Source organism: Miniopterus natalensis, chromosome 1, assembly GCF_054644295.1.
Source record: "Miniopterus natalensis isolate mMinNat1 chromosome 1, mMinNat1.hap1, whole genome shotgun sequence".
NCBI lineage: Eukaryota > Metazoa > Chordata > Mammalia > Chiroptera > Miniopteridae > Miniopterus > Miniopterus natalensis.
In genome coordinates, this window is record NC_142081.1 from 11,116,660 (window position 1) to 11,240,311 (window position 123,652).

The following is a 123,652-nucleotide window of genomic DNA, read 5'->3' on the forward strand; positions in this document are numbered from 1 at the left end:
TGTGTTAGAAATGTTAGAAAGCCATCGACAGCACTCAAACAGTATGTACCGAGCACCTTCCATGTGCCAGACAATTTTCTAGGCACTAGTGATATAGCAATGAACAAAACAGACAAAATTCTTGCTCACACGGAACTTACCTTCTAGTAATTATTGATTTGAAAAAAATAGGAGATCATTATTAGTTGGACATAGATGTGGCTGTTCCACCATAAGGTCATAACTTGACCCTATGACAGGCTAACAGCAGAACTCAAATGGCACAGCCACTTAGGGGACTCAAAAGAAGTTCTGGGTATGCCAGGCCCAGGGCAAGCTTCTCTTCAGCTCTATTTCTCTTTCTCTAAGAAAAAGCATGCCAGGGACTGTGGCTAGAGCCAGCCCTACAGGATTGCAGTGGGCAGTGCCTCAGAAGAGGCTCCTGCCTCCACCCCTGTGGTTTCACTTCCCTTTTCTGTTTTTCTGAAGGTTCACCTTGGCATTCAGTGAAACCTCTTTTGCTTTGAATCAAAGTCCTAAAAGAGGAGAGGGATTGAGTAGGAAAGGCTCCCACTCTATGGTTTATCCTATGGTTTCAGCAGGGCCCCAGGCTCACCCACTCATACGAACACTGGATGTTAGGTTCTGCCCTAACCCACCTGCACCCCAAGGCTTCAGTGGAAGGGCCACAAAGGTGGAGGCTGCTCCTGAGGAGTAGGTGTTGCCACTGGCTGGGGTGACAGGGAGAGAAGGAACAGAGGCACCTCTTAGAGGGGTAGCGTCCATGGATGACACTTCCCCATCCCCTTGGCCCTCAGCTCACTCTCCTGCTCCTTTATTCCATTTGGATCAATTGTGGGCTCTCTCTCTCCTAATTGTAGTCTAGAAGGGCCCATTTTTCAATGAGATGGCACCTAAATTGAGTCTGCACTTTATTCACACTGCAGTTTGGTTTTTTAATAGCTTGATTAACCAAGACAGCTAACTCAGATGAATCACCTTGCTTGTAAGGAGGTATTTAGAGCTACTGGGGGCAGGGGGGAGAGGGTGTTTTTTAAAGGTAGGTCCAGATGTAGCATGCCACCTGGGAATTTCAAGTTGGATATATTGAGTTCTAAAATATGGAGCAGGGATCCCAGATGCACCCCATGTCTGGTGGGAGGAGTGTCAGGACTCTGCAGAGGGATCCCAGTCTTTAGAAAAAGAATTCATTCTATAGGAACAAAAGAAGCCTGGATCATAAGCCTGGTCCAGTAACCTGACCCCACTGACAGAGGGAGGACGACTTACATGCTGTTATTCCCAGGCACCCCCAAACCATTGGCCCCGCATCTGCTCCACTGTCCCTCAACCGCTCCACATCCAGGCTTAGATCCAACAGTGTATCACCATCGTCACTCCCTTGCCTTCGTCACTCTCTTTCTCCATTGTACACCCCTTGAAACACCCCAGCCTTCTCCCTATTCTGCTCCTGCACCCAGGCCACTGAATGTGGCTGGAGAAGAGCTTAATGCCACGCTGGCTGTTCTCACATTCAGTTCCTCACCCATCCCCATGGGGGCTCTGGCTGCTGGTTGGCAATCCCATCTTGCACTCACCTGAACTATTTATAATACAAGAATACCAGCTCTGCCGAGTAGTTCAAAACCTCCCCTTCAGTTGCCAGGAACTCAATGTAGAAACACTCCCATGGCATTATACATGCTTGGGGGTCTGAGGGTGAAAGGAAAACAGCTTATTTTGGAAAAGGAAGCAATACCATCAAGCGGTGGGTCAGTTTAAATGTAAGTGAGAGGGTAGCCTTATTTTACATGCCTATGCAGTGTCCCAGTGGGGCACTTGACAGTTAAAATGTCTTTATAAATTTCTAGTTGCCAAATGCCTACCTTCCATTTTAGAGCAATGTTATTTCAATAGTGTTGCTCTCCAAGTGGTTGTGAGTACAATGGATTTTTGTAAATCAGCTATCATGCTCCCACGAGCTTAAATGATAACTTGCAGAGGTTTTGTTTTTAATTCCTGATTCGTTTTCAACTCTAATGCTTAATTGAAAGTGTCCCTGCTTCCTCTACCCTGCCTACATCAGTCAGAGCTCTTAGTTGAGGAAAATAGAATGCATTCTAGCAGTTTACACAGAAATGGAATTTACTAAGGGATATTAGGTCACTTACAGAAATTCCTGGAGAGCTAGAATCAGACTAAGAGTAAATGAACATGCAAGCCAAGCTGCAGGGCAGCTCCAGCAAAGACATAGCTACTGTCATTGGATACAGACACTGACCCCAGGTTCTGGGTGCCAGAACTCTCCTTCCTCCGTTATTGATATCTGGATGTCTTGCTTCTCCATCATCTGGAAATTGGATTCTAGGAAACAGCTCTTTTCTTTTCACTTTCTTCCAAATTACAGTGGCACATGGGTGCATCTGATTAGAGAAGTCAAGATCAGATGTTTGCACCCTAGCTGCATGGGAAGCTGGGAAAGAAAGTCTGGCTCCTACCTTGGTCAGTGGGAGGAAATTTTTTTATCTTGGGAAATTCTCCCCAAAATACTGGATGGTTATAAACCTGACCGTTATTTACTACATACCATCTTTACACAATCCCTCTGTGAGGGTAAGATCTTCAAAGTGAAAATATAGGCTGAATAATTACCTACCACGAAACCAGACATGTGTTTGGTGCTTTGTCGAAGTTGACATGTGTAGAAAATGCAATTTCATACACAAAACCTAGCTTTGAAGGAGTTTATAATTTAGTTGAAAAATAGATAAACAGATGACAACTAGGGATGGTAAGTAAGAGTAGTGTAGGCCTTTGCATTCAAGAGGACAATATCGGGAGACCTTTGGAGTCCCCAAATTTGTAAATAAGGATAATGCATTCATTGAGACCACGTTTCCTGTGCATATCCTTATTGCCTTTTCAATTATATTTTCTCTTTAATCTTTTAAACAAAGAAACAGAGTTGGTTTCATTTTCTAAGAATACATGAAACAATAGCCTGAGACCCGCAATGCAAGTTGAGATGAGAATGCTGGCTGGCCTCAGTCCACAGCTAGGTGTACTCAGTACTAGAGTCACTCAGGATCAAATAATTGTGCTTAAAGAATTAGTGAAAGAAGGTTAAGGGAGGTTCAATAGAAGAAGCAAAAAAATCTAAACTCCTTTCCACGGATTATAAAAAGTTACACGATCTAGCCTTTATCAATTCTCTGACCTCATCTATCTTACTGTCTCCTTCATTCACTATGCTGCAGCCACTCTGGGCTTCTCTTCGTTCTAATAACCAACTTTTCCTGTGTTGGGCCTTAGCACTTGTTGTTCCCTCTGCCTGGAATGATCTCTTCTTGCCGATCTTTGCATGGCTAGTTTCTCCTCTCATTTAGGTCTCAGATCAAATGGCATATTCTCTAAGAGAACCTTCTCTGAACACCAGTGTTAACCGCCACTCCCTCTCTCTGCTTTCTAGCACATATTGTTTTATTTCTTTAAAAGTACTTACCATCATCAGCAGTTACTTAGTTTATTTATTTCCAGTTAATTGTTTGTCTTCTCCTTCCGGAACATAAGATCCATGAGCAGAAATCTTGTCTGACCAGCTCTCTGCACCCAACACAATGTGTGGCATAGATTAGGTACTCAGTAGTTATGGACTAAATGAATGAGTTAAACATTCAAGGACAACCAAGAGATTGTATAAGGACAGGTTTCTAGTTGAGAGACTAGAAGAAAACATGTAATTGGCACTGAGGAATGAAACAGCTTGACACCCTGTGGAGGCCAAATGTAGGCAGGCACAGGTCAGGAAAGCCACATGTGCCATGCTTTAGAAAGGGGACTCATTCCTGCAGGGAGTAAGGAGGACTGAAAGGTTCTAACCAAAGGTGAAAGAAAATATACTGAGATGGGGGCATGATGTAGGTAGACTAATCTGCAGAGACAAAGATGATGAAAGGAGGGATGCTTAAGATCAGGGTGAAGACCTGGTGTTGGATCTGCTACAGGCACTTTTTAAAAGCCAGGTCATTAGATGGGTTTGGCAAACACTGTGCAAGATGAATTGGAGTAGGGAGAAACTAGAGCCAGGGAGACTAATTAGGAGTTTTACATATCCCAGATGTCACTAGGATCTAAACAAAGATGGCATAATTAACAATGACAAATAAGAGACATTATAAAGAATCAAAAGAATTTGACCCAGATTGGCTATGGGGTCAAAGCAAATGGTTAGCTTCTCCTGAGAGCCCTGTTCCAGACTGCAGACTGCTGACTTCTGATTGTACCTTCACAAGGCAGAAAGAGGGTTGGAGAGCTCTCTGGAGTCTCCTTTATTAGAACACTAATCTGACTCATCGGGGCTCCACCCTCACCACCTAATCGCCTCCCAAAGATACAACACCCTCCCCCCCCCAACCGTCACACTGCAGTTAGATTTTAAACATATGAACTTTGGAGGACACAAACATTCAGTCCATTGCACTGGCCTTGACCTTCACTTTCCTCCCCTGGCTCCTACCTATCCTCTGAGCCCAGCTCTCTAGCCATCTCACCATTCTGTGGTCTCACTCACATCCTTCTGGACAGACTTGATTTCTGTTGGTCACAATCAATGTTCCTATTGGCTTCGCATCTAATAAACTAAAGAGGCTTACAGAACAAGATTAAAAACAAAAACAAAGATATTTGATTATTACTTGAAGAGTTTGAAATAGTGGAAATAAGAGATAAACTTTCAAGTATATAGTACTTCCAACTACACTTCAAATTGCTCCCGGGCAGAAATCTCTGTATTCAGAATAATGTTAACCAAAAATAGCTGGAATAATAGCAAGATGCCAGTCTGTCCCTAGCCTATCTTGCTCCAATGCTCCCAATATTCCTGTGGTTTAAAAAGAGTAACACTAAGGATCCAAGATGGTGGTGGATTGAGTGGAAGCTACAATGACATTCTCCCAGGACCAAATTGGAATTACAACTAAAATACAGAAAAAACACCCTAAATAATCAACTGCAACTGAAGATGAGTTGGAGAGCACCCTCATCACCAAGGACATTAAGTGGTGACCACATAGAGACTGGTAGGAAGTGCAGAGGTATGAGGGGGCTGGCCAGGCTCCCACAGGCAGCAGCTGACGGTCCAGAGGGATATATCAGCTGTTGGGGGGTTCCCGCTGAGAACTCTGGGTCTAAACCCCAAGCTGGGCTCCCCAGCCCAGAGCACCAGAACTAAAAAGGCTGCCCACATAACATCTGGCTGTGAAAAGCAGCAGGGTTTCTGTCTGCCAGAGAGAGGTGGCTAGAAATGCAGGGCCCCTCTTAAAGGATCAACACACAAAGTTTCATGTGCAGCCACTCACCTTGGGTTCCAGCAGAGGCAGAGTGGACTAGGGCAGTGTGAGGAGAATCTAGGGGGGCTGGCTGGGAGAGTAGATCACAGAGGGCATCCATCTGGACCCCGGTGCTGAGTCATTCCCCCATACGGCAGAGGACATCATTCTTAGGCAGACATTTACCTTCCAAGCAGCCTCTGGGTGCTTTGAGTCTTTGCCTGATTTGCTTCTGGACCCAGGGCTTGGAAAAGCAGACCTTGGTACACATCTTAGTCCTTTTCAAACACACCCCACCCCAGCAGAGGAAACCAGAAGCTGTGGAGTATGGAAAACTTCAAAGAGGGTACTCAAGGCCAGTCACAAACAGCGCCTGACATTGGCCTGCACCAGAGACCACTCAAAATACTGGGAGGCCTAGTATATCTAACTAATACATAGAAACAAATCCAAACAGGCAGCCAAAATAGGGAGACAAAAAAACAAGCCCCAAATAAAAGAACAAAAGAAGTCTCTAGAAGAAGAGCTAAATGAAATGGAGAAAAGTAATCTGTCAGCTATAGAGTTCAGAATACTGATCATAAAGATGCTCACCCAGCCAGGCATGGCTCAGCAGTCAAGCATCGACCTAGGATCCAGGCGATTGGGGTTTGATTCCCGGTCAGGGCACATGCCTGGGTTGCGGGCTCGATCCCCAGTTGGGGGTGTGCGGGAGGCAGCTGATCAATGACTCTCTCATCATTGATGTTTCTATCTCTCTCTCTCCCTCTCCTTTCCTCTCTCTGAAACCAATAAAGATATTTTTTTTTAAAAAAAGATGCTCAACAGCATGAAAAAAGATATAGAAACTATGAAGGAAATTAAGAATGACATAGTAGAAATAAATTTTAAAAATTGGAAGGAATAAACAGCAGATTAGGAGAAGCTGAGGATTGGATCAAAGAGTTAGAAGGCAGGGTAGAAAAACACCGCTCAATCAGAGATCCAAAAAGAAAAAACAATTAAAAAACAAGACAGTTTAAGGGAACTGTGGGACAACATGAAATGTAACAATATTCACATCATAGGAGTGCCAGAAGAGGTCAAAAGTAAGTAAGGGTTAGAGAACCTGTTTGAAGAAATAATGGCAGAAAACTTCCCTAACCTTGTCAAGGAAAAAGTCACACAAATTCAGGAGGCACAGAGAGTCCCAAGCAAGAAGAACCCAAAGAGGCCCACACCCAGACACATCATAATTAAAATGCCAAAAATTCAAGACAAAGAGAGAATCTTAAAGGCAGCAAGAGAAAAGCAAGCCATTACCTACAAAGGAGCTCCATAAGGCTGTCAGCTGATTTCTCATCAGTAAGTCTACAGGCCAGAAGAGAATGGCATGAAGTATTCAAGGTGATGCAAAACAAGGATCTGAAACCAAGACTACTCTATCCAGCAAGACCGTCATTCAAAATAGATGGTGAAATAAAGAGCTTCCCAGACAAAAAAAGACTAAAGGAGTTTATCACTACCAAACCAGCACTGCAGGAAATGTTAAAGGGGCTGCTGTAATTAGAAGCCGAAATAGAAAGAATGAGAAACATAGGCATAAAGAAATAAAATGGCAATAGATAAGTACCTATCGATAATAACCTTAAATATAAATGGATTAAATGTCCCAATCAAAAGACATAGGGTAGCTGAATGGATAAGAAAACATGACCCAAATATATGCTGTCTACAAGAGACCCACCTCAGAACAAAAGACTCACACAGGCTAGAAAAAAACTTCTGGAGGACTTTAAAGGAGATGGACAGCAATACAGTCACAGTAGGGGTCTTTAACACCCCACTGACTTTACCGGATAGATCTTCCAGGCAAAAAAATCAACAAGGAAACAGTGACTCTAAATGACACACTAGATCAGATGGATTTAATTGACATTTACAGAAAATTCCACTCCAAAGCTGCAGAATAGGCATTCTCCTCAAGTGCACATGGGACATTCTCAAAGATAGACCACAGGTTAGGATACAAAGCAAGTCCCTACAAGTTTAAGGAGACTGAAATCATATCAAGCATTTTCTCGGACATTTACACCATGGAATACTATGCAGCTGGAAAAACGAAGGATCCCTTACCCTTTGGCACAGCATGGTGGGACCTGGAGAGTATTATGCTAAGGGAAATAAACCAGTCAGAGAACGACAACTGTCACATGATCTTACTCATATGTGGAATCTAATGAACAAAATAAACCAATGAACAAAATAGATCCAAAGACATAGAAGCATGGAACAGACTGAGGGATCTCAGAGGGAAGGCAGGGGTGGGTTGGTGGGCAGAGGTTAACATAAGAATTTATATGCATATATGCATAACCCAAGGAACCCGAGGACACAGACAATAGTGGGGCGAAGGTCTGGGGGGAGGGGTACAGGGGAGCAGGGGATCAACGGGGGGAAAAGGGGACATTTGTAATACTTTCAACAATAAAGATAAATCTTTTTAAAAAAAGAAAACAACAACACTATCCAAGTCATTGGGGAGAATGGATATGGTCATCTGCCCAGGAAATAGCTGAGATTTAATTCAGAAGTCATAGGAGGCCCCCAGAGATCAAAGCTGGGCTGCTACATAGCAGTTATAAGGGACAAATTGCTACAGAGCACAGAAGTAAAAAACAATGTAAGTGCTTCATTGAGGCAGCATGTGATGGAACATGTCCCCCAGGATTTAATAAAGTTTAGATTATCCGAATCAAATTGCGAGGACATTTGCAAAATCAAGTTACTAGGTTGCATTTTTAAATGACTCACATTACCAGGAAGTGCTCTAGCCCTAACGGTGACCTTCATTATCCCTGAAGGCTGTTCCGATGGTCCGCAAGCAAAGCTCCAGGAGAACTGATCACGTGTTACATATAAAATATCGGTTTGTGGTGGCACCTGTGGGGGGAGAAACGTAGTGAACACAAAAAGCAGGTAGAGGTGGAAGAGGGTTATAATCTCCTACCCTAGAGCCTGACCACTTCTCGTCACCTCCTGGTCTCGGTGTCTGCAATGCTTCTCTAACTTGTCTCCTTATTTTCACTCTTTATCCCTTATGGCCTCTTCTTATCACCGTGATCCTTTTAAAATGTAAGTACATTATGTCCCTAACTGAAACTCTCCAATGATTCCTCACCTCACTCAGAGCGAAGCAGTCCTTGTAAGGCTTCCAAGACCCGAAGGAGCTGTCAGTGTCCCCCTCCACACACACACACACACACACACACACACACGCACGCACGCACCCTCCCTCCCACATACCCTCTCCGGCCTCACCTTGTGTACCCTCCCCTCCTGGAACTCCAGCCGTGCTGGTCTGCCTGCTGGTCTGTGCACACTTCCAAGCATGTTCCCACTTAGGGCCTTTGGGTGAGCTCTTCCCTCAGCTGGAACCCTTCCCCATGGCGCCCCCTTAGCTCACCCTCCCCCCACCTTCCCTAAGCCTGTGCTCAGATGCCACCTTCTCCATAAGACCCGCCCCAGCCTCTCTATTTAAAATTGCTGCTCCCCTCCACTTTCCTGGCCCCTCTTCTCATGTTCTGTTCTAGCATCTATCTTCTCGTAACACACTATATATACACAGGGTGAGGTTAAAGTTGTGAGTGCACAAAACACAGGGCTCACTCTCGTATTATTAGTTATTAATCATTGCATTAGCCTCCATACAAACAACTGTAAGCCTACATTTGCCTCACCCTGAACTTTACCTATTGTTCCATTTATTGACTCTTGCCTGTCCCCTGCTAGAACATAAGCCCCATAATCCCGACGATATTTGCGTATTGTTTCACTACTATATTGCCGTAGCCTAGAACAGTACTTAACATTTAGTAGGTGCTAAGTAAATATTTGTTGAGGAAATGAATGAACATCTCAGGGGAGAAATACGGTGGCACAGAAATGGAGAAAGTCTTCTTGAGTTTCTGGAATTCTAAGCCTCTGAGCAATAGAATGATTAGGGTGCAGGCAGACAAAATGTAAGGAAGAAACTTGAAAGGGAGAGGGCTTCCTCCCTACTCACGAACTACAGAAACATTTGAGGGGCTTGAAAGAAGGTGAGGAAACCAGAGTCTGGTGGGTTTCTGGAGAGTGAAATCTATGCCTTACCTCAGGGACAGAGCCCCAGGGGGGGCGTCAGGACCCCTGAGAGGGGCCGCCTGCCTGCTGCCTCCACGCAGAGAGGACCCAGAACAGCATCTCAGAGGGGTACACGCCCCGAGAGGGACAGCAGCGGAGAGAGGTACAGGACTAAAGACGGCCACATGGACAGAAAGGAGGGAGGTCTCAGTGACAACCTGTGGGCCCAGATGTTCCCTCCCAACCAACACCTGGCGGTATGTGGCCAACCCCTCCCCCTAAACCTTCACACAACTCCAGGTAACTGATTAAAATTTTCCATTACCCCATTGAGATAGAGGTAGAAATTATAACTAAGTTATGTGAAAATATAATTCCATTTCCTGTATGCCAGAGTTCCAACCTGCCTCATTTCATTTTATGTCAAAACAACCACTAATATTTTAAGGAAAAAGATGAATTTTAAAGACATTTTGGTCATACGCCAGGCAGAGACTAACTTTGTCCCCAGGAGTCTGGGGCAGGCACTTTGTATCCTCGGCTGACCTTGTGTTCACTTCTGTAGGGAAATCAGAGGAGTGTCAGGCGACTGCACACAGCTGAGTAATTGCCATGGCAACCAAAGGCCCGTCACCTGAGCTTTATTTCAAACTGCTTCATCAGGAGAGGACTGCAGAGTCTCACAAAATGAAAGATGAAAAATTCATATTCTCTCTCCTCCTTTCTCTTGTTCTGATGTTGAAGTTCTAAAAGTGGCTCATTCCTCCTCTCCCTAAAATTATTCTGAATGGCTTCTTCTTTCTTCCTCTGATTTGTCACCTGATTCATGGATCCTCACACTTGATGGCCTGAGGGTTTGGGTAGAATGAACACAGAGCAGTTCCTTTGAGGGTCACCTCCCCCCCATGTCACAATTGGCAAGGCTGGCAGAATGACCGTGTGTCCCTGAAGAGGCGCATCTCTGGTCTGTTGAAGGGGACCCATGACCCTGTCAATCTATTGTCTGGAGGGGACCTACACCAAGATAGAAAAGTTGTCATGTCAGGCTGTTTCTGGACTTAAGAGTTGTGCTAATAAATAAATAAATGATGACTTACTAACCAGATCTTTGTGGGGCTTTTCCCTCTGATCTGTCATTTAAAGTAGAAGACAGTAAACATGAAATTATGTGGGATACAGTTCAGGTGATAGGTTCTCTGGTTGCTATGGCGATTACTCTACAATGTTTTTTCTAAAAACAGTTGTGCCCCCTAATTACCTCCCAGAGGCGCTACCTCCAAATACCATCACACTGGAGGTGAGGGCTTCAACATATGAATTTGGAGGCAGCACAAACATTCAGTCTGTAGCAAGGGCATTTGACGTGGCTCAGAAGAGTTGGTTCCCCTGACTAGAGGTGATGTCAAACCAGGCCTTTCAACATCCTGGGCAATCTCCTCTGAGGCATGAAAGGGAAGTGCTGGACACTGCCAGCTCTTCTGGCTTGAAAATGCTGTGACTTCTCAGCCAGCTAGTGCCTGGCTCCAGTGGGCACTCCAAATATGTGGCCCAATGAATGGATACATGGGTTGGGTGCCTACAGAGAGAAAGAAATCCCCTGGCTTCTATGAGCTTCCTAGACCCTTTATCAAAAGACACACATTTGAAATGAAAGAAATCATCCAGCTGAGAAGCACAACTATTGGGGTATGTGTACCACATTGTTCTATGGGAAGATGTTGCAACTTTTTTCCTTTTAGCGATTGCTTTTTACAAACCCCAAAGGCAACACCATGAATATCTCATCAGGCTTATTGTTTCTTTTCTCTTGACCTTTCCTCAACACCTACTGTGACCCTGGCTAAGGAATCATCTTAGGTTACTAGATTTGAATGTCATCTTCCCTGAACTTCATGTTGATTTTGTCTGACTCTCTGAGTCTCACACAAACCCTCACATTTTAAACTCTGAGCCCAATGCTTAATTATCTTATATCAACACTCCTTCCTTTAGTTAACTTAGCTTGAAGCAATTCTATGTCACCTTCAGATGAGTTTTCCCACATTTTTGGAGAAAATAAGCATAAGTAATATGCCTATATGTGGTATTTGAGTTATACTGAAAGAGAGACACATAATCTAACACAGTGCCTGGTACATAGCCTGCCTTCAGTAAAGGTTTGTTGAATGAATAAATAACTGCCATCTGAATATTCTTCCTGAGACAACCCTTTCCCCACCGCCTGCTCACTTCCCTTCATTTGCCAGTCATCCTGCCCCAGATCTCTGTGTCCATGTTTTCACCACAGACAAAGGCATGGGCCCCGATTCTACACTAATTCTTCCATACACATCACAGCCCTGATTCCTCCTAGCAGGCCTTTGTTCCTCCCATGTGCACTTAACATAACCGTGGTCCCTGCTGGCAGTGTATACTTCCTTTGAGTCAGAGCTGTTTAACAAGACTACAAAACAGATGGGCAGGAGGAGGTTCGTTTTTCCGGGCCCTGCAGGGTGTGCAGGGGGAGCTTTTCCAATTTGCAGAAGGAAACTTCAGACTCTCTTTTATTAGAACAACTGTCCTGTCATGACCCACTGTGCCCGGAACAGCATTCTATCCTACACAGTCTACCAAGACTTTTATTCCCAGTAAAGGTGATGGAAAGTGACAGGCTTCAATCAGAAAATTAGGCCATTATAATTCATGCTGTAGTGGCTTGAATAGTGTCCTCCAAATATTCATGTCCACCTAGAACCTCAGAATATGACCTCACTTGGAAATAGGGTCTTTGCAGGTATAATCAGTTAAGGCGAGGTCATGTTGTATTAGAGGGGGCCCTTAGCCCGATGATTGGTGTCCTTATAAGAAGAGGAAAGGACACATACAGACACAGGGGAAGGAGACCCTATGACAATGAAGGCAGAGACTGGAGGGATGCAGCTACAGGTCAAGGGACGCCAAGGATTGCCAGCCACCTAGGAAGAGGCCTTTAGGGGGAGCTTGATTTTAGACTTCTAGTTCCCAGCACGGCAAGATTCCCCCCAAAAATTATATTATGGTATGACAATATTGTCTGGATTTTATACCATGATCTCGCAGGTCATCAAAGGCTTGCATTATTATGAGCAGAGGGGAAAGAGAAGACCAAGCTCACAGAGGCTCAGTAGTAAAACACTGAACTAGGTGTTTGATGTGTATACAGCCATAATTTTATTTAATACCCAAATCAAAACCCTGTGAGATGGCGTATTAGTTAGACTGCTTTCACAAATCTGACAAATTCAATAGATTAAAAAGGCAGGAAGGACACAAATAAATTGAATAATAAGATAAAGAAAATAGGTAAAGTGATTTATGTCCGAGAGAGAGAGGGAAATCTGATATCTCTCATACAGAGAACATACATTTTTATGTCCATGGAACACATACCAATTGTAAGGCAAGTCCCTCTGAGGTTCCATATCCAGGTGTCACACATCTCAAGAAGGATGGTGAACAAAGACATTAGCAATCAGGGAAATCAGAACAAGTGTGAGTGACAAAAGTAACAGATTACTATATTGAGAGAGATAGAAATGGGGAGAGATTAAAGTACTGGCCATATAGCATGTTAACATGTAAGACTGGAGGGCTTTGAATTGTGCAGGAAAAGGGTAGAAATATTAAATTAAATATAGACTTAAACTGTTTATGCCTCTTAATATTAAGAATAACTACAAAAAAGGCACAGAAAGAGGTTGTAAAACTTCCAAATCAGCAGAGAGAAGCCAAGGGGAATGTTCTCCGGCTCTGCTCCAGGCTGCCTGGACCCCCCAGTACCTTTCAGTCCTAGTGCTCCTCACCATGAGAGAGCCAGGCTGGTTTGTGCAGCCAAGGAATTTGCTACTCCTGGCTCTCCTTGGCGGGGGGGGGGGGGGGGGGGGGGGGCAGGAAGATGTTGAGATGTTGTTTAAACAGTGTCTGTGGATTGGGAGCAGATACTTCCAAGAGAGATGATGGGATATGCCAGCACCATAAAAATATGTCTATCCCACGTGGTAGACTGATACAGCTAATCTGAGGCCCCACGACTAGAAAGATTGTCTCTATATTCAAAACAAATTCCAGAAGAATCTGATTTCCCAAGTGGTATCTATATAACAACTTTCAGGATCAGATTAACTTGCAACTTAAAAAAAAAAGAATATGCTGTGCTCCACCAGCTATACACCTACACACACCCACACCCACACTCTCTCACACACACAGATACACAAAGTACACACCCCACAGAAGCCCTAAGGTGCAATCTGTGTGGCACCATGTGGGCAGAAATGGATGTGTGAGCAAAGCCAGCGCAAAAAGTGTCTCTGAACACTTATTCATCCCTCCCACTGCCTCCCAAAACCATTGTGTTGAGTTTACAGCTTTGAAAATGTAATTACCACTTTTACTCACGGGAGAGTAGGTCCTGAGAATTTTAACAGGACATACTAGAAACAGAGGCAGATTTCAACGAGCAGTGGTTTACCCAAAGGATAAAATGGGTAAGTACAGCCACCATTTCTTGTCTCCTAGGAACCTGGAGACCAACGTGGGCTTAGGTCAACCTTTCCTGGAATCCCACTGCCATTGTCACATCCCTCCATCAGATTTGAAAATTAAACCGCACCGAGTACAGCTCCGAGCAATACCATAGCGAAAGCCCAGAAAAGCCATCTGGATAAATAAGACCTGAAAGGCCCCGGCTTTCTGCTGTCACTTCTCCACTCTCACGCCTTTGGGGCTTCAAGAGCAGTGTCCCCGCCGAGGCAGCTGCTGTTGTGATGAGTTAAGGGGTGCTGGGAGCCCCTCTTGTCCCCAGATACCTGTCTTACAAGTCTGCCGTGGTGCCTGAAAACCCATGCGACATGACGCGTATGTTACTTAGGAGGAAGAAACACATTAAACTGTCCACAGTAGACATGATTTGGCATAATCTTGAGGGAGGAAGACCCAGAACTGGCAACTTTTGGTGAAGGGACACAAAGGTCCCGACAGGAGGCGCCGCTGAGCCAGGAGGGAAGGACTCGGAGCCTGAGCCCGCTGGGGCAGGGAGTGGCGGGCACTGGACAAGGCAGACCTCGCCCACTTCACTCTGCTACCTGGAGCTGAGAAACAGGGGACACTGTGGCCACTGCTGGGGAAACCACAGCTGAATCAGACCTTCGTCCTGGACCAGCTGCTTCATGTAAAGATGGGAGGGATATATTACTATTCTGTTAAAAAAAAAATACAGACTTTGGGGGAGGTGGAGGAATGTAAATAGGGGATAAGTGGGGATGGACAGAGACTTGACTTGGGGTAGTGGACACACAGTGTTGTAGAATTGTGCACCTGAAACCTGTATAATTTTGTTAATCAGTGTCACCCCAATAAATTCAACAAAAAATAAAAATAAAAAACAAATACAGCCCAGCTGGGCATTGCTCAGAGGTTGAGCATGGACCTAGGATTCAGGAGATTGAGGTTCGATTCCCGCTCAGGGGCGGGCAGGAGGCAGCTGATCAATGATGACTCTCGTCATTGATGTTTCTCTCCCCCTCTCCCTCTCCCTTCCTCTCTCTGAAATCATTAAAGATATATTTCAAAACAAAACAAAACAAAAACAAATACAGACTTGCTTTGAGGTTAATTGCAAGATCCACGTGGCTATTTTAAAGAGAGAAAAACCAGGAGGCTCCACCTCAAACGTTGCGCTTATAATGGACCTCTTGGGCAGTCACCTTACCCGCTCTGGCCGGTGACATCACTGCACCTGGAAAAGCTGCTTGCTCATGAGCTTCATGGATATGAAACTAAGCCTTGTCTGGGAAGTTAGTATCAAGAACATAGTGTAGTATGAAGAACACATGTTCTTTTCCATCAAAGTTCTCTAGAAGTTGTTTTCCGGTTGAAATCCTATCAGGAACTATAAAGCCAAAATAAGCCCTCTGCACGCTCGGGCAGGTGAACGCAGGGTCTGGTCAGGCATTTGGGGCCGTCTGGTTCCTTTGGGACAAGGAACATCACCCACCCTTACCCAGTGTAACGTATCTGAGACATGGGGGTGCTGTCGAGGTGACTGCATTTCCCATTACAGTTCTCCCTGGCCCGGAAGGTTCAATACAGGCAGTTTTGCCTCTCGGTTAGTCTCTGTCGTTAACAGGCTGCGTGGTCCGGCAAGTGGAGATGTACTGCCGTAGGGGGCAAGGGAGAATGTATTCAAGTTCCCAGTCTGCCTCTTGCCAGCCATGTGACTGTGGTGGATCCTGTTAAAGCTCTGAATTTTTGCTTTTCTCATCTGTAAGTTGGGGATATGAATTGCTAGACTGCTAGCCCCACAGGGCCGCTGAGAGAATCAGAGGAGATCATGGAAATGCCTTGTGACCAGTAGAACTCATGGAGCTTTCAGGACCCATTCTGATGGGACACATGTCATCACGTGGGAACCAGTTGTTCCCTGTCACATCTCAGTGTTTATCTAACCTGTGGGGAGCTACCGCCTCATCTACTTTTGCAGATTTTACTCTCTGGGTAACCTTGTGCAAGTGATGTAACCTTTCTGGGGTTATCACCAGGAAAATGGGAATCATAATGGTTAACTTGTAGGGCTGTAAAGGTTACAAGCAGCAGGCACTTTATGCATAATTACTTATTTTGCTGTTCTTTCTCCCCACCTCTGTTCCTCAGTGTTTCATGAGGGCTTCCAAAGATGGCCTGGGTCCTTCAGTTTAGAGCCCTCTGTCTTAAAGGACCTGGGACACTTGCCATTGGCACTGTACTGGACACCTCCATTCGAGTTGTATTGCTAGACAGACTCTTCAGTAGATATAGAGCTATTTAGGTCACCTATTCCTTCTTGAGGGAGCTTTGATAGTTTGTGTCTTTGGGGGAATTTAGAGGTGAAACTGTTCTTAGAAACCATACATGAAAGTGGTTCTCAAACTTTTAGGAACACCAGAACCACTACAGTCTCCCCCTAGACATGAGTTCTAAACTAACAAATACTGAAGTGGAGAAAACCGTGTACGCATTCATGTTTTTCCTTCCCCCAAACTCCTGTGAAATATAAAAATATTACATAACTAGTAGCCCTGAATTTGTAAAAAGACAGCAATCTTGCTAAGAAAACTATTTGTTGCAAACCGTAATTAACGAGGCCCCATCTGCGGCATTCAGTGTTCTTTGCATGAGCTGTGCCTCTCCAGGCACATTTTTATGCTTTTTGGCACAGATGGGCTAAAGGATGTAACCAAGCAGAAGTGTGGCACGAACTATCTGATCGGTTGCATATGCTAAGCAGCTGAGAAATTTTCATTTATGACCTCGTGTAAATACACTCATTTTCCTAGAAAACTTTATTTACATTCTACATTCTACTTTATATTCTCCCACATGAGTGTTTCTCTCTCTCTCCCTTCCTTCCACTCTCTCTAAAAAGCAATGGGAAAAATATCCTCAGGGGAGGGTTAAAAAAAAAAAGACAAAAAATGAATCACTGAGACATGTTCCTGAACAGACTTAATACTAAGATGGCTTAATACTAAATTAAGCCTTAATGTTAACAGACTTAATACTAAACAGATCTACACATTCAATATAATCTGCTCATGGGTTCGAGGTATCTTGAGGCATGGTAAAAATGTCTGTAAATTTATTATAGTGGGGGGAGCTGAAGCTGGATTCAAGGGGGTACAGGAAAGAATGGAGATGAGGGAACAGGCAGCAAACGTCATCTGCCCTTTCAAGATGCTGTGACAAAGGAGGCGGGGCAGTGCTAGAAGGGGGGAGCTTTAGAAGGGGGGGAGAGAGGGAGGGAGGGAGGCAGGGAGGCAGGGAGGCAGGGAATCCAGTAGAGAAAGACGCTGAAGCCATTAAATCCAAGCAGGTGTGGGGCAGGGGGCAGAGACCATGTGAAGTTCTGGAGCCCGCTGAAACTTGAGTTTCAAACACTTGGTGAGGGTCTATCTTTTCTCTGATTTAAATAGGAAAACAAGATTTCTTCCTAAAATCTGTCTAGGCCTGGCCTTTTCCTTCCTAACATAATGTGGTTGCTTTCTCCAAGAGTTTCCATTGTTTACATCTTAGCAACCAATTACTCATCAGTCAGGATTCGGGCGAAGGAAAGGATCGCACTACAAAAGATATTATAGTCCCCAGCGCTTGTAAATTAATCTTTATTTAATCCTTATTGTTAATCTCAAGAATTTAGCTTTACTATCAAGGAAGTAAAAGGACAGCATCTCTTTAAAAATGTTGTATTTAGTCAGCCAAAAATAGGACTAATGCCATCTACATGGAGGAATATAAAACTGCAGTTATTTTCAAATTACTAAATAAAATTTCCCCACTGATATCCGAGCCCAGATAACCACTCTGGAACTCCAGAACATGTCCATGGACCCTTCCAATTTACCTGTTCCCTAGAATCTAAAACTATCTGGTTATGGCCTTTTTACCTAAACTCAATTTCTGGGTTCACTATATTCCAAGGTTGAGTCCTATCGCAGTATTTCTAAAATCTTTCGGGGTTTGTTTTGTTCTGTTTTTTTCCTGAATGCTTAAAGTCAGCCCCAGCTGAAACCTCAGGACAAGAAAGCCCTCGTGTTAATAAAGAGTTGGTGGTGGAAACTGCATTAAAAGGAAACGACCTTAACGTTCCTGTCTCTAAGCCACACATTATATCCTGATGGGCGCTCTGACCCGGGGGTCAGAAATGTAACAGGACGATCGGTACCACGGGGACTGGCACAGATGTCACCCATTGGGAGCCCTTCTCGCCGCCAGGTACTCAGCGCAGGCAGCCTTCTTGCCGTTTCTCGTTTCCATCAGGTGGAAGCTCAATGATGTTAATTTTGCTTGAACAACTTGTATAGGATGGAACACCTTTTAACCCACGGTGGAAGACAACGGTTCACCTTCCTTCTACAGAAGCGCTGGCACAGAAGCCAGGGGTGGCGCAGCTCAGAAAGAACTTTGTCACAAGGCTGCAGAGGGCTCCTGGCGCGGCCTCACAGACGCATTCCGCCCGCAGCCACCGACTCATCCTTCGCATTGGTGCTCACACTGAATTAACAGAATGTCGGGACAGAAATATCCCTGCGTCACCTTAGGAACACTGACTCACTTACTTTTTGTTGTGTGACTGTGACGTATTTATTCAGCCTTACTAATGCACGTAACATTCATTTTAAATGACAGTAACTTTGTTCACAGGAGAAACGCTGAGAGGCAATTTCACACAGTGGTTAAGGGCACTCACTCAGGGGCCACACGGCCTGTATTTAAGTCTCAGCTCTGCCACTTAGTAACTGTATAACCTTGGGCAAGCGCCTTGACTTCTCTGCGCCTCATTTTTTCTCATAAGTAAAATGGGAATAGCAGCACCTCATAGGGCTGCAGTGGGAATTAGATGAATTAACTAATCCACACCAAGTGCTTAGAACACAGCTGGGTACATACAACATCGTCAGTAAGTGTTGGCCACTGTTATTAGCTCTTATTTTGAAATTAATGGAGAAAATGGTTCACATTATAAAATTTCAATCTAAATATTACATACAGTATTAGGAATTTTGATAGGGCTGGAGGAAATTCTCACGAGCTGAACACACACTCGCGTGCCCTAGAGAAGCAGGGAAGGTTAAAGCCTAAAGCTCAGGATCAAGACCGGGGGCTCCATCGTGACTGAACCACCGGCCGCTGGGCGACTCTGGGCCCTGCTTCCTTCACCTGCGCCGTGAAGGGTCCCCTACCTGTTCTTGGAAGTTACTATCAGCTCTAACAATCTGTGACCCTTGAATCCACATTGTTCGTTCTGTCAGCTAGGTAGTACTATTTATACAAGTCTGAACAGAAACAAATAAGCATCTGTAAGTTTTCATGAAGTTAAAAAATGAAAAATAACAAGGATAGATCCCAGAGTCTGAAATGCCAATGTGAGTGGCCCTGTCCCTTTGACACATTTCCTTGTATGAACACTTTAGGGAGAGCGCCTCCAATACGGGAGACAGTTCCAGGGCCTGTCCAGGATTTACAAAGCACAGAACTGGGATCTAGCCCAACCTTCTCGGGGCTGCGCACAGGTGGGACTCCGGGCCTGTGACCCCATTTCTGATCCCGATGCTCTTACACTAAGTGTGACAGCCCATGAATAGCTTCACAAGAAAAACCAACTCGGTGGTGAATCGTTTCAAATAAAATTAAAATGGTAACTTGATTTCTAAGATTACTGGACTTTCGAAAGATGTTTTATCTGACATACCTGAAATAAAAACTCATGAAAAATAACAGAATGATGGTGTTTTACACACTGATTTATTTTAAAGCATAATGTATAAGAAAATGTAGAGCCTCTCACAAAGCATTTGATAGTTTAAATACAATATTTAAGCTTTAAATAAAGTCTCTAATTATGTAAATATACATACTTTTAGCCATAAAAGTGCAATTTTAAAGGCAAATTTCAGACCTCTTAAGCTACATGCTAGCTAATGGCAAGCTTAAGAACATTAAAATGTGCATTTATAAAAATTTTAGAAAATTCATGAAAATGGTTTATAAACATTATAAATATAAACATCTACCACATAATGTGGGGCTAAGGCTTCATGATCTACTTACAAATGCTGAAATCCTGTCTTTTATAACATTATAAAGCTATTATAAAAGTTTTAATTTATATTCTTATTTAAACTCCCTCATGTCATCTTCACTAATATCAAGCACAGGTGTGTATTACATATGTAAACAGATACTACTTTTCCCCTATATAATGCCCCACCATAGAAATACACTTGGTCTAAGGAACAATCAGAGCATAGCGAAGTGCTGCTTTAACTGCTTAATTAAATGCTGGGTGTCCACGTGATCTGGAAATGCTGCCTCAGACTTCCGAGCAGCCACATAGCTTCTCTGCAGATCGCCAATCTGTAAGAAATACCAGAATAAGAGCCCAGAACGAAACCTCCCAAATGAGGAAGGAAGTCAAAACAGGGCCTACTATCTGCACACTGTCCAATCCAAAGGGTACTTAAGGGTAAATTGCTTGATTATGCTACCTGCGTTTTAGAATTCTTTCACCTAGATAACAATTCAGTCTTGAAAACTATGAGAAAAATAAAATAACCAATTATATAAATAATTCCTGCTCCATTACAGCTGTCTAGTTATAACTACAAACCTGTTTTCTTTTCTGTCACAGAGAGTATGATAAAAATAAAAAGCATCTGCATGCTAAAATAGCCAGCTTGGTGTAGTTGAGGGAAGCCTAGAACTACTATTGGTAATATACCAGAAAGGCATATTTTGATTAGGGTATTATGTTTCAGACAGAAAATTCAAGCAGAAACTATTGTACTTAAAATAAAATAACATGCTCTGGGAGGTTTTAACGGTGCTAGCACATTAATGTTGGAAAAAATATCTGGTTTTAAGTTTATAAAGGGTGTCTCTGATTACAAGAAACTATGTGTTAAAGTCCAGTCCCAAAGAAAAACACACACAGTATTTGAATCCATCAGACTGTATCTTGATTCATGCACACATTTCTAAAACGAGAGATTCATAGTGTGTGCACACCAAAATAGATATTCAATTCTGGTGGTGGTTGTTGTTTTTTTATAACATGTATATGCATTAAAAACATCACTTAAGTTTCCTTTTTAAAATCATAGCATTTCTTTACAACACACTGTTTTCTCTAATGGAGGCATAGCCTTTGCTAAAAGAAATATCTTGGTTGAGTTATACATTATTTAAGTGTGACAACGCTCCTGGAAGAAAGTAATCCAGCCAGCCTTCTCTGCGGTTTAACTGTGAGGCAGCACAGGGCGGGGGGGACACCTAGGCGTCAGCAGGAGCTGTGTGAATCTGCACCTGAGACTCTAAAGAAGCCTTTTAAGCTTTTCAGGCCTTGGGCTCCATTAGACTATCAGCTGCATGAGGTAGAGGTTTTTGTCCGCTTTGTTCATTACTAACATCTTCTGTGCCTACAACAGTGCCTGGTACATAGCAGAGGCTCATTTTTTAAAAAATCATTTATATGAAAAAATGAGTGTAGAGCACCTGGACAGTGGCGAGCACTTATAAGCGCTCAAAAATGACCACGTAAGAGTGACAGCTTAGCTTATTTTCCAGACAGAAGTGAGAGTGGCTTTATGTTCATGCTATGCAAATGGCATGTTTTTATAATGTCTTTGGTCCATAAAGAATCTTCACATCAGCAAATGTCTGTAGCCACTTCCCTGTCCCCAAAACTCGCCTTCCATGTTAAAGGGAGGTTGCCAAGCAGTCAGTTATTCAATGTCTTTTGTTTTCTCATTATGCACAGGATTCCTTCTAGCTCCTGGATATTAACTGACTTGTAACAGTATTAACAGTTGCATTTTCCCCATACTGTTCATAGAGAAAATAGCTTTCACCACTACCCCTAGTTTTATAGCAGTCATGCCAGAGACGGTGGCAATATGACCTACAGATAATTCACAGGATTTCCCTGCTGTAAAAGCCAGTTACTGAATCCTCCCCAAACCAGCAGCTACTTAATGAGTATATTTTTATTATCATATTTTAAAACATAAAATAATTCTCCTGCAATCCATAATGGTGTTAAGTTTAGTCAATATTCAGTGATAAAGTTCTTTATAGTTTCTTAAACTATCCCTTAGGGAAGGCATATGTGTATACAACAGTTGTGTTTTAAAAAATCATTTCTTTCAGGAAGTTATGGTTAGAATGTCCTTATTTATCTGTACTTTCTTTAAAACCAAGGGAAAAAAAGAAACATATCAGATAGTAAATTGATGTAGAAAGAGAATACCTTATCAGAGATTGCTGCAAAATTAAAATGCGGCTCATACATATGGGGTGCTAAAGATGATGCAGTTTGTAACAGTGCTCTTGCCTGTGTAAAAAAAAACAAAGAAAAAACCAAAGGTATATGAGCATATGTCAGCATTATATGTGTGATTTTTTTGGGTAAAAGAATCCTTTACCCAGGATAGGATCTTAATAAACGTGATGTGATAAATATAGATGACATTTCTCATGAAATACAACTTATTGATATACAACTAACTGCTTATATCTTGCCAAAAGTAGATTAATAAAAAGTTTCAAAATATGGAGAAAATAAGAGAATTGAAAACTTAAGAGCAGATTAAGTTACTTGAGAACCACTGTTCTTGTAAAGTTTATATTTCAATATGACAACTCAAAATATAATCCTCTCAATGCTTAAAAAGTCTTGTTAATCCAGCCTGTGTTGCTGTTGACAGATTTCCTGGGCTTCTAATTGTCTGTCCTCTAATACAACAGAAACAACAAAAAGCCACAGGAAATTTCAGACCCAAGTTCTGTGCTGGGTGACAGTGGGGTCCTGCTGACCCCAAAATGAAAACTGAATGCATCTGAAAATGACAGGCTTTCTGTTCTCTAAAATACACAAAAAACCCCACAAAATTCACATCAATTTTCCATCTGCTGTAGGCTCAGAGGCTTATACATTGCAGGGATCATGAGTGGCATGAGATGCTCATACACTCACCATAAGACCACAAAGTCAGCACTCCAAGCTGCTGAACAACCCTCTAACGAGTATAAACCTCAAACCTCTATCCGTGACTCTGTGAACAAATTTGTATAGCTTATTTTTAATGGAAAATAAAATGACAGTTCATATAGAATAGTGCATTAATTCTTTTGTTTTATGATTAGCTATTTTCTTTTTTTAATTGAGGTATAATTAATAATAAAATGGGGTTAGTATCACGAAACCTGTTACCCAAACATTTCAAATCACTTGTATACTGGAGAGACTATGATAAGCAAGAGAGAAAGGAAATCACTAATGTGAGAATGGAGAAAGATCACAAGAAGTGCTTGCTGCGTGTGGACATAGGTAAAGTTCCAAGACAGAACAAGTTCCCATTTTAGAGTAGCTAGTTTTTGTTTATAAAATAGGCATCCGCCCGGGCTGGGTGGCTCGGCTGGTTGGAGCATCGCCCGTACACCGAGAGTTATGGGTTCGATTCCCAGTCAGGGCACATGCCCAGGCCGCAGGCATGATCCCAGGTAGGGACGTGCAGGGGAGGCAACCAATCAGTGTTTCTCACATTGATGTCTCTCCACCACCTTCTTCTAACTCTAAAAAATCAATGAAACCATATCCTTGGGTGAGGATTAAAAAAAAACATCTTATTTACTTTGGGAAGTTTATGAAAAGCAACACATCCAATATGTTTCTTTCCTTGTTTTGTGAAAAGTTTTGGAGACCAGGTGGCACACTGTTCACTGCGCCTGTGACCTTGGGAAGTTACCTACTCACCTTGAGTCTCTGTTTCTTCATGTCTAACGTTTGGAATGTAATAATATCTATCTTTGATGACCTCTAAAGTTGTGTATTTAGCATTTTAAAATCCTGTTATAATGATATAATTTACTGAACATCTATTATGCTAAGTGCTTTGCATGTATGATCTGCTAATCTTCACATAAACACCTGGGGCACTGCTATTACCCTGTATTATGTAGCATCCATTCATTTCACAAATATGGACCAAGCACCTACCATTGGCTGGGCACTGTTTTTGATGCTGAAAATATAGTAGTTAGAAGACAGAGAAAGTCCCTCCTTTCTCATAGCTGACATTCTACACATAAACATGAAAATATCTGATAAAATGATAGAACTGTGAAGAAAAAAATAGCAGGAGATGTGACAGTGCCCAAGGGCTCCTTCACACTGAAGTGCGAGATGGCCTTTCTAAGGAGGCAGGGATTGAGCTAAAACGTCAGTGACAAAAAGAAAAGTCACTGCAGGATCTGAAAGAACTTTCCAAAGGCCCTAAAGTAAGGAGAGTCACTGCATAGTTGTAGAGCGGCAAGGCAGCTAATGTGTCAGAAAGTTGGTACGAGGTGTACAATAGCCCTCCCTCATCCAAGGGGGATACACTCCACGGCCACCAGCGGGTGCTGAAACCGTGGATAATACCAAACCCCATACACGCTATGTTTTTCACTTGCATACATACCTATGATAAAGTTTAATTTATAAATTAGGCATAAGAGATTAACAATAATAAAATAGAACAATTATGACAATATACTGTAATAAAAGCTATGTAAATGCATCGTCTCTCTCTGTGTCTGTCTCTCTCTGTGTGTCTCTCTCTCTGATAACCAATCTGGTAACCAAGACAGCTACCAAGTGACTAATATGCAGCGTGGATACGCTGGACCAAAGGATGATTCATGTTCCTGGGCAGGATGGAGTGGGATGGCACAACCTTTCTTTACGCTACTCAGGACAGCACACAATTTAAAACTCATGTTTATTCCCAGAATTTCCCATCTAATATTTTAGGACCATGGCTGAATGCAGGTAACAGAAATTGAGGAAAGCAAAACCATGGACAAGGGGGGACTATTGCAGTGGCAAAACGTGTAGTCTGAGAGGGAGCCAGAGGCAGCATGAAACGGGGCCTCGTAGGCCAAGGTTTGAAGCCCAGATTTTACTCCAAGTGATAGGACAAAGCCTTTGGAGGAAGCTAAGCCAAGCAGTAATAAAACCACCTTGTGCTTTAGGTCCTGTGGCTGTTCCGAGGGGGATTATTCCAGGGCACGCTTACCTGCTGACATGAGTGGAAACAAAAAGACCAGCCATGAGGCCCCTGCAGTGGTCCAGGCAAGAGGCGAGAGCAGTTTGGAGAAGGGGATGCAGGGCGGAGGAAAGTGGCTGGGTTCAGGACGTGGCTTGCCGACCATGCTGGGGACATGGGGTGGCAGGAGAGGCACTCAGAAAAAAGAGGTTTCCAGGGTGGCTCCTAGGATTCTGGCTTGAGCAGCTAGATGGTGGATGGGGGTTGTGCACGGTGCAGCATTTCACTAAGACAGGGAAGACTGGAGGTGCAGGTTTGCCTTAATAAAGTCAGGTTTTAGAGACGGCTCGGTTTTAGAGATAGCTTAAGGAAATTGTGCGAGGTCACATCACTAATATGTGACAGGGCTGGGATTCAAACCCCGGCTGGTCGGGCTCCAGAGCTCACTGTTAAGTTATATATAGCATGTGAAGGTGCTTCGCGCAACAGCTTTTCTTTGAAGACAGCAGACTGTCCACTGTGCCGCTCGCGGTTCACTGACCTGTTCCACGTGGCCCTTCCGCATCTCCAGCACGGCCAGGTTGTTGTAGGCCTCGGCATGGTTATTGTTGTTGACCAGAGCCAGCCTGAAGCACTGATGGGCCAAACTCGTGTCTCCAATTCCCTACAAAAGAAACGCAAGCATCCGCACATGCCGATCCAGACACTTTCTCCTGCCATCTCCTCCCACCTGTCCTCATCCACATCCTTTCTGCTACCACAGAAAAAGCAACAAGTCCCCAATCACAGGAGTCAGGCGTGAATTGCATGTAAGAGGATTTAACCTGGGAACATAAAACAAGTTATGGTGACTCTCAGAAATCTCTAAATTGCTACTTAAGACTGTTACCAAACCTGGATTGACAATACCTGAAAATGCCTTCAGCTAACTTGTGCTACCTTTTCTGTGACCGAAATCATATTGGAGGAGCAGCATACCACGGCCACGTGTCCCAGGTTGTACCAGACATCGGCTGCCTCTTCTTCATTCCCAGCCAGAGAAAGGGCACGTTCGAATGAGGTCAGAGTCATATCATACTGCTGGGCATAGAAGCAACAGAGCCCCAGATTGTTGAAAAGCTGGCAGTTATAAACCCCCATCTGCAGGAGTCGCCTTTTGGAGAAAAGCACACATATTTTGGTGTCAGACTGACTTTATAAATGTTTAGACATATATTTTTTACAAATTTAGAAGTGAATTTATAATTTTAACACCTCCAAATATAAATAAGAAGTATTGCAGTCAATGAAAAAAGTGTTAAAGCAAATACAAAAGCATGTCTTTTTCAATAGTACTAGTTATGGTAACAGTGTCCAGAGGCAAGGTCAGAAACAGCTTACGTAAATTGGAGTTTTTCCCCCCCAAAAGCTTTGTTAGAGAATCAAAATAAGACATAAATAATCATGTAAAGTAAAGCCCGCACATTTTTGCTTCATAAAGCTTTCCTGCCCACAGGTAAACTCCTAAACCTTCTGATCTAATTTGAGGACTGCGTTTAGCATTTAGCTCCAAGTTTTCAGCTGAGTTGGGTCCTGTTTTGGGTTACAAGTATTTTGTGGTTTAGCTGCATCTACTGACCTCCACTGGGCTCCCACCAAGGAAGGCAAGACTGTCAGTGGATCCCTGTTACCCACTTAGCTTTTAAGCTACAGCTCAAGAAGCTTATTTTGCTTCTTTGCATCATTCACCCCAAAGGACAAAGGACAAGAGTTCAAATAAGCAAATGAAATCCACCCCAGCTGCCCTGAGGAACCCATGGCCTGCCCTGGGGGCAGGGAATAGAGTCAGCTGTCTGCGACAAGACAGCATTTATATTACTATTTATGTATCTCTGGGAAGAACACTTGTCAGCTGCTGGTTATGTCCTTGTATATTACCTAAGGGCTGAAGAGGAAATCAAAATTTAATCCAGAAACCAGTATAGGATACAATAAATATGTGCCCAAAAGAGAACCAGAGATGCAATTTATTTAGACTGAAGAATTATTTGGACAAAAGCTGACAATACTTCACAAAGCACAGGGCCGTTTCAGGTCCTCATCAGGGCTCAGAACCTGGGGCCTACTGCTGTTTGCAAATCTCATCCCCATTTCAGCTTCAAGGCCCTTATAATATACATAGTGGAATTAATGAAGGCAAAGATGGTGAGAGGTGCTTCCAGTAGCTATTAAACTGTTACTGGTCAATGACAACATGGCTAATTCATACAATGCCATCAGGTTAAACTCTCAGGCGATTACCTGGGTGTTTCTACAAGATGCTGAATATCTATGTGTTTCCAAATTATTAGATGTCGTTTTCAGTGCTCACAAAACATCTGGGTGTTTGAATTTTTAGTCCCGTATAGACATGGCTTAGACACTACTTCTCTGCATTTTCAGTCTCTCTTATTACTGTCTCATCAAAATGCCACAGGAGAGTACTTTTGCAAGTGGAAGGTAGGGCACACCTGTAGAACCGGAGGGCTATTTCTGGTTGATCGGAGTAAAAGTGGTTGCTTCCAATGCACGCGATGGCTTCTATGTGAGTATTGTCCTGTTTCAAAACTTCTTTGTAGTATTCGGAGGCCGATGAGATGTTGTTCATCTCCTATTCTCCGTCAAGACAGAAGAACAATACTTCATTGATATTGCCAAGAAATTCTTTTCTTACTGACTGGTTTACATTCTTCCGTCAATAAGTATTTATTAAGAGCCTACCACGGGCTAGACTCTGTTCTGGGTACGACATAATCCCCACTAGGACGCTTTCCTCTCTCTTTCTCTCTTCCTCTAAGAGCAGAGAGAAATCCTACTTTTCCAACAAAGCCCTCCCTGGGCACGCATAAAAGGATACTAAAAGGATACATTCCTCCACCCCCTGGCCAAAACAAAGCAGGGATGGGAAGAAGGGAGCCGGTAAAAGGATCTGCTCCAGGGCCTCGCCTACCCCAGCCATAGCAACAGTGACAACACAGGCTTGGGGGGAAGTCTTCTGACCAGCAGCAGCGTGTTAAAGATGCCGCTGCTCTCTAGATCCCTCCAGCAGCGTGTTAAAGATGCCGCTGCTCTCTAGATCCCTCCAGCAGCGTGTTAAAGATGCCGCTGCTCTCTAGATCCCTCCAGCAGCGTGTTAAAGATGCCGCTGCTCTCTAGATCCCTCCAGCAGCCTGTTAAAGATGCCGCTGCTCTCTAGATCCCTCCAGCAGCGTGTTAAAGATGCCGCTGCTCTCTAGATCCCTCCAGCAGCGTGTTAAAGATGCCGCTGCTCTCTAGATCCCTCCAGCAGCGTGTTAAAGATGCCGCTGCTCTCTAGATCCCTCCAGCAGCGTGTTAAAGATGCCGCTGCTCTCTAGATCTCTCTGCCAGCACTGCCTGCCTAAGAAAAGTCCGGCACAGGGCCTGGGATGTGGGGAAGGCAGATCATGAAGGTTCAGGAACTCTGACTGCATCAGAATTGTCAACACTACGTTTCACAGCCTATCTTATTACCTACCCTTCCTTTCCAAGCCTTTTGCTCAAAATTCTGTTCATGTTCAATTTGGAGTCACACAAGTAAAGATACAGAGATACTGATATATTATTTTTATTGACTGATCAAAGTCTTCTATTTACATGTTTATCAAAACTATATTTTAAAAGGGGAAACGATCTTTCCAGACAATTCAAAAATAATGTTTTCTTTTTTTAAAGCAAGGCATGTTCATTACAGAAAATCTGGAAAATATTGAAAGTATAAAGCACAAAATAAAAATCATTTATATACTACTATCTAGATTTAGAAACTATTAATATTTTCCATTCTTTTTCTAACAAAATAATTTTTAAAATATCATACCTAGCATTTTAAGGAATTTAATAAAGAACAGAGGTGCTTCTATTAAATACTGTACTGGAAGTCTTAAACAGTAGGATATTTTTTAATTTGGTAAAATATTTGAAGAAATGAAACCACTTGTGGCTGATGATTATTTTGTCACTTAGAAATTTTAAGAGAACCTGTGGATAAAGAATTAAAATTTAAAGAGTATTAACCAAGTAGCTAGTATCAAATCTACTTTTAAAAATCAATGCATTCCTACTAACTGGAAATAATCAAATAGGAAATACAATAGAAAAAAGGTTTCCACTCATAGTTCTACACAGGAATATATCTGTGCAGCAAAAGTTAATACAGCACGCCTGAGACTGTTATTCCTAGAAAGGCCAGCTTGCAAGGTTGGCCCTTGGGTGGCATCTGAGAACTTGGCTGGTTCCTTACATTGATAAAAAACTTTCCCCAAATGATAAGCAGGGCTCACTACACCCAAACTGTTTGTACAAACAGTGTTGTTTATGCTGAATGCTTGCTTGACTTCTTGGAGTCTGGGATTTTGGTACGTGATAGGTAGAGGGTGCCTATATGACCAGCCCCCAGAAATAACCATGTGCTTCCCTGATAGACAACACTCCGCACATGTGGTCATAACTTGTTGCTGAAAAATTGGGTGTGTCCTGCGTGAGTCACTGGGGGAGGGCTCTTGGAAGCTCGTGCCTGGCTCCTCTGAACTTGGCCCCAGGTGCCTTTTCCCTCTGCTTTGGATCTTTCTAATAAATCATCGAACCTCAGCATGGTTGTGGAGATGCCCCCCAACAAAACATCTTTATGGAGATAATTACAAAATATTTGTTGCAGAACAAAAAAAGATGATCAAAATACATGGAGACGTACTGAGAATGGGAGGAAAGGCAGCCCACCCCCACCTCATCACTCCTGTATTCAACTCAATTCCCATCAGTATCCCTGCAGTTATTTTTCAAATGGTTCCTGATATGTCAATCTTAAAATCAATGTGGAAGAGCAAAGGGCCAAGAATAACCAATTGTGAAGAGCAGGTGGTATAACTTGCCCAAGCTGGTATGGGGAATTATTAAAGCTAAAGTAATTAGATGGCAGGGGGGACACCTCAATGGGGCGTTTCATGGAATTTGACAACACTACCCTAAAATTTATAAAAATAAGCAAAGTCCAAATTAGCCAAAACATTCCTGATAACAATGAAAAAGTGTCTTACCAAATAGTAAGTTTTGTAAAACGACAGTAATTAAGATGGGAGCATGCTGTTATAAGGCTAGACAAACAGACCAATAGAACAGATTAGAAGGCCCCACAATGTATCTACCACATAAAGAAAAAAATTCTAGTTGACAATGAAGACCTTGGGAACCCTTTCAGTAAGTGTACTAAGACAACTCACAACCTACAGAGGGAAACAGATTTAGATCCCTGTCTCATACCATTCCCTTTACATTTATGTATGTTTGAAATGATTCATAATGAAAAGGCAGCTTGATTACACGCATACACTGAAGCCTCTTACTCTCTTGGTAAACCACAGGCCAACCATCAGTTTCCTAACTTGTTCTCCTGCGAGGACCCCACAGGACTATGGGCTTACTTAAGAAGCACACAGCCTTTTGAATGCCATGAACCTCACCTCATGGATCCTGGCAATTCCACAGAGTAGGGTGACTTCTCCTGGAAACTTATCTAAGCCTTGTTTGAAAAGGTTTAAAGCAGTCACAGGTTGATCCAATGAGATGTAAACCTAAAGCCAAGATACATTTCAGTAAAAGTACTGGCTCTTAAAATAATACAGTATTTGTTATGACAAGTTTATAATAATTGCTTAGTAACAAATTATCTCCTAGATATAACACTAAAAAATTGTGTAGGATTAATTTCCAATAATGATATTTGAGTTTTATCTTCACATGCTGTATACGAAGCATTCATTAATTTATTCCTTCAACAAATGCTTACTGTTGGGCTCATCACTGTCACAGAGGCTGAGCAGTAACTCGACAAGGATAAAGGGAAAATCCTTTAGGGTACAACAGACCTGTCTACCAGTTGCCACGAAGAAATCAATTACTAGGTTGAAGTTGGAGGTACAGGAGAAAGGAGGATGGCACATGGAACAAGAGCTGAGAGAGCAGCAGGGGAGAGCTGTGGAGAGGCTGCTTTGGGAAAAGGACCCCCAGAACTAGAGGGGAAACAGATCTGTGAGGGGTGGGGTCAGGATGTTGACAGAGTTAGCATTTGATGGCTTCCACTTAGCAATCAGGACATTAGCATGAAAATCCCACATACCTAAGAGGAATCCCTATAATAGACAGTTATTTTGTGTATAGAAACATAAGATTATGACTTTTTTCCTTAATGATGACGGATCCTCTATTTCTTCCCGTACAGCTGGTTTGTGCTTTGCAGAGGCCCAAATGGATACACAGGAAATTGGTTAGTGTTTATTGCCAAAGCATGAGATTACAGGGATAGGTATGGGTGAAAATTTTTCAACATCTATCTTATGTGTTTCCAAACTGTTTGTTTAAATACAATGAATAACATAATTTAATATGCTAAGTAATATAAAACATTTAATCATTATTTTTAAATTAATCATCTAAAATTTTAAGAAATAATTCTGTTACTAAAATCTGCTAATCGCTATTACTTAACAATCATTCCTTCATGTATTAAAGAAAATAAGTAAACTTTACCTCTACACAGTCAGGGAGACAACGGGTTTATACAAATTAATTTATGGAAAAATAGGTCAAACCAGGTATTTAACAATAGTTAAAACTAAAAGTACACTTTTTCACCATGTGGCAAGTGATTATGAAGGAAGATGATAGTCAATGTGACCTGAATTTTAATTTCAAGCTGTCAGAAAAGTTTATGTCTACTGTGATTCCTAGAAACTTCTTTAAGAATTTAAGTTTACTATATAATATGTAGTAGATTTAGGTACCAGACAGTTCAAACATTTTTGAAACCACTGCGCACATGCCAGGAGTAGCACACTGAGCTTATACAGCACCGCTCTCGTTCTGTTCCCTTTCAGTACGCTGATGTCTAAGACTGTTGTTAGGAAGCAGTAGCACTTCTGTTTATATCTCATCTTTTCAACCTCCTTCACCACACTTTTCAATTGAAAAAGTTCTTAGAGGTACAGCAAGATGACATCATAACTGCCACTTCATCAAATGTTTCTTTTAAAGTAGCCTTGGTGAGGGTGAAGAAGTAGCTTTATTCTGATACTGAAAATTCTAGGTGTCCCCTCCCTTCTGCCATGGCTGTGGGTGGCACGATGGACAGTGAGTCGGCTCTGGAATCAGAAAGTCCCGGGTCTGAATGTGGCTCTTAACAGCCAAGTGACCCTGAAATCTTACTTACCCTCCTCAAGTCCCCTTTTCCAGAGTACAAAGGGAATATTGAAACCCACCCTGTGGGGCTGCTACAGGGCTTAAATTAAACTGCACATGGAACACACCTGGTACAATTCCTCGCCCTGAGCAGGTGGTCTATAAAGGGGAAATACTGCTTTTGTGATTATGGCAGAGCAAAGAAATAAAGGACCTACATAAGAACAACTCCTGTTCTGTACAGGCTGCTTAGGTGGGAGACAGTGTGTTGTAAAGAAAAGGCGGGGGGACGGGGGGCCTGTCACCCAAGGGGGTGGTAAACCGGCGCTATTTCCTTCTGCCCTAATGGGCAATCTTTCAAAGGGGTTTTCTTTTTCACAGCCATTGATTTCTCCCAAAACAGCTCTTCTCCATATGGCCTCACATTTTCCCTTGCTAAAGAAAAAACTAAGTTAAGTCTGAAGATATTAACTTGCCAAAATATTCCTGAAGAAACTGGCAACTCTCCCCACGTGCGGGCTGGAATTTAAACAGTTCTCAGAAGACAGATTTCACTCAGATGAAGAATACTTACTTTTGCCAAGTAGAGAAATGTATCTACCATTTCCTGCTGCTTCAGGGCTGATTTAAACTGTTTTTCTGCTTCACGATACATTCCTAACCTAAGAATAGCCATTAAGAAAAATTAGGCATTCACCTTAAAAATAAATACTCCAGCACGCATTCATGCCCTGAGGATATGAATAGAGACAAATTACATCTCTGAGAGTAAGCATGTAGTAAAGAAGGTCATGTCCTACACACATATATGAATATTAACATGCAGTTGATACAGTTTAGCAAAAAGCTGCCTACTTCCCATATTCACTGTCTAACCCTCAAATGCTGTGCAGAGCCTGTTGGCAGTCCAGTCACAGCAGCACTAATAGCTGCCGGTGAGCCAGGTTATAGGAGTTCACCACCCAAAGAGCTTATGATCAGCTGGACATATGGCAAGTGACCTGGATAAATGCTTAGAGTCTCTCTTTTACTGGAAGAGCTAAAGGATGGCATTTCTTGGAAAACACCATTTGCTCTGAGACAGAATCCCATTTTTAAAGCCATTTTAAACAATTTTGATGTAAGGAGCAATTGCCACCTGAGTATATAGCTATACCGTTTCATTATTCTAGAAACATTTTCTTTCCTTTTTTGGTGTCTGATACTGATTGTCCTGGTCTAAAATGTGCGACATGTTCTCTGCTTAACTATAACTGTCCTGAGGTCAGCACCCATCTTTTCTGCCCGGGGAACATTGTGTTACCACTAAATCACTGAAGCATACTCTAGCCTGTCCTCAGTAGATCTGTTCGGATTTCGTATAACTACTCACCCTCAGCCATCTAAGAGCTGCTTAGGCACTTTAATATTGCCTTTATTGTGTGAAGGAAAGCCAGAAAAATACACAGGATGTTTCACTGTGCTACTTTCATATGTAGGCTTGAAAAAATAGCTTTGACCTTTTTTCCTAAACTAGGCCTCAAGCATTGGTGTGGCTATCCTCAAATAGCTTCTGGAAGACATAGGATTACAGGGGTTAAAATGACACCCCCCCCCCCGAAAACTGGCCTAAAGTTGGAGGATATGTGATATGGCAGAAGCCCCCACCTCTTCAAAGATGTCACAGCTTTTATAGGGAGTACTTACAAAATTTTATCGAAGGACACTAAAAGTTCTGGAAAACAGTGTGTCTATATGCTGTTATAACTTCAACTGAACGTGCAAGTCTGACACATATGGCCAAAGTTCATCACTGACTTCCATGAACGCTTCATTAGCCACAAGTCTGTGTATTTTTATCAAGTAAGTTGTCTTTTTCCAAAAATGACTTAACGGGAATTACAACGAAAGACACATATAAAACAAGAATATGAAAACAGAAATAGATTTTTTTAAAAACAATGGACATGGAAGGATAAACAAATTTTAAAAAATAAACAAAAAAGCAATTAGAGCCTCCTGAGATACCGGGAAACCAAAGAAAAGGAAGGAAGGATGGGCCATATGTCTTTTATTTCTTCTAGTACATCGAAAAAGGATTTTACCACATGGGTGCTTGTGCAAAGGAAATGGAGTGGGCTGTGTATAAAGAAAGTGTAATGAAAACATCAGTCAAGTTCATGAACACAGGCCAATATCAGTCAGAGTCCAGAGATAATCCTCACCAACTGCCAACTTTTTCTCTGCAGTTTAACTCAATAATCATCAAGCACCAACTGCACGCACATTTCATGATGGTAAGGAGATGCAAAACTGAAGGTAACAACCATGTCCTGGAGGCACCAATAAAGACTGAAATAAAACACGCTCACAAATAAATTTAGTATTATGGCAATGGGGACAAAAATACGTTGAGAGCACAGAGGGGGAGCGAACCAATATAGTTTCAGGGAGGAAGTGACAGGCAAGACTTTGACACATAGGGTGAGGTGAGGGTGAGGGGACATTTCAGACAAGCGAACTGTCAGATAAGTGCACAGGCCGGAAGTGGACGGCGCGGTGGGGGAATGCCAAGCTGTTCTGTTTAGCTGAAAAGGGGGCACAGTAAGGAATGGGAGAAGCGAGCGATATGGGAAAATATGCAGACTGAGATGACATCGTAGGTACCACACCTAAAATCCAGACTTCATTCTAAAGGTAACAGAAATTGACCAAAGAATCCAACAAGACCTGTGTTTCCACAACAGTTACTCACACAGCAGTATATAGGAAGGACTGATGGGGGGGGGGGGGGGGAATAGTAGCAGAACATTCAGATAAGAAGCTAATGTAATAATCCAAACAAATGACACTAAATGCCAGAATGGGGACGCGGGGTGGGACTGGGTAGTAAGGGAGCAACTGTGAAAGTTATTGCAGAGGAAGCACCAGTAGAACTAACTGATCAGGGCAAAGAGGCAGAAGCCAATTTGGGGCTACAGCGTCTGGTAATCCACCCTTGACCTCGCCACTGGAAATCAGGACTCTTTCTCCGGGCTCCGCTGCACCTGCGCTTGCTTCTGTCATAATGGGAACCACGTTTACAGTCGTTTACTGTCCTCTCTCCCTATTGCCTGTAAACCATTTAAAGAAAGAAACCATCTAATAAATATTTGTTACTCCAGTGCCTGGCAGAGTAGCTTTGCATTAAATATTTTACTAAGTGGGTGAATGAATGAATGAATGCTCTATCCATAGTAAAGATGAGAAGCTATTAAGGAACAGAGAAGAATGATACTATGACGAAGTACACTCATTTAAATGCCATCCTATACGGATGGCAGAAGGAATCTGAATTGTACTTATCTTTAATTATTGAAGATTTCTGAAGGCTTTACTTAGAAGCTCGAGATTTCAAGCTTGTCTTCAGAAATTATAATCATAAGAGTTTAATGTTTTAATAGTCTAAAATTACCTTTTTAGCAGAAAACACTTCCTCAATCTAACAGTAGGAAAAAATACTTCAGAGTTCTATGTGAAATATCTAAATGGAAAGTAGTCTTAATTTCAACAGTAAAAGAAAAAGCCTCTTTTTGGTACCATTTACATATTTCCTTTTCCTCACAGTGTTTACTCGAAAACTGAAGTTTATAAGTACTGACGAATGCTCACAGTAACTAGTCTACCTTATTTTTGAATAATAAAAGACATATTTATCTTTATAAAATATAATTTCCCATTTGTCTCTACTTTTCAAATGCTCCAAGTGCATTTCAATATCAGGCAACAAGTTTCAGATCTTATTTACTAGTTGCTGTATAATATTCATAAACTTAATTAAAACTTTTCTGATCTCTCAATTAATTAGCTTAAAATGTATTTAAATATTAAATGAATTAATGTAAGAATATTTAGATCCTAGAGAAACACTATGGAATTGTGCAAATAGTAAAAGAACTAGCGTCAAAACGCGGAGCTGGAATTTTTGTTCTGCCACATACTAGCCATGTGAATTTGGGCTTCATTTTCTCTTTCGAGGCTCAGTTTTTCTCATCGGGACAAGGGTAAATAAGAGCAACTACCTCTGAGGTGCTGTGAGATTTAAGTGAGATAATGTAATGTATGGACAAGTTGTGTCTTAACTGGAAAGCATTTTACACATGTGAGGCAACAGTGGAAATAAAAAAGACTTGAGAGCCAGACGAGTGGAGTAGGAACCAACAGACTCAATTCTGGTCCAGAGTCTATGACCAACAGGCTCCTGATGCAAATCACAGCCTTCCTCTGGCCTCGGCTTCCTCATCTGTAAAGGGTGTTGGACCTGATGGTCTCAAAGCTCCCCCTTCCCAGCTCTAAAATTTTATTATTCTAAAGGTGTCAATTCTTTGTGCCACCACTTTCTCTAGTACAACAAAGACACAGTTCTCATTTCTTCATGAGAAAATCTATCTCCCAAACTGCTCCCCCAAATTATCAGACTTGAGACTCTGAAATATGTTGCCACTCCTAGACCCTTTGCAAACAATGCAAATTTTACCTGTAGTAACATTTTCCAATCTGCACTTTCCACCACCAGTCCTTGTACTGAGAATGCTCTGTGGAAAGGGCAGCCAGGTCCAAGGCCTTGGAAAACAAGTCATTTTAGGTTAGGATTTTCTCCTCTAACAATAAACAGAAACAATGAATAATGAAATAAACCGTATAATCAGCATCAAGCAAAACATGCATTAGAAATCAGACAGCAACTCAAGTTGCTCATGCTTCCAGATGGCCCCACGAATTTCCCCTAAATAATCAGTTCCAGACCAGAGGGCCGACAGCAGATGACAAGTAAACAATGATTGAAGGGAAGCAGGTGTAGAACATATTTGAATGCAATTTTAATATACAAGGCACAAAACTGATACTTTAAAAATCCATACGTGTTCACCCTGTCCCCACCATCTATCGACTATCTAATGATCCAAAACGCCTCCAGCTCAGCGGCAGTCAAGCCTTTGGTGTGTTCACCTGGTCCAACTACAGCCCCACTTTAAAGAGAGATGTAGAGGAACAGAAACAGATCAAGGAAGCAGGTAGAAAAGGTCTGGAAAACAGGATCGTGAAGAAGCTGGGGTACTTGGGTAACGGCCATCTTCAAAAACTTTCATTCCACTGTTTTCCCATCACCTCACATTCCAGTAACTCTAAGGGTCAGACTTTCCTTTGCTGAGACCTGAAAAAAATCTCTTTAATTGCTTTCATATTTTACATATGCTTCTCCCATCTCTCTTATGACTTCTAGTTTGTTCCTTTGGAGTTTATTCAAGACCTGACAAGAAATGACTAAATGGGAATTAGAATTTTATACAGAGGAAGTGGAAACCATTTGGACAAGAGAGAAGCAAATCAACCTTTACACAGATTTGAAGCTCACAGGAATTTGATGCTCATGTAAAGATTTAGCAAATAAAAACTCAGGTTGTTCATTAAAAGATAATTCTGATTTTTTAAAGTAATACTTCTTATTCTGTCTCAAGAGAAAATTTTTATTCTTTCGAAGGTGTTCATATAATCATGATAGCCAACAATTCAGTTCAAGTAACTCTGAGACTTTCAGTTCTGTTATCTCAGAATGTATCCCATATTATTGTCCATCTCTTACTATTAACCCTTTTCTGAAATAAATGCCAGAAACATTCCTTGAATCTCCTACTGCAAAAAGGATAACATTTCTTTGTGTTCCCCATCTTCTCTTGATCCAGGGGAGACTTCTAAATATGCAAACTACTTATCAAAAAATGGTGTCACCCTGCTGGGGTTCTAATAGACTTGAAAAATCACCATCTCTACTGAAAGATATGGAAATTTAAAAACAAGACACATACAACTTTCATATGCTTATTTTTCTTTTTTCCCTCAAATCAGAAACAAAAATGGAAGCAAAAAGTAAGGGGAAAAGTATAACTTCAATTAGCATTATTCCTGGAAATACTAGAAAAACATATTTTCAGTCAGCTCAATTCAGGAGTGTACTGTAAATACCTGAGCATATTAATTTAAATTTAATCTTTATGAAGACCTTTTCCAGCAAATAGATCATATTCACTCTCATGTTTAATCTAATGACCTTGTTTTTCAGAAAAATGTATCATTTTAATTTTTTAACATCTTCTAACTTTCCAAGGTTAGACTTAGTGCTTATTACAGGCTACTGATGTTGCTCTTACATATGGCCCTGAAACAAGTCCTCCTATGTAGGATCCCTATGTTTATGCTTAAACCAATTAAGGAAATTAATATGAAGTACTGATACAGAATAAAATAATAAAAACCTACATTTTAATGACAATTCTTCATATAACTGAGGCTGCCACTAGACACAATCATTTGTGACCATTTCAAATGGGCCCTAAGTTCCCTGAGGACAGGCACCCCTTCTTACACACCTCTGTTGCCGATATGCAGCACTGCTGTTAAGTAAGAAGCACCGAAGAATTATTTGCTGATTTAATTAGTTCTATCCTTTGTTTCTATTTCATGTTGAAAATAACTTAAACACCAAACACAACTGTCAGAGTAATAAGATTTGTATTAATATTTTTAAATTTTAAAGTGGTGACAGAAAATCTATTTTTCTTTAAAGTCCCAATTTACTATTTATTTTTCAATTACAATTTACATTCAATATTATTTTGTCTCAGTTTCAGGTATACAGTATAGTGGTTAGCCAATTGTATACTTTACAAAGTGATCTCTCAATATTTCCAGTACCCACCTGGCACCATACATAGTTATCACAATATTATTGACTATATCCCCTATGCTGCACTTTACATCCCCATGACTCTTCTATAACTACCAATTTGTATTTCTCAATTCCTTCACCTTTTTCACCCAGTCCTCCAACCCCTTCCTCTCTGGCAATTATCAGTCTAAACTCCCAATTTTTAAAAATAAATGACTACATATATTTAAGGATCTTTGAATAATTTAACCAATAAAGATCTCAATATTAAAGGCTCAGAATATTGTAAATAAAAATCATAAATTTATGAAAGCCCATAAGCAGAGTCCTCAGCAGACCTAGACAACATGATGTTTGTGAAAATGTAACCACTGAGCCTCCCAATGGATTTCCTAATAGTGCTCCAACTGCTTACATGAAAAAACAACAGTCATCCTTTCACTATTGTTATAGTTGCGACAACTTCAGAACGATGAAATTAAAGTGCATGTGGAGATAAAGATTCCTGAATCACCAACCCACACCCCACTTTAGTTTTGCCAGTACTGCCAATATTGTCCCAAAAAGGGAGGGGAGGGAGGGAAGACATTAAGTACTCAAAGGCAGAAATACAGTTTCCCATAGATCAACTTTACCCTTTCTTAATACTGAAATACCACTTCATAATATTCTCTAGAATGTATTCTCTGTATCTGTCTATAAACAAATAAAAAATCACCAACCCACATGCCACTTTAGTTTTGTTAATATTGGCACAAGTGGAAAAAGTATTAAGAACTCAGACAGAAATATAGTCTTCCATAGAATATCAATTTGATTTTTTCTTAACATTTAAATACCATTTTACAGTATTCTCTATATTTGTCTAATATTCTCTAAATTTGTGTGAAATAATTCATTTACAAAGAAATTTGGAGGCCACCCAAGGTAACCAGTATAAAAGCACCCCTGATTTCGTCAGCATGTTGAAAAGCAGAATTCCTTCCTTTCTTTTTCCAGCTAAGTTGCAAACCATACACAGGGCATAAAAAAAATGCATGCTTTCTGTTCATTATCTCAATTCTTTTTCCATTCAGAAAATAACATTTGTGGGAAAATCTAAAATGACATTTTAATGGAACAATCTGATCCATAACAGAATTATAATGTGGCAAGCCCATGCCAGCAGGAAATAGATGCAGGCTTTTGTCTCTCTCAGCGCTCCTAGCACACATCATAGTACCCATACACAGGCATTCAGTCATTACTCATTCAAAGAGTAATCCAATCAAAAAACAAATCAATCAGTAAACAAACAAATAAAAAGGAAAACAGGGAAACCAACAATTCATGCTTTTTACTAAATAAAGACAAAATAAATTGCTTAATTGTATGTTCTATAAAATAATGTGTATGTATTGGGGGTAAGCAGATGAAAGCTGACAGTGGATTTGAAAGTATCAGCAATTCTCTAACCTTTAATAATTCCATATGTTTATAAGGTAAGAAAGGTAGGAAATAGAACATTTCAAAATCTAAATCCCCAAAGTCAGAAAACTTAAAAGAAAATAGAATGAATTCAAAACTTACAGTCTTAACATCATTTTCATGATGAAAGATATACTCAAACAAAGCCTACGAAGAAAAAATGCCAAAAATACATTAGATTTCATTTTAACTAAAGCACTCTATTATTATATCAAAATTCAAAGGCAGTTTTGACAACAGCTGGATTGAACCAAAATAAGAAGGTACTCTAAAGTGCCTGGGATTTATAAATAATGCGTCTATCCATCATTTGTCACAATTACCCGCTTTAAAATATGGCTATTTACAACTAACTCCTGTCTTTACAGAATACAAACTGGAAAGCTCAGAAAACTGAACTTTTTTTTCATATTTTACATACTATTTTATTATAAAGAGACAAATGTAAAAACTGGCTTTAGGATTGCCATAAAACAGATACACCCAATTTTGTACACACTTTACATATATTATACAGTGAAATGAATAATGACACGTTAGCCGGGCTGGCGTGGCTCCGCGGTTGAGCATCGACCTAGGATCCAGGAGGTCTCAGTTCGATTCCCAGTCAGGCACATGCCCGGGTTGCGGGCTCAAACCCCAGTAGGGGGCGTGCAGGAGGCAGCCGATCAAGGACTTTCTCATCATTGATGTTTCTATCTCTCTCTCCCTCTCCCTTCCTCTCTCTGAAATCAATAAAGACATATTTTAAAATAAAAAAAATAAAATAAAATAATGACACTTTAGACATAGGAAAATCTAGACATTTCTCCCAAAACAAAGTAGAGTTTAAGTATAAAATGGGATGTTTTTTGCTTACTATTTGGTGACTCTAATGTGCACCAGGGCTGAGAACCGTTACTTTAATCCTTCACCCAACTCATCTGGGTAAATAAGCATTTACTGGATTATCTGTTGGTAGTACTACAGCACATTTGTCCACATTAATATTATTTACACTTGCTCAGAGGCTAGTGCCCATGGATGATATCAAGGTTATTAATGTTTGGAAACAACAACAACAAAACTCAGGACAAGTTCTTTCTTTAAAAACCCATACTTAACCCTCCACTCGCGCTGTTACACAGAGGGGAAAGTTCAGGAGTGCAGCTGGTGCTACCACTGCCATGAAAAAGATGTTACAACACCTAGGACAATGTCAGGGAGTGACTACAGACACCCCAAGCAATTTGCCAATATTAGAAATGAGGTCTGAGGAGTCAAGGCAAGTTGGGGACCAAAGATAGAAAAACCTGGCATTACTTCTACAACCCACTAAAAAAAGTGCAAAATCTAGTTCAGTCTAAATCTAGTAACATAGACAGGTCTATTCTGGAAGCATCATAATTTCACTGCAGGAAATGCCTCCACTGACTGCACCCCTTGGTTAGAAAATAGCACTGGATCCATGAGCCATCCAGCCACCTCAAGTAAATGGCCTAAAAAGGTAGAGACCAAGATATTACACATGGGTTGCTTTTAACACTCCACTCTCACAAAGGAATGAGAAATGAGAAAAGCTGCCTGATGCTGCTAAATGAAGTTGACTGGATTGGTGTCAAATAAGAAATCAACAAAACATCATCAGCATTATTACAGTCTGATTCCCTTTCTACCTACTAGCATTTCTTTTCCTGATTTAAACTCCAAGTCTGTATGGTTCGTGTCCATTTCAGTTTTCCCTAGTTTTTGATATTTAGTAAATATGTTAAATGCCACTAGAACTGAGATTAGGAAGAAGCTCAGGACTCTTGTACAGAATTCACAGAGATCACAGGTAAAAACTTGAGCTAGGCTTAAACCAGTTTCCAGAAGATAAGGGCTCCCAGCTGAATAATTCCACCTTCAAGCTTTTTTATACTGGAAAGGTCATAGACACCCTTTCTCTCACTCTTTCCCTCCCTCCCTTCCTCCCTCTCTCCCTTCCTCCTTAATTTAAAGGAGCGTTTAATCTTTGAGTAGTTAGAATTACTAATGTGCTTGGCTTGGCACTGTCTGGCTTGAGTAATCCTTATTGAGATTCCTGATTAATTACTAATTAGAAGGAGTACGTGTTTTTTATCTTCTTTTTGACAGTCCTAAAATCCTCAAGGATAGAAAATTATTTTTCTGAGAATCGGCCACACTGAAAAAGAAAGAAAAAAAAATACACACACACACACAGATGACCTTCTAAGCTTCACTCCCTGAAGATGCCACTGCATACATGCTTTCCTTACTGTAAATCACTGTTCTTTATACAGAAAAAAAGAATTTCCTATAACAATGGTACGCTGTATATACTTTATTTCTGAGTGACTTTCCTTAGCTCCAGACTAAGAGGAATTTTACATATTACAGTGATTAAACATGTCCATTTCCATCAAAACACGGCCTTTCCTTCACAAATTTTTATCCATTTCCTATAATGTTATTACGATAATACTTCTAACATTACTTCATAACATAAAATAATTTTAAGTTCATACCTTTGCCAACTTAGGTTTCTGGGCATATTTTGTTAAATTCAGCCTAGATAAATTTATAAAAGGCCCATCAGGACTTGTAAGCATGGACGCCTATGGAGAAAAAAAAAAATGGTAAAAAAAAGAAATAGGAAACTTTCCCTTGAAACACAAATTAAAATTTATGCATAAAAATTATAAAGGCAACATAGGTGAAAAGAATCACCTTTAAAAATCTTCCATATAGTTCTCCATTATAACAATAGTGGAAAATGGTCTAACATAATGTTACTTTGGCAGTAGAGGCTGTGTCACAGCTGACAACTCACCGTCCCCAGCCTGACGAATCTTCCAGACGAGCTGGTGATAGGGCGAGCCGTGTAGGCGGTTCTGGGGGCTCGAATGGCCTGTTCCATAGTGCCTGGCCTTCCACTTTGTGTGCTGGGTCGAATGAAACCTGTAATGGGTCTTCCAGCTTGAGTGACTGGCCTGTGACGATTGTAAATTGTTAAAATACAAAGACGATTAGTAAAGGAAGATTCTCACAGTCTGGACAGTATTCAGTGGCAGAGGGATGAAGCAGAAGTAAGTACATGCCTGACAGCTGGACTAGGCCCTCCTGTCTGATTCGTCCCAGGGAGTTTCAAGGATGTTCCAGGGCCTGTGAGATGAGACAGTGGACTCACTTTACATATTATTTATTAAATTGTAAAAACTGTCAGCTAACTACTTTTCAGAAATGTGCTGGCCTGGTGAAAAAGACATTAATTAACAGGAGATATATTTTAGGAAAATGTGTTTGAGACTAATATTTATTGGGTATCTATCACATGACTTATATTATCATAGTTAATCTTCACACTAAGTCTATCAGGTAGATGGTATTAACCCACTTAGCAAAGGCTTAGTGCAGTGATTTTCAACCGGTGTGCCTCAAGAACTTTTAAAATGTGCAGTACCTGACTACATATTTTGTAAACACAAGATTTCCTCCTCCTAATGGCAGTTCATTTATTAATTGAAAAACCAACACTTACGTGGAACTTGAGCAATAGCATTTTCATCCAGTATCATTTCCGCAATTCCTTCCTGATCTACATCAATTTCATCGACGTACACCATTTCAGTTAGTGCTCGTGCTTTTAAAATCCAAGCTGCCTAAAAAGCATGGATAAAATAAAGCATATATTAAACAGCATCGGAAGTACTGCAAATCCTATAGAAGCCCACCATTTTTTATTATTAGCTAATTTTTTATTAAACATGTTTACCACTTAATGTATTATACTAATTTAAAGGGCTATGTCAAGAAACTAATACAAGAAGGAAATGTCATTATTTATCATGAAACAACCAATATGTAAATTACCTAATAAATAAAAGTGTGATAATTACCCGGTGGTCTTCTAACATACCTTTTTATAAATAAAAGACCTTTAGAGAAAATTTTACTAGAATAATAAAGGGCCAAGTCCTTCACGATGACTTCCCGGATAGTTCAACTCTAACCCTACTTCCCTCTTGTCTAACAGGGCATCCTTTTTATACAGTGGTACCTCGGTTTTCAAATGTACTCCATTCTGGAACACTGTTCAAGTTCTGAAACGTTCGAAAACCGAGGGATCAACAGCTGACAGCTAGGCCTCGGGATCTTGCCCTCAGCGGAAGCCAGGTGGCATATTTGACTTCCCAGGCGTGTTCAAAAACCAAAGCATTTCCTTCTGGATGTGCAGCATTCATAAACTGAAATGCTCGTCCACGGAGATATTCGAAAACCAAGGTACCACTGTACTTCTATTATTATGTACTTACCATATTTGACAAACACTATAATTATTTGGGCGTAGGTTAGCCCTCCCTTCCAGAGAACACAAGCTTTTTTACCTGGTTCACTTTTTAATTTTCTGTAACACTTATGGTTTTTGTATACAATAGGTATTCCAAAAATGTTGAAATAACTAAGATCCATTTCTCCCAATTCCCAATAACTAATCAACACAATCTTGGTTGCTTTGTGATCTAGCAGTAGAAAACCTGCTAGAAAGTGGAGGGGGAAAGACAAATGTAATTAAGGAATCTGGAAAAATATCTTACCATGTTTTAGCTTGAGGAATTAGATGTAAAAGGGTACACAATTAAATATCTTGTTAAACAGTTAAAACTACTTTATCAGAAATGTTTACCTTTCTGCTTCACTACAGAATGGAAGCAGAGAACAACAAAGCTTGGTGTCCTGGGGACAATATGGGGAGAAGGCAAGTCTTGAAGCAGCAGATAGAACTGAGTATAGTCTAGAATACGCAGCAGCAAGGGAAACGTAGGGCGGGCTTAGAGCTCACAGTACTAGGGATCTGGCTGTGAAGCCTGCTGACGGAAGGCAAAGGGACTGAGAGTGGAATAGTGCTACCTCGGTTTTCCAACGTCTCCGTTGATGAACATTTCGGTTTATAAACCCACCTCAGAAGTCGAACATGCCACCCGGCTTCCTCTCAGGGCAAGATCCTGAGGCCTAGCTGTCGGCTGTTGATCCCTCAGTTATCTAACATTTCAGAACTCGAACGGTCTTCCAGAATGGATTACATTCGAAAACCGAGGTGCCGCTGTACATGAGAGCTACAAAGGTCCAAAATGTCCTCACATAAGGAACCCGAGTTGCATTCAGTCAGTCCACATCTGTTAAGTACCTCCTAAATAGAGCATTGGGCTAGGTTCTGAGAAGGAAACATGAGAATAAAACTTGGATCCTAATTTCCCTGAACACATCACCTACTGGAATAAATGGCAAGGCAAAGCAGTGCAAGTGTGTGGCATGGACAATAGTTTTATAGGAATTAGAAAGTAGAGATCGCCTTGTGGGCTAAAGTAGCTGGAATGCAAATATTTAAAAAAATTTTGTAAACAAAATATTTATGTTTTCATTTTAATGGGAATAAAGAAGACTATCTTCATGCTATATTTGGATCCTAAGGTGAAATAGCATTTGTTAGGAGATTGGTTTTTTTGACTTGTACTTTTCTGGATGAGGTTTACTGGATTCTTATCAGATAAGTTAGAAGAAAATGTTTCAAATGTTATGCATAAATTTAATTCAATTGAATGAGCATAATATGGAACCAAAAAACTAATTTGAAAAAAAAAATCAATTCCAATTGTAACTGCATCTAACTATGGGAACCAGGAAAGTGTAGAAACAACCTGAGATTTCACTCATAAAACATCAGGAAAGTTGCCAGATGTATACAGCTATTCTCAGGGGTCAGGGGAGTTATCACTGGATTAGACTAGTGGTTTAACTTCAAAGACAGAATAAGTAATTTTGATGTAAGTCCCCACATACTTGCTGCCCTGCAAGTATGGAATGGCTTTATTTTCGGGACATTCTTTGCTCAGCACCCTCTGGTGGACAGGAAGAAGGACTGCAGCATTTTCTGTTGGAACAGTAAAGCAGGAAGTGGGCTTCCTCTCCAGCCAGTGGTTCATTCCCATATTTAACTCAGGAGCGCCTACTGCTTGCCAGGTCCTGGAAACAGAGAAGGAGGCCACAGTCCTAGTTCTAGCACATGAGAATTTCAGTGTTATGGGAAAAGTGTAATAACAAAATGTTGGAGATTTTGGAGGAGAAAGGACCCAGCTGCCTTTGGGTAGAGGGAAGAGTATAGAAGCATTTGGCCCAATGGCCAAAACTGGAAAGCTTGTGCCAGGCAAAGTAAACAATGGAACAGAAGCAGGCCAGTTTGGTGGCTCCAAGAGAGTTGAGTGTAGTTGAAGAATCAAGATGAGCCAGGGCAGCAATCAGAGAAGGAGCTGGAGAAAAATGCAGGAGCCAATGGATGATGGACCCTGTATGCCACAGTCAGGTATATGAATTTTTATCCTGGTGATGAGGAGCTAATGAAACTTCACAACCATGATTTAGAGTTCTTGTTAAGTGGACTTTCTAAAAGTCAAGTTTTTAATATTATAGTATCATTTGTATAGTTGGGTATTAATTATCCATGCACATATTTTTAAATTATTCTTATGTCCAGACTTTATCTCATAGTCCAAACCATCACGCTTCTTGACATTTATCTTTCTACTAACCTCTCAAATATTAAGGAGGTGCACTTTTTTAATATATTAGGCTAAACAAAACATAAGAAAGTAAATCCACTATCCCCTCCCTGACCAAATAAATAAATACTTCAGAAGCCAAATAAGTACATTTTAAAATTTTTATTCCATAAGAATTCACTTTTTAAAAAATGTAAATAGAGCTATATTAGTTTCAATTTCTAAAACCCAATTTTTAAGAAGCAGAAGTAATGATGTGAATTTTTGGTATTTAAAGCTCTGTAAAAATCTACTTAAACCATTATTAAATTTTAAATTTCATCAGCATTTGAGAATATTAATCTTCCTGACTTTCCTTCTATCCCAACAAAAAATGACCTTGAAAATCACATATCACTGCTGGATTAAACATCAGATTGTATTCAAAGTACTGCTCTTGGCAATGTGAACAAGTCTTGAGATTTTAATAAAAAACAGCAGATGGGGCTTTGGCTTTAAAAAAAATTAAAAATTTTATTTTGGAAAAAAGCCATGTATGTTTTACAGCTCTAAAATCCTCTGCCTGTTTAATTTTTTTTTTTTTAATCAAAACTAATCAGTGATTAAAATAAAATGCATAGTAAAGCACAATCTGTGATCCCAAATGGCCCCTTGAATCTGAATAAAAGTATAAATTAGCTTTATCAGATATGTTTAACTTGTTGAAAAATGACAGGGTCATGCAATTTATGTAAATAATTTGAATACCTAGAGGTTGGAAGTACTGTGAAATCCACAAAAATAATAGATGCTTAGAAACTTCTTTTAAAGAAAAAAGCATAGATTCTCCCAATCTAAACGAGTGGTCACCACATGATTAAGCCCTTTTTTATCTTTGAAACATAATCCCATCTCGTTCACCTACAGAGTTAGACTACAGGTCATTATTCTGGAGGCAAATATCTACCCGCTAATTATCAGGAAAATATTGACTTGTTCTACTGTCTGAGGTTAATCCAATTTTAGTTATAAAAATAAACATTTGAAAAGGTAAAAATTATACTGACTGAGGGAAACATGTCTAAATTGTTCTGTTTCTCTTAATATAGAAATGCAAGGCCAGTAATTAAAAGCATGTAAGAAACAATTTTGCTAGGTTATTATTAAGAACAGTCCGTCTAACCCAATTTTGAAATCATAAGAATCAGTAATATTTGACACTGCCTAGTTTATGAAAATGAAAACTTAGGCACAAAATATTGAATTTATTTTTAAGTTGTAAAATGTGCAAAAGAAGAGGCAAAAGTATAAATAGTGAGCTCAAAAGAATCCAGTCAGCCTTGTTCCCTTTTCAGTCTTTCAGCTCACTAACCACTGGATAATTAAGTCTATGGTAACATAACAGGAAGGAAATACTAAGGACAAGTCTTTCATGAAGTCCCTGTGCTCTTTTGAAACTTTCAAATGCCATTTACAGTTTTAAAGCCATACCAACAATGCAAATTAGTGGTTTTAATTTTAATCAAAATCTTCCAAAATCACTGAAAACAAAATGCACACTACTTACCCTATTTATAGTTTAGGTCCTTCTTAAATGACTTGTACATATTATGCAAAAAACTTTTGTACCATCTATCAATTTGGAAATCATGGTTATAAACATTTCAAAGACAAATGGCATACTTTCAAAGAATAGAGTACTGCATTCTAACCTATTTACAGTGTTTGCTTAATACTCTCAAGCCTCTATAAGACTTTATATATTGCTTTCTTCTAAAGGGTTTGGTGATTATTCATATGAACCCCATATGAGGTTCAAATAGCTTATTTACCTAAAAAACACTTAAAATTCTCTCTCAATTGGCAGGGCAAACGCCTGGCAATATTTAAGCTCTGATTTACAGCTCTTTCCTCCCTTCTCCATATTCTCAGACTTACCGGAAACCCACTTGGGCTAAAAGCTTCACTGGTCAGGCGTTCCCCTAAGAGACCTCCTCTCTCTCTCATTCACTGTGTCTTACCCAGTTAACAGGTCTCTCTGACCACCTCCTACTTCTAACCACGTTGACTTGGTAGAGGTGGCTGTCTGGCCTGTGTCCCTCCCCTTCTTCTTTACTGTGACAAGCACCTCAGTCCACAACCGAGACCTTCTGAAGCAGAGTTGGGCTACTCTACTCAAGACATGCCCTGTCCATCACAGTCTTCTCAGGCTCCTGTGGCTCTGCCAACTCCTTGCTCCCTTTCTAAGCCCCTGGCTCCCCTTGCTTCCTTTATTTTTCTCATCCTTCTGGTCAATACTGGTTATTTCTATTTAAGCTTCAGGGCTTAATAAATAGACTACATGAGTTCTGCAAGGCGACTTGTCCACAGACACAAAAGCATTAGAAATATAATAGTTTAGATAAGAAGGTACAGGATGCCTGGTAGATTTGGCTAATTTTATAATACGACAGGTAGCTATGCAGCAAATTTTCTAATCTATAGCAACAACTAAGCAATAATAATTCAAGTATTCTCTAAACTAAAGGTTGCAGCTAAGCCTTTACCTGAGATACTGGCAATTCAGGAGCTGGTTCCTGGGGAGCATTAAGAAGGTAGTAAACATTTTTAAGAAATATAGTTTCTAAAATAAAAAGTCTTAATGACTAACCAAGTATTTGTAGATGAACTCAAACTCACTCAATAAAAATCAAAATATTAACTTTAATTTTTCTCCACAAGTGCTCTCAGGAGTTCTGTAAAACTAATATACTCTGAAGGGTACTAAATTCTCTATGATCAGAAAATTCTAATTACTCTAACCTCATTTAGAGCACAGAGAAGATATCTTAACTGTCTGTGTAATGAAGACACAAAATCCCCCCAAATTAAAAGTAATGTGACAACTGTACCAAGGAAACATTACTTTATATTCAAAATAAGTTCATGGTGGTTAAAACATCAGACTTTAATCACTTAGGGAGGAGAAGGAAAATCTACCTACTATAAACCCCATTTCACATAAATATAATGGGATTAGTGGCTGAAGATAAGAAATTGATTCTGACTGTAATGTGCTCTGAGAAATTTTTATAGACTGTGTAATATATATTAGTGCCAGGTGCTGATAATTCAGATTTTTTTCCTGTCCAAATTAAATAGAAATCCAATGGTTAAAAAAAAAAAAAATCATGACTTATAACAAAGTTATTTATAAAACATCTGCCCTTACATGTCTACATTCAGCGGCCTCTGTTGACTACCTGAGCGTGTTTTTATTGAGGAATCTACTAAGAAACAGAAATAGGAAAGGAAGAAGAAGAATAAAGGCCTTTGCTTGCCTTGCTTTCTACAGCTTTGCAATCCAAAAAGAATACCCTAAATACTTCTTTAAGAATCATTTGTGTGCAGGCAATGTGTAAACCATCTGGTCCCCGCGCAAGGATAAGCAATTCCTTTAGCTTGGCACGCGCAGAGCAAGTCTAGGAAGTGGGGCCCTGGAGGGTGGGCTTTGGAGAGTGTTTGTCAACCAGCTGAACCAAACACAAAGCAGCAGCTAAGGACGGGCACCTGGCGGCTCTCACGAGAAGGACCTAGAGCAGCACAGATCTCCCAGGGCCACACTCAGAGACACGCTGATGCAGGAGACGAGACGACAGAAGTAAACCCTCGGTTCTTTCCTCGGCTTCTTTGTATGTCGTCGGTTGACCCACGACCTCATCTGAGACTCGCGGCAGCCTCGGAGAGGCAGGTAAGTGTGCTCTCCACGTGCAGATGGAACAACTCGGGTCACGCAGTTCGCTCGCGGTTCCGCAGAGCAGGGCTCGCTCCTGCCCGGGCATCTCGGAGACAAAAACGAGCTGGAAATAATGAGGCGGGGCCGAAGGGCAAAGTGCAGGCGAGGCCAAGTTCCACAGAGAAAGGGGGAAAGTTTACTAGAGGTGACTGTAGACAATGCATGAAAAGGAGAACAGCTAAAGGAGACGCTTGTTACTCCGCGGGGGCGGGGAGATCCCCCAGGGGCGGAAATGAAAGCAGCGGGCCAGCCTCCAGCGCCGGGCTCCGCTCTCTGATGGAGTTCTGCGCGCGGGGTCTCACGCTCCCGTCCCTCGGAAACGCGTTTCCCATTTTCCATACAGGTAAGAGGCACGTGGGAAAAAGCTGAGATGAGGCGAGGCAGGTGAGGGTGTGTGAATGAAAGATGGAGACAAGACCTCGAGGGGCGGGAGCGCGGGAATCCACACCATTCTCCCGGCATCCCTGGCGCTCAGACAGGGAGCGTGGGAATCTACACCATTCTCCCGGCATCCCTGGCGCTCAGACAGGGAGCACATGAAATCCACACCATTCTCCCGGCATCCCTGGCGCTCAGACAGGGAGCACATGAAATCCACACCATTCTCCCGGCATCCCTGGCGCTCAGACAGGGAGCGCGGGAATCCACACCATTCTCCCGGCATCCCTGGCGCTCAGACAGGGAATGCGGGAATCCACACCATTCTCCCGGCATCCCTGGCGCTCAGACAGGGAGCACGGGAATCCACACCATTCTCCCGGCATCCCTGGCGCTCTGCTAGGTCCCAAAAACGTTCTATGGGGGGGAAAGCACGTAACCCAGTGAATTACAATAGAATATGTTAAATGCTACACTCAAGTTATGGACCAGTTACAGATGACTTAGATGGAGGGGGAGAAGCACACGTGAGAGAGAAGGAAGTCAGAGAAAAGGGAGAGAGATTATTCTGGAAATTACTGAATGCCAATGATCTATGAACTATATTCAACATTGTTTTAGCATCGATTTTACTGGACACTTTTCTCACAGATGCCTTCCAGATTATAAACAATCCTTTCAGAAAAACACAAATCCCAGGTGGAAATATCTCCAGCTATATAAAGACAACAGCAACTAACACTTTTGATCACTTACCCTGAATTAAGGAACTTGACCCTCCCAACCACCCTTGGAGGAAGGTACATTGTCACCCCCATTTTACAGATGAGAAAACTCTGAGGTCAAGGTGGACGGGCAATCTCTGAACCTGAACACTCTTGGTCAACCGCTTGTGCTCTGCTGAGAATGTGAGGTCACAGCGAGGCTGGAAAGCAGACTACTGCAGGGCGTGGGGAGACCGAGGCCAGGCAGGCTGGTCTGGAGGCCCACCAGGAGCAGCAGGTCCAGGACAGAAAGGACTCGGGATGTTGTCATTTAGAGGTGAGGCCAAACGTTTCAAAAATCACTGAGACTTACATCTTTGGGTCTCTCTCAATTATAGTTTAGTGATTTCGATTAATCCACGCCTACAGGGAAACACAAGTTAGGTTCACTTGGACTAGCAAGTTATTTCCATGGATATCCACACAGTTGAGCAGAAAGCACCAGGCCTAGCCCTAGGGCCAGAGACCTGGGCTTGACCTTCAGGGAGCCACTTAGCTGCATGACCTTGAGCAAGTCGTGCAACCTCCCTGCCTAGTCCTCCTCTCACACTGGTGTAATAGTGACCACTTTATAGCATAAAAGCTTGCACTTTTAAGAAAATTTAATAGTTTTTGGAATTCCTTCATATATAGTATTATTGTTAATGAAGTATAAGGGGGTAGCACCTTCGACAGGAGTTATCAATCATGAAAAATTTCTCTATAAAAACATTTACACAATGAACGGAAGAGCACCAAACCCTCTATTACTTCCCTTTTCAGAACTCGGAAGGAACCCCCAGTTAGGCACATCAAATTAAAACTTCCCTTTGGATCTCCTTCAAAGTGAGCAAGAGGACATAGAGAGCAGAGTGGCACCGCCTAGAGCCAGCAAACACTCATTAGCATCAACATCAGTTCACTGCAGATTGTATCCTCCTTTCCTCCCTATGGTAAGGCTTTCTCTCAGGTTGTTGCTATTACTTCAGGGAATTAAATCTCCAGATAATTCTGAATGTGAATTCCTAATTGCCACCAATACTCACTCTGGCTAATGAATCTGCTCTTCTGAATACTATTCAGAATTTAACAATAACAGGAAGGGGGAAAATGTAAGAGAACAAAGAAATGGATGGATTCCACGCGATTAGGGAGATTTAGTGACCAAATCACCAAGCGGGAATATAATCCATATAATTCAGCAGGAATATGAAAATCACAAAATGAACTGCTCCACAGGGTACAGAATCAGAAGATTAAGTGTGGAGAAGTCTCCATGGCCCCAAAGAGGAAATAAATTAGATAATCATACAGAAAGATGGTTTGGGGCTTGGATCACCAGATCGTTGTCTCAACCAACTACTAACAGATAACTAACTCATTGAGGAGCCCTGATTTCCTATCTTTCATCTAGGCCAGTGGCTTTTAGCCTTTTTTCCACCTTCAAACCATTTACAATATTAACCCTTCCTCTCTGGAACATCTCTCATTACAAGCGGAGACTGGGGGTGTGAATAACCCCATTCTGATGTACAGCTAATATTCCCAGTTCCAGATCGCTAATTTTAATAATTTGGAAATCTATAAGAAATCTACCCCATTGTCATTAAAAAAACCCAGTACCTAAAAAAACTTCCCTGTTTTACAAACTGTTTAATTGTAAAGGAGCTAAAATATCAGGACTGGGTTTCAAGCCATGAATCTGACATATGGAACACAAAGAACAATAATCAGATTAAGCAACTAATCAGGATGACCGACAGGAGCTGTAAGCAACCTTTTCCTCTAGGTCAGATGGGTGTGCGGAAGACCATTCTGCATTACTCCCTTTTATATATGTATATATAAAAAGAAGAGCAATTTCTCCTGGATCTGATACTGATTCTCCTAGGCCTACTCTGACATTTGTAGGAGCCAAACATATCAACTCCTGTTCATAAAAATAAAACAGTAATAAAGAATAGATTTTTTTAATGTTATTTTTTTAAAATCTATGGTATTAAAAATTAATCATGTATCAAATTATGATGTATTTCAAATCCACAACAAATAGGCCAATGGAATAGGCCAGGACCTAACAAGACCTATTGCCATAATGATCTTAACCATGTGTAATGGTTAACCAATGACAACAGCAATATTTCTCAGTATGAACCTGTGTCCTTTTTTTTCTTCGTTATCATTATCAAAATCACAGTTCCACCAAACATACCTTGTTACAAGTTTTAATCTTGCAAGAGGGCCAGTAAGGCCTAATTGGAGCTGTATAAGAAGCCAAATAAAAACATCCAATATCTTGCCTTGGTTAGCTGCTAATTGGGGAGATTTTAAACAAAGTACTTAATTTTTTTATCCTGTTCTTCCTAGGTAAAAGGAAAGGAGTCAAGATCTCCTCTATGACCCCTTCTTAACCATTCATAAAAACACCGCTGCTTTGCATATGCATTTCCCAAAGCGACAACATCTCTCAGGATAACAAGGGAGACATTTGTACCTGTCCCCCAGAAAAGGAACCAATGGTCAAATAAGTTTCAGAATACTGGCTTAATAAAAGATGGGCAGATTTCCTTCCGAATCAGGACTTCTCAGAGCCTTTAATTGAAGTATACTGATATGTCAAAATTCTTTACTACTTAGCAAAAATCTTGAAAAAGGCACAAAAGATGGGGAAATTGACTGGAAAAAGTTAAAAAACACACAGTTTTGAAAAATTCGGCTATAGAAATGCCAAAGCAGCAGCATAGTACAGACAAAGGGAATGGGCTTACCAGCTTTGTAACTTTGGACAAATTACATCACCTTGTGCCTCAGTGTGCCCAATTTGTAAAATTGGGGAAACAGAACCAACTTCCTAAAATAGCTGAGGATTAAATGAGATAACATATAAAACCCTCTGAACCAAGCCTGACACAGAGTAAGTACTCAATAAATGTTAGCTATTACTTTTGTTACCTACTTTGCAAGGTTATTCTAAACAGAAATACACACAATTTATAGAACTTATGCCTGGCAAGTAGTAAACACTCAATAAAAGGTCACTGAATTGAACACATATAAAGTCCTGACTGCAATGCCTAACACAAACTGAATCTGAATTCATAGGTGCAGTACTGAATGTCACTATGATTATATGTCACTAAGATTATAGGGTCTTAACCATCAATAAGAACACTGCAACTCTGTCTATAACATTTCCCAACATGACAACATCTCCCTAGGATAATAACAACAAAGATATCTGACCCTTGCTGGCTGCCAAAAAAAGGAATCAGTGGTCAAATAAGTTTCAGAACTATTAGATTAATAATAATTAGGCAAAATTAAGTTCCTTTCCTTCAGAACTTCTCAGAGCCTTTAGTATGAATCTCTGAGAAGGGAATACACATTTCCCAAATGCACTTGAGAAAACTTCCACTGAGCAGCTCTTGGGATTGGTGTTCTCTGGAACACAGAATGGAAACTACCCTAACTCAATGGAAAAATGGAAACAGCAGGTAAAGTTCTTGAAAACCACCGGGCCTAGAACAATGTCTGGTACATCACACGTCTGTAACTAATTTTTGTAGAACAAATGTAAATGGGTCAATATTTTGTCATGATTCCCCTATTTGATCATGGAAAATTTTTTGAACAGCATCTGTTGTACTACTGTCCCAAAACACACACTTGGAAAAAATGCTTGTCTACAGGAATACAGCCCTATTAACTGACACAAACAGAACCTAGGTTAGCATTCCACTAACACGGATTGTTCTTGGGGAGATGTACTACCTGTTTGAAGGCCAAAACCTTCACCTCAACAGGCTGTCATTCATCCATTTGCTGGGACCTAAGGCAGAGTCTAGGAACGGTGTTCACACTCATGCCTCTGCTTATGCATCTCCTCTCATTTTTTTTTTTTTTTTTTCTAACAGAGGAAAAGCTGGGAAACAAGAAGTATATTTTGCATTTACTAGAAGCACTGACAAACTGTCACAGGTCAGCTCCTATTTTCCCTTTTCCTCCTTTTTGCCTCTTCCAGGATCTACCTGTCAATCAAACCTTACCTCTCCGGTGCATAGTGTATGACCTTTTCACTCGCTTCATTTAATATTACATTTTATTTAAGAGAAGTTAAGTTATTACTGTAGTTTAGTTAAGATCTCTTTTAACCAATGCCACCATTTCTTCTTTTAGGGGGACATTTTCTCCCCATCTCTCTCTCCTAATAATAAATGCATCTTTCCCCCTCCTAGATCCCTCTAACTTGCCTTACTTGCCTCAAGTTGCACTCATGCCCCCAAATCAAAGGCTCCTCACTCTTGAATAACAGTTTAAGATGAAGTGGGAGGCTCACACATTTGATCCAAAAGAAAAGAAAAAAAAGGCAGCTATTTCAACAGGAGGTGGGAAGTTACAGATCTTTAAGTTTATATATAACTGTTTCAGAAATTAACAAGGCACATGCAGCGAGCTTAGGAGCCCATCCGTATGTAAGTAAAAGTCAGGGTTTTAAATGTTCCTTTCGGGGACACATGAAGTAAAGAGGCCGCCGAAGTTTGGGGAGGGGAAGGTCAAGGCACAGCAATCGTGGGTCCCTCCGGGTCGGCAGCGGCCAGGCACCCGCCAGCCACGGCTCCAGGGGCCTCGCTCCAGGCGCGGGTGCTGACCACACTGTCAACCTCGCCCTGGGCCTTCCTCCCCGGAGTCCCCGCCCGGGGCCTGGGCATCCCCCAGAGCCCTCCGCCTCGTCGCCAGGATCCTCAGGGCTGGTGGGGTCGGGCAGGTACCTGGTCATAAGGGGACTTCTCCAGCACCTGCGTGCACAGGTCGGCGCAGAGCTGGAACTTCCTACGTCTAAAATAGCTCCAGGCCAGGAGCAGCGGTTCCATCTCCGGGCCCATGGCTGCAGAGGGCCGCCCGCGAAGGACCAGGGCCCAGCCCAGGGAGGGCGGGGACCGAGGAGCCGGCGGCGTCCAGCTCTGCCCAGCAACGCGCGGCGCCCGGGGCCTAGTCAGGGAGGAGCCCGCATCGCGCCTGAGAACAGGAAAAAGAAAAAAAACCACCGCGAACAGAACTCCGCTGTGGGCTTGCCCATAAGCTAGGGCTTGCCAAAGCGTGGTGCAAGAAAATGTGTACTTTCAAAGGCTACATATGTCATTAATTTCGAGAAGGCACCCTGACTAAATTAAGAGGCAGTGATTTAGACACCTCTAACTGGGGTCCTCCACCACCCAAGAGGAGGCGAGGTTGCCTAGCAGCCGAACGCTCCCCTTACTCTGCTTGTCCCAGAAAAGTCCCCGGAGCTGACCCTCCAGCGGACTACTGTCCTCCTCTTCCTCCTCCACGTATTTTTACCGCTATCAATTACCCTTCGACTCTAGAAACACAAGCATGCGAACAGCTTTTCAATACCACCCTGCCCATTAGAACCCAAAGCCCTACCTAAATCCTAAAACTCTCCAGTCTGTTTTTCAAAATCCTCACCAAATCTCAAAGTCCGAATTGAAAGGGGCACTGGCGATTTCTTAGTCCAATCTATTCATTTTTACAGATGAGAAACTGAGAGAGGCTGAGAAAAGAGAAATTTTTAATACCTAAAGTCGCATGGAGTTAGGGATCTGGGCTGTCATCTGTGTTCCTACAGGCCGTTATTACTATTTGTTAATTTGATGCTGCATAGGGATTCTGGATTATAAATTATCCGTTTTTACCAAACAAGATAATGTGAGCAAAAAATTAAAAACGAGCTTTTGAAACACACTCTCCAAGCACTTGCTGTTTGTCAAATGTTTACTTGTGCAGAGTAATTTCTTCAGGCACAATTCTTACCTTCCTCTAGAGATTTACACACAGGACAAATATCTTCAATGGCAATGAAAACACAAGTGTGACTAGGCTAAATTTGGATAGGCTTCATTATGGAAGACCAGGGGATCTTTTTCCTTTGCCTCCTTCCTACCACTGTGGGAGAGGCAAGAGAGGGAAAATTATCTGAATACTGAATAACTTCCTCCCATAATGCAGACATATTTAATCCAGATATCTATATATTTCATAGATGTCAAAATTAAACCTATCTTTCTGATAAATAGGTTGTGAGTAGTTGTGTGTGTGTGTTTTTCCTCCTCTACTAGCAGTTTTCTTGAATTTTTTTGCGTCTTGGAGGCAATTGTCAGGATTATGATTATTACAATTGTGTTTATTAAAGTTAATCCATTGCTTTGCCCTGGGAGTGCTTCTAGAAATGTAACCGGTTCTAATGCAGCAGCTTATTGTTTTGGGGTGTCCGATTTTTAGAGCTGCACGTGCCGGCACTTGGCAGTTGGGCTCAATATTTCACAGGGTCTTTTTGTTTTCTGGTACAATGTAAGTATATTCAATGTGATTCCCAACTCTGACTCCATACTAGACATGGTTTTTAAAAAAACTTTTTATTTTTACATAGATTTAGATTTATGGAAAAGTTACAAAGTTAGTAGAGAATTCCTTTACACTCACCACCCAGTTTCCCCTGTTGTTAACATCTTACATAACTAAAGAACCACCATTGCTTACTATTAACTCCACAGTTTATTCAGATTTCAGAAACTTTCCCTAATATCATTTTGTCTCATAAGATCCCACTTTGGATACTGTATTATATTTAGTCATCATGTCTCCTTTGTCTCCTGTGTCTGTGACAGTTTCTCAGACTTTCATTGTTTAAGATGACCTTGAAAAATTTGAAGAGCGCTGGTTAAGAATTTTGTAGAATGTCTGGGGAGTTTCTAAAAATACAGATGCTTAAAGTCGATCCCTAGAGATTCTGACTTAAATGGTTTGAGGTAGGACTGAGGAATCAATATATTTTTGTTACCCAGGTCATTCTAATGGGCAACCAGGGTTGAATAACTACTGTGTTGAGTTCTAAATGGCCTTGTATATTGGGATTATTGCCAAATTCCTAGAGAGAAACAGATTTTTATAAGTAGGATACAAAAATCTTATACATATATGTGTGTATATATATATTTAAATATTGGAAAAATAGAGGCATTAAATATCTTAGGAGCAAATAATTCATCTTAGCTTCTTTCAGAAGGTTATTCTTTTTCAGAAAAGTTAAATGGATGATAAAAATTGTAGAACACTTAGCAAATTGCAGAATGTTAATTATGTCTAAATGTAGCATAAAATGTACCTTTAAAAGGTAATAAACATTTGTTATTTTTAAATCATGTACATATATTTGTTAGTTTTATGAATGTGTATTTTTTATCATTTCTAATCCAAAAAGCAGAAACCATTTTTTAATATTATGCTACTAATAGGAAGAAATAGTAGTTGTAAGAGGTGAAGGGGGTAGATAAGAATTACTAGGACCATTTTCCTGCTGGAGAAAATGAAGCATAGCAAAACAAGGCAATTCCTCTGAAAGGGTCAGTTTCACAATCAGAGCCAGATCTCAGTTCATGGATCCTTATCTTTTGCTCTCTAGCAACTGAATATCCCTTTAGGTTAACTTGGTTTGAGATCAAATACTGAAGATAATGTAACTTTAAATGCCAAAGTTAAATTATCTTAAATGTTACATTGGAATTATTCAGGCCATTTAAACTTAACCCAAAAGAAAAGGAAAAGTATAAAATAAGATATTCTCTTGGTCAACAAGTATTCGGGCAGGCCCTATGCTTGGTGATAAGAATGCAGAGATGAACAGGTGTCCTGTTCCAAGGATATTTATATACAAGGTGGGGCAAAAGTAGGTTTACAGTTGTTCATATGGAAAATAATAATTTATAAACAATAATACAAGAATAAACTCTGTTTCATCTACTCACAACTGTAAACCTACTTTGGCCCTTCCTTGTATAAAGAGTAGTTATGGAAAGAACACTGAACTTCAGTTCAGACTTACTGTGTTTTCTCAGGCAAATTAGGAATCAATATTGGGTGGTGATTAAGAAGTGGCCTCTGAAGTGAGATTTCATATATTTGAGCCCCTTGTCATGGGAAAGTGACCGGGCATAGGTGAGTCTGCCTGGCATGTTTTGGAAGGTGTGGATTCTTGATTTCATGTAGGAAAGAATTCAAGACAAGAGTCCAGGTGATTTTGAAGGTACATTTATTAAAACTTGGGACAGTGAGACAAAGGGTGGGCTTAGACTAGAAGAAACAAGATCACAGCAACAGGAGTGAGCCTAAGCTGGGCTCCTGAACTCAGGAAAGGAAGTTAGTAACAGAAGTGAGCCACACTGGGCTGCATGGACTTACCGAGAAGTAAAAGTCACAGTGACGGAAGCATAGAAACGCACTGGGGTGGGAACCAACAATGTATGCAACCAGGGATCTCCTCAATTTTCTGTCAGACAACATTTATTTCATGCTAGAGATGGAGTATTTTGAGGAAATACCAAAGAAATTAGAGGTTGTTTATATTTTCCAGTTTTTTGTGGAGGTGTTTGATAAAATATCTATTGATACTGATATTTATGCAAAAATGCTTTTAAATACATACTATGAAATACAAGGGATACAGAGGAAATAATGCATGTAAACAAATAAGTTCAATAGAACCTATCAGGGTAAATAGGTACAGTGAAGGCACAGTACGGGGAGATTGTATCTTTGCATGGGGTGGTTGGTTAAGAACTCTGCAGTCAGCAGCTCAGGAAAAGCTGCACAACAGCATGAAGTCATGTGACCAGGAAAGTGTGTGATGAAGGAAAGAAGAGGCAAAGGTGGGCTGAGGACAGATCACCTAGAGTGGAGAACATCATGCAGTGGAGTTTGCATATTCAATGAAAAGCCACCAGAGAAGTTTTACCAGGATAAAAACAACTTGAATAACTATGAGTGAAGGCAGGGAGATCACTTTAGATACTACTGCAAGAGTCAAGGTGCAAAATTCTAGGAGTAATGCAGATGGACAGAAGTGGCCCAAATTTATTAAAGAAACAGAATCACCCTGGCCGGATGGCTTATTTGGTTGGAGTATTGTCCTGTACACCAAAAGGTTGTGCGTTCAATTCCCAGTCAGAGCACATACCTAGGTTTCTGGTTCTGTCCCCAGTCAGGGCACATACAAGAGGCAACAGACCAATGTTTCTCTCTCATCTCTCTCTCTGTCTTCTCTTTCTCTCTCCCTCCCTCTCTCTAAAATCAATAAAAACATATCCTCAGGCAAGGATTTAAAAAAAAAGAAATAGAATCAATAGGACTTGGACACTGGATATATGGAGGGCAGTTAGTGTATGAATAAGGGGGCCATTCACCAAGATCAGAATGAAGGCGAAGGAATGGGTAGAGGAAAAAAAGATTAAGCTCAATTGGAGTATAATGATTTTAAGTTTTTGTTTTGGGGACAGCGAGATGAAGATGTTCTGTTGGTAGCCGGACATAGATACATGTCAGGGAGCATAAAAAGAGGTCAGGGGTGGAGATAAAATTTGAGACTCATATAATTATACATCTTTTCCATGGAGAGAACGAGATTACCCCATGGAGAGCTTGCTTAGAAAATTTGTCAATTCAGTGAACAGAATAAGAGGTTTCGCTGTTGGGGAGAAAAAGCCAACATTATTATTATTTGCCAATTGCTGATAATTGTTTTTCTAGGAACTTTTGTCATGTAGGAAAGCTCTCATGTTGTTGTTGTTTTAATATTTATTTTGTATTCTGTAATTTATTGGACACTGGTTCAGTGGTTTGGAATGCTACCTTCATTGTATGCTAAATTCTAGCGTAGATGGTATACTGTTTCTGGGTTATGTGTTCAGGGCCACAGATGTGAAGGTCAGTATTTATGAAGGTATAACAGTTTTAATTGCTGTAACTTTATTTACAAACATTTACATTTTTTCAGGTCTTCAAACTCATGTGAGCCCTTATTCACAGAAAAACTATTTTATGCTATGAAGTTAGTCACAATCCAATATTGCTGGCTTCAAATACTTAAACAATAATTTTTCCTAACCTGGTGGGAAATATTCTCTTAACATTCTGCAACTATTATAGTAAACTCCAAAGCAAAAAGCACTGTAAAACGAGTGACATCCCTGCAAATAAATAAAATGCTTCTCAATTTCTGTAGATGCATTACACTCACCTCAAATTACTGACCATCTGCCAAGACCCATTTTCCTCCTGTGGCTCTCCAATGAAGTCATCACCTGTTATCTTGGCAAAGGTCTTAAGAAAGCAGAAATACAATTATTAAACATTCCCTTTTACTCTAACTTTGCTTGTTTCAGTCTGAATTTCACAGGCAATTACACACCCACTAAGGTGAGCCATCTAGAGTGTTCCTGGAAATATTTATCAAGTCCCTCTGATTCATATTACATATGACGGCCTAAACAGTTTGAAATCAAGCACATAAAGAGAGGCTGATTACATTCAACTGCTTTTTCCATCAAGCTTCTTGTACTCTGAAAATCAGATTCTGAAGTCTGAAAATGAATTAATTTCCAACAATTGAACTGAGCTTAGAACTCTGTTGGTATGAATTTTATTTATGTGACAACCACTTCTGACTGCGTCTTATCCTCATGAGATTGAAAGTGACAGGAAAGAGTGCCTTATTTTCTATTCATTGGTAAGGCATCATGCAGAGTCTTTTAAAATCCTTTTTTAAAGTAGACCTAGAGTTTTTTCAAGCTAAAACAATGACATTTCGATCAAACTGAAATCTACACATCAAATGGTATAAGGAAACCTGGTATACATATTTAAAATGCAAAATTAGAAGTACTGATTTTTGTAATACAATATACACTGTATTCATACATCCTTGCCTTCTACTCTGATCTGCCACAAGGACACATATACATGTACAAAAAGAAGGCAATAAGAAAATATCTTTGATTTGGCTAGGGTACTCCTCTTAAAAAAAAAAAAAAAGTTCTGTTGTACCACCACCATCAAAATTCCCTACCAAGTCCTAAACGTCCCACAGTTCTAGGTCCTGGCTACCTCTGACCATGTCTCACCCCCTCTGACTTGGTTGTTTCACTCAGGGGTTACAGACCTCCTTGCTGGTTCTTGACTGAGTTAGAGGGTGATCTTGGGCTTGCTATTTGCTAACAGCCACATTCTTCCCCTGGATATCCATCTGCTTCTCTCTGTGATCACCTGGCTGAAAGCCATTTTTTGTTCTCTTTTTACTGCAGTAGAGTATTTCCTAAAAGGTGATTTCTGACACTTTTTCTGAAATCTAAACTTAGCCCATTGCATTTTTTTGTTTGTTATCTTTATTCCAGAAGGTAAGACCCATGATTATATGTAACTAATCCAGACTTCCATTCTATGGTACAGATTTTCATCTAGGTATATTACCAGTCACTGTGTATGACATTGATTGAAAAAAATCTTTACTCTTCACCTCTGATAACAATAACACTGTAACAAGTATTATATAATACCTTTTGTGATGCTGGTCTCCTTTTTGATCTGCCAGTTCAGTGAAACTCAAATGAAGTTCATTTAATGTCTATCACACTGGGAGCAAACAATGCCATTGAATTAATCACTTGTCCTGTTCAGCTCCTGTTTTGATAAGAATCATTAATTAGTCAAGTCATTGCTTCTTTTGGGGATATCCTGCAACTCTTTTTTGAAATGACCATACTGTTTATGTGCCTTTTTAGTTTAACACTTACTTCTTTCAGCAATGTTTAACATTAACATTGCTTTTCTTACATATACTTTATAATCTATTTTCAACATTGTTAAGTTTTCCCCCTTCTCTCTAGTTGTCCATTTTAACCTGTGCCCATTGCTTTACTTCTAGGCTAATGCTTTAAATAACTGTTCAAATTTGTTGGAGTTTTAATTTTTTTTTTTACAGTCCTGCTCAGAAAAGAAGAAAAAAATAGCTCAAATAATTCATTGAAGAATGAATGAAATAGGACCATTTCTCTTGTAGTCTTCCAAAATTTGGCAGGTCTAATAATGTACTATGTGAGAAATATTGGAATATTGGTCAACATAAATTATGAGAGTCATAATGTTTGCTTTCTATAATCAAATTTTTCTTTTCAGGCTTGTGTATTATCTGATTTTTAAACATTGATAGAAGAGAATTAAAAAAGATGAGTAACAAAAATTAATTTGCATGAAAGAATGTGTTCAAAATGTACCAATGTTCAAATGCCTGATTGTGTCCTATTAAAAAAAAATTCAACATATAATAGACTAGATTGTCCTTCTAACAAAATGAATTATTCTAAGATTTTTATTCTAACCATTCATAGAAAATTCTCTAGAGTTTAATGAACATCATGAACAAACTAAAGATATTGTCACACGCATTTTTATCACTCAGAGACCAAAAGAATTATATTCTAAATCAGTAATTTGTAATCTTTTTATTATCCCTCAAGCACCCTTCATGAACAGCATGCCTTGAAAGATTGTATATCAAACTGCAGTTATTAATTATCAATTTATTTGCCAATGCTTATGAATCAAAATTTTATATTAAAATTTATGATTAATTCTCCACAATATACTACTTAATTAATTGTAATTTATAGTGGAGAAACCTGGTAGGCAGTATCTTACAAATATGTATCATTAACCTCTGGATATGATATACTGAGATGGACATCACATTGCTTTGGTATTACTGCCAAAAAAAATGTATAATCTAAATCTAGTATTGAGAAATCATCAGACAAACGAACTGAGGAATATTCTACAAAATAAATTATCTGCATTCTTCAAAATATCAAGATGAGAGGAGCTACAAAAAGACTGACTCAGAAACTTTTCCATATTAAAAGAGACATGGAAACCAAATGCAACATGTGAATAGAATTCTAGGTCAGATTTAAAATTTTTTCCTATAAAGGATATTAACTGGAAAAAGGCAAGATTTTAATAAGATCTGTAGATTAAATAATGGTATTGTATCAATGTTAATTTCATGATTTTGGTAATTATTCTGTAATTATGTAGAATGTCATTTTAAACAGAAAATACACACTAAAAAAGGGGAATTATGTCTATACCTTACTCTTAAAGCACTTACATATATACATGCACATATACATGTGTATATAAATATATACATACACATATACATATATTTACACATACACACATAAGGAGAAAGGTAAAGGAAATGTTATAAATGTTAATATTCATGGAATCATGGATATGGATAAAAATTAAAATATACAAGAATTATTTTTTATCATTTCTGTCAATCTGAAATTATTTTAAAGTTAAAATTTTTATAAATGGGAGGAAACAAAAACTTCATATCAAAATAAAATAACTATTGTATCCAAGGTGAGATCCAGTCTAAAATGAATTGGTATTTTAGTTTGTGCTGGAAAGTATACAATAGGCTTTCTATAGCTGAAAGAATACCACTTTCACATTACAAATGTAAAGATATTGCTTAGAGATAGTGCTTCATTTGTTGACTAAAATGCTTTCCTAGTATGGTAAAGTCTGTGACTTTAAAATGTACATGACATTTTACTACAGCCCTGTCTTTAATATCTTGGCTTTATCTTCTTTTATCTTCAATTATCACATCTCCTTTTCTAGAACTGTACTACCTACAACTAGACTGTATTTGCCTCTCCAGGAAATGTCCACCTACATCAAAATCAACGTAAGACAAATCTCTTCAGAAATACTTTGCACCTAAGTTTATTTTTTTGCACAACTATGAAGCATTAAAATTCCCTTTTTATCTCAAGCCATTTTGAATGGGTTTCTGTTAAATACAACCAAAGAAGTCCTGACTAATATAGTATTGGAGATCAGAAAAAAGCTCAAGTTTTTAGAAGTTTCAGCTATTCAAGATAAAATGAAAAGAAAAAAAAAAAAGAAAATGAAAAGGAATCCTATTGTGACTACCCAAATATGCTCTTTTATACCTAATGGCTGACAAAGGTATATGGAGCATCTACTATAGTGTCAGGCACTGTGTTAGGCTCTAGACATAAAACATCTGAATTAAAGGTATGGTTACAAAAATATTTTTATGGATAGCTTATTAAAATATCATTATAATTCCTAAGTTGGCTGAATTAACTAGCTAGAATTAATAGTGTGAATTTTGGCTTTTAGGTTTTATGTACTTTGTCTTATATTTCTTTTGTAGACATGAGGGTAGCTAAAATTGGTAGCCAGCAAATAATTTATTTGCTTTAATTTCAGAAATATTCCAGAATAGAAAACTCCATACTAGGAACTCAAGTTTCATGAAAAAGACTACCAAAGGGTATTGTGGCTTATATTTAAAAATGCCTAACAAGTGTCTATCCATTGATTGACATGTAGAATTAGGGGGTCCTTCTCCTACATCCTGATTTCCGTTACTTTCCAAGGGTACAGATGGTGGAATCTCATTTAGCAATAGAAGCTTGATTAAGCATTCTGACGTGACATTAGTAATAGATTATATTAAGTTGCAGGGGTAAGAACGAACCAGTTTTTCCCCCCTCTAATATTCATGAATGTTTCATTTTTTTAGCCACCTTTGTGCCTCAGCTGTCCCTTTGGTCTTGAGTTCAGCTGAGGATGGTTTAATTAAGAATGTTTTTGCTTCACACTCCACCCTTGGGTCATTAAAAATCGTAATGGAAAATATGATAATGGAAAAATAAATTATTTAAATCTGTTATCAATATGAGTACTTAAATATGTATCATGGGATCCAGAACACATTTTACTGAAAAATCTAAGACACAGGAAAATATTATTTATTCCTCACCTCCCTACATCTCATAAAAATTACACGTAACCAGCAATTAATGTACCACAAATGTATAGCAACAACATATTTCGTTTTCACTAAGTTCTCTGCTTAAATTTAAATCATCAACTTTTTCTTTTTCTCACCAGGGATTTTCAAGGAAGTCACTAGTTGAGTTAGCAAACATTCTTATTAAAAAACAAAACACAAATATAGGTGACAAAGACCAGGGCAATCTGGTCTTACGGCTTCAAAGCCACTTCTCAGGCCTGAGTTAGTTTTCTTTCCAGCAGGTGCCAGAAACCCAGTCTGCGTTCTTCCTGCCTTTCTGCTAAGATTCTTGCTACCTCTAGCCAAAGACACGCTGCAGAGGGGGCACATTTCTCCCAGTCTTGCTCACTACCCTCTTCTAATTCTTGGCTGCTCCTGGAAACTAGGACAAGGGCCCTTTTCATTACAAGAGTCTTATAACTAATCACTCTGGGAATTGCAAAAGTAATAAACTTGAGGCCATCTGAAAGCTTGGACATTTTATGAAGTTCTTGCAGTCGGTTTTTCCTGCATCCCAGTTCCTCACTAACCTGTTAGATGATAACGGTGAACTACAGTGAACCAGATTTCTATTTTCAGCATTCCTAGCAGTGTTCACCAAACTGGCTCACTTCTTTAGTTTGCTTTGCATGGCACTTACGCAGATTCCTTCCTCTGAGATGGCCCTTCTCCCCTGCATGTAGACTAGACGTCACAACCCAAACTGAAAAGGTATCCTCTTGTCTGAAATTGGCAATTTGCATCTTTGAAGACGTAGAGACTGTGTAACATCCATTCCACGGTATGTGTGCCATGTAGGAATCATCACCTTTTTTGAGCAGTCACGGTCCTTGAAAAGATGCCAGTTTATCCTAGCTTTTGTCAGATTTCCAAGTCTTAGTATTCCCTGGAGAAACCAAAACAGTGATTTTTAGACACGGAGGATTCATATTAGCATTTTGTTAGCTTTTCTTGTTGTAAACCTTGTGGCTATCATCCTGCATTTAAAACTTCTTAAAATACAGATTTCAAATTACTTTTTGCAGGTGTTGCTTAGCCTCGGCCATATTTCTGTGAGACAGAGGGCACTTCAGAAAACGGACATAGCCGGGAACCCACTGCTCCCGGTACTTTCGTTGCCGGTGCCTTCTCCAGGATCACGGTACTCAAGCCATTGCTAGAAGCTCTATCAAGAGCTTACTGGTTCTCAATAGAAATACTGAAAAATCCAGGTGGGCCGCTGCTATTTATTAACCAATAGGATCTGGCATGTCATTTTACGATCTAAACTCCTTCAGTTCTGAGGTCATCTCAACAAATGAGAAAATGTACAGTCAAGAAGTGAGGCGTTATCCCCACTCAATGTCTGGTGCAGTGAGCACTATGAAACAGCACGAAACACACGCACACGCATACACACACACACACACGCACACGCACACACACACACACACTCGCACGCACGCACACACGGGCGCGCGCATCAGAAAGGGGGAAAATGAGGTTAGCATCCTGCGTTGCTTCTCCCGGGCGCACTCGCCGTCCCGGCCTGGTACAGGGGCCTCGCGAGACGGCCGGCGCTTCCCGGGCCAGGCCTCCCAGCAGCGGGTCGGGGTCGCCGCGGGTGCGCCGCGACCTGGGCGTCTCCGTGCGGGCTCGGCTTCCCGGGCGCGGATGGGGCGCGGTGAGGGCGCCCGGGACGTCCCGCTCGTCGTGGCCCCGGGTAGCGGGTCTACATATGGGAGGATGGCGACGGCGCCGGAGCCGCGACCCCGCCGCGACCCCCAGGATCTCCGCGCGTTCCCACGACCCCACGCTGGGAGGGGCGGGGCGGGGCCGTCGCGCGACGTAGGCGGCGAGGGGCGGGGCCGCGCGAGGCCCCTTTTTTCCCCCCCCCCGCTCGGGGGCGCGCGGCGCGGGCCCGCGGGGCGGTGGGACGAGGCCGCGGCCGGGTGCGAACGCCGCAGGTGGCTCGGGCTGGCGGCAGGTGCGCGGGCGGCGGCTGAGGAGCGGAGGCGGGAGGCCGGCCCGCGCTCGCCTCAGCTCCGTGCCGGGGCGCTGCGGGCTGAGGAGACGAGGGAGCCGAGGAGGGCGAAGGGCGCGCGGCACCCACTGGACGGCCGGCGGCGTCCGCGGCCCTCAGCATGTTCCGCGAGGCGAGGGTTTTCCTCCCGCCCGTGGGCTGAGGCGGCGGCGACGGCCTCAAGAAGCGACATGCACCTGCCGGGCGCGGCTTAGAGGGCGCGGCAGGCGGCGAGTCCCTGCCGCCAGTCCCAGCGCTTCCTTCGCCCGGCCCGCAGCGGCCGGAGCCGGAGCGTGGAGTGGGCGCCCCGACATGGCGGCCCGGAGCGCCCCGAGCTGCCACCTGCGGCTCGAGTGGGTGTACGGCTACCGGGGCCACCAGTGCCGCAACAACCTCTACTACACCGCGGCCAAGGAGATCGTGTACTTCGTGGCGGGCGTCGGCGTGGTGTACAGCCCGCGGGAGCACCGGCAGAAGTTCTACCGAGGCCACAGCGACGACATCATCAGGTACCCGGGCGGGGGCGGGGGCGGGGGCGGCCGCGGTCGCCGCCGCGAACGGTTCTCGGAGTTGGCACTCGCCGGACCTCCCGGGTGCGGTGACGCGGCGCTGCGGGGAGCGGCGCTGCGGAGAGAGCCCCGCAAGTGTCCTGGCCCCCAAGTCACCCTGTTCGCCCCCTGCCAGCGCCTTTCCCCACCTTCGGGTTCTAGAGTCTCCCTCGGGGCGGTGACACCAAGGCCGCGGGCGCACTGGGCGTTTCGTGTGACCGCTTTGTGTCCTCCCCCCTCCATCAAATTTATGAAACTGCGAAAAGGTTCTTTGGGTAGCAGTTTACTGCTGTAAATCCCTCCTGAGATTCTTCATCAAACGAATGCTTAAAGCGCCGGGGGGCAATCCTCTCCCTCGCGGAGAACGGACCCAAAGCCCGCGCCGCGAGCCGCCGCCCGTCCCGGGGAGCGCGCCCGGCGGCCTCCGGCGGGGCGCCCGCCTCGTGGCCGCAGGGACCAGTTCAGGTTTCACTGCCTGCGGTTATCGGCAGATAGAGGAGGAACCCCGCAACCTTCAGGCAGTTCGCTGGACACTAGCATTTGCACACCTAAAGGCAGCCTGGGGCTAGGTGTCATCTGAAAGCGTTTCCTCTTCTTTGCAACTACGTAAGTTTACTTTTGTGTTCTTTGCTTAAATCACAATTTTTATTTATTTATTTTTTTTTGCATTTTAATTCTCCTTTGGGCGGTATCCTAAAGTTGGTCCCAGTGCTCGTTGACATTTCTCTAGGGAAAGGTGTGTTTGAAATGTGATTTTCAGTGTCTCAGCAAAAGTTTTGTGGCAAATAAAGTTAAAAGCTGCAGAAATGATTCCAGGCCCTTAATGATTGCCCCAAGCACAGCATACGTGTCCTTGGCAGAAGGAGCGTATACTTAAAGTATTTTGAGAATGTGTTTGTGTGCCGCTTCCTGGGTTTTTAACAGAAGTTCTGTGATTGGGTTTGGTGACTGCATTATTTACTCCCTTATTTAATATGTTCCACAGGGTTTAAATTGGGCATTTCAAATCCGTATCTGGGCTTGGCGTATGATAGGCAAGAAACATAAACTCCATAAATGACCAGAGTTCTTGTATTTTGTGTGCACATCTGTGAACTAACTGTAAGAGGGGAAAGGAGGCCTGGGCCCAACACGAGACCAGGGTAAGAAGGTGTGAAGATTAGCAGAGCAGAAATTGAGGTTGTGGAGTAGGGAATCGGGGTGTGCTTTGGGTTTTTCTGTTTGTTGTTAACCCCAAGAGTAGACTTCATTCCAGTGCTCTTTTTCGCTAATCCTTTACAGTTTCTTTTCCATGTGTTAGGTCACCCACCATACATGGAATAGTAGCTTTGCCTGGATGAAGCAACCCTTCTCCAGGTACTCTAGTCTTTTAGGTTGAATTCAGTAGGAGGGCGAGATGGGAAGGATTTTGAGGTCCTCTCTGAGTGTACTTCTATAGTTTGTACTCCTTGGTGTTTGAGAGCAGTATTGTATGAGGGTCTTTCAGATCTAGATATGATTTATTTGATGGAGTACTGTGCTTTTGCTCTTCCAGCAGGAATCGGAAGCTATGTCATATGTCGCACTGCTTGAATTTTTACGATTGTGTTTCAGTAAACTCTCAGGACCATAATGCCTTTGACTTCCTTTGATATAAATAAATAGATACATATAGTTGCACAACCCATATATTGTCTCAAATTATTTTTAATTGGCACATTACTTTTATATATACAAAAGATTTACCCTTAACACAATTTATAACAATAAAAAGGTTTCCTGAATAATTGCAATGGGATAGTAAAATCTGAATCATGTGGTATCTTGAAATTGTTGGCACAAATTTAATACAGTACTAAGACTATAGCTTAGAAATCAGTCAAAGGGCTCTGGAAATTTTATTTGGAACAATGACAGATCATTATTGTATGTGAAATAGATCAGGGAAGTGTTCAAACCTTTCCATTTTCTTTCAGTTCAGTGTTTGAAACATAAGTACAGAAAGTACTCCAGTTAATTTTTCAATTGTTCCACAGCTAAAAGTGTAATATTTGTAAATGTGATGCATAGTGGAAAACAATATTATTGAGATGTTAGCTTTAGTAATAGAAAGTCAGTGCTATTTTTATCATCTGTTTCGTTTCCACGTTTTCTTGAAACTTAGGTAAAACTTATTGGTCAGATATGACTTATGCTGGGGCTAACCAGAATAGGCAAGTCATTTTCTTTAGGTTTTGAAAATGTAAATGCTATATTGCTTGTAAAGAATGAATCATAAGCAGTCTATCATTTGCTTGCCAGTTTTTTTTCATCTTACTACATCTAGTATTGCTAATGATGGTGCCATGTGACTTACCACTTTGCCCATGTTATTATACTTCTCTAGTAATTTATCCTTTAGTTGTATTTATGTCAGTACTAATTTATATAGAAATTAGTTTCACTGTCATAAATAATATAGGAATTTTAGGGTCACTTTTCTTGTTTTTGCACAGTGGGGGCAAAAGTAGGTTTACAGTTGTTTATATGGAAAATAATACAATAATTAATAAATAATAATACAAAATAAACTGTGTTTTGCGTACTCACAACTATAAACCTACTTTTGCTGCACTCTATTCTGTTACAAGTTATAGTGATACAATTCTCTAATTTTTCAATGTTTATTACAGGTTTAAGACTAGGTTATAAAATATGCTAGACTACAAATAAGATGCACATTTATAGCTTGGCTCTATTTTGAAACTTTTGTGATAGCTTTAAAATTTTATTTTTCTAGTTACTGCCCATCAGCACATTTCTAACAAGTTTGTTCTTGAAGTAGTTGGATATTATTTACAGTTTTCAAATAATTTATCATCAATGAAGACCATTGGTGGAATATAGTTGGTTTTCTTATGCCAGTGAACCTCCACATTGAAGTGCCTGAGCCAATTTTTTATGTGTTATGTAGGTGTGGAATTTGAAGTTTTTTTCTAAACGTGGTGAAGGTATCTCACAAGATGTAATTTGACTTAAAGGTTTTACATGGTTGCTCTGGCTCCTATACCAAGAACAGAGTGAGGGAGAGGGGCAGGATGGAAGCAGAAACTACTTAGGAGACTTGCAATAATCCAGTCAAGAGATTTTGGTGGTAATAGATTGTTCTTTTTTAAAGCTGCATAGTATTCCAATGTATAAATGGACAACAACTTTTTTATTAACTCATCTGCTGTTGGGCACTTGGGCTGTTTCTGGATTTTAGCTATTGTAAATTGTGCTGCTATGAACATAGGGGTGCATGTATTCTTTTTAGTTGGTGTTTTGGGATTCTTAGGATATATTCCTAGAAGTGGGATCACTGTCATCACAAATGGCAGTTCCATTTTTAATTTTTTGAGGAAACTCCACACTGTTTTCCATAGTGGCTGCACTAGTACCCTTTGAAACTACATGGAGGGACCTGGAGATTATTATGCTCAGTGAAATAAGCCAGTCAGAGAAAGACAAATACCACACAATCTCACTTATGTGTGGAATCTAATGAACAAAATAAACTGATGAATAAAAATAGAACCAGAGGCATGAAAACATGGAACAGACTGATGAATCTCAGAGGAAAGGAGAGGGGTTGAGAAGAAATTAACCGAAGAACTTATATGCATATATGCTTTGCCCATGGACACAGAAAATAGGGTGGTGAAGGCCTGGGGGGGGGACTGTGTGGAGGAGGGCAATGGGGTAAAAAGGGGATATTCTCAACAGTAAAGATAAAAAGAAAAAAAGAGAATACAGAAAAAAAAGAGATATTGGTGGCTTGGACCAGAGTGATAACAGTTAACGTAGTATGAAAGGCTCAGATATATTTTGAAGATAGAGGCAGCATTATTTACTGGTGGATCATGTATAAATTGTGACAGAAAAGAGAGGTCAGCAGTCATCACAGCTTTTGGTTAGAACAACTGAAAGAATAGAGTTGTCAGTCACTGAAGTGGGAAAGACTGCGGGAAGAGCAAGCTTTCTGTTATGGGAGAAAGGGTAAGATCCTGAGCTCTGCTTTAGAAGTGTTCCGTTAGGGCTTTGGCCTAATTTTTTATTGGATTGTTTATTCTCTTATTGTTGAGTTTCAAGAGTTTGTGTATATTTTGTTGAACAGTCCTTTATCAGATGTGTCTTTTGCAAAGTTTTGTCCCACTCTGTGACTTGTCTTCTAATGTTCTTGACATTGTCTTTTACAGAGCAGAAATTTTTATTTTAATGAAGTCCTCAGGTGAGGGTTAAAAAATATATATATTTATGAACAATAAAATGGTAATAAATGCCTATCTATCAAAAATTGAATCTAAAAAACAAATGAACGAGCAGAACAGAAACAGACTCATAGATACGGAGAACATTTTTAAAAAATATATGTCTTTTTTGATTTCAGAGAGAGGAAGAGAGAGGGAGAGGGAGAGAAACATCAATGATGAGAGAGTCATCTTTGATTGGCCCCTGCTGGGGACCAAGCCCACAACTGATACAGAGAACATTTTGAGGGTTGCCAGATGTTAGCAGCAGGTTTAATCAGATTGAGGAAGTTCTCTCTCTAAAATTCTTAGTTTGTTACTTATTTTTATTATAAAAGGGGTTGGATTTTTGTCAAATGCTTTTTCTACATCTGTTGAGATGAACATGCGGGGATTTGTTGTTCTTTATTAATGTGATGGTTGACATTAATATGTTGAACCAAGTTTTTATTCCCACTTCTGTTCCCTTTTACTACTCCCTTAGTAGTATGTCCTGGCGTTGAATGCTACCCCAGGCTGTCCAGGAGTCATTGTAGACAGTCTCCTTTCCCTTTCTCCCTGTAACCAACCAGTTGATTGTGTTTAAAACCTTCCCAGCATTTCTCTCTTTCAGTACATTCTCCACCCTGATGCCAGGAATGATTTTTTTTTTCCTCCTAAAAGTGAACCTGATCATCTAAATCTACTTCTGGAAAAATTTATCAAGGAGAAATTTATATTCATTCCCTGCCTGTTGCTGATGTATATAAACCAGTACCAACTGTTAGGTCTTTGTCTTGTTTTTAAAGACTTGTAGATTATTTTATATGAATTTGAGTGACTTTTCTGTTTCATAAAATGTGATTTGTACTCTAATATTAATGTTATTGTAGGAGTGCTACTAAATACTATTTTTGGACACTAAAATTTGGTCTAACTTTATCAAATAAAGGAATAAAATGGGAAAGAGGGCTTAAAATCACATCAGTACCAAATGAGAGAATGGAATGTGGTAGGGTTGCTCCTGATTTGTTGCTGTGGTTCAGTTGATTCTTGTGAGCATTCTGTTCTGGAGAAGTTTACATACACTGTATCATATCACAGGGATTACAAAGTCTGTCCTTAACTGTTTATCACATATACTATTGAAGTAGTGACTCTTAGCCTGGATTTTTATAGAAGTTATTTTATTTTAAATCCAAATTATTTTAAATGAATAAATAAAGTCTAATTTTCATATTGATATATGTTATATATATCAAATAACTGGTAAAATCACTATAAGCATTTTTAAGAGTATTTGTTTGTTTTGCAGCCTTGCATTGCATCCTGAACGAGTATTGGTAGCAACAGGACAAGTTGGGAAAGAGCCTTATATCTGTGTTTGGGATTCATACACTGTACAGACCATATCAGTTTTGAAGGATGGTCATACACATGGTATAGCTTGCTTAGCATTCGACTTAGATGGACAGGTATGTGATAATTTTTTTAAAACTATGTTTTAAAAATGTGTACTATAAGAAATTATTATAAATCTATAAATATTAAATCAGAAAGCGGTGATGAAAAGTATTTGTTCAGGGGTGGAGGTGGGTAGGTGGGATGAGTGGTTGGTGTATATGAGAAAAATAAGAACAGTAAGGAGGTTTTATAATTTTATCAAGAACTTCTCAGTTGAATTAATAACAACCATGAAAGCCAAAGAGATTCTGATTCAGTGGAATATTACCTGGTTGTTCCAGGTAATATATTCATAAGACAGATAAAAGACATCTTAGGAAAATTAAGTTTCTCTAAGTAGCTTTGTATACATTTTAACTTTTAGTTATTTTTAAGGTTTTCTATTAAAATTAAATTTTTATTGAAAATAATGAGTCAGTTCCTATATAAACTGTTTTTAGACAAAATCAAAGTTCAAAACAAAGGATATAATGATCATTTCATTTACTAATCAGTTCCCAAATTATTATTTACTTCTAGTCAATGATTTTTTAAAAAGTTAAGGCAACGGCTTTCTCATGGTGTTTTCATGGACCTTATTATACCTAAAATACATTTAAGAAATGGTAAGAAGTTGGATTTTGCAGGTGTGCTTAATATATAGTCTTTAAAAGTTTTATGTTAAAATTAGATTTTAAAAATTATTTTAACTTTTAGAAAAAATTTTAGTTACTTGCTTTCAATTCATAAAATTAATTTCATAGATCTAGATTTAACAGGGACAGATTACATTGGGTTCTCTTCCTTGAAAATGACAGCCAGTAGATGTTTTATTTATAATTGAGGAATAGCTCCTTTGAATAGCATAGATACATATAACTTTCTGTTAAGAATCTGGTATGGGATCTCGAAAGACTTAACTGGAATCCCTCATTTGGGGAAAAATATGCTCTGTGTTTAATATCATGGTGTAGCAGTGGTTGTCAATTACAGAACCTTAATTTGTGTACCATTTTTGCTATTATTTTTCAAGTCCTTTAATGTCCTCGTATCGGAATTTTATTTTTTAAAAGGAAGAGAATACTACTTTTTATTTACTTTACAGGAGATGATACTTTATGAAATAAACTTACAAAGTTTTTAAAAATCATTTACTAAAGTTCGTATGAAATTCAAGATGTCTTAACTATGTGTATACTTTAAATATAGATGTTTTTCTCTTAATTTTAAAATTGCCTTTTTAAAATGCAATACATTGCATTGCTGAGGAATTTCTCTTATATGTATAAGGAGAAGTTATGCCCGTAGCTTTTCTTAGTTGAGAACCTTTAATTTCATTTATTTTAAGCAACTTACAAGTCTTCAGTACATGCATTTTATTATAACAGATCTTCATAAGAACATGTTACTTAAAATTTAAACTTGTAAGAAACATAATAGCTAAAAGTCATTGAGCATAAACCAAGTGTAAGGCATTATGCTAAGCCTACATTATCTGATTTAATCCTCACAGCCCTATGAAATAGATGCTGTTATTATCTCTATTTTACAGATAAAGAAACTGAGACTTAGAGAGGTTAAATAACTTTCCCCAGGTTACACAGCTAGTAAATGGAACCAGAGTGGGAACCGAGGTCAGTCACACTCCAAAGCTCATGTTTACAACCACGATGCTTGACTGCCTCCCAAACATGGAATTTAGGAGGTGGTTATTTATATTTCAAAAGGAACTTACCCATCTTAAGTACAGTTAAAGCTTGTGAGGAACTGCTTCCAATTAAAGATTAAATTTAAAAAATGTCTCTGAAATTATGTTAATGAAAAAGGCTTTAGTTAAAAATATATTTTAGTACATATATATCCAATAATATCTATAAACTATTTATGAAATACCGACTAGGAAATACTGTATAATTTTTGCATTTTCTACTATAATTGAAACTATAAATGACCAATTAAGATTTATCCAATGAATGAGTTTCCCTGTTGGTAGTAATGCTGGATGTTCTTTTCCCAGAGAGGTTCTTCTGAATGGATTGAATATCCATGCTAACTCTGGAAGTCTCCCTTATTGAGAATAATTAGGGCCTAAAAAGGCTATTTATATAAATCCACATCAAACAGGGACTAAAATTTTATAGTAAATGGGGGAGGAGGGAGAGGAAGGGAAATTTGGTGCTTTATCTTGAAGCACCAAATTATAACCATAATTTAAAATAATAAGCACATCTCTCATATTAAACAAAATCTAAGTTATAGTTACAACTCTGCTAATATATAGAATGAGCCAAGAATAAAATATTAATGCTTTTAACCTAATTTGTCAGTTATTTGCTGGTACAAAATAAAATGCTTTAGCTTACCTTTGACTTTTGGCATATGACTATGAAGATGATCATTTTTACAAAAATATTAGAGGAGTTCACTAGTTTTTTTCAAGGGCTTTCCGGTAACCTCTTGATATCTTAAACATATCTCAAGTGCCTACTGCATTATTTTTTAATTTTCTTCTATTACTCTTCCAAATCCTAACTTCTAATGGCTTTCTGTATGATTTGACCAATATTTACTTCATTGAGTCCTGCATCTTTTGCAAAATTAGTGATTTTTTACTTTGTGTAACATTGTAACAATTAGTTCTTATATAATGAATGCTGAGATCACAAGGATCCCCATACCATAATCTTTTACATTTAATTGTTTATTATTTGAATGTTTCACAATTGCAGGAGCACATGGGATGCATCAAGTTGTGGCTATTGGAATATTTTTCTCATTAGATTTTTTTAATATACTAGAACTTTTTACTAAATACTTCCAATTCAATTAATAGACACAACCAAGATTTTGTTTGGGAATAGGATCAGGGAGGAATAGAGGCTTTTTTATCTGGTTTTCTTTTCCCCTCTCTGACTGTTACGTCTTAATTATCTTTTTTTTTTTTTTTTTTTAATATATCTTTATTGATTTCAGAGAGAGGAAGGGAGAGGGAGAGAGATAGATAGAAACATCAGTGATGAGAGAGTCATTGATCGGCTGCAGCCCGCAACCCAGGCGTGTGCCCCAACCAGGAACCGAACGCCGATCTCCTGGATCCTAGGTCCATGCTCAACTGCTGAGCCACGCCCGGCTGGGCTTAGTTATCTTTAAAAGAGCATTTTGCCCTGGCCAACATGACTCAGTGGTTAGAGTGTTGACCCAAGCACCAAAGGGTCTCAGGTTTGATTCCCATTCAAGGGCATGTACCTGGGTTGCAAGTTCAATCCCAGGGGTGCTTGTGGGAGACAACCAATCGGTGTGTCTCTCTCACATCTCACATGGATGTTTTTCTCTCTCTCTCTCCCCCTTTCCTCTTCCCCTCTTCTCTTCCACTGTCTTTGAAGATCATTGGTGAGGATTAACAACAAAAAAGAGGTTTTTTTTCTGTCTGCTTCTTAAATGTTGGTGTTCTTTAGGAGTCTTTAAACAACCTTTCTTTTTCACTTTACTTACTCTCTCTAGGTCATTATCTGGATTCATGACTTTAACTCCCATATCAGTTAACAGTGGCTCCAGCTTCTCTCCTCCACTCCAAATACCCTCCTTGAATGTTATGTAGATGTCATTCTCTGTACCATGCTTGGCTAGAGAGCCATTTGTCCTTCAATCAGTTTTCCTGCTTGGCTTTGTCTGTTGAGTCAGTTAATTGAAGAACCACACTACAGCCAAGGTTGGCTCAGTCCTCCATGTAAGTGAGTTCTGTAGCCGCAGTCTACACCCAGGGGCATGAATGAAAGGATACACAGTGTCATTCTTTCTATTGGAAACCTTACTCAAACCTGGCTCCTGCCTACAGCAGGTCTTATATTTTTGCACAGAAAGCCAGCTCCAAAACATGTAAGCTTCCTTATGGAAATGCCTAAATGTCCCAAGATGTTAGTCTTTGACTTTTAACAATGAAACTGTTCCACCTGTTACGGGCTGAATTGTGTCCTTACCACTCAGCCCCTAAATTCATATGTTGAAGTTCCCACTCTCAATCAGAATGTGACTGTATTTGGAGATAGAGGCATTTAAGTTAGAAAGAGGCCATTAGAGTAGACCCTAATCCAATCTGACTGGTGTCCTTATGAGAAGAAATTTGGACACAGACATCAGGATGCACATACATAGAGGAAAGACCATGTGAGGACATAGGGAGAAGATAACCATAGAAACCAAACCTGCCAAGCTTGATCTTGAACTTCTACTTTCCAGAACTATGAGAAAATAAATTTCTGTTGTTTAAAAAAATAATAATAAAAAAATAATAAGACTGAATTCTCTCTTTATTCCAACTCTATTAAAAATTAAAAACAAATAAACTCTTTCTCCTGGCTTCTGGCTGACCTCTCCAGCCTCCTCTCCTGCCACTTCCCAGTTGGCACTCCTCCCTTCAGCCACACAGAATTAGTGCCTCTTTCCTGAAAGCACCATGATGTGTCTCATCTTGGTGTTCTTTGGCCTGAAATGCACTTTCTCTTACTTTTCTACCCTACATTCTCTTACTTTGTCTTCCAAGATATGATTTAAGCAGTACTTTTACTAGAAAACTTCATTTACTCTTTTCCTCATCTGCATAGGCTGGGTTAAATGTGGGAATAAATGATAAAGTGTAAATGATAAAAACCTGGAAGAGGAGGTAGTATTTGCTTGGTTATTTCTGCCTTTTTGTTTCTGCTGTTGCTTAACCTATGCTTAGGGAGGTTTATTTTGGCCATGATAGATTTATCATGGCTACAGAGGAAGTGCTTCGGGTCTATTTTGTTACTACCTATACAGAACTAAATGCTTTGAGGCTCTGTTGAGACACGTGGAGTTTTAAAGCTTTTGGCCAGCTGCAGTTTGCTACATGTGTATGATGAGCTGAGCCAGAGAGAAGAGGCATTGGTGTAAAGGACAGAGCCCTTCTGTTACTCACTTTATAGTTGTCCTGTGAAATTTTAATCTCTACACAGTTTGCTGTAGCAAGAGGTGAATCTTTTTTGAGCTAATATTTGCTGATACTCTCCAGTTCCCAAATATTAAGGACTCTCAGAAGAAGCAGATAATCTCCTCTTGTTCCCTTGGGCTTTGTCCTAGTGTGATTTGCTGGAGAGCCATAGTAAACTGTTCTCTGTCTTTTTATGTGAGCCATTTGTTCTACCCATTTGGGGGCTCTAAATAGTAACTATACTTTGCAGAAACTGTTTCTAACTGGGTATTAGACGACATGGAGAGGGACATTTGGACAGGGAGGGGGCATAGGTTCTTAAAGCTAATTATGATTATGGTAAACTGATGATGATGATGACGATGATAGCAAATACTTCTATAGCACTGGCGATATTCCAGGTACTCTTCTAACTCCTTTATATACAGGGTGGGGCAAAAGTAGGTTTACAGTTCATATGGAAAATAATACAATAATTAATAAATACTATAAGAATAAACTGTGTGTTTCACATACAGCTGTAAGCCTACTTCTGCTCCACCCTGTATGTACATATGTTAATTCACATGTTAACCCTATAAGGTACTTTTATTATCTTCACTTAATCGATAAGGAAACAGGTACAGAGAGGCTAAAGAACTGCCCGAAGTTATCCAGCCAGTGAGAGATGGAGCCGGTGTTCAAATCTAGGCAGTCAGGTACCAGAATCTATGCTCTAAACCAGAGATTGATAAACTTTCTATAACAAATAAGATAGTAAATAGTTTAAGCTTTGTGGGCCATGTGGTCTCAGTGACAATTACTCAACTGCATTGTAGTGTGAAAGCAGTCATATAGACAGCTTGTAAAAGAATGAATGTGGCTGTGTTCCAGTAAACTTTATTTACAAAAACCGGGGTGCAGCTAGAATTTGGCCTGAATTGTAGTTTGCAACCCCTGCTTCTAACCTAGTGCTTTTCAAAGTATGTGTTGTATTGTGTGTTGGTCCTTGTGAGTTCTTTAACACTTCAGTTACTTAGAAGTGTATGTATTGTTAATTTACAAATATCAAGAGGATTTTCTGCATAACTTCATACTATTTTGATTCCTGTTTTTGTCAGAAACTAATACCGTAGCTTTACTTACTAAGTGGAGATAATAAAAGTATCTTATAGGATAATAACTTCATGTTATTCTGATTTCTGTTTTTGAAAATACAGAAAACATATTCTGTAGTTTCATTTTTAAAAAATTTGTTTAGGCTTATTTTGCAATTCAAAATTTTGAGATCTTAATGAAGCATCATGTGCACTTGGAAATGGTATGGAAAAATATACGTATTTTTCTGTTTCCTTTCCTTCTGTCTATTGTTTTCATTCATTTTATTTCTACATATTCTGTAAACCCCATAAAACTTGTTTTGCCTAGAACAGTTAGTTTTAAAAGCAAATTAAAAACGAAAAATCTTATTTACATATTTACACTTGGGTGCTCTTCATTCGTATGTGTAAATTAAGTCTTGAGTAATCCTGACCCTTTCTGATCTTTGGGCGTTGCTTGGCGTTAGCTTCTTAGTAATAGTTTTTTCTTCCCCAGAATTGTTCTTTGCTTGGCCTCAGGATTTCATTCTGTGTATACTGGTGTTCTCCAGGGGACTTATAAGCAGATTTTATGGAGCATTTTCTCTGTTCTGCATTGCTAGCCATCTTAGCTTCTCCAGGCTGTCTTCTCAAATCAGCAAGCCTGCCAGGCTCTATTTGAATTCCACCTCTCTGGGGTATCCTCTGGAAATTGCCTTCCAGATACAGGCTGGTGCTATTTCATGACTCACCTTGTTTGTTTTCCCCTCTTTCAGGGTTCACAATGCTTCATTTCCTGTTATGAATGTCTGAAAACATTTGTTTCATGTATTTTGTACAGTTTTCTAATTGTTTATGGCAAGGGGGCAAGTTCAGACCCTGATACTCATTCATGGCTAGAAGTTCATCTTTCATGTTTCTTAACCTCTCTCCTACTTTGCATCTCACTGTCTCCTCTTTTCAATTCTGTCTTTTTACCTCCCTCTAATCGCCTGTTTAACTCTTCCACTGAGTTTTTAATTTCTTTATTTTTTCATATCTAGAAATTCTCTTTGCTTCTTTAAACCTGCTTGGGTACTTTTTATAGTCTCCTATTCTTTGCGCATCTGAAGATATTTTTAAATCTTAAATTTATTTTATATAATCTGGTAATTCCAATATCTGATATTTTGCAGGACTGATTTTGCCGTTCATAGTAACTTTCTGATTCTCACTCAGGTCTCTTATTTCCTGTGGTTATTGGAAGCAGGTTGTTTATTTTTGTTTTTTGTGTGTGTTTTTTAAATATATCTTTATTGATTTCAGAAAGAGGAAACAGGAGGGAGGGAGAGAGAAACATCAATGATGAGTCATTGATCGGCTGCCTCCTGCCCCCGGTCTGGGGATTGAGCCCGAAACCTGGACATGTGCCCTGACCAGGAATCGACCCCTGATTGCCTGGATCCTAGGTTGACTCTCAACCGCTGAGCCACACCCGGCCGGGCTGTTTGTTTATTTTTGTATTGATTGCTACCTTTAGCAATTCTTTGAGGGATGGAAGTTTTAGTCTTCCACGTAGGATTTATATCTACTTATGCAACATTGTTGAAAATGCTTGAAGATTCTGCAATCTTTAGGACCACTCGAAATGAAAACTTTCACTTGAGAGATTTATGATTAATGTGAATTTAGGCCTTACAACTACATGAAAGTTGCTTGTGGCTTCAGATTTTCAGGGTCGTTTTTCTCCCTTTTATGCATTGCTCTCCCTCCTTAAAATAGGGTGGTCTCTCATTTTTCCTTACTCTGAGCTCAGAGTTCACTGCTTTAGTTAGAGGTCTGCAGTTCAAATCCCAACCTTGGGAATGTCCTAAACTTTATTTCCTATTCTTCTTCAGCCTACAGAACAAAATCAGGTTTACTAGGATTTAGCTGATACCTTTGAGTAAAGTGGGTGTAGGCACAGTCTTACTGTTCAAGGTTCCCATAGGAAACCACTTTGTTTTTGGTCTCAGATTTGTTAATTTTTGACAGCTCAGCAGTGTATTCAAAAGATGTTTTTACATTTTATCTATCATTTTTAGTTTTTGACAGGGTGAGATGTTTAGGGCATTTTGTCAATCCTGCTGTTAAACGTGGAAGTCATTCTCCTGTTTCTTCCTGTGAAGAAATGTGCATATGTGCAAATACTAACAAGACAAAATAAATCCAGCCTTTCTTATGAAGTCTGTAAAGTATATGTGTGTAAGTTTTGATGTTTATAATCCCCGTGGGTAGACTTTGCCATTTATAATTTGGTTCCTTTTTTATTTGTTTTCCTGTGTGTTCCCTCCTGGACTTCTTGGACATAATTCAGCGCTTGGTTTCAGTTGGACTCGATTCAAAAAACGCAGTTTGTGTTTGGGATTGGAAAAGGGGGAAAATGTTATCTATGGCTCCTGGTCACACAGATAGAGTAAGTATTCCCTTTTGGGGTTTCTAGTGGGTACTGGATGGGAAAAGGCCGGAGGGTGTTAGGGGATTTTATGTCCCTGTGTTTTGTGATTGACAGTTGATATGTAATTAAAAATTTAAAGAACACATATTTATTGTAGATTCAGTAGGTATAGTGTTAGCACAAAACTTTTAAGATACTAAATTTTATGATACTAAAACCTCAATTTAAAAATAAATAGTTCATGCCTGGGGTTTATTTGGTTTGGTTTACCACTGATTTGTTACTTATATTTCATAGTCGAGGTGAAAAAGATATTTTGTGTGTGAATTTAAAATTATTTTTCAGTATAAAATTTTAAAGACCTAGCATATTTTACTTTTGAAACTTGTTAAAAATATATTTATTCTAAGCTATTTAAAATTAACATAAAGAATATGTTGTCAGCTTTTTAACTCAATTATACTACTTTTAAATTATAATACTTTTATAAACATACATCAGAATTTAATCATAAACTCTTTAAAATGTCTGAGTTTTTTTTGTGTGTAGTAAAATCTTAATCTAAACCAGCACAGGAGATATAGGCATTGATTCTATTTTGAGGGAATCTATGAATCTGTAAAAGTTGTGTAAAACATTTGTGTGAATTTGCATTTTGGAAAATAAACTCGTTTTTTAGCAGATTCTCATAGGGGCCTGTTACACACACACAAACACAATTTAGATTATTAAAGTGTTAAGTATAGTTTATTAAACAACTTTGTATTCTGACTTAGAACAAAGCATTTCACACATTAGTACTCTGGGTTTAGTAAATAGACTATTATGAAAAATGATACTGTCATTGTAACTTTTAAAAGTATTTTTGTGGTTAGTATTTTAAAGTTGCATCAGTATGTTTTTCATTTAATGTGTTATGGTGAGTTGTTAAACATAAATTTACAAGATGTATTCTTTTTTCATTATCACTGAAGAGTATCACTTTGTATATTTTTAGAAGTAGTAAGCATTTTACACCATTATGCTGGCAGGTGTCAAAGAAACATGATGAGGACTACCAGATAGCAGAATTTTTTTCTGCTATAAAATTATTTTTCAAATATTAGTGTTTCTTTTATTTATTACTAAAGTACATGTTTCTAATGTGTATTTTATTTCATCTATGCTTTTTCTTATTTGCTTTTGTAACAAAAATGGTTTGTGTCTATTTAGAATTTATGGGATCTCCAAGATTTAAGTGTATAAGTTAATTTTGTTTGACCCATAAACAATAAAGAAAGCTAAAAAATAAAAACAGAATTTGTACTGTGAAGTAAATGTTTGGATTCTTTAAGTAGTTCTGCTTGATAGAAAGCTATGAAAATGTTTGTTTTATAGCTGTATGTGTTGTGTATGTTCCATTCAGATTTTTCTTTTGTAGAAATTATTCAGATTCCTGCCTCATGCTCTAGTTGTGTTCAGCCATTCTTGTTATTTGTGGACTTACTTTTTTTAAAAAATTAAAAATAGAGTTGTTAATTGTCATTCCACTAGTTGCTTCATAAGTTCATAGAAACTAAGAAATAGTTTTTGTTCCTTATCATGTATGTATTTACTTTATTTCTTACAAGATTTTGAAGTATAGGATTCTGATTATTTGTTGTGGAATATTACTTTATGATAGGTAGGGTTTGGGGGTTATTTGGTCTTTTGGACAGCATTCTTAAATGATTCTGAAAATAAGTATTTTAACCATGAATCTGATTTGTTTACAGATATTTGATATTTCTTGGGATTTGTACCAGCCAAATAAACTTGTCAGCTGTGGTGTAAAACATATCAAGGTACTAGAAGGGTCTTGTTTTATGATAGTCATGTTACTTATTTGTCGCCACTGCATACATATCACACTATTTACAATTTAGGATAGTTTTAGGATTTTGACAGTACTTATTTTTAAATGTCAACATTTTTAATGTTTTTATGTTCAACCTAACAGATCTTTTTTGTGTAGTTACTGTGTGGGGAACATATGTGAGGGACATAGGTATGAACAGAGATAAAACACTTCCCAGAACGGAATTTATAGTCTAATGAAGTAGGTTTTACTGTGTGCATCTTGTTTCTTCATATTTCACTTAGAAAGTAAAATGTGAGAACAGGAGACCAAGTAAACTGAGTTTTCTCTCACAAAGATAAAACGTTGTGATAGAAGCATATGGATGGAGGTGGCTCTGCCACCTACTAGCTGTTTTACCTGGGTTGAGTCATTTAACCTCTGAGCTTTTTTTACGTCTTAAAACTGTGGCTCCTATTATACCCTGGTAGGGTTGATGATTAGATAAGGCAGTATATATGTCATAGAGCCTAGCACATAGTCGGTCAGCTTTCTGAAAGTGTCACCTTTTCTTCTCTATATGTTTGCTTTCTTATTTGATCTCAGCCTTTGATAGTCACTTTACTTTGCATATGAAAACTCTAAGTTTTGTTTTATAATTATAGTTCAGGTTTTGAAGCCCATATAGTCAGTGGTGATACTCATTCTTATGTTTATAATTACTTTTAAATCCCTGATGCAGATTGGAAATACTTGCTTTTCTCCCAGTATCTGATAGGACAGTTCCTATAACAGTTAATTCCTAGTAAGGTTTTATGTGCCCATTCTTTTGATACTCTCACTTCTATCCACATTTTCTCCAAAGCATCTGTGTCTGCTGCTGCAATTCTGGTTTTCATATTCTGGTACTGATTTGATAATGATTAGTATTAAATCTTTATTTTTTCAATAAATATTTAATAGCAAAAGGCTTTGTGCTAGGTTTTAAAGTATGTGGTACAAGCACTGTGAGGGTAGAAATTTTTGTCTTGTTCATGATGTTTGACACAGTACTTGATATATATTAAGTTTTTAATAAGTTGTTGGCAAATTAAGAGACCTTACTGTTGTTTTATATTATAAGTAAAGCTGAATTTTTCACTTTCAGGTTTTTAAAAAACGTATTCTCTCAAAGTAAACAAACTACATTTTTTACTATGAGTATATTTTTTTACCTTTGGTAGAGGCAATGAATAGCATGGTAGCTCTCTTTGCAGGCAATACATGTGAGGAAACTAAGTCCCAAAGATGATCTAGAACTGCACTGGCCAGTACGGTAGCAACTAGCCACATGTAGCTATTTAAATAAAATTAATTAAAATTAAATAAAATGTAATATTCATTTCCTCAATCATATGGACAGTATGCTCAAGCGCCACATATACCTAGTGATTATTATATATATAAACTATATACATATTTATAGCTCTCTGTAGATACAGATATATACAAACACATTTTCATCATTATAGAAAGTTGTATTGGACAGCATTGGTCTGGATTCTAGAACAATGGTTCTTAACTGAGCACCAGAATCGTTTGGATACCTGCAAATCGCTATTCTAAAAGAAAATAATAGATTGAAATTGGGACTTGCTGAAAGGAAGAAAACCAGCTATCCCTATGCACAAAATTATGGAACTTTTAAATTAAAAATCAGTTTCTTTGATTAAAAATATTCATTAGTTGATTGAGTGGATCAGCATTATAATTTTCAGTTCTTTGAGGCTTCATGTTTTAAACTAAGATCTTTAGGTTTTAAAATAAGGTCTTGAAGATCAGGTAAGATTTTTAAGTATATAATATTAACAAATTATATTATTTTAAATAGTAATTACTTATAAAGTTGAATTTATTCTCAGGGCCGATTTTCTTTATGCACAGCTATTTAATGTATATATCCCTGCCCTGCCCCAATTTTGTTTTTTTATTTCTCTTTGTATACTATTAAAATTTATCTAAATCCACATAAAAGAACAAAACCCGTGTCATGAAGACTTATGCTTGACTTGTTTGACTTCCTTGTTTTCCCAAGAATGAACCAATCATTTCCAGTATGTCTCTCATTCTTAAGCTTTGAACATGTCAGTGAGTGCAGCGCACCAGTCCTTCCATCCTTCATCTTTTTCATCTTTATAGATTGAACATGAGGTTTTGTCCTCTTCCTATTAGTAGGTAGTGTCTTATCTTCATTTTCGTTGCTAACTCATTCCCAACTTTTCAACCTAAGTTTCATGTAGGTTTTTTCCCCAGAAACTTAAGGGAAGCATAGCATATTTTAAAAGTAATGTAGTTCACCCCTCCCTTATTGTTGCAGATGAGGACTGAGACCAGTGACTTACCTGCTATAACACAGCCCTTGACAGCACTAGGGTGAGGATGTGAGCCTTGAATGCTATTGTATTGTAAGGGGATTTCTTAGGTAATTTCTAGTCTGCTGCTCTAGTATAGCATCCAAGGATTGGGAATGTTTTACTTCATTTTATAAGCATTCTTTGGTAATTTGATTATACTATGTACCCTTTAGTTCTGGAGTTTATGTGGAAATGCTCTGACCCCAAAACGAGGGGTCTTTGGCAAGACTGGTGACCTTCAGACAATATTGTGCCTGGCCTGTGCGAGAGATGAATTAACATATTCTGGTGCACTCAATGGGGATATATATGTTTGGAAAGGAGTTAATCTTATACGAACAATACAAGGAGCCCATACTGTAAGTATATTTAAATATTTTAAACACTTTTAGATGTTAACTGCTTATCTTCTTGTCTTAGAATAAAATACTACATAATGTAGCAAACTTTCTAATCAATTCCGTTACTTGGAATAGATTATAACTGAATTAATTTGTCTATATTCAAGATTTCAATGAAGAAACAGGCAATTAGACACATGAATATTTATTAAATTAGTATAATTAGTATCTTGTTCAAACTGTTTCCGTAATATGGTATTTTTCTCAGAGTAGTGCTGAAAAAAAGTTTGTTAAATTCAACCTAAAAGTATTCTTGATAACCACATTAGAATAAAGCTAGTGCTCCTGTGGCTAATTTACCAGTGGGAAATTTGGGGACATGTCAAGAAAAAATGTAACTTTTAAATTTTAATGTTATTAATGCATTAAGTGAGTGGCAAAGTAATTTAAATTTTGTGCTTCATGAGACTGTCATATAAGCAAATGATCAAAACAGGAAAAACAGTCTGATGTTAAAACCTTTTAGTATTTTTTGATTTGGGCTTTTTAGCAGGTAGTTTCCTCACATACTGAAGGGAACTAGAGAACATAGAGCTACTACATTGCTAGCAGTGAGATCTTAAAAAGGAAAGTTGCTGACTATATTAATATGAACCACTATTAAATTTTTTAAGGAAACATTTACATAGAACTTGTTTTAAGCAAAATGCCTAAAAACTAGAAATACCAGATTCTTTTCCACAAAAGTGGTGGCAATTCACATTTTCACCATCAGTATATAAAAATGTCAGTTCCTCTTCTCATATTCATCAGCAAAAGATGTGGCTGATATTGCTGTCTACTGTGTAAAATATAGTAATTCTTATTTTAATTTGTTTCCTGTCTACTTGTGAAATTTCGTATATTTATTGACTACCTGAATTTCCTTTTCTTTTAATTGGTTTTCATATCCTTTGTTCTTTATGTTGTTGTTGACTTTCTTTGCTTTATTTGTATATTAAGAATATTAACCTGACAGTTGTATACATTACAAATGCTTCCCCAATCTGTTTATCTTTGCTTATGATATCTTTTCTTATATGAAAATATTAAAAAATGTTCTTTATAGCTTGTGTATAACCTGCCATGCATTAAAAAGTCTCTCACTAGCTGAAGTTACATAAGTGTTCTGACTCCTTTGTAACATTTGTTTTCTATTTTACATTTAGAATTTTATGCCTATCTGTAATTCATTTATATATGGTATGAGGTTTAACTTTTTTTATGTTATGCCTATATTATTAAATACCTTCTTGGTCATATATTGAGTTCCTCTATGTGCAGAGACCTATTTCTAGATTTTCATTGGTCTTTTCTGATGTATTTGTTTATTCATGTCACATCAAAATCTTTTAAAGTGGAAAAAAAAATCTTTTAAAGTGGATTTCTACCTTTATATATAGCAGATTTTCTTAATAAGTATGTATTGTTAAATTATTTCCTCTTCTAGGCAGGAATTTTTAGCATGAATGCTTGTGAAGAAGGCTTTGCTACTGGTGGCAGAGATGGCTGTATTCGGCTTTGGGATTTAAGTTTTAAACCAATTACCGTGATTGATCTCAGGGAAACAGACCAGGGATACAAAGGTAAGAGCAAAACAAGTATCTCATTACTAGGCAAATTCTGAATATACCAAGGCTGTCTCTTTCAGTAAACATAAATGTATGTTTTGTGAATATAAATGAGACTTCATTTGCTACTTCACACTGTATACATTTAATTGAAGTTCTTTTGTTGAAGAGAAATTTTGCCTAAAGACACCCTAGGCTTACTGTCACGACGACAGTTCTTTCCTGTGCCTAGTGACTGGGCACTTAATGAGCCTTCAGAGGGGTGTGATGGGCCTTTGCTGGGCCTGCGGGGAGGGGGTGTGTGATGGGCACTTGCTGGACTTGCAGGGGGTGTGATGGGCACTTGCTGGGCCTGCAGGGGCGTGTGATGGCACTTGCTGGGTAACGTGGGCCTTGAAACTATTTCTCTGTTAGAGCGCTAGGTGTAACTTTAGCAGAGAGACTGTTGGATACAGTGTGCTGAGGTTTGTGCACAGCACCTCTATGGTGGTCATGTGTATAGATAAGAGAACAGAGAGACACTAGCCTTCCCAAGGTTAGAAAGGAATTGTGGCTTTAGAGGAAAAGTAGACGTCTCTTTTTTTAAAATTAAAGAAAAAAATTTTAATCCCCATCCTTGGGTGAGGATTAAAAAAATAATAATTAAAAAAAGAGAGAGGCCCGGCTGGGCTGGCTCAGCGGTTGAGCATCGACCTGGGATCCACGCAATCGGGGTTCGACTCCTGGTCAGGGCACAGCCGGGGCTGTGGGCTCGGTCCCCAGTCAGCGGCCTGCAGGAGGCGGCCAGTCCGTGACTCTCTTGATGTTTCTCTCTCTCCCTCTCCCTCCCTCTCTCTGAAATCAATAAAGATGTATTAAAAAAAACAAAACACACACAAAAAGAGAGAAGTATCATTCCACGTAGAAAACAATACAGAGAATTGAAAAAGGTGTGTGGCTCAGAGACTTACTTACAGATTCCTTTTATCTTACATCTAAGGTATAAAAAGGTGTAAAAATTAATGTTGATTCAGGCAATCGGAATTCTGTTACCACAGCATTGCTCTTAAATACCACTTACTTTTGACTAGGTTTGTCTGTGAGGAGTGTGTGTTGGCGAGGTGATCACATTCTAGTTGGAACACAAGACAGTGAAATTTTTGAAATTGTGGTGCATGAAAGAAGTAAACCTTTCCTGATTATGCAAGGGCATTGTGAAGGTGAGCTTTGGGCACTTGCCATCCATCCTACTAAACCTTTGGCTGTGACCGGAAGTGATGATCGTTCAGTCAGGTAAGCAAAAAATAATAGCCTAGGCTGGAATTTGTTCTTAGATAAACATAAGAAAAACTTAAAAAAAAATACTTAGATTTAAATTTTATCAAAGTTTTTTCTTGTTCTTTTGTTTTATGTAGCTGAATTTATCAATATTTTCTTTTATGACTTTTGAGTTTTCTATCACGGAGAAATCTTCTCTAAAGTTAAAAAGTTTTTTAATATATTCTGCTAGTACGTTAGTAGTTTTATTTTTTATGTTTAACTCCTAATCTGTGTAAAGTTTTCTTTAGTGTTTAAGAAGTAAGGTGGGCATGCAACCTAATTCATTCTAGAAAACTCCTTATTTTTTAAATTGTATGTTAATCAGTCATGCTATTTGCTGCCATTGTGCTACTCCAGTTTTGGGGGGGTGGTGGACGCTGCAGCTCTGAGTCCATATGGAAAGCTGCTGTGGGGTTTCCCATATGCTTTGCTATGAACTATTTTATAGTTCCTTTCATTTTAGGTGAAACGCTATTTCTAGCTGCTGCATAGCTGTTGAAAAAAGGGCAACTAGTCTTTAAAAAAATAATTGCTCAGATTTCTGTTTGTTATTGGTGATCAAGTTATGTGGAAGCAACTCTTCCACTGAAAATAACTAAGACTGCTAGTCAAAATGTAAATCACTTTAAAAATGTTCAAAGAACAGTCAAGATAGTAAGGAACTGTCAGCCAAATTGTGGAAGAAAGTGGGAATTTAGGAGCACCAGTGAGCCAAAGCCACTTTTGCCCTGAAGGCATTTCTCTTCCATTGAATAAACTTGGGCTTTGTTTATGGCTTTCTCCAGGGGCAGAAGGGCAGAGAAGTCAAGACTGAGGGCCTGCCCAGGGAGACTAGTCCAACACACCCAGCCAGAACTATAGAATAGGCTCTGAAAAAATATCCCCTGCAAGTTTGTGTGGGAATGGAGATCTTGTTTCTTGCTTCAAATTTTGATTAGCACAGGAAGTGTATAAAGCAGTATGATGATGTTACTCAAACAGCATTAATTGTTGTCCAGATAACTTTACCACAGTACTGGTTGCACATATAAGTGCTGCTTTTGCCTTATAATTTTAGATTGAATTCGTTAAGAAACAGTATCAAATCTGTAGCAAAAGCTAATTTCCAGTGCCATTCAGTGTTTAATAATAGTAGTTGAGAGCAGTTCTGGTTCAGAAAATTTTCATTCTTAGCTCTGAGATCAAAATATCATAATAAAACTTTACCACTGCAAAGCCATTAAACTGCTGTTTAGTAGGGCAAGTTAGAATTTTTAGCTTCTATTACTAACAAAAATTCAGAACTGATAGAAGTTAAATCCACAAGAGAAAAGGAAGCTCATGGTTAACATTATTGGTTCAAAAACACGATTCAAATATTTGTTTGCAGAATAATTGCTAAATAATAATACAGTGAATACATAGGCTTTGTAAGAATTAATAAACAGAAACCTCATTTAAAATGAAGTCAGGAGGCCAGAAGGGGACCTCTCACGCCCTGTAGTCACAGAGGCCAAGAGGAAGAACTCTGTGTTGTTTTTTTTAAATGTTTTTATTGATTTCAGAGAGAGGGGGGAGAGAGAAACATTGATTGGTTGTGTCCCGTTTGCAAACATTAATTTATAGAGCCTATTATATTTTAAGCATACACTAGTTAACTATTTTTTATTTTAATTAAATGTTACAGGATATGGAGCCTAGTAGATCATGCGTTAATAGCAAGGTGTAATATGGAAGAACCAATTCGTTGTGCAGCTGTAAATGTAGATGGAATCCATCTTGCCCTTGGAATGAAGGATGGCTCATTCACTGTACTTAGAGTAAGGTATGGTCTTAGGGAAGAAACAGAGATAGTAATTTTCTAAGTGAGATAGAGAATATAATACTTACTGCTTTATCCATTTCCTTTTTAATTAATATATATTTAAGATATTAGTTTCATTAAATATGAAAGTATATTTATAAAAATGGCTTTGTCAGAAAATTAAGTTAACTTAGAATCCTTGGTTTGGGGGTTAAGAATGCTTGAATAGGTTAATGGTTAAAATCTGAACTATAAATTTGGGTCCTGACTTTTCATTCCTTGGTAGTATATTTTTTCAGTAATGATCCTCTGCCATTGAAGAGGCTGGGGTGAACATTGAGACTTTAAAAATGGGTGAATGATTTTGTTGTTTGCAGCTTTATGCTTTGAAAAAAATTTCTACTGTTCTTCCTTTGTTTGGGTCTACTTTGAAGAATTTGTTAAAGCAATTAACATCTAGTGTTGAATTGTAGATAACGGTGTAGATAAGTACCTGTGAAATCTTTTTTATTGAATTTATTGAGGTGACACTGATTACCAAATTTTACAGGCTTCAGGTGCACAGATCTACTACACATTCATCTGTGCACTGTGTGTTCACCCCAAGTCAAGTCTCTGTCCATCACCATTTATCCCCCCATACCCTCCTTCACCTCCCTCCACTCCCCCACCCTTACCTGTCCCCCTCTGGTAATCTCCACACTGTTGTCTTATGAGGACCATCCACCCAATTACCCAATCCAGAAACCATTAATTCTTTCTTTTGCCTCCCTAGTTTGGTGGAATAGCATCTCAGCTGGCCTCCTTACCTTCTGTTTTACTTACCTCAAAACCTTTTTCACTCTACAGCTATATTGATGCCTTTTAAAACATATTTGTTTGCATCCCTCCTTTTTCTGAAGTATGATAGAAGCTTTGGACTGTCCTTAGGATAAAGTTCATAATCCTTAATTAACATAGCCTGAAGTGCCCATCTCTACAGCCTATTTCTTTCTACCTCAATCTCTTTCTTTCAACATGTATAAAATATATTTCGCTTTTTCAGATACATCATGTTCTCTTGTACTTCTGAGTTTGTATAGATCCTGACTCCTCTTTCATCACAAAATTTTGTGACTTTATTTTCTTTTTGTATGGCTCCATAAATTTAAGCCAAATCTCTAAACTACTTGAAGTAATTTAGGAAATGAAATTTAGCATTTTTCTCTATTTCCAGCATATATTGTACTCATATATTTCTGTTCAGCAAAATAATTATTCCTTAATACCATTTGTCTCATTTACATTTGTTATGTGGTTTATAAATACTTGATACAGCCTCACAGTCATTTTAGACACATTTGGAAACTGTGAACTAATCTGTAGTGACTTTTTTCATGTAGTCTAATTTTTTTTTCTTTACAGAGATATGACGGAAGTTGTACATATTAAAGATAGGAAAGAGGCAATTCATGAGTTAAAATATTCACCAGATGGAACTTACCTTGCTGTTGGATGCAATGACAGCTCAGTTGATATTTATGGAGTTGCTCAACGTTATAAAAAAATTGGGGAGTGTGTGGGATCACTTAGTTTCATCACTCATCTGGACTGGTCCTCAGATAGTAGATATTTACAGACAAATGATGGAAATGGTAAAAGACTTTTTTATAGGATGCCAGGTAAAAATTTCTAATAAATTATTTATAAATTATAGATTTTTAGTGCCTATAAAATACTTTAGGATTTCACTAGAAGCAGAGTAAGTTACCTTTGATTATAGGAAATCAATGAAGATCTAAGGTAATATTTTGGGCATTGTGGTCTTTTCCATAAGGCTGCCTGTTATATTGAAGTCTTTTTGGTTCTTAATTAAAACTTCTTTGCTTGAAGGATCTAAAACTTCTTTATGTTGAATTCCATACCATGTGAGTTGTATATGGTGAAGTCCTTGTGTGTATTAGAAAGTCAGAAATGCCATTTTTTATTGGTGGAACTTCTATATAATTGCTAAAAATGTCTAACCATAAGTTGTTTGGAGTTTTGTGGTTACCACAAATAAACTTTGCAAATATTAATAATATAGCTAACATTAAATTTGAAAAAGTTTTCATCAAAGTTTTAAAAAGAATTAAAACAGAGCAAAATATTCTTAGTACTTTATTTACTATGATGCTTAGTGAATTAGTTCACAATAATTAATTTGATAAAACTAGATACATAATTAAATTAATGCATCTCCTTAATAGTATTTTATTAACAACCTGTATGTAATGATGATTGAGTCAATCCTAAAGTCCTGTTACCTAATGTAAATGTATTAGTCCCCACTTATCTTTCCTTCTCAGTCCTTTTAAAAAGTTCTCATTTTCTCAACCATGTTCCTTCTTAGGTTTCTTTTTTTACTTTTTCTTCTAACTTGCCCTGTTGTGACTAAACCATAGCATGACTTTAATAGGGTTCAGTTTTTTTCTCCACGCGGTGAACCTGCTCAGCTACATCATAATCAAATCTGCTTGTGTCTCTGAATCAGTATAATTTTGGCTTTTAAAAAGTTTCTAGCATTTAATTCTCTCCTCTCCTTACCATATTTACCAAGCTATTCATGTATTCTATTTTTAACTTGAGTGGGAAACTACTTAAATTTTTTAAAAAATCCTCACTAGAGGATATGTGTGTGTTTTTTAATTGTTTTGTTGTTGTTGTAATTGTTTTTGTTTTGTGGTGTGTTTTTTAGAGTGAGGAAAAGAGAAAGAAAGAGGGAGAAACATTAATGTTAGAGAGAAATATTGATCAATTGTCTCCTGTATCTGCCCTGACCAGAAATCAAACCCGCCACCTTTTGGTGTATGGGATGATGCTCCAACCAAGTGAGCCACCTGATCAGGGCGGGAAGCTGTTTAAATTTTGGAGTATACCATAATATCAGTACAATTTATGCTTTGGTAAAAATCAAATGAAATAACTTATTAAATTAAGACTGATTTCTTTTCAGGAGGTAAAGAAGTGACAAATAAAGAAGAAATAAAAGGTGTTCACTGGGCTTCATGGACATGTGTTTCAGGCCTTGAAGTAAATGGAATTTGGCCCAAGTATTCAGATATCAATGATATAAATTCAGTAGATGGAAACTATATTGGCCAAGTTTTAGTTACAGCTGATGACTATGGAATTATAAAATTATTTCGATATCCTTGTTTAAGAAAAGGTAATTTTTCTTTCAAAATACTATTTATATAGGACTTTTAAGTTCTTGCAAAAAATTAGTCTTGAGATAAATAAGAGGGTTTATATTTTTGAAAATGTGTGCATTGATTATTTGGTGAAGAGTTTTCATGAAAATGAACAATATTAGCTACTTTTTATTTTGCTAATTAAAAAATTGTCATATGTTACATTTATTTTTTGATGTGAAATGTTTATTAGAAAATTATTTTTGAATTCATATATTATGAATAGACTGATGCTTTATTTCTTTCTTTTTAAAGAATCATTTTTCTCCCCACTTGTAGAATTGCTTCATATAGTCAGACTGTACTGTGATAGTTTATACTTTTCTTATGGTTTATTATCTTTAATTATTCAGCTTTTAGGTGACATTTTTCTTATGTCTTTTTCTCAAGAATTCTGATGAAGTAGTGAGCTGTACAAGTTCAGGTCATAGTTTGGAATCGGTTGGTTGGTTTTACATGCAAGTGTGTGTTTGCTTAAATACTTAACATATGTTGTTTGACATATATTTCTATAACAATGGGGTTAAGAAAAATGGGGGTTATTTTCTTTTTTTAACTTTGAAGGCCGTGATTTATTCATTTATTGAGTTATTTAAAAAAATTTTCAATTATAGTTTATATTTAATATTATTCTGTATTAGTTTCAGATGTACAGCATAGTGCTTAGACAGTCATATACTTTACAAAGTGGTCCCCCTGATATTTCAAGTACCAATCTGGCACCATACACAGTTATTACAATATTGACTATATTGCCTATGCTATACTTTACATCCCCCTGACTACTTTGTGACTACCAATTTGCACTTCTTAATCCCTTCACCTTTTTCACCCAGTCCCTCAACCCCCTTCCCCTCTGTGCAACCATTAGTCTGATCTCAGTATCTATGAGTCTGTTCCTATTTTGTTAGTTTATTTTGCTCTTTAAATTTAAGGGATTATTTTTCTACACATTTTACATATTGCTTCTTTTTCCTTGGATCTCTTCTAAAATGATAATATTAATCATTCTGTTCATAGTCCTGGGGAATAAATGAAATTCTATATTAGTCCTTTATTTCATGCCTTGTTCCATAAAGTATTCAAGTCAGCTTATAACAGGTCCATAAGTACTAAAATAATTGTATGAATAGAGAATCAGTACCAGGGTAAATACCATAGTATTAAAATCAGATAAAGAAAATAACAGTAGGCCCTGGCCAGGTAGCTTAGTTGGTTGAGGGGTCGTCTTGATGTGCCAAGGTTGCGGGTTGCATCCCCCAGTCAGGGCACATACAAGAACTAACCAATGAATGCATAAATAAGTAGAACAGCAAATCAATCAATCTCTCTCAAATCAATAAAAAAAAAAGAGAGAAAACAGTAGTCAAACATCAAAATTAAATGTGAGCTTCCGGGAATAAAGTAAATCAGGGTACAAAATAATTTTAATTTTAGCTTATTTTTTAAAAAAGCATGCTTGCTACTCAGGGAAAGCAAAATTTCTTCAGAGATTTAATTTACAAAGAGCTCTCCCCCATAGTATGGAGATATTAGGTGCAGTGAGTGTATTTCTAGAGCATTAACATCTATAGCAGATGCAGTAATTTCATCTGGTTGTTAATAAAAACTTTGGGCAAATGTTAAAATGCAGTTTAGTAAAAGGTGATTATGGCAACAGCTGAAATAGTTTTATTCAAATAAGCAGTCCATTGATGTCAGGCTTAAGGGCCCATTTTTCCTAGAAGCCTGGGCTGGTTGTTTCTGTTGTGCCTCCAAAGTGGTGAGTTCCAGGTCCTACCACTTATGCCATATTGTTGTCTGCCTATGAGATGTTAGCTTTCTAGGTGCATGTAAAAGTGCATTCATAAATAGTGCAGACCTTCTCCAACGTAATATAAGACTTTCAAAATGTTATCTAAATGAGGTCAAACCTTATATATCCAGTGTGATTTAACAGGGATGTGTATGTGTTGCCAAACCCGGTTTATTTAAGCAGGATATGGAGAATGTATTCTGAACTTAGAACCACAGAAATTGTTCCTATCACACAGATTTTTTAAAAACTAACCACAAAGTAAAACAATTCCTTTACGATTGACAAAGTCTAGTACATACTGCCTCAACCAGATGATACAACCTAACATCATTAGTGATGGAACAGTGCCCATTGAAATGATGTATCCAAAGGGACACAACATTGCCTATACCAAAAACACGTCATCTAAATCTAACATGAAGAAACAACAGGCAAACTCATATTGAAGGACATTACACAAAATGTAGAGATTAAAAATGACTGTAAAGGACAGTTTTGGGGGACAACCACTGGACATATTTTATTTTTACTAATATGGCATATTACATTGATTGGGTTTTGTATGTTGAATCAACCATTGCTTTTCTGGCATAAATCCCATTTTGTCATGTTGTGTAATCTTTTTTATATGTTGCCGTGTTAGGTTTTCTGGTATTTTGTTGATGACTGAAGTTTTAAAAGGATTCTGTGGTAGCTGGACTGAGAATAATGGGGGTGGAGTGGACTGGTTGAATGTCACTTAAGACAAAGGCCTCAAACCAAAACATTCAAAATGTTAACATGAAATCAGTTGATCCCCTTGTGGCTGCAGGCTTTTTTCAAAGCAATAAGATCATGCCTCACAGCCTTGTGGTTCCTATTACATTATATTGTGAATCAGTAGAGCAAAGATATACATTCCTTGGTACAGACTCATTCCTTTGTTCATCCAACAGGTTTTTGAATTAACATTTTTTCATTTGATCATAATTAAGAGAATGGAAGGAGGATGCATTGATTCAGGTGTAGAGATTATCTTTGAGTTGGTATTTTTGTATTGGTATTTGTTTATCAATTCAAAGGTATGTTTTTATTATAGGGGCCAAATTTAAAAAATATATTGGCCATTCGGCTCACGTAACTAATGTCAGATGGTCACATGATTATCAGTGGGTTATTTCTATCGGTGGAGCAGATCATTCTGTCTTTCAGTGGAAATTTATTCCTGAAAGAAAATTAAAAGATGCTCTTCACATAGCACCCCAAGGTGAGTAGTAGTACATACTGCCTAAACAATTTGTTTCTCAAATAACTTCAGTAACCCCCAAATAAAGTTTTACTGTTGAAATGTAATCTAGCCTCATATGTTAATGGTATAGTTTATTAGTGGAAATTTTAAATTAAAATACCAGGCCTATATGTTTAAAGTCAGATGTCATAGAATATAGAATACAAAGTACTTTTGGTTGCATTTTAATCTGTCAAATGATGGATGAAGAAACAGTGACATTAGCAGAACAAGCATTTAATGTGTTCTATGGGAGATGGCTATCTAGGTTCTGTATATAGATTTTTTAGCAAAGAAAAGTTATCTAATGTCAATCTGTTAATCATAGTATTTCCTAACCATTTTTCATGTTAATTATAGGTAATATTCACATCTATTTGCACAGATGTTTAAATTTGATATAGCAGTTGTTGGGGAGCCAGTGAAGGGACTTATAGGAGCTATTGAGTTTGCAGTGAGTGGAGAGGAAGATAATCTGTAGCGCAGTTTACTAACATCTGTGTCACTTGAATAGGTGATTTTGTTCAATTGTTCTATGGTTTGCCTCCCTGTCAGTTGGCACAGTCAGCTCTTAACCATTAATTTTATAGTGCTGCTTTGAAAATGGATCTTTCTTAAACAAATAATTTTTTTTAAAAAATTACAGAAAGTCTGGCAGACTCAAATAGTGATGAATCAGACTCAGATCTGTCGGATGTTCCAGAGCTGGATTCTGAAATTGAACAAGAGACACAGCTCACTTACCGTCGGCAGGTGATTTTTATTATCACATGATTTTTCCCCGAAAAAGTCTAGTTTCTTCTTCATCTTGCTCCCTGTTGCTTACTCATGTATTATCTTTTATGGTTTTTAATTTTCCAAGAAATATGTGGCCACTTGTTTTCCCTCTTTAGGAGTAAAAGTACACTTTTGTGACATGTTCTGATAGTAAATGCTTGATGTATTTAAGTGTGCCTGTATTATATTTGCCTATAGCTTTTTGTCACAATACACTCCTACTTATTCCCTTTAAAATACTCTCTTAAGAAGTACAAAATTATCATGGAACACTTAAGTATGTATTTGTCAGTTGACACACAGAAAATGTAAATTAGTTCTTCCCAAGGAAGTAAATTTTATAAAGTACCTTCCTGTTTAAGACAGTCGTTAAAACTCCAGTAGTAACCACAGTGTCTGAAAGTTACATTAGGGTCTGTGAAAACCTTTGTTAATACATATTCTAAAAATATTTCTACATTATTTAAAGGTTTATAAAGAAGATCTACCTCAGCTTAAAGAACAGTACAAAGAGAAACAAAAAAGTGGTACTTCTAAAAGAAGAGAGCGGGCTCCAGGAAGTAGTATTCGATTACACTTTGTTCATGGGTATAAAACAACTGCTTTTCATTTATGTTTGAATTTTGGCTTACCTTTATGAGTTGTTTAACTTTGAACAAGTCCAGTAACCTCTCACTCCTGTTTCCCCATCTGTAAATGGAAATAACAGTACCTACTTCATAGTGTTCTGATGGGGAGTAAATAAGTAAATAGTTGTGGAGACTTAGAATGTTTTCTGGTACATAATAAGCACTATGTAAGTGTTTATTAAATAAAAAATTGATTATCTTATGAAAGTTTTATATTTATAGAAATGGATCTCTTGTCTTTAAACAAATGAATAGTAAAATATATAAGAGATTATCATCACCCCTATATATGTCTAATTTGGAATGATATTGTGGATTCATTTGGCCTGCGCATTTTAGCCTTCATATTTTAATTTCAATATAATACAGTTTCTGGATTGTCTTAGAACATTTGGCACAGGTCTCACATGTCATCCTGGAACTACCGATTCTCTAGTCCAACTCTTTTTTTCTCCTTACCCAGTAATCATTTTCTTACCTGACTGATAGTGCTTTCAAGAATTTCAAAAAGGATTTATTCAGCAAAAGTATCTTTTCTCCTATGTTAATAGGCAGTATTGCCATGCAGTTCTTTTTATGAATCGGTTTTCTTTGAAGTGCAAAGAAAGGTTGCTATAAATGAAATTCTAGTAACCGTTTTAAGAAGATTTGGCTACTTTTTTCTGGATGATTATAATATTTTAAAATTGTTGTTTAAAGTAATTTTTGGAGTATATATTATATTCTTATAGTTCAGCAATGTGTACAGAAGGATCCACTTCAAAACTCTTCTTCCCACCTCTGCCCTCCAGCCATCATTCCCCTGCACCAAGGAGAATCACTGTTACTTAGTTCTAGAAATATTTATGCCTGTACAGACAAATACAAATATATATTCTTTTCTATACCCTTTCATTTATAAAAAGTACCTATTTTTGTTTTATATTATACAAACATAGTACTGTACTTATATGCAAATAGTAGTGTACTATATAGTACATTTATCTGCACCTTGATTTTTTTTAAATTCTCATCCAAGGATATTTTTTCCATTGATTTTTAGAAAGAGTAGAAGAGAGGGAGGGAGAGAGAAAAAAAAAATCCACGTGAGAGAGAGACATTGATTCGTTGCCTCTGCACAAGCCCTGACAGTCTAACCACTGATCCAAACCTGCCAGGGCTGTACCTTGATTTTTTTTCATTCAGTATTATAACTTGGATTTAGCTATTTATAATTAGAGAAATTCATAAAAGCTTATGTGATCTGATATTTTGTGTTTTAACGACTTAGTGTCTTGTAAAATTAGAAATTGGATGACCCAAAAGGTACCTACTTCTCCATAGAGTCCATATGTATCAGATAAAAGGCCAAAGTTCATATTATATGACGTTTTCTATATTTAGTTACAGAGGTTATGACTGTCGAAGTAATCTGTTTTATACTCAAATTGGTGAAATTGTGTACCATGTGGCAGCAGTGGGTGTCATTTATAATCGACAGCAGAACACACAACGCTTTTACCTGGGTCATGATGATGATATTCTCTGCCTGGCTATTCATCCTTTGAAAGACTATGTGGCAACAGGCCAGGTAGGTCCTTTGAAAAACTGTTATAACAGGCTAGATAGGTTAGACCTTTGTTGGCTTTAAAGTTGGATAAATCCATTTTTTAAAACAATGTCTTTTATATTCTAGGAAGTGAAGAGTTAAGGAATTCTTTAGAATGGGTTTTTATTTTCATATTACAAATAAAATGTACCCCAAATTTTTCCTATAATTTCCTTCTCTTTTTATTCAAGACCTGCACTTTCTGAAGGCCCTGTTCCAGTATCATCTCTTTCATGATTTCCTTTCCAACATTTTCATCCTTATTAAGCATATATTACTAGATGTTCTTATTTAACTGAAAATATCTTGTTTTCCCAATGAGTGTGCAAAATTTACCTTAATGTTTTAGTGCTGATTATATCTCACATAGGAACACTGCCAATAATAGGTGCTCGGTAAGGATTATCTTTATTTATGAAGTATAATGTAAGACTTAGGAGTCACATAGTTCTAGGATATTGCTAGAAACATTGAGCGTAGCCTCATTAGCTTTTCAACAAATGTAAGAAAAACAGTCACATATACAGTCTAATTTATGTTTTTTATTTGATAAATGTCAATAGCATATATGAAAAAGGCTATAAAATCTGTTTTATTTCCTTTTAAAAGATATGAAAATAAATTATTTAATTGTATAAAATGACTTTTATAATTCTATTTTAGGTGGGTAGGGATCCCTCAATTCACATATGGGATACAGAGACCATTAAACCATTGTCTATATTAAAGGGCTACCACCAATATGGTGTCTGTGCTGTTGATTTCTCAGGTAAGGCTGTTTTCTATCTCAGTAAGAATGATCAAAGTGCAGAGGCAATACATAGCATTTTAGTCTAAATCAGTGTTGCCTAGACTTGTCAAATGTGCATATATTTTCTTAACCAATCAGGACGATGTAAGTGTGGGTTGTCTGGCTGTTTTATAATACAATTCAGTGAGTTATTTTTGATACCCATTTACATAAATATGTTTCCATTAAAATAAAAATGTCTACATAACATCTAAAATCATCTCAATCACTACTTATAGTATATAGCTTCCACTTTTGGCAAACATTTCAGTGTCTTATTGCCACAGAGTAAACTTTGAAAATGTTTAGGGTGAAACTAAGAAAGAAAGAGGTGAAACCTGAATTATTTATTTTATAACAGTTCTATGAAGTGATAAACTCCAAGCTGTCTTATCTAAATAATTTCAGATCATGTTAGCTCTTTGTTGTACATGTAAAAGTTTAACAATTACAGATCAAAATACAAAAACAGATCTACAGTGAAAGCTAGGGCACAGGTCAGGAAGTGGGGATACCATTAATAGAGAATTTTATATTAAGAAACAGTAAATTTGTGCTTTCTGCTGCTCTGACTGAAGTGATACTGAATTATTCATAGTAGAGACTTTTGGGGGAAATGTACAAACACATTCAGGGATCTTCTAAACGTCAAGAAACAAGAGAATGAATGGCAGACTAGGGGAGTTAACAAGAAAAATACCACTGGTAGTAATAATGAACTGATTGGGGTTTTCAAAAAGCATGGCAGAGCCCTGGCCAGTGTGGCTCATTTGGTTGGGTATAGTCCTGTGCACCTAAAGGTTGCCAGTTGGATTCCCAGTCAGGGCACATGCCTGGGTTGTGGGCTCAATCCCCAGTAGGAGGCATGCAGGAGACAGCCCATTGATGTTTCTCTCTCTCTCCCTCTCCCTTCCTCGCTCTCTAAAATTCAATAAAAATATATTTTTTAAAAGCATGGCAGAGTGGCAAACATTTTATTGTAGTTTGAGCCTTTACAACTCATAAACACATGCACACCTGTCAGCATGACTAACGTACCTCAGTTGTTTGTCTAACACGTTCATTAATTGTTGCTTGATGATAGTAACAAAACAATTGGCCTTTACTAAAAATGGTCGTATTAATGGCAAAATGTGGTTGTAACCTACATCTTTTCATTTGATTAATCTTCATCATCACTATGGTTTTTATATTACAATAGAGTTCTTATGGTGAAGTTAATTGAAGTAAATGTTTCCCTCCTTTCTTCTTTCTTAGTTTTTCCTTCTCTTTCTTTAAATCTCGTTTTCCACTTTTCTGATCTTCCTCCTTTCCCCAGTCACAGCCTGGTGGATAAGATATTGAGAAACAGTTCTCCTTCCCTTATAAATTCTGGTTCTTTTTATAGCTATATGTATACCTAGCATTTAATATTATTTTATACAGTTTAAATATGATGCTGTGGTTTTGTATGTACTGAATGGTTTTTATCTTCTGAATGTTAATGGTCAGTATGTCTCTCTGATTAATTTTCATAGCTGATGGGAAACGTTTGGCTTCAGTTGGAATAGATGACAGCCACACTATTGTGCTGTGGGACTGGAAGAAGGGAGAGAAACTTTCAGTAGCAAGGTAGGGAAAAAAGTTGATAACACATTGCAAAATATTGAAATTACTTTGGACTTAAAATTTTAAAAAATTGAAACAGTTTTGAAATCAAGCAAACATGTAAGCTTTTTCTATCATTGCCATCTTTTTCACCATCGAATAAGTAATGTAATCATGGTAAAAAGACCAATGATTTTGGGATTCACTTGTAGATTTAACCCTTGAGAACCCACTTTTTAATGTAACTGTAATATGACATTGGAAATAGCTACTATCTAAAATTTTCATTTATAGGCAGAGTGAATTCTACTGTATGATAAGCTATTATATAGCTATTGGAAGCATGATAAAATGCTCTTATTATATATTTGAGTGAATGAAGATATTTACATATACACATATCACAAAGAAGCTATAGATTTTTAAGTTTTTTCTGTTATACTCTTCATATTCTAAATTTTCTACAGTGAGCATGTGTTATTTTAATAATAAAAAATATTAACAATTTCTTTGAAGTAGGAAAGACTGTCTTTTTTAAACTTCCTATTCCTCAAAGTGAGACATTAAAGCATTTAAAAATACTTTTTTCAAAGTACATAGACAATGCCCAAATAAAAGAGTTTAAGAGGAACTTTGTATTTGGAAACGCTGTATTAAACTCTAGCAATATATTTTTTAAAAATTATCTTTAACTCATTCATGCCACAAATAGCATTTCCTATATGTAGTACTATAGTAGGTATCATGCAAAATAAGTTCCATTTTTAACTGTTCCTATCTTTTAAGATTCTGTTGAGAAGAGTTAATAGTAAATTAAAATAATGGTAAAATAACAAATGTACAAATGCATGATAACACACCCCAAACCTGAGAGACATGTGGCCAACCATTCAATAATAGGGCAATCAAGATGGGGTATGGATTGGGCGGAAGATTATTACAGGAGAGATTTAGCTTAAGAATTAAAACATTTTGGTATTTATTTCAGAGGAAGTAAAGATAAGATTTTTGTTGTAAAGATGAACCCCTATGTGCCTGATAAATTAATTACAGCTGGGATGAAACACATGAAATTTTGGCGTAGAGCAGGTAAGGAAGTGCTGCTTTTTATTTCTTTGAAATTTAAGAAGTTACTGCTTTTCAAAGTGATTTAGCTAAGTGCAGTGTGATATTGTAGACAGGATCCTGGAACAGAAAAGAGACCTTAGAAAAACAGGTGAAATATGAAGGAAGTCTGGAGTTCATTAATAGTAATATAGCATACGTGTTGTTTTCTTAGTTTTGATATATAATCTGTTCGAATGTAAAGGTTAACATTAGGGGAAACTAGTAAGGGGTACTGTGTATGAGATCACTGTGTTATCATTGCATCTTTTATGAAAACCTAAAACTATTGAAAATAAAAAGTTAATTTTTTAAAAAGTGATTCACAGTTGCCTTGGTACATTTTAAACAAATACAAGATTTATTTTATCATCATTTATTGGCTGCAGTGATGTAGTAGTCATATTTGCAAAAGGATTTAACTTATGAAATTAACCAAGTGATGTCCAGACTCCCTTTTTTCTGTTAAAGACATTTTCTAAAAATTCTTTATATGCTATAAAATGATATAGAAATGGAATGTTTTATTACTTTAGTTATTTATAACTGGAAATTAATAACTGTGGTAGAAGTTCATATTTTAAAATGAAAATGTCTGTGTTCCACATAGATTAGTATACTTATAAATTCCAGCAATTTGACATCAAAGTCTCAGTACTCTTAAACCTTTCAGATGAAATATGTAAAGATAGGAAGAAGTGAAACATATATTAGAAAAGAATAGGCTTTCTGAAGACATTTCCCAAGTTCAAGTAACTTTCAAATTGTAAACCACATAGCACACAAGTCAGTTTTCAGCCTTGGATTTAATACTTTATCACAAACTCCTCTGATCATAGTGTATACACATTTACAAAGTAAAAAGTAGTATTTTCACATTTGTAATTTTCATTCCTGTACATTTAAACAAAACTTTAATTTGAGTACCTTAGTCAGTTGGAATTGCAATTACCAAGCAAGTAATGCTTATTATTTCTGTCTTGAGAAAAAAAAACTAACTTTTTTTTGAAATAAGAGACTTAAGGTAAGTAAATAGCCTTAAAATGAAAAGATTTACAATTGAAAAACTTTTTTCCTTAAGTTTGAGAAGACATAGTAGACCTGAAACTGACCCATAAAAGGATAAATGATGGTAAGGCTTTGCTGTGCATTTCAACTTTCCTCCTTTGGAGATTCTGATCCACAGACTTTACTAGCCAAGTGAGAAATAATCACTTTATTAATCTAATTTTTCTTCTTATCCACATACTAAAACAGCTTCAAACAGTTGTTTACCTTTTCAGTTGGAAAAGGTTCTCCTTTCTCTTTGGAGAAGTCAGTCTGGTTTTGTTCTCCTTCATCATTCCACTGATTGCCCTTCCAGGTTCACTGACAACTCTGGCTGCCATGTTAAGAAAAGACAATCTTCTGAATACATTTGGAATATCACCACTTTTCATCACCTTCATGCTACCACTCTGGTCTCTGCTGCCTTTATCGTTTGCTCACATGATTGAAAATCACCTTCTCTCTTCATCCTTGCCACTCTTCAGTTTATTCTCAATCCAGAAATCAGAATGAACCTGTTAATAAATGACATGCTAGATCCTGTCATTCCACACCCCAGTGTTTTTCATCTCAGGTAGAGTAAAAGTTGAGTCCTTACAATGGCCTGTAATGCTGCCTTGGACTTCTCTGACCCCATCTGCCATTACGGCCTTCCTTACTGTCTTTGCTACTCTATGCTGGCCTCCCTAGTTGTTCCATGAAGATTCTTATCACATCCTGTGTTGGGGCCTTTGCACTTACTGTTCCCTCAGCCTCTAGCACTCTTCTTGAATGACTTGCTCTTGCAACCTCCTTCAGGTCTTCATTCAGATACCACCTCATGGTGAGGCCTTTCTTGACCACCTTACTTAAAATGGACCCCTCCCATTCCCTAGCACCCATCAGCATCTGACATATGTACATTGTACTTCTTTCATATTCATGGACTGTCTCTCACTAGGAAGTTCCATGAAAGAAGGGAAATTTGTTACCTGTTTTGTTCATAGCTCTGCCCCTCACACTTTGAATAGTGCCTGGCATATAGAGTTCATGAATAAATAATGAGTTCAACTAGGAAAACAGGAAAAAGATATCAGTGGGCAATGAATGGTCAATAAGATAGGAAAAGATAAATCTCATTAATCAGAGAAATGCAAAATAAAATCACAATAAAACTCAGTTGGTATTTCAAACCCCTCAGTCTGACAATACCAAGTGTTCCTGAAAGGTGGAAAGGAACTCCTTTCATTATTAACGGGGGGAGTGTAAATTGATGTGTCAGCTTTGGAGAACAACTTGGCAACACATAATACCTCTCATCTATACAATGTTCCTTTTCATATGCCCAAAGCCATTCCTAGGCACTCGTAGAGAATCTCTTACACTTGTATAGAAGAGGCATTGTTTTCAATAGCAAAAGCAACTTAAGTGCCTCTTAATAGAAAAATGGACACAGACTGTGTTATATTGATGTAATGGAATGGTATATAATTATGAAAATGAGTTTTCTAGAGGTGCAAATCAACACATATAAAACTCCACAAATCATTAGTGGAGAAAAGCAGGTTGCAAAAGAATACATACAAAATGGTATTTACAGAAAATTTTAAAACAGGAAAAATAGCCCGGCCGGGCGTGGCTCAGCAGTTGAGCGTCGACCTAGGATCCAGGCGATTGGGGTTCGATTCCCAGCCTGGGTTGCAGGCTCGATCCCCAGTCGGGCGTGCGGGAGGCAGCCGATCAATGACTCTCTCATCATTGATGTTTCTCTCTCTCTCCCTCTCCTTTCCTCTCTCTGAAATCAATAAAGATATATTTAAAAAAAAACAAAACAAAAAACCCCAGGAAAAATAATATGACATATTGCCTAAGGATTCATAAGTAGCAAGGAAAATACGTATCAAGGAATGCATGAGAATAGTCCACAGCTTCAGAATAGCAGGGATGAAGATGGGAGATGGGACTGGCATCACATATCGGTGGTTTGATATGTAGGTGTACTTTGTATTTTTTTAATACCTTTTTGTATTCTTAAATGTGTCATAATAAAAATTTTGAAAAACTAAAGTGCTTAGGACTGCTTAAAACTGTTTTTAAAAGTATATGCTTTTGTTTATTCAAAAGGCTATGGCCTGCCCTGACCAGGTGGCTCAGTTGGTTGGACCGTCATCCTATACACCAAAGGTTATGGGTTCAGTTTCCAGTCGGGGCACATACCTAGGTTGTGGGTTTGATCCCTGGTTAAGGCATGCACAGGAGGCAACTGATCAATGTTTTCATCACATCAATATTTCTCTCTCTAAAAATCAATAAACATATCCTCAGGTGAGGATTTAAAAAAAAAGGCTATGGCCTGAAAGCAGCCCTAAGCGTGTCTGCCTCAACCAGGCAAGGAGTTGCCCAAGTCACTCACTGAGAAACCGTATTTTTCTTTTTAACTCTTTTTACTGTTACATGTCTTTCTATTTAAACAAAAGCAGTAGAAAAGAAACACTACTGCTTTATAATTTTATATGTTTTGAAAGTAGTACCTTCATAATATTTTTTATGAACCAGGGGGAGGATTGATTGGAAGAAAAGGCTACATAGGCACACTGGGGAAAAATGAAACCATGATGTGTGCGGTGTATGGATGGACTGAAGAGATGGCTTTTTCTGGAACGTCCACAGGAGATGTGTGTATCTGGAGAGACATCTTCCTTGTAAAAACAGTTAAAGCACATGATGGGCCAGTGTTCAGTATGCATGCCTTGGAAAAAGTAAGTAACCTAAAGACATTTTAAGTTAAACAGAATTTGATCATGCAGAGTAGAGCATTTTCACAAGTAAATGAACATTGGCATTCAGCTTAGCTGAGCCACTCAGTAATAATCTGTGAGCTAGTCTTCCTGACATTCTTTTGTTCCTCTTTCAAATGCCTGAACCCATAGGTATGCTGTTTAAAAAAGAAGTTTAACTTAATGTGTATTAATCCCTTACTATGTGTCAAAAATTGTTTAAGTGTGTTATATATTGTCACCATGTCCTGTGAGGTGCTACTGGTATTATCCTTTCTTTTAAAAGGGTGGGATTACAAAGCCTCCAGGAGAATATGTGTAACTTGCTGAAAGTAGTAGAGCTACCTTATGGTTCCAAGTTACAAACTGTACTTTTAAAGTCCTATCCTAAAAATAGCATGTTTAGTATCACTGTAAATACTTTTGCAGATTCCATATTGATGTTTAAAAATATGCAGTGGATTCTTATATTAATTTCTGTTAATTACAAGTAGTAACTTTTGCCTATAAATGTTCTTTTCTCTAGAATTTTTCAATACAAAGAAGCCTGTTATTTTGAAATAGTTAGATTTTTATTAACTTGAAACTTCTACTTTTATAGGGATTTGTTACTGGAGGAAAAGATGGTATAGTAGCTCTTTGGGATGACTCCTTTGAAAGATGTCTCAAAACTTATGCTATAAAAAGAGCTGCTTTGGCCCCAGGATCTAAAGGTGATTCGAGATTTAATTTACTTTGTAGGAAAAAAGATTAATGGCTCATTAACACACGTGGCCACTGAGGTGGAGCACATGGAATATTTTTTTTTCTTTTCGCTAGACAGGCATCCGAGTTAAATGGGAGAACCACTTAACTGAATGCCAGAATCACTGCTGTCCTTTCAAATCTATTTTCTGTGATACACATGGTAAAATATTAACCAAGAACAAGATTATTAATGTTAATTTTTAACATTTTTAATTGTCCAAAGAAAATTGCCACTTGAACATCACATTTACCACCAATCAGGAGTTTGTTTTCAAACTCGGTGTTTTGTTTCACAATGAAATCTCCTGCTGTCCTATTCAGTCCTGCCTGGGATATGAATTTTCCCTTTGTCCAGTGTAGCCCTGCTGTATGCGTTCCCCATCCTTTAGTCACTTAGCTGCCTCACTTACCAGATCAACCGTTGTGTTATCACAGTTTTTGTATTCAAGGAACCCTTCTTTTGCATAATAATGGCCCCAAAGCACTAGAGTAGTGATGCTGGCAGTTCAGGTATGCTAAAGAGAAGCCGTAAAGTGCTTCCTTTAAGTGAAAAGGCAAAAATTACTAACTAATAAGGCATTTTAAGAAAAGTGAGTACAGTACAACAGGTATTTTGAGAGAGAGAGACCACATTTGCATAACTTTTATTACAGTATATTATAATTGTTCTTTTATTATTAGCTATTGTTGCTATTCTCTTACTGTGACTAATTTATAAATTAAACTTCATCATAAGTATGTATAGGAAAAAAACATAGTACATATAGGGTTCAGTACTATCCGCAATTTCAGACATGCACTGGGGTCTTGGAACATATCCCCTATGGGAGGGACGCCAGGGCTACTGTACTGTTACCTAGAATTTGCCCTTTCCCTTCTTGTCCCTTCCAGTTACCTGACCATTATTCATTTTTCAAATCTCAAACATTGTTTCTTCTAGAATAATACCTTTCCCTCCCATTCTCCTTCCAATAAAAGGTTTAATTCACTTATTGTACACCTTTCTCAGTGTGCTCCTCATACAGGCAGGGTCTGTTTTTCTCATCATATGCTCTGTGAGGGCAGGAGCTGGCTCTATCATGTTCACCAATATGTTTCTGAAGCCTGCCTAGGACACAGTAGACACAAGTGAATTAATCTTAAATTCGAGTTGAATTAAAATTACTAACCAGAATATTGTTCATTCTCTTACAGGGTCAGGAGGTGGATAGGGGGGTACAGATATGAAAGGAAAAGAAACAGTTATCAGGATGGTAGGAGGGGATCTGGGATTATATAGACTCTTGCAGTTGTAGTGTATCAGTGATATGTTTGAGATTAGTAAATTGGGGAAAATGCAGTGCATTTATTAGAATACTTAAAATATAGGAAAAAGCAACCTTATAATGTGATTTTCATTGTCAAAATAGCATCATTGGCAGTATATATCCTTGTATTATTGTAACTTTGTACCTAGAAGAACATCTCCATTTAACATTTCAGGTCTTCTCTTGGAAGATAACCCCTCTGTACGTGCCATTTCATTAGGACATGGTCATATTTTAGTTGGCACAAAGAATGGTGAAATACTAGAAGTGGATAAAAGTGGCCCAATAACACTTCTGGTCCAGGTAATTGCAAATGTTAATGTGCTTCTTTTTCCTTTGTATACAGTTGATTCAATACATAAGAGCCAAAGTTGATAGTGGTAAAAATGATGTACTTTCCTTTAGAAACTTGAGTGTTTGGTGTGGAGGAGGGAGCAGTAGTTTCAAGTCTTATTGGGTTGACACTGAGGCCCCAGTATTCTCCGGCACTGCAGCCAGGGTAGGGCTACATTTCAGAATGAGGGTAGGCACAGGAAGGGAGATCCCACTTCTCAGCAGCACTCGCCAAGACTTTAGTATCAGTAGCAGGTATCAGGGGCAGGATGAGAAATGCTAACCTCTACCCCTTCTGGGAAGATAGCCCTCTAACTAAACTGAGGGGTTGGAGGGGGAGTGTTCTTGGTTTCATCAGTCCGTTGTGGAGTTTCCACATCAATGAGTTAAGAGGGAGAAGAGGAGTGGGTCTCAGTTCAAATACTGAAGACTCTCGCTGTTCTTAATGAATTTAGATTTTCTTGAGTAAATATTTCTTTAGTTGTTGTTTCTCCTTGGAACCATTTCCAGAGATTTTAAATCTTGGTTTTTAAAAATTATTTTCACCACATTTACTGGTCAGGAGGTCTGTGGAACTCCTTGCTGTGTCATGCAGGATGTTCCCCTTACGTGGCATTTATTAACGTTCCAGGGCAGCCAGTTTCTAGTCTCTCCACCCAGTGACTATTTTAGGATTTTAAGTTAATTTTAATAGTAGCTTGATTATATTGTAATTGTGGAGATAAAGTTGTTACAAAGGTATTTTATGGTGTATTCCAAAGATTAAAAGTTTTAGGAGACTTATTATTCATTATTTTATCATATATTATCAAAAGTTTTATCTAGTTTTCTTCTAAATACACATAGCTTTAGGTTAAATTGATCTTAACTATGTTTTCTTTATAGGGACACATGGAAGGAGAAGTGTGGGGTTTGGCTACACATCCTTATCTGCCCATCTGTGCTACTGTAAGCGATGATAAAACCTTAAGAATATGGGATCTCTCTCCTAGCCATTGCATGTTGGCTGTCCGGAAACTGAAAAAGGGTAAGAGGCTCTCAGACTTGAACATAGATTAAGTTGTCACCATTTTATAACCCTCACAAATATAAGAAAGCAATGGTCAGAATATAAAAAGACTAAATATTTATTCTATATCCACTTGCTCATGATGCTGTATAAACAAAATTAATTATACCCAGACTTTACTTTATGGGACCTCCTCTGATCATCCCTATTTTGAGCCAGTTTTCAGCTGGCTCATGTTGGAAGAAAGAATATAGGAAGGAAACAGAGGCTAAGTTTTCTACCCTTTATGACTATGGATTATGTGTAAGTCAGAATTAAAAACTAAGAAAGAAGACCTTAACTTAAAAAGGGGTAGCAGAGTTGATGGAAAGATATTTTAGGATGAAATAGAACTGAGCACATTTGTAGGAGGCAAATGAGGCAAGCCTATCTGAGTAGAGAGGCAGAGGGTGCAGTTGTTGGAGTAAGGCTGTTTCTGTCATCCTAGGGCAGGTGAGAATATACAAATAGCTTCAGATTTCTTAGTGAAGTGGTAGGGATTGTTATTTTGTAGCATAAGGATATTGTAGGAGGAGCTTTGGTTGAAAAAGTTAGGAATTGTGACTGTCAGAAATGTGATAGGATCAGCAGATGGACAGGATTGTCTAGCTGTACTGAGAGCTGAGCTGAAGTTATGTAACATGAGTTTGTAGTTCAATCATTTAATTTTACTTCCTCCGACTAACTTAAAAGTTAGAGTCTATCCTCTTTTTCTAGGGTTACTGTTAAATATTTAACATGTATACTTATCTAAAAATCTGAAGCTAATCAGAATTTTTAGATCACTTGAACGCCTGTCACTGTGCTTCCCCCCCTTTTTTTGTAAAGCTATTGATGTCTAGCCTTTTCATTCTCTGGTGTTTTGTTTGTTGGTGAAAATTAGAATCACCAAATATTTCAGTGGTTCTGTAATTGAACTGTCAGTGTAAAAGGTTAAAAAGGATTCCAAAACCACAGTCACACCTCTCTGTACACAGAAAACCACATTACCAAATATTATTTTCTTCACAGGGCCGTAGGAAGTCCTGACCCATCAAATTTGTAACATACTTGGTTTTCATACCCATCACATTTTCTTTTTCTTTTTTTAAGTGAAGTATAATTGACATATAGCATTATATTAGTTTCGGGTTTACAATGATTTGATATTTGTATATAATGTAAAATGATCACCACAATAAATGTAGTTAGCATCCATCACCATACAGAGTTACAAAAAAATTTTTTATTGTGCTGAGAAGTTGTAAGGTCTGCTCTCTCAGCAGTTTTAAAATATGGAATACAATATTCTTAACTATAATCACCATGCTGTGCGTTATACTCCCATGGCTTATTTCATAACTGGAAGTTTGTACATTTTGACTTCCTTCACCTGTTTTGCCCACCCCCGAAAGCCCTCATTCAGACAGCTATCAGTCTGTTCCCTGTATCTGTGAGCTTTGGGTTTTTTGTTTGTGTTTGTTTTAGATTACACATGTAAGGGAGATCATGTATTCGGCTTTCTCTGTCTCACTTACTTTAGTTAGCACAGTGCCCTCAAGGTTCGTCTGCGTTGTTGTAAATGGCAAGATTTCACACTTTTTTATGGCTATTTAAATAATACCTGTGTGTGTGTGTGTGTGTGTGTGTGAGAGAGAGAGAGAGACAGAGAGAGAGAGAGAGAGAGATTTTCTTCGTCCAGTCATCCATCAGTGGGCCCTTAGGTTGTTTTCATGTCTTGGCTATTGCAAATAATGCTGCAGTGAATTGGAGAGTACATATATCTTTTTGAGTTAGTGTTTCACTTTCTTCAAGTAAGTACTCAGAAGTGGAATTGCTGGATCATATGGTAGTTTTATTTTTTATTTTTGAGGATCTCTGGGGTTTTTTAATCCTCTTCGGTTGGACATTATTGTCTTACGGAGTCAGAATTTACTTATGTTATCTATGCTTATACTTTTCTTTGTTCACCTTTTCTTCTTATATGTCAGACTTTTTTCTTGTATCATTTTATTTCTTCCTAAAATACAGTCTTAGCGTTTCTTTAATTAAGATTTGTTGGAAATTCCCTCAGCTTCCTTTGTCCAAATCAGTGGCATACCAAGATCAGACGGGTGGGAGTGGTCTATTCCGGCAGCTGAAGTATTTTGCCACTGACATCACAATTCTTAAAAAGCAAACTGTTTTTATTCGGTTTTATTATTGTTGTTTTAAATTTTCAGTAGGCAATATATTGTTACTCAGGGTGAAGTATTGCCACTGCCCTGCCCTTAGTATGCTGCTAGTCTGAACATGCTTTGAATTTTGACTTTCATTCTTAAATGCTAATTTAACTGCTTCTGGAGTTCTTAGTTGAGAGTTATTATTCCTCTGGTTTCCACTGTCCTCTTTTATTTTGTCCTACAGTTCTGTAGCTTAATAAAATCATGCATGTATGTGTTTTATTTTAATATATTCTGTTTAGGATTTGGTGTGCTTCCTAAATCTGTGGATTTATTATGTCTTAGATAAGTCCTGAAAAATTGTCTGCCTGAATTACTGGCTCTTTCTAGGACTAGATATTTATATTAGATTGCAGAGAAGAGTCATTATTCTGTATTTTTGTTTTTGAATATTATTCTATAATCACTTTTTAAAAATTCCTGTCACCATTGATTCAAGAGGAAATCAGGTGGATTTTTATAACTGCAAAGGGATATGTATGGTTTTATACTGGTTGAATTAATTATAACCATCACTGAAGTTATAATGGTTTAAATATGATAAAACACAGTTAATCTCTTTCAAACATTCAGTAAGCAAATACAATTTTCTTCAAGAAATGAATATATAAGAGGTTATAGTCTTGAGGCTTAACATTCTATTAAATAAGTCATTATAGTTAATGTGGACTATCTTATGAGAATTTTGCCAAGCAAATCAATTTTATAGTAACTAGTTACAGAATAACCAGAAGTATGAATATTCAGCATGAATAATGTCCATATTCTTGATTTCTGTAAATACTTTCTAAATATTTGCCAGCCTTTTACACTTATATGTATAATGATGTATTGGAAAGTTCCTGTTAAAACTTTGTATCCCTTGGCTTCAGCTGTTAATTATAATTAAACCTGAATTTTTAATAGACTTTTTATTTTTTTAATTCTACACTATTATTTTATGTCTTGGATCCTTTTATATTTTCTTTTTGTCTCTGTGTAGCATTCTAGAAAATTTCTTAAGGTCTTTATTCCAGGTCTTAAATTTTTTTTTATAGCAGTTGTTTTATACCTGCTGTTGGACCTACCCATTAGGTATTTAATTTTTATAATTCTCATTTTTTGGGCTTCTTTGTGTTTTCATATTTGCCTTAGACTTTTTATAACATGCTATTCCTTGCTTACTTTTTATATTTCCTCCTTTATGTCTTTAATCTTAACTAATCAGGTAAAAATATAAAATCCAGTAATTCTACAGACTAGCGAATCTGACCATGCTATGTATTTCTTTTTTCTGTTTTGAGGCTATTTTCCTGCTGACTCCCCTCTGGTGGTCCATTTTCTTGTGTGCTTGAAATTTTGGATTGTAAATTCATGTTTGGTTGGGCTTTCTTTACCTGTGGGAATCCTCTGAGGTCTGAATCGAAGGTGTGTTCTTCCAGAGAAATTTTGTATTTTCTTCTGCCAGGTGCCTGGAGTGCTACCATCCAGAACTACTAACAATTCATTTCTTTAACTGGGATTGTTTAGATCATGTAAATAGTATAACTTCAAATCTAAGATCTGCATAAGCCCCACCTTTGTGAATTCTCAAATATGATTTTCAACTCCTCTAGAACCCAGGCCAAGATAGACAAGTCTAATTCCTGATGTCTTTCTTTACTGCCAGGCATATTTTTTTTAAAAGTCTATTCTTCCCTTAAGATATGATTGTATTTCTGGAGCAAAATGACAATGCAGGTATTTGGAGAGTATTTTTTGACAAAAAATTACATGTAATTAAATAATTGTATTTTCTTTCTTTTTTTTTTTTTTTTTAATATATTTTTATTGATTTCAGAGAGAGGAAAGGAGAGGGGGAGAGAGAGAGAGAGATAGAAACATCAGTGATGAGAGAGCCATTGATCGAGCCCACAACCTGGGCACGTGCCCTGACCGGGAATAGAACCCCAATCGCCTGGATCCTAGGTGGACGCTCAACCGCTGAGCCACGCCCAGCCGGGCTGTATTTTATTTCTTAAGGTATTTCCAAATCGAAAGAAAAGTAGTGAAAATAAAAATCAGTGAAACTAAATAGTATATTTAAATACAAAATTTGTAAACATAAGTAATCAAGTTAAAAGATTCAATTATAAAAATATAATTATACATTATTTTAACTATTACTAAATTCAAAAACAAATACTACATAAGAAAGTTTCAGCATGAAACATTGAAAATGAAATAATCTTTTTAAAGCAGTCTTAAAAAACCAAGCTTATTAATGACATTACTGCATTGCAAAAGTAATTAAATATGTGCAAAATTTTCCAGTTATTCCAAAGCCCTTGCTGACTATACTATACACTAGTCTGAATGAGGTGAAAAGACAAATATGATCCAGTTTTAAATTTCCTCTTTCCTCTTCATATAATACTATCTCTTGTTTGATAGCTTTGAGGACATCTTTTTTAATAACTTTTTTTTTTGGTAGGAACTATATAGTCCTTTTATTGATAACAAGCTATGTTTATTTCAAAGAAAGCATTTCCAGTCCTCTTTGTCTTTAGATTTGTGATTTATAGATGGAAGTTCTACTTCATTATTATTATGTCTAATATGGATTGAACTGTGTCCTCCCAAAAGTTATGTGGAAGTCCTATCCCCCCAGTACCTGTGAATGTGACCTTATTTAGAAATAGAGTCTTTGCACATATAACCAGTTAAGATTAGGTAATACTGGATTGGATTAGGATGGGCTCTAAATCCAGTGACTGGTGTCAGGACTATATGAAGACATGGGGACACAGACACATTGGGAGAATGCAATGTGATGACAGGCAGAAATTGAGGTGTGAAGCATCTATAAGCCAAGGGGCACCAATGATTGCTGGCAACTGCCAGAAGCTAGGAAGACGCAAGAAAAGAATCTTTCCTAGAGCTTTCAGAGGGGCATGGCCATGCCAACACCTTGATTTTGGTTTTCTAGCCTCCAGAATTGTGAGAGAATAGACTTCGGTTGCTTTAAGCCACCCAGTTTGTGGTAGTTTTGTGTGGCAACCCTAGGAAACCAATAGTGTTCACATTCCACTTTACAAAAAGTCTTTGAACTGGAGTAAGAATTATTAGTTGAAGCTTTGCATAGTTTTCTCTATAAAACTTGAGAGAAGTAAGAAAACGAAGCACACTTTATATAACCCATGTTGAATTTAAAAATTTAATGCAGTGCATAACTCCAGATATCTCAGGATGCTAAAGATTCGGGTATCAGAATATTTTTTAATTTGGAAATAATCCCATTACACCTTCACTACTGGTATTTTGAAACTTAAAATTACAGTAGAATTTGGAATCCATTATATGACTACAGTGAGTTTCTAGCCCCTCAAAAATTCCAGTTTTATTCCAGAGACCCAGATGGCAAGACTAGTCTCCTCTGCTGTCAGGGCAGATGTGGCTTTATTTTATTACTCCAGTTTTCTGCCTCCTTTCTATTTTTGATCCCTGGGGAGTTTTTGTTTTTGTTGTTTGTTTTTTAGTTTTTAATGAGCTTGGCTATGCATTTAAAAAGGTTCTTATTATGTTAATCTTTACTTAAACTCAACTTTCCATCTGCTCTATTCTGCCCCTAACGAGCTGATAGGGTTGAGTAAAATGTGCCACTGTGGTGATTGGTCTCATCGCCACTCAGTTTCTCTGCTCTCCATTGTAGCTGAGCTCCTCAGAGTGCAGTAGTTGATACATCTGTTTTCACATGACGGTTGCTTCACAAACCACTACTGTTAGACTGTTATCTCTGTTTGTTCATTAACCTACTGCCAATCTCTTGGTCAGCTCTCAGTCCTCACCTTAATCACCTATGAGTAGTTTTTGACATAATTGATTATTCCTTCTTTTCTGAAATACTTTCCTCACTTGGCTGTGGAAGCCATGCATTTTGGGGTTCCTCCCCTCTACTTTGCTGGCTTCTTTCTTTGTTTTCCATGATGGCTCTGTCTCTTCTTTCTGCTCTCTACATGTAGCAGTGCTCCAGGGTTCTCTCCCTGGCCTTCCTTTTTTCTTACACTCACAGGTCAGGATATTGTATTAGTCACTGTCCATTCACAACAGAGACCATACTAGTCATTTGAACTGGGAAAATTTAATAAAAAGAATAGCTAACTAGTAAGCTGAAAAAGCTATAAAAGCAGCCACAATAGAAAGCAGACACCAGCCTGGTTAGCTGAGGGAGAGTGAACAAAGAAAGAACTTAATGGAGATTCAGACCTAGTTTGGAAAAGGCGAGGCTGCCATCAGGATTCTCAGCCTGTCAATGGTGAAGAAGATTGCTGGAGGCTGCAGGACTCCCGGGGAGCAGTGAGAGTGGTCACCAGGTGAAGAAAAAGCTTGCTAGACGCACAGATCAGAGGTGAATGGCAGGACCACTGCTTAGACAAAAACTTAACCCAGGTCAAAGGCTGTTGTCTGGGCAGAGCATCTCCCTAGACTTGGCTAATTATGGTAGAATCATTAGGGCCATTACTATGCTGTGGGGAAACTTGCTAGAGGCCTAGGTAGAGGCAAACACTGGGGAATGCAGCCAGGTCCCTTGCATACCAGCACCCTGGTTCTTTAGGTAAAATTGAACACTGAACACTGGAAGAAGGAAGGAGAGTCCCTTTCTTCTGCTTTGGGCTTGTAGTGTCTCTTTAGCACCCTCGATTGGCAACGCTTAGTATCAGCCAGCTGGCAAAAGAGAAGAGTCTTCTACATGGCCCCAAGAATGGTAGATTTGGAACTGAGAGGCAATAAATTAATAACTGGCACAGACTACTCCTTTGTTTAATCAGCATCGATATACATCTTTATACACACATTTGAAGTCAGTACAATCACAGAACTGACCTTATACTTATGTTCTACCAAATACTTAACAGTTGTTAATGAATCAGTGTAAATCTGTCCATCTGGTCATTTCTTACTATAAAAATGGAAAACCTCATGTACTGCTTGAAGTGCTACCGACTAGGAAGTTTTACCTTTACCACTGTCCTTCAGGGTCACCCCCAAGTGGGGCTGTAATGCTTTCACATGGGTACAAACATGCTATGTAGAAACATCTTCAAATCTGGCTCAATTTTTTCTTCCTCAGTCAACTAATAAGGAATACCTTTGAGGCCATAGGTATAGATTGAGAGAGAGAGGAGGCATTGCAGTGGGAAATACTGTTGAAGGAGTCTGAGCCACCTGTTCATGCAAATTACTTGTAACTTCTAGATCTGTACAAGCCTGGTCTTTTATATACCACTTCCACCTGATAGATTGCTGTTGTGCATACCCAGTCTATGGTTAGGTTGGTCATGCAACTTCATTCGTGATAGGAAGCTCTGGACATGTAGTCACCTGTATCTCATAGTTAGGCATTTACTCTCTGACAAGACCTAGTAGCAAACCAGAAGCTGCTTCTCAAAAGGAAAATGCTTATCTGTAAAGGAGGGCATGGATTTTCTCTTAAATCTGAGAGCTCTGCAGTATGATTCTCCTTTGGTAGCCTTCCAGAGGCTCCATACGGCATGCCTATTTACCACAGACACTTTGAGTATCATTGGCTCTGCTGGGTCATGGGGCCCAAGTGGAAAATCAGCTTGCCTTTTCTTGTTCTGGTCCCCACTGGAAGCTGGAATCCTTATAAGTGACTTGATAGATGGGTAGAAGCAGCTTATTCGAATGTGGTTTAAGTTGCTTCCAAAAAGGCCTACCAAGCATTTTGCTCCTTTTGTTTGTGGTAGGTGGTGTGGGGGTGCAGCCACTTGACTTTCACTTTGGAAAGAATATCTTGACACACTCCAGATCATTGGATCCCAGAGACTTCACTGAGGTGGCAGGTCCTTGAATTAGTGTGGGATTATCTGCCACTCTCTTGATTTACTTACGTCTTACTAAGGCATCTAAAGTACTTGTTGCTTCCTGCTCCCCAGATTCATTCAACATAATGTCACCAATGTAGTGGACCATTGAGATGTTTTGTGGAATATCAAGACGATCAGGATCTCTGTGGACTATATTATGACAAAGAACAGGAGAGTTGAAATAGCCCTGAGGCAAGGCTTTGAAGGTGTATGCAGATACAAGCCAGGTAAAAGCAAATTGCTTGTGGTTGTCCTTACAACTTGGTATGAAGAAAAAAGCATAAAACAGGGTGATGGCTGCATGCAAAATGCTAGGGGTTGTGCTAATTTGTTCTAGTAAAGATCTAGAAGAATGCATCTGGAAGAGTAGCTTCAATTAATCACTACCTGAATAAATTTACTGTCCAGAGTTATAATCTAAAATCCATCTGATTTCAGCACAGACCAAACAGGCGAGTTTTAATGATGATGGGACAGGTATTCTCTCTCCTGCTGTTTCAGGTCGTAGGTAGTGTCACTGGTTTTTGCAGTTTTCAGGCTTGCAGTTTTGCTTCTGGTTTATTGTCTTGGTAGAAAGAGGAATTTCCAGAGTTTTCATTTAGTTCTTCCTGTCATAATGACCTCACCCCATGGATCACAGAGCTAGAGTTGAGGACCCTACCAGTTGCCAAGTATTTCTATTCAAATTCAGGAATTGGGTGGGGTCCACAGACCACCTGGGTCCACTGTGATTCAAAATTGGACTAAAACTTCATCTACCACATGAGCATCATAAGTCCCCACTTTTCCTGGTGTACTAGAGCAGCCTGTTGTAGTCTCAAAAATGAGTGTTGATTCAGAGTTTGTGTCTAGTAATTCCCGAAAGTTTAGATATTTTCTTTTCTCAGTCACAGTTGTTCTAATAAGTGGCCATGAATGCTTAGAAGACAATTTACATTATATACGTGTGGCAGTTCTTCCTTAGTGGACCTGGCCTTCCCTTAATCAAGGGGTTCTGAGAACTGGTTGAGAATCTGTGACTCTCTGTTGTGGTGATTTAAGTCAGGATTTTTAGCCACCTGGTGTGGAGTTTTTTCTGTTATATAGATCAAACACTAATCTAGTAGTCTACTCATTTGTTTCATTTCTGGAGCTACCATGATAAATTAGCCACCAACAGAAATCCCCACAGGCCCAAACATTTTAATTATCAGTAGAACCTGCTGCCTTTTTGCTAAAAAGAATACACCCATCTTTGTTGGTTGTGATGCTTCTTGGTACCTGCTTCTCCAGGATTATCCCTGTTGAATCAGGGAGCCCATACTAATGGTGACACCACCCATTCCTCACCTACATAGGAGGACAGTCACAGAGCTTTTCAAGGATGCAGATGCTGCCCTTAATTAACGTACAGTATTTCTCCCTGCCTTTGTGAAGAAACTATTTTCTAGACTTCTTTGGGGGGGTGTAGGTAGTGGGTCGGTGTGCAGGCTGCATATGAAAAATCTATTTTAACATTCTTACCTACCTAAGCTTTTGGAGTCCTTCTTCTATAGCAGGTGTTAGCCCATGGATGAAATCCAGCCCACATCCTGATTTTGTAAATAAAGTTTTATTGAAGCAAAGTCGTGCCCATTCCTTTGTGTATTATCTATGTCTGCTTCTGCACTACAGTAGCAGAGTTGAGTAGTTGTGACAGACACCATATGGCCCACAGCACTGAAAATATTTGATATCTGGTCCTTTATGGAAAAGTTTTCCAACCTCTGCCCTAGAACATGCTGAGCTGTGGTTCTTCAGAAGGTTAAGTGTCCCCTTGCCAAGGTGTCTGTCTCAGAAAGTCACTTTTGTCATGAACAAGAGAGCAAACTCTTTGCATTGGCTAGTGAAACTCAGAATGACATGTATGTTCATGATTCTCAGTTTTGTCTGATTTCAACCAGATGATCCCATTCCAAGTTTCAACGATCCCTTTCTTCTCCATCAATGCCCTAACTTTCACAAGACACTTGGTGAGGCTGTGATTTTAAATTGTAAATTTTAAACCAACACAATTAAATTTTGTGTTTAATTTTCAGCAGTATCAGCCCTGTCAGAGATTTTTTTAAGATTTGCCTGGAAGCTCTGTCTCTATTCAGACCATCACTTGTGCTGAGAGAGTTTAAGGACCTGAATTGACTACTACTTTCTGTCAATGCTCAATGCACTCAGTTGCATACAGTCTTTGTAGTCATCGCTACTTTTGTAATGGTCAAGGACAATAGCCTCTTGGACTCCTTGGGCACTTATTTCAGCAGATACTTAAGTAATCAACTGCAGGATATAACTCGTAATTGTTTTGCCGGTGCATACGTTGTACCACTAGCCTCCCATTTCCTATCGGCAGGGACTTAGCACTGTGCTCAAGCCCAAAGCCATGACTAAACCAATTCCGCAAGTCCCATCTTTAATGGTCTGTTTCCTGTGACCATGTCAGTATAATTCTGTATCAGTCAAGAAACAGAAAACAGAAACAGGGAAAATTTAATATGAAGTATTAACGAATAAAAGGGGCAAAAGAGTATTCTTAAGGGGTGTAGAAGTAGCAACTGCACAAAGCAGCTGCCACCCTTGGGGTAGTGGATAACTAACAAGGAGTGAGCTTAGGGGATGCACCCTTCCCCTCTCCCCCAGACTGAGATTAGGATCTCTTTGGAGAAGGGGCGGGTGTCACAGGAACATATAACCTGCTGGTGGAAAAGAAACTTGCCAGACGGCAAGCGGTGGCAGAGAAACTCCCCTTCAGTGCCCCAGAAAAGTCCTTTCCTTCTGCTTTTGCCTAGTAGGGGCCCTTTAGCACCTTCTATCAGCCAAAATCAAGGCAGCAGGCAAAAAAAACCTGTCTACAGGGTCCAGCTCCAGTATCACATCACAGGAAAAAGGGGTGGATTTGGAACTGACAGGCAATAAATTAATAACAAGTTTTTTCCAGTTGGCTGTAACTGCTGTCCGTATGCTACTGCCTCCCATATTTACATCCCCGAGCCTGTTCTTCCCCCTGGAGCTCCAGAGAAGTACTAATACTCAAACTGGCTCTGTCACGTCTTTGCTTCAGTTTTTCGTAGGCATCCTTAGTGGGTACAGAACTAAACACTTTTACCTCTCCTAGTTTTTCCCCATCTCAGTAAATGGCATCACTATTCAAACAAAAACATAGCCTTGACTTTTATATTTTTCTCTCAGTCCATTCCCAGTTTATCAAAGTTCTCCCAGCTCTGCCTTCAAA

The 123,652-nt window shown here is 38.6% G+C and overlaps 2 protein-coding genes across 4 annotated transcripts; one reads left to right on the forward strand and one right to left on the reverse strand.

Annotated features, from left to right (window-relative positions):
• Window positions 1-19,691: 19,691 nt before the first annotated feature.
• TTC8 (tetratricopeptide repeat domain 8) lies at window positions 19,692-56,714 on the reverse strand. Of its 3 annotated transcripts, none has more exons than XM_016210102.2 (14): window positions 56,527-56,714; window positions 43,867-43,987; window positions 43,427-43,490; window positions 43,159-43,318; window positions 42,854-42,943; window positions 40,449-40,493; window positions 36,690-36,775; window positions 32,769-32,856; window positions 30,481-30,591; window positions 27,475-27,614; window positions 25,964-26,138; window positions 25,527-25,649; window positions 22,207-22,290; window positions 19,692-20,315 (listed from the first exon to the last, which is right to left on the reverse strand). In XM_016210102.2, exons 1-14 carry the CDS (start codon window positions 56,638-56,640, stop codon window positions 20,199-20,201), a joined length of 1,518 nt encoding a protein of 505 aa, XP_016065588.2. In that variant the 5' UTR covers window positions 56,641-56,714; the 3' UTR covers window positions 19,692-20,198. The 3 variants fall into 3 exon arrangements, with proteins under 3 accessions (XP_016065588.2, XP_087674778.1, XP_016065589.2); XM_087818652.1 differs by lacking the exon at window positions 56,527-56,714 and adding an exon at window positions 46,167-48,784; XM_016210103.2 differs by lacking the exon at window positions 56,527-56,714 and adding an exon at window positions 45,287-45,347.
• A 12,085-nt stretch (window positions 56,715-68,799) lies between these two features.
• Window positions 68,800-116,041, forward strand: LOC107534861 (EMAP like 5). The gene is made up of 22 exons (XM_087818667.1): window positions 68,800-68,996; window positions 74,577-74,736; window positions 83,049-83,147; window positions 84,884-84,952; window positions 87,512-87,697; window positions 89,169-89,304; window positions 90,360-90,561; window positions 92,255-92,392; window positions 93,776-94,032; window positions 95,346-95,558; window positions 98,460-98,627; window positions 99,295-99,401; window positions 99,895-100,013; window positions 101,438-101,624; window positions 102,306-102,411; window positions 103,950-104,043; window positions 105,008-105,108; window positions 108,706-108,908; window positions 109,528-109,639; window positions 111,156-111,283; window positions 112,199-112,340; window positions 116,010-116,041. The coding sequence occupies exons 1-22, from the start codon at window positions 68,800-68,802 to the stop codon at window positions 116,039-116,041; spliced, it is 3,156 nt and encodes a 1,051-aa protein (XP_087674793.1).
• The last annotated feature ends 7,611 nt before the right edge of the window (window positions 116,042-123,652 follow it).

Coding starts and splice junctions, on each gene's coding strand:
- TTC8 (XM_016210102.2), bottom strand. CDS start 56,640: ATGGGCCCGGAGATGGAACCGCTGCTCCTGGCCTGGAGCTATTTTAGA. Junction 42,944..43,158: donor GATTCGTCAGGCTGGGGACG/GTGAGTTGTCAG, acceptor TTTTCTCCATAG/GCGTCCATGCTTACAAGTCC. Junction 27,615..30,480: donor GAATTGCCAGGATCCATGAG/GTGAGGTTCATG, acceptor GACGGAGAATAG/GAGATGAACAACATCTCATC.
- LOC107534861 (XM_087818667.1), top strand. CDS start 68,800: ATGGCGGCCCGGAGCGCCCCGAGCTGCCACCTGCGGCTCGAGTGGGTG. Junction 105,109..108,705: donor GAAATTTTGGCGTAGAGCAG/GTAAGGAAGTGC, acceptor TTTATGAACCAG/GGGGAGGATTGATTGGAAGA. Junction 108,909..109,527: donor GTATGCATGCCTTGGAAAAA/GTAAGTAACCTA, acceptor CTACTTTTATAG/GGATTTGTTACTGGAGGAAA.